The 144,179-nt window shown below is 43.0% G+C and overlaps 3 protein-coding genes across 6 annotated transcripts; 1 reads left to right on the top strand and 2 right to left on the bottom strand.

Annotated features, from left to right (window-relative positions):
• Nucleotides 1-48,980: 48,980 nt before the first annotated feature.
• On the bottom strand, nucleotides 48,981-53,108 carry BAMBI (BMP and activin membrane bound inhibitor). The gene is made up of 3 exons (XM_054390190.1): nucleotides 53,033-53,108; nucleotides 49,817-50,107; nucleotides 48,981-49,399 (listed from the first exon to the last, which is right to left on the bottom strand). The coding sequence occupies exons 1-3, from the start codon at nucleotides 53,106-53,108 to the stop codon at nucleotides 48,981-48,983; spliced, it is 786 nt and encodes a 261-aa protein (XP_054246165.1).
• Nucleotides 53,109-75,594: 22,486 nt separating this feature from the next.
• On the bottom strand, nucleotides 75,595-127,038 carry WAC (WW domain containing adaptor with coiled-coil). 2 transcript variants are annotated; one of them, XM_054390001.1, is made up of 14 exons: nucleotides 126,955-127,038; nucleotides 126,781-126,817; nucleotides 125,213-125,408; nucleotides 104,946-105,052; nucleotides 104,101-104,216; nucleotides 103,550-103,662; nucleotides 101,815-102,123; nucleotides 91,954-92,199; nucleotides 89,949-90,071; nucleotides 88,811-88,959; nucleotides 83,795-83,913; nucleotides 79,126-79,312; nucleotides 78,052-78,179; nucleotides 75,595-75,707 (listed from the first exon to the last, which is right to left on the bottom strand). In XM_054390001.1, the coding sequence occupies exons 1-14, from the start codon at nucleotides 126,993-126,995 to the stop codon at nucleotides 75,638-75,640; spliced, it is 1,941 nt and encodes a 646-aa protein (XP_054245976.1). In that variant the 5' UTR covers nucleotides 126,996-127,038; the 3' UTR covers nucleotides 75,595-75,637. The 2 variants fall into 2 exon arrangements, with proteins under 2 accessions (XP_054245976.1, XP_054245977.1); XM_054390002.1 differs by lacking the exon at nucleotides 101,815-102,123.
• A 798-nt stretch (nucleotides 127,039-127,836) lies between these two features.
• LOC128973743 (microtubule nucleation factor SSNA1-like) lies at nucleotides 127,837-129,448 on the top strand. 3 transcript variants are annotated; one of them, XM_054390141.1, is made up of 2 exons: nucleotides 127,837-127,871; nucleotides 128,879-129,448. In XM_054390141.1, the coding sequence occupies exon 2, from the start codon at nucleotides 128,948-128,950 to the stop codon at nucleotides 129,290-129,292; it is 345 nt and encodes a 114-aa protein (XP_054246116.1). In that variant the 5' UTR covers nucleotides 127,837-127,871; nucleotides 128,879-128,947; the 3' UTR covers nucleotides 129,293-129,448. The 3 variants fall into 3 exon arrangements, with proteins under 3 accessions (XP_054246116.1, XP_054246117.1, XP_054246115.1); XM_054390142.1 differs by lacking the exon at nucleotides 127,837-127,871 and adding an exon at nucleotides 128,026-128,053; XM_054390140.1 differs by lacking the exon at nucleotides 127,837-127,871 and adding an exon at nucleotides 128,527-128,569.
• The last annotated feature ends 14,731 nt before the right edge of the window (nucleotides 129,449-144,179 follow it).

The raw sequence follows: 144,179 nt of genomic DNA, 5'->3' as shown, positions 1-144,179 counted from the left end.
TCCCTGGCTCCATTCCAGTTTTGAGTGCAAACACAGGGGTCTTTTCATGGCTGCAGCTCTGAGCTCAGTCACTCTAATCTCTGTTTTCCAGCACACACTTAAGCCTAAGCACATGAGCTGCACCACTGAAGCCAACAGCACAGCTCCTGGGCCAAGATGTTAGGCATGTGTTCAGGTGTCGCGCTGGGTCTGTCCAAACAACTTGGACAGAAAACAATCCTAAATAGTTTTCTTTCTCTGTGATAGGCATCCATGAAACAGCAGTCAGTGGAATAGTGTCAGTAAACTAAAGTTTAATTGTCTCACACCATATCATAGTCTATACACAGTTTAAAGTTGTGTGGAGATTTTTGTCCCGCCATTTTTTTGCCAGTGAAAATTTGTCTTTGACAAAACTGGACATTTTTTGCCGTGTTTCAGCTTTTTCTGAGACATTTGAGCTTTTGACAAAAATCTGAACCCCTGAAAACCTAATAACTTGTCCACAAGGAAAAGTGTACAGTTTGTGGTTAAAAAAAAAAAAAAAAGAAAAAAAAAGGGAAAAAAAAGCTTCTACTCTCCTGATGAAAAGACAAAATTTTGGCAGAACCAAATCCCAGTCATCCAACTACAGAGCTGAACACTTTTCCTTGGGCAATACACAGCAATCAGATTAGAAAGGCATAGCCCCTTTCACATCAACCAACCCAGATTTAACCACAGTTTTGCAAGCCTGTAATCTATGCTTAGTATTTAAAGTGTAAGTTATTAACGTGCATGTATGCATATTGTACATGTATCTATTTCCCCATTATTCTGCCCTGGGTATGTTGAGGGCCCTCCACCTACCCAAGAGCTGCCAGGGTACTCAAGCATTTATGACTGGTGATTCAGAGTGGGTCTGAAGGTCACGAAAGGCTGGGTGAGGAAGCGGCTCATGCGACAGCAAGTTTACTGTGATTGATTATTGTGCTGTAAAATATTATGAAACCTCCCCATTAACTCTTTTTCTCCAGGACCTACAAAGAGTGGTGAAAGCTGTGAGAAGCAGCTTGTGTCAAAGCACGGGCACAGGCGGCACTTGTCCCTCCAGCTTTTCCAAATGGTTTTCTGAGCAATGTCACAACACCGCTGCAATGTTCAAAAACAAGGTCACTGAGGCTCACAGATAATGATTTCCAAAAGCAAACAAAACTCTGGAGTTGAAGATATACTTCTGTTCTTAAAAAAAAAAAAAAAAAAAAAAAAAGGTCCATGTGCACCTCCACAGCCATGCAATAAAAGAGGTCATTGAACTGTGTTACACTAGAGGATGATATCTTGCCAGGCTCATGGACAAAGGTGATCTATGACTACCTTCTCCCTACTGCAGTGAACATTATAGACAGAGAGCATTGCATAAGTCCAGCAATGATCACCCTTCACTGCCTGCAAGTCCCATCCCACTTTGGATAGAGTTACAGTTTTGCCAGGGCAGGTAAATTAACCCCTTCTAGATATCGTTGGTAGAGCCTTGCCCCAGTGGTACCCATGTGCCTGTGGCCTGGGATTGTCCATTACACTGCACAAAACCTACCAAACCTGTATCATCCTTTCTTCCAAAAATTCCTGAGCCTGTAACAGACATGCAGTGATGAAACAACAACTGAACAAATAAGTGTCTCCTACCACTTGGCACAGGTGAGAGGAATTTTCTTCTGTGCCACATCATGGGGCTAGACATTGTGTGTGCAGCAATTAGACCTCACACATGTGACCTGTTGCACATACATGTCCTCACCATAAGACCAGAAGTGCACTGTGATGTGATCAAGGGTGTTTGTCTTTTGGTGACACAATGAATACAGCTGTTTGCACGACCAAGGAAGAAGAAGGAGAAAAAGGCTCTGGCGTAAGTCTCAAGTACTTCAAAAGAGAAAACCCTACCTGGCTGTTCCTATCTCATGTCTACCCCAAACCAGAGAAACAGATAACCACAATAACTCCTGAACTGGATCACAAATAGCAGATCGAGGTCTTGTTTTCTTTATACAGCATTAATCCCTTAATTCTTGCTACAATGTTCTATCCCCAAATCCTGACACATACCTCTGGAGCAGCAATCTAACCCCTGACTGGTCCCACTGCAAGTTATTGTCCACCATTAGGCATAACACCAAACAAAAGAGTGGATTACCCAAAGAACAAGTCCATTGGTGAATAAAAGCAGCAGAAGCTGATCTTTAATACAGATTCCCCAGAAGGCATCTGCTCCCTCTCATGAGTTCCATTCTCAGGCTTGCAGTCTAGATAAAAAAGTTACCTCTTCAGGCTCTTATTTGTTTGCCCAGAGATGACATTCACATTGTAGCAAAGAGCAGGCTGAGAACCTTCAAAGGAAAAGATTTATTTAGCCAAAAAGACTTTTTTTTTCTTTCTTTCTTTTTGTCTGATGTTTTCAGAGGAGTTGATTGACATTTTTGGCTTCTGCTTAAACTGAAAATCAAATTTCAGGGAAATCAATTTCCCTGATTTTCAAGTCAGGGAAAAAGATCATAGGAAACAAACTCTAAACAGTCTGTTTCCAAAAGGTCCTCTTTTTATTTATTAAACAAAAGTAACTTTTTACTTCTACGCAATCCTAATATGGAGTCATTCTGTGTACCACTAAAACAAATCAGATGAAAAAATACTTTCTGCCAGAGATGGAAAGTAAATTCAGTTCACCAAGAAAAGTTTGTTTCCACAGGCTTTGAGCCTTGTATAAGTTACATTCAACCTTCCCTCTCCAATTATTATAGACATAAATTACAAGGTGAGCTAAAATATGTAGTCCTTTTTTTAGAGCAAAATGCTGGGCTTAGTTCTCTTGGTTGCTGTTGAAGAATAAATTGTATCATTATAGCCTTCTTCTGGGTCTTGTTATTCTGACTTTTTGACTCCAGCTAGCTGCAGCCTGTACAATGCACAACTGTATTTGTTCACAAGGAATGCTTTGGTTCCTTCTGACTTTTCCCTTTCCACTTCCTAATGGTTTACATGTAGAAGCAGAACTTTTGAAAAATTACCTAACACATACTATGTTTAATGAGTACATTTAAACATACTTTAGCTACAAATCTTATCAGCTGATTATTTAACCTTTGTGGATAGGCTAAATATTTTCTTCAACGCTTAAATAAATATGATACATGGTTCCCGTGGAAAGCCTAATGAGAAGGAAGTTGTTTTTAAACTTAAGTCAAGACTTCTCCTTTAATTTATTTTATCAGTATTTTTTTTCCAAGTGATCAAAGCAAGCAGTTTGCATGGCAGACCTAAATTGCTAAAAGAAAAATTAAGTGCTAAAATATTCATTCTGCTGCACGTTCTTTGGGGGATGGGAGTTGCATGCCCCATCTGGAAGGACAGTCGAGAATTTGATTGCACTGTGAAGCACGTGGCATGGGGTGAGAAGTCCAAATCCTCCTGTCTCTCCATGTGTCCTTAAATAATGAGTATCTTTCAGATTTTAATAATAAAACATGTCTAGAAATTGCCTAGTGGTTGTTCTGGCTCCCTTGAATGCCCTATGAGCAAAGCCTTGCTTGAGAGCATCAGCCTGAGTGCCTAGGAGTGGGCAACCACTCTATAGGGGTTGCCTAAAAGATATATGTGCACCTGTGGTCACCCAATAGACATGGGCTGTGCCACTTTCAGGCACTTCAGATGCATCATGAAACCATAGCATCCCTCCTGATCTGCTGCCCCAGCCTGGAGAAGGGCACTGGTGCTCCACAGGCACATAAGATACAGGTGCTGCAAGATGAAGAGTTGGCTCTGAGCATCTCTTGCCTCACTTCTGAGACCTAGGTTTGCATGACAAATGTGCTTACACATGTACAGCACCACCAATACCCACATAGTGGATATGCACAAAACTCCTGCAGTGGCAGGAGAGGGGTGGCCCATGGCTAGCCAGAGTAAGAGGCTCCTTTGGGACACAGGTCCTTCAGTGGGGGTTCCCAGCCCTGCTGTTCCCAGCAGCATGAACTGTGGAACCATCCATGTTACAGATCTTCCTTTATTCTTGAAAGCAAAATACAACACACATACAGAAATCACCCAGAAAGTGTGCAGGAGAAAACTTGGACTTTATTCTGGGACAGAATGAAGGAGAATGTGAAAACGTACTGACGTCATGACAGAAAGAAGTTGAATAGGTCAAGAAGCAGAGATGTGAGTTTAAGGAAATGGCAAGGCACACAAGAAAAGATAAGGGAGACTGTATAAATAAATAAGCACACAGAAAGGAGCTGAGAGCACTGTGAACAAAGCCTTACTCTTGAGCTCGAGTTCAGTCTCTTTTCAGCATGAGAGCCCCCAGAAGGTTTCAGAGGAGTGGACCCTTCTAGAAATTTCACACAGGCAGATCACTGTGTAACCCCCACAAACTCATTTTCCTTTGTTGCCTTTTGCAGATGGAGTAAAGGGGACTTGCAGGCATCCTTGTTCTCTCCCTGGTGGCACAGACCTTTGGCTGGAAGGAGCTCTGCTTTCATAATTAAAAATGAAAAAAAAGTAAAATAGCAAAAAGGAAAATAAATAATACAATCAAGGCTGGCTTAGCATGCCTTTTGTAATTAATGAGTGTACTTACAGAGTTTTAATTACTGTTCTTAATTCCTGAATATGAACTTCACCTACCCACAGGGAATCTTCCCTTCACTGCTGGAGATAGCTGTTTAGAAGCAAGCAAGAATTGTGGAATAGGTTTGTATCTTTTCCCCTGTGGTTGTTCTAATTTGCACTGATATTTGTTAGATCAGGTATTCTGAACCACAACAATTTTTACATCCTGTGTGCAAGAAGCAGATACCTGCCTTGTACCTGAAGATGGGATGATAGTGCAGGTAGATGTATCCCAACCAGCACCAAACCTGTGTACTCATTGTGCTTTATTATTGCACTGAACTTGATCTAAGGAAGTAAGTTAGAAACCAATTCATATTTATTTATACTGGCCAGCTGAAAGATGTGGCAGCAGAAAAGTCAGCATAGGCTTTACAAACTCACCAGTGTCAAATTGTGTTGGTGGTTTGCTGGCCCATATGTGTGCCTCCACATTTCCTGATTCCTTGCATTACCTAAAGCCAGCTCCCTGGACAGTCCAAGGGAAAATACTACAGCCTGATTTGCACTACCTGACTTAGAAAACCCAATGAGGTGCAGAAGTGATTAGTGGGTGGTATTCAGGGTCTCGCATCACTGGTTCTTGATGTTCACTCAGAGGACAACAGGTCCTTTATGTGCCACTGGGAAGAACAGTTAAGCAGGAAACACATATGAAAATTCATTCTGCAATGAGCTTGTGGGCTCAACAGAAGCATGTACTAACTTTCAGGCCTATAGAAATCAACATCATAGCCTCAGTAGTGCTGAGGTGGTTCTTGTGCAGCAGATTTTCATCGCCTCTAATTCAAGACATCCTGGATTGAAAAGCTGTCCCCATGCAGGCTACAAAAACAAACAGACAAACAAACAGTTATGTGTGCTATAAATATCTGCCAGGCACCATGGAGTAAATCCCTGATTTGGAGGTATTTTGAGAGAAGGAACAACCAGAAACACAGGGGGAAACTGGAACTGGTACAAAATGCAACATAACCCTAACAAAAGCAGCTTCTGCCTGTCTAGCAGAATAATCTTATCTGATTGTACAGAGAAAGGAAGTATGAGAAGATGTCATTTATCTGGACTAGAATAAAGCATTTGATACACTGCCAGATGGAAACTATTAGTTCAAGTAGAGAAAGTGGGATTAAGATAAGAATTGCAAAGTAGTTAAGGAGTTGGCTAAAGGGGAGGTGACAATGGCTTGAACTGAAAGGGAGAAAATCACTAGCAGAGTTTTGAAAGAGTCAGTATCAATCCTATGTATTTCTTTAACAATTTGGAGACAAAAGAGTGTCTAAGGAAACTTTCTGGTGACAGAGGTGAGGGAGCCTTGTCCATACTGATAAAGAGCAAAATTATACATAAGGAGAGCCAAATAGTCTTCAGAAACGATAGATATGGAGGGAAATTTTTACTGTTTAAGATGAAAGTGTGGGCATTTCAGAAATCATGAGTAGAAACTTGTGCAAACCGTGTATGTGATGGCAAGCCAGCAATGTAGCCTGATCATTGGAAAAGGTAAATGTTACCTAGAATGAAGTATTTCCTCTATGGGAAGCAAAGCATTACTGAAACCAACAAATGCCAGACACTGCAGGACTTCATCAAGAAGGTCATGCCTACTTTTGGTCACCAAGGCTACTAAAAGAAGGGAAAAAAAATGCAGGGACTGCAGTCTGGCTTGGAGGCCAAGCAGCCTGGCACAAAGCATGTCTAAAACTCTGAAACCCCACACCTTCTCAAAGAATGAAGTTCATGCTGCCTTTTAGGAATGGTCCCTGGTCTTCTTTGCCAACTCCAAGGAAGATTTCTGATTAACACAGGCAAAATCCATGCGGACAATGAATTGTGTGCAAGTGTCTTTGGCCTAATTCCTTGCTTTGTTTAGTCTTCTGAGGTGGACCTACCCCAATGTGCCCAGGATGTGTGCTGGATTAATGCACGCTGAAGAAGGGTGCTGCTAGGATGAGGGGAAAACTGTTGAGCATCTTACAAGAGGAGATGAGAAGTACTTGTACTATCTAGCAACACAGAGTCTGAAAAAGTAGGTGGTTGGCATAGCTAAGAACTAGGAGAGAAATACTTAAGCCAAAGGACACTTGCATGAGTAGATTAAGAGAGGCATAACATGCTTATCCGTTCATCCAGCAGAGCAGAGTGCTGAGGCAGCCTTCCAGAAGAGAGATTTAAATTTTAAGAAGGAGCTTGTAAAGTTTCCTGTGGCAGATATCCACAGCAATCCAAAGGAATATAAAGCTGATGCATACTATGCCATGATATATTACAGTCTTGCCCTGCTCCACAGTTTGAACTCTCGTTGCCTCCCTCTAATTTTCATACATGCACAAAACAAGGCACCAGTTAGAAACCCTGGTAGGTCTCTCAGAGATTGCTGAGACAAGTGAAGGTAAAATAAATCCATATGAATTCTGCCCACTTCTGAGATTGCACCCTTGTATCCATCCTGTGCCACTTTTTAACCTAAATATCGCTCAGTGCAAGCAGAAATACTAGAAAACATGTTATAACAAAGAGATCCACAAAACACTTTAGCTGTGCCTTGTTGACTTTGTTCAGCTAGTCCAGTTTCACTGAAGAGCAATTAAATAGGAAGGGGGCCTGGGGAAGCTTATCTTCTTCAGGAAGCATAGCACACATTTTTTATGAATCTCTCAATGGTAAGTCTAAAACCAGACAGAGATAAACAGGAGTGGGGGAAGCTTTACCTAATGGCTCACACATTAATTCCAGCTTTGTCTTGTTTCACTTATGCGTAGATACAGCTGCATAATCTACTCATCAGCTAAACTGAGCCTCTCCTTACATTTCTAGAGGTCATAACCATTAGTTAGTCCCACAATTCATAATTTAAAGTAGCTGTAATGGGCTGCAATTTGTAGATCATCTCCCACTGAGCTAGAAAACTGACTCTCAGCTTCCAAATGATGCTTAACTTTCCATGTATGAAAATACATGGAAAAAATACAAGGACGACATAATTGCCCTAATGGGAAAGCCATGGTCAAAGCCAGGTGAAGAGCAGGGTAGGGAGCTCTTCTCCTGCCTCGTGGCAGGTTTTAAGTCTCAGCAGTGTTGTGGTTCCTCAAAAAAACAGAACTTTTGTCATTTTGTAAGGGGCAGAGGAGGAGACTGGAGTACACTGCATGGTCAGGCACACATACACCCACAGAGCAACACCTCCAGCTCAGAGCAGCTGGAGAAACTGACGAAAACCCAGGTGCAGCTCCTCACCCTTCTCCCACCGTATCCCAGATGTGTCCCTTCTCTTCAGACTTCTGTGGCTAGCAAGTATGTGCATACATCCATCCTGGAGCTGGAACACCTTCTGCTTTTTCAGAGGTATCACTGAGTACAAAATATTCCCATTAAAACTAAATGTTCTCAACAATTAAAAGAAAAAAAAATCTCCTAGCTGCCAGACTTTTTCCGTTTACCTATAAAACCCATCAGGGAAAAAGTTGTTATTTGACATTTAACTCAAAACTCTTCCCTTGTGATGGCTGTGGTGCAGTCACAAGGGCATAGTCAGACATTTGCTAAGGAGGCTGTAGTCATAATTTTTACTTTCCTAGAGGCAACATTCTCCTTCACCTCCTCTAAACCCAAGTCTCTCATATGGCAGTGTCATGGGCTGTTGCTTGCCACCATCTGGCCACTGATCTTTTATGAGAACAAGCATGTACTTATTACAAAGATTAAACTGGTGACACCATTTATCCACATACCACACACTGGGGATCCCCACAGCATCTCCACACTGCTTTTGAATGACATGGATCTGACCTGGCCTGATCCCACTCTTCACAACAGCTCAGCTACTCTTTAGCCAGAACTGGAGCTTGGATGAATTGCACTTTGCTCACCATAAAGCCCTGAGCCTCCATCTCCCTGCACAGAACATTCTAAATATTTCTCTAAGTTTATCAAATGTTTCCTCATTCCCAAGCCACAGGGAAATTGGTGAGGAACAGGAAGGTGAGGAAATCCCCATGACTGCAGCCTCCAACTCCTCTAAGGATGACTTCTCATCCTCCGTAAGCCTGACTGAAAACTTTGCCAGGATGGGAGTTCTCCCTCAAGATCAGTGGATTTTGGACTTGCACCTCACAATGTTAACTGTGGAAGAGAAAAACGTTGTTTGACTAACAGAGATAAGCAGAGTAGATAGAAGCATCCTGACATCAGAAAAAATATCTTCCATAGCAAAGCTCATGAATAGGCAATGTGAAGGAGCAGAGCCATGGTTCTGAGCAGATGGCACTCAGGACAAAGTCTCAATGAGACTGAAATGACCTTCAGAAGGGAGAAAGGATAACTGATCTGATAACTTTCAGCAGCTCTTCTTGTCCTTGTTTATGTCCTTGCCAGCTCCCTACCCCTGGAAGAGAAGCACAAAATCAGAGGCAGTGCCTCTCTCTCTCCTCTGCCTTCCTGATGGCTCCTGCCCTACCCCTTCCCCAGCATCTGGTATTTTTCTCCTCTCTGGCACAGGTTTTGTTGGCACCAGAACACCACCTGTGTCTGGCTCCAGGTGGCCTCTTTCTCTTTTGTTAGAAGGGCTCCAGGTTCATGCCATCTCTTTCTCATCAGCTTTTACCATGGCCCATGGAGACAGGGCAGGAGGAAAAGGGAGGAGGTGACAAGCCAAGTTTTGTAATGCTCAGATGCAGTTTCACATCCAGGAAACGTGAGATCCACCAGCTACAACATGGCAACAGAAGCCATGTATCCTAATACAAATGTGAGACTGTGTTTCTATGACCTAACTTTCCTTCAGCCTTCCCACAAAACCACAGAGTAGGGGGAGCAGAGTTAACACATGCTCTTCTAGGTCCCTTTCAACAAATGTGACAACACATCACTGACTGAAAGGCAATTAAAAGTGTGATGGATTGGTTCAAGAAAGCCAAGCCCTGTATCTGTCCTGTCTATCTAAGTCCCACACAGAGTCTCCCATATGGAGAAGCATTAACTTCCACAGACATCAATCAGGATCCTGCTGGGTGACCTGGACATGAAGCATCAAAAGCAGTCCCCAAGTCAGACACTACATGTCTGCACAAGAAATCACAGGCTGACTCCTGTTATCAGGGTGTGAAGGAAGAGGCATCTAGCAAAGCCCTGCAGTGAGGAGCAGTGCACTCGCCTGGCTGCCCTCCACAGCCCATGCCTCACCAGAGTAGCACACTCACATGAGGAGGGGGACAGGCCACTCCCCAAGGCCAGCCTTCCATGCAGTATCAACCCCAGGAGTTATTTATAATCCCTCAGGAAGTGATGGGGACATGGCTGTGAATGGGAGATTTAGTCCAGATGTCAGCGGGTCCTTCCCAGGCAGGCCCTCATGAGTGTGCAGCACATCTTGCACCCAGGTCTGGGCTGTATCACACCACTGTGGTTACCCAGGAAGCAGTGTGATAGCATCAGGCCAGCCTTGGAGCAGGGAAAGGATTCTTGCTCGCTAATTGAAAAGGGGCCTCCTCCAACGGAGAGCAATGCACAGCACTGAGGCTGCATTGTGAGACCTCTCTGAGGAGCAGCCACAGATTCACAGATTGCATTGGTTGGAAGAGAAACTCAAATGCCATCTTGTCAGCAGGTACACCTCCAACTAGATCAGGCTGCCCAGGGCCACATCGAGTCTGATATTCAATGCCTCCAGGGACAGGGCCTGAACCACATCCCTGGGCAGCCTATTCCAGTATTTTAGCACTCTCATTGTGAACAACTTCTTCCTTATGTCCTAAATCTGTCCAGCTCCAGTTTCAAACCATTGCCCCTCATCCTATCACTACAAGCCCTTCTAAACAGTCCTTCCCCAGACTTCCTGTATAGCTTCAGTAACCCCTGGAAAACCTGATTCTCCCGTGGGCCCTGCTAGCTCAGCACCTCAGCAATTCCTCACAGCAGCAAGCTCCATAAGGCTGAGTATCATTTTTGTACTGAAGTGTTTCCTTTATTCATTACATGGCTGTTGCCCTTTAGTTTAATTGAGTGTAATTGGTATAATGCAAAGAAGTAAAATGGAAGTGAACGGGGGAGGGCTTTCTCTGCAAATTTAATCTAGTCACCTTTTCTCTTGTCCTCATTCTTTCATTTCATATACAAGCAGGGAAAGTGAAAGCCCTTCTGTTCTTTCATCCTCTACTGGTCTCTGGAAACTGCACTCATCATGACACTTTGTGAAGTGACCCTTCTCGTATCCTTCTTTTATATCTCCCCACGATTGCTCTCTCAGAGGTGCATTCTACATTCAGGGAATTAAATTACCTTTTTCCTGACTGCCTGTTACAGCAGTTGTAAACCTAAGTTGTAAAGGGGCACTTTTCAGTCACCAAGCTTCAGCCTGCTTTGGAGATGTCATGGACCAAGACCACCACTGCAGGCAGCTCAAGAAACCCAGCTGCAATGAGTGCAGGGCCAGGACTTGATGGGCACATCCACACCAACCTGTCAGCTGGGGACATTTCATCTGAGATTCTTGTTCACTGAAGATTTACTTCAATCTTTTGCTGGCCTTAGCTCTCTTTTACCTTGCAAACCAGTTAATGAAGGGATCTTTCCTGTGTGTAGCCCCATCAGCTCATTACACAGCGTATCCCCCAGTTCTGTTTACCTAACTTTTCCTTCCGGTCCCATTTGTACTGATACTTTCCTTCTTTGAATAACAATTATTAAACCACTTGGTGCCTTTCATGGTTAATTATTTCCCTTCTTTAACATAGTCTGCCTTCAAACTGTAGGCTAGGTCAGCATCCCCATTTTCATTGCCTGTGAGAAATAATGTTGAAAAGTCCTTTTTATTTGATTATGGAACTTTGCTGCATACATTTCTTCTGCAGTTTCATCATCCAGCATTATTAATGCTGTATATAAGAATGTTTTCTGTCTTTTTGACCTGCCTTTCATGCATTTGATAAGGCATAATTTCCTTGGGTTTATGTTTCTCACATGTAAGTTAGCAGGTTACTGGGCCTGTCATATGGCTGAAGCAAGTAGGACAATCATATCAAAGAAATAACTGCTATGAAATATAAAAAATTTTAAAGTGTTCTTTGGCCCATATTTCATTATTTTTACACATCAAATGCCATTAAAAACTAATCTGTATTTACCACCCCCTCTAAAAAGAAAAAAACATAAACAACCAAACAGAAAACCCCAAAACAAAAATAAAACAAAACAAAACACCTTTCAAAATGTCTTCACCATATACAGTTTCTCCCTACTTCATGTCCAAATATTGCAAAGAAAGAACAGAATCCTGTCTTAAGTTATCCCTGTGTGATACAAGACAAGAGCACATTCCTTACTTTAATAGAATAATACTGCTAAGTGCTGAGCTGCTGTACCTATTCTGCAAAGTTAAGCATAAGGCTTTGTTCCACATTAGTTAGATAAAGTGTTGCACTAAGTCCTCAAACCAACAGACTCTGTTTACATTCCCAAGATGTAGGGAAGAAACTTCAGGAGTGTAGAGCATGTTTTTATAGCTGCAGTCATATTAGTCCCAGAGTCACACACAGCAGACTTAAACTAATGCAGAAATGTGTAGATGTGACCCAAGTGATTGCCACCACACAGATTTTGACACCGAGGTTGCTCCATGTCGTAACAAGTCAAAGTCTTCCTCACTGACCAATGTATAGTCCACGATGGGAAGATATATTCCTCAACACATTACAGTAAAAAAGTAACACAGAAAGGGAAAAATTGAGACTTTCCCCCAATATTTGGAGAGAATTCTAGGTTCTACTCGCACTAAGCAAGGATAATGTGCATGCCTACTTCTAGCTCATGCCCACCTCTTCCCCTACTGTGTGCTAATATTATGCTTTCTTCTATAGGAGTTTTACTTATCACACAAGCCGAGGTGATAAGAGAGTGAAAAAAAAAAAATAAAATTAAATTAAAAAACCCTGTCCATATAGTCTACAGACTCTTCAGCAAGACTTCAGGAGACATTATTCCTCATTACCTTTAGAAAGAGGAAGTTAATGGTACGTTATATCCTTCCCAGGAGATAATCCCACGCCAAGGGCAAGGCTGAAGGCTGCAGCACATCACACCCACCTCTGTTTCTCTGAAGAGCGACCATATGTACTAGGAATTTTCAAAGGGGGGCTGCCCGAAATGTGCTTCTCATCATTGCATTTCTTCAGCTTCTTCATATCAGAATTTCCGAAAAGGAATTGCCGCTAAAGACTCTTCCTATAGCTACTTCACCTGGCTTCAGGCATTCACTTAGAAGGTGCTTAGCACCTTTGGGCCACAGAATCCTTCTGACAATCGATTATTTTCAATTTAGTTTCCCAAACCACCTCATCAAAACCAATGAAAACACAAATATGTAGTACCCAAATGACAGTGGGACAGGTCGCCACACCAAAAGAAAATTCAGCTTTTCTGAGCTCAGTCAGCTCAAAGAGGTGCCATGTACTGGAGAAGCCATTGTAAAGGAAGAATAAAGCTGGCAGCCAGTGCTTCCAGTCATTCTCCACAGGCAGGGGAATGTCTGCCCTTCAAAGGAGGGAGTTGTTTGTAAAGAATCCTGCTAATGACACCTAGGATAATCAGTGCAAACAGGTCTTTCTACTGCTGGGCTCCATGCCATCCGCTCATTCAGAGGCCGGATAGCTGAAGGCACAGCACTCCAGGGCTCTGCAGCTTTGAGAGTTTCAGGTGGGAATATACCTCAGGGGTAGGAGGGTTTATGCTTAGGGAGAGTGCTCCAACTTTTCATTTGAAAAGCAGGAATTTAGCAAACCCAAACTCTCTTTGGTGCTCTATGTGAAGTAATGACTGGCTGCAACCCTGAATTTCTTGCCTCTGTGGTAATGAAGTAAAAACTGGATGATGTTCCACTTCTGCTACTGAGCTTGCATAGCCCCTGTGCAATGCGGTTTTGACCTGCTTGATCAATGTTTCCACAATATATATCCCTAAAACCAGCTTCTCTTGTCCACATACAGTGAGCTAGATGCTGCACAGGTTAGTCGCTGTGTTCTCAGTGGTACTGCATGCTTATGTGTCTCCAGAGACAGTATTGTCTACTGATGTTGAGTCATGCACTGCTCTCTCTTGTCACTCCATTGCCACTCCTCTGGCACCGTTTTCTGCCAAATAGTGTGTCTGTGCTGTAGAGTTTGAGTGCTGGTGCTGGCCTCACATCAAAGAACTGTATTTGAGCACTCAAATAAAGGCTCAGAAGACTGACCATGGACTCTGACTGTGAGACTCTTGAGACTTTGATTTGAGGCTCTTCAGGGTGAGGAACTTTGTTTTCAGAGTCTGTAAAGCATTTTGGAGCAAATGGGCATTGAGCAAATTCCCCCTAATGGAGCGTAAAGCATCCGAGATAAAGTGATATCAAGAGAGACAAAAGAATATCTAAGATCAGGGATTTAGGCCTGAGCACCAAAATCCATTGAGAAAAACAAAACACAACAGCAGCATATCTGCTCTTTTGGGTATTCTAGAAGTGTTTTATTGGTGAAAGCAATTCCAGACTCCAGGCTACATCAGAAAATCCTGGCCCTTCAACTAAGCTAATTGACTTAGTAGTTTGGCAATGTGTTTACTCCCTCCTTCCCCTCTTTTACTACCTTTTCTATTTCAGTGCTGTAAAACTCAAATAACTGCTAAAAAAAATTAATTTTCTTTTTTTTTTTTTCCCCCAAGTGTTAGACCTTCTCCACCTAGTTAATGACTGGCTGGAACAGCAGCAAGGCCAGGAATGCTTCATGCTCTGGGCACTCACTAATTGGGTTGTTAGCAGACTAGAGAGACAGGAGGAGATGGGGGAAAGCACTGCTATTATAAGTTAGGGAGTGTAAAGAAAAAGAAAGTGAAATAAATATAGAACTGTTATGTTAGGGAAATTATGGTTCTTAACGCCCAATTTTTCTTAAAAAAAATAAAAATAAAAATAGCTCCCTCAGGACATCTTGCAAGCACTATACCCAAAATAGACCAGAAATATAACTGGCTTTATTTTTTATAGCAAACTCAGGGGGGAAAAAAAAAAAAAAAAAAGATACATTTCCTTTTCTAAAACAAATTGCCAGCTTCAGCCCTCCTGCCATTCCACAATGGCTGAGGCTGTGAACCACCACCTGCAGTGCCCAGGCTTGGTATGGTTCGACTGGGAATGTTGACCAGTGGAGACCTTACAGATCCAGGGCCAGCATCAGGGAGTTCTTGCAGGCTGAGGGACACAATGCAGGGTCCAGTCTGTTATTTTTGTACTCCTAAAACTCAGCAGCCTCTTGCAGATGAAGAAACCATGCCCTGGCATGACAGCAGGAGCCACAGAAGCATCTACATGTAGAGTTCCAGAAGAGATTTAAGCTCTCTGGAGAAGGGGCCACAAGTGCCAGCAGAGCAGCAAGATCCAGCAGCACAGGGGTTGAACGAGATGGGTTCAGGTCTGCTGTATTTGCAAGACACCCATACTGTTGCTGTGAGAGCCCATCAGCCACAGGCAGGTGCCATGGGCTCTCTGCTGGTACATCTGGGGAGATGCCCATTGAGAATGTGTAAAATTTCAGTAGTAAGATGGGGTGACAGCTTGGCTCATACCACAAGAAGTGCACAGCACCATGATGCAGCAGGCAGAGCCACTGAACTGCCTGCACCCCCCAAGCCAGGGTCCTTCACCCAAGAGAGCCAGCCCTGGGGCAAGCCATGCATGGCCACTAAAGCAAAGGCTTTGTCTTCTCCCTCTACCTCTCATCACCCAAGGCAGCATCCACTCACCCCAGCCTTCCTGGAGGAGCGGCATCTACAGGTGCATGTGTCTATAGGGGTGTGTGTGTGTACACAGGCACATGTGTGTGTAGGTGTGTGTGTGTCTGTATGTGTGTGTGTCTAAATGTGTGTGCACAGGCACACGTGTGTCTGTAGGTGTGTGTTTGCCCCTATGTGTGTCTCTCTGTGTGTGTGCACAGGCACACGTGTGTCTGTAGGTGTGTGTGTGTCTATGTGTGTCTCTATGTGTGTGTGCACAGGCACACGTGTGTCTGTAGGTGTGTGTGTGTGTGTCTATGTGTGTCTCTATGTGTGTGTGCACAGGCACACGTGTGTCTGTAGGTGTGTGTGTGTGTGTCTATGTGTGTCTCTATGTGTGTGTGCACAGGCACATGTCTGTAGGTGTGTGTGTGTCTCTGTGTGTGTGCACAGGCACACGTGTGTCTGTAGGTGTGTGTGTGCCCCTATGTGTGTCTCTGTGTGTGTGTGCACAGGCACACGTGTGTCTGTAGGTGTGTGTGTGTCTCTATGTGTGTCTCTATGTGTGTGTGCACAGGCACACGTGTGTCTGTAGGTGTGTGTGTGTCTCTATGTGTGTCTCTATGTGTGTGTGCACAGGCACACGTGTGTCTGTAGGTGTGTGTGTGTCTCTGTGTGTGTCTCTATGTGTGTGTGCACAGGCACACGTGTGTCTGTAGGTGTGTGTGTGTCTCTGTGTGTGTCTCTATGTGTGTCTCTGTGTGTGTGCACAGGCACACGTGTGTCTGTAGGTGTGTGTGTGTCTCTGTGTGTGTCTCTATGTGTGTGTGCACAGGCACACGTATGTCTGTAGGTGTGTGTGTGTCTGTGTGTGTGTCTCTATGTGTGTCTCTGTGTGTGTGCACAGGCACACGCATGTCTGTAGGTGTGTGTGTGTCTCTATGTGTGTCTCTATGTGTGTGTGCACAGGCAAATGTCTGTAGGTGTGTGTGTGTCTCTGTGTGTGTGCACAGGCACACGTCTGTAGGTGTGTGTGTGTCTCTATATGTGTCTCTATGTGTGTGTGCACAGGCACACGTGTGTCTGTAGGTGTGTGTGACTCTATGTGTGTGTGCACAGGCACATGTCTGTAGGTGTGTGTGTGTCTCTATGTGTGTGTGCACAGGCACACGTGTGTCTGTAGGTGTGTGTGTGTCTCTATGTGTGTCTCTATGTGTGTGTGCACAGGCACACGTTGTCTGTAGGTGTGTGTCTTGTGTGTCTCTATGTGTGTGTGCACAGGCACACGTGTGTCTGTAGGTGTGTGTGTGTCTCTATGTGTGTCTCTGTGTGTGTGTGCACAGGCACACGTGTGTCTGTAGGTGTGTGTGTGTCTCTGTGTGTCTCTATGTGTGTGTGCACAGGCACACGTGTGTCTGTAGGTGTGTGTGTGTCTCTATGTGTGTCTCTATGTGTGTGTGCACAGGCACACGTGTGTCTGTAGGTGTGTGTGTGTCTCTATGTGTGTGTGCACAGGCACACGTGTGTCTGTAGGTGTGTGTGTGTCTCTATGTGTGTCTCTATGTGTGTGTGCACAGGCACACGTGTGTCTGTAGGTGTGTGTGTGTCTTGTGTGTCTCTATGTGTGTGTGCACAGGCACACGTGTGTCTGTAGGTGTGTGTGTGTCTATGTGTGTCTCTATGTGTGTGTGCACAGGCACACGTGTGTCTGTAGGTGTGTGTGTGTCTCTCTATGTGTGTCTCTCTGTGTGTGTGCACAGGCACACGTGTGTCTGTAGGTGTGTGTGTGTCTCTATGTGTGTCTCTGTGTGTGTGTGCACAGGCACACGTGTGTCTGTAGGTGTGTGTGTGTCTCTATGTGTGTGTGTGTGCACAGGCACACGTTGTCTGTAGGTGTGTGTGTGTCTCTATGTGTGTCTCTATGTGTGTGTGCACAGGCACACGTGTGTCTGTAGGTGTGTGTGTGTCTCTATGTGTGTCTTGTGTGTGTGCACAGGCACACGTATGTCTGTAGGTGTGTGTGTGTCTCTATGTGTGTCTCTATGTGTGTGTGCACAGGCACATGTGTGTCTGTAGGTGTGTGTGTGTCTCTATGTGTGTCTCTATGTGTGTGTGCACAGGCACACGTGTGTCTGTAGGTGTGTGTGTGTCTCTATGTGTGTCTCTATGTGTGTGTGCACAGGCACACGTGTGTCTGTAGGTGTGTGTGTGTCTCTATGTGTCTCTATGTGTGTGTGCACAGGCACACGTGTGTCTGTAGGTGTGTGTGTGTCTCTATGTGTGTCTCTATGTGTGTGTGCACAGGCACACGTGTGTCTGTAGGTGTGTGTGTGTCTCTATGTGTGTCTCTATGTGTGTGTGCACAGGCACACGTGTGTCTGTAGGTGTGTGTGTCTCTATGTGTCTCTATGTGTGTGTGCACAGGCACACGTTGTCTGTAGGTGTGTGTGTGTCTCTATGTGTGTCTCTATGTGTGTGTGCACAGGCACACGTATGTCTGTAGGTGTGTGTGTGTCTCTATGTGTGTCTCTGTGTGTGTGCACAGGCACACGTTGTCTGTAGGTGTGTGTGTGTCTCTATGTGTGTGTGCACAGGCACACGTATGTCTGTAGGTGTGTGTGTGTCTCTATGTGTCTGTGTGTGTGCACAGGCACACGTATGTCTGTAGGTGTGTGTGTCTCTATGTGTGTCTCTGTGTGTGTGTGCACAGGCACACGTATGTCTGTAGGTGTGTGTGTGTGTGCGTGTCTTAGTGTGTGTCTCTATGTGTGTGTGCACAGGCACACGTATGTCTGTAGGTGTGTGTGTGTCTCTATGTGTGTCTCTATGTGTGTGTGCACAGGCACACGTATGTCTGTAGGTGTGTGTGTGTCTCTATGTGTGTCTCTATGTGTGTGTGCACAGGCACACGTATGTCTGTAGGTGTGTGTGTGTCTCTATGTGTCTCTATGTGTGTGTGCACAGGCACACATGTGTCTGTAGGTGTGTGTGTGTCTCTATGTGTGTGTGCACAGGCACACGTATGTCTGTAGGTGTGTGTGTGTCTCTATGTGTTGTCTCTCTGTGTGTGTGCACAGGCACACGTGTGTCTGTAGGTGTGTGTGTGTGTCTCTATGTGTGTGTGCACAGGCACAGTTGTCTGTAGGTGTGTGTGTGTCTCTATGTGTGTGTGCACAGGCACACGTATGTCTGTAGGTGTGTGTGTGTGTGTCTCTATGTGTGTGGTCTCTATGTGTGTGTGCACAGGCACACGTATGTCTGTAGGTGTGTGTGTGTCTCTATGTGTGTCTCTATGTGTGTGTGCACAGGCACACGTGTGTCTGTAGGTGTGTGTGTGTCTCTATGTGTGTCTCTGTGTGTGTGTGCACAGGCACACGTATGTCTGTAGGTGTGTGTGTGTCTCTATGTGTGTCTCTATGTGTGTGTGCACAGGCACACGTGTGTCTGTAGGTGTGTGTGTGTCTCTATGTGTGTCTCTATGTGTGTGTGCACAGGCACACGTATGTCTGTAGGTGTGTGTGTGTCTCTATGTGTGTCTCTATGTGTGTGTGCACAGGCACACGTATGTCTGTAGGTGTGTGTGTGTCTCTATGTGTGTGTGCACAGGCACACGTATGTCTGTAGGTGTGTGTGTGTCTCTATGTGTGTCTCTGTGTGTGTGTGCACAGGCACACATATGTCTGTAGGTGTGTGTGTGTCTCTATGTGTGTCTCTGTGTGTGTGTGCACAGGCACACGTATGTCTGTAGGTGTGTGTGTGTCTCTATGTGTGTGTGCACAGGCACACGTATGTCTGTAGGTGTGTGTGTGTCTCTATGTGTGTGTGCACAGGCACACATATGTCTGTAGGTGTGTGTGTGTCTCTATGTGTGTCTCTATGTGTGTGTGCACAGGCACACGTGTGTCTGTAGGTGTGTGTGTGTCTCTATGTGTGTGTGCACAGGCACACGTGTGTCTGTAGGTGTGTGTGTGTCTCTATGTGTGTCTCTATGTGTGTGTGCACAGGCACACGTATGTCTGTAGGTGTGTGTGTGTCTCTATGTGTGTGTGCACAGGCACACGTGTGTCTGTAGGTGTGTGTGTGTCTCTATGTGTGTGTGCACAGGCACACGTATGTCTGTAGGTGTGTGTGTCTCTATGTGTGTGTGCACAGGCACATGTCTGTAGGTGTGTGTGTGTCTCTATGTGTGTCTCTGTGTGTGTGCACAGGCACACGTGTGTCTGTAGGTGTGTGTGTGTCTCTATGTGTGTCTCTATGTGTGTGTGCACAGGCACACGTGTGTCTGTAGGTGTGTGTGTGTCTCTATGTGTGTCTCTATGTGTGTGTGCACAGGCACACGTGTGTCTGTAGGTGTGTGTGTGTCTCTATGTGTGTGTGCACAGGCACACGTGTGTCTGTAGGTGTGTGTGTGTCTGTGTGTGCACAGGCAACTATGTCTGTAGGTGTGTGTGTGTCTCTATGTGTGTGTGCACAGGCACACGTGTGTCTGTAGGTGTGTGTGTCTCTATGTGTGTGTGCACAGGCACACGTGTCTGTAGGTGTGTGTGTGTCTCTAGTGTGTGTGTGTGTGCACAGGCACACGTATGTCTGTAGGTGTGTGTGTGTCTCTATGTGTGTCTATGTGTGTGTGCACAGGCACATGTCTGTCTGTAGGTGTGTGTGTGTCTCTATGTGTGTCTCTATGTGTGTGTGCACAGGCACACGTGTGTCTGTAGGTGTGTGTGTGTCTCTATGTGTGTCTCTCTGTGTGTGTGCACAGGCACACGTGTGTCTGTAGGTGTGTGTGTGTCTCTATGTGTGTGTGCACAGGCACACGTATGTCTGTAGGTGTGTGTGTGTCTCTGTGTGTGTGTGCACAGGCACACGTGTGTCTGTAGGTGTGTGTGTGTCTCTATGTGTGTGTGCACAGGCACACGTGTGTCTGTAGGTGTGTGTGTGTCTCTATGTGTGTGTGCACAGGCACACGTGTGTCTGTAGGTGTGTGTGTGTCTCTATGTGTGTGTGCACAGGCACACGTATGTCTGTAGGTGTGTGTGTGTCTCTATGTGTGTCTCTGTGTGTGTGTGCACAGGCACACATATGTCTGTAGGTGTGTGTGTGTCTCTATGTGTGTGTGCACAGGCACACGTATGTCTGTAGGTGTGTGTGTGTCTCTATGTGTTTCTCTGTGTGTGTGTGCACAGGCACACGTGTGTCTGTAGGTGTGTGTGTGTCTCTATGTGTGTCTCATTGTGTGTGTGCACAGGCACACGTATGTCTGTAGGTGTGTGTGTGTCTCTATGTGTGTCTCTATGTGTGTGTGCACAGGCACACGTATGTCTGTAGGTGTGTGTGTGTCTCTGTGTGTGTGTGCACAGGCACACATATGTCTGTAGGTGTGTGTGTGTCTCTATGTGTGTCTCTATGTGTGTGTGCACAGGCACACGTGTGTCTGTAGGTGTGTGTGTGTCTCTGTGTGTGTGTGTGCACAGGCACACGTATGTCTGTAGGTGTGTGTGTGTCTCTATGTGTGTGTGCACAGGCACACGTATGTCTGTAGGTGTGTGTGTGTCTCTATGTGTGTGTCTATGTGTGTGTGCACAGGCACACGTATGTCTGTAGGTGTGTGTGTGTCTCTATGTGTGTCTCTATGTGTGTGTGCACAGGCACACGTATGTCTGTAGGTGTGTGTGTGTCTCTGTGTGTGTCTCTGTGTGTGTGTGCACAGGCACACGTGTGTCTGTAGGGGTGTGTGTGTCTCTATGTGTGTGTGCACAGGCACACGTGTGTCTGTAGGTGTGTGTGTGTCTCTATGTGTGTGTGCACAGGCACACGTGTGTCTGTAGGGGTGTGTGTGTCTCTATGTGTGTGTGCACAGGCACACGTGTGTCTGTAGGTGTGTGTGTGTCTCTATGTGTGTGTGCACAGGCACATGTCTGTCTGTAGGTGTGTGTGTGTCTCTATGTGTGTCTCTATGTGTGTGTGCACAGGCACACGTGTGTCTGTAGGTGTGTGTGTCTCTATGTGTGTCTCTATGTGTGTGTGCACAGGCACACTTTGTCTGTAGGTGTGTGTGTGTCTCTATGTGTGTGTGCACAGGCACACGTGTGTCTGTAGGTGTGTGTGTGTCTCTATGTGTGTGTGCACAGGCACTGTGTCTGTAGGGTGTGTGTGTCTCTATGTGTGTGTGCACAGGCACACGTGTGTCTGTAGGTGTGTGTGTGTCTCTATGTGTGTCTCTGTGTGTGTGTGCACAGGCACACGTATGTCTGTAGGTGTGTGTGTGTCTCTATGTGTGTCTCTGTGTGTGTGTGCACAGGCACACGTATGTCTGTAGGTGTGTGTGTGTCTCTGTGTGTGTGTGCACAGGCACACGTATGTCTGTAGGTGTGTGTGTGTCTCTATGTGTGTCTCTATGTGTGTGTGCACAGGCACACGTATGTCTGTAGGTGTGTGTGTGTCTCTATGTGTGTCTCTATGTGTGTGTGCACAGGCACACGTATGTCTGTAGGTGTGTGTGTGTCTCTATGTGTTGTCTCTCTGTGTGTGTGCACAGGCACACGTGTGTCTGTAGGTGTGTGTGTGTCTCTATGTGTGTCTCTGTGTGTGTGTGCACAGGCACACGTATGTCTGTAGGTGTGTGTGTGTCTCTATGTGTGTCTCTATGTGTGTGTGCACAGGCACACGTTTGTCTGTAGGTGTGTGTGTGTCTCTATGTGTCTCTATGTGTGTGTGCACAGGCACACGTATGTCTGTAGGTGTGTGTGTGTCTCTATGTGTGTGTGCACAGGCACACGTATGTCTGTAGGTGTGTGTGTGTCTCTATGTGTGTCTCTATGTGTGTGTGCACAGGCACACGTATGTCTGTAGGTGTGTGTGTGTCTCTATGTGTGTGTGCACAGGCACACGTATGTCTGTAGGTGTGTGTGTGTCTCTATGTGTGTCTCTGTGTGTGTGCACAGGCACACTATGTCTGTAGGTGTGTGTGTCTCTATGTGTGTCTCTGTGTGTGTGTGCACAGGCACACGTATGTCTGTAGGTGTGTGTGTGTCTCTATGTGTGTGTGCACAGGCACACGTGTGTCTGTAGGTGTGTGTGTGTCTCTATGTGTGTCTCTATGTGTGTGTGCACAGGCACACGTATGTCTGTAGGTGTGTGTGTGTCTCTATGTGTGTCTCTATGTGTGTGTGCACAGGCACACGTGTGTCTGTAGGTGTGTGTGTGTCTCTATGTGTGTGTGCACAGGCACACGTGTGTCTGTAGGTGTGTGTGTGTCTCTGTGTGTGCACAGGCACACATATGTCTGTAGGTGTGTGTGTGTCTCTATGTGTGTGTGCACAGGCACACGTGTGTCTGTAGGTGTGTGTGTCTCTATGTGTGTGTGCACAGGCACACGTGTGTCTGTAGGGCTGTGTGTGTCTCTATGTGTGTGTGCACAGGCACACGCGTGTCTGTAGGTGTGTGTGTGTCTCTATGTGTGTCTCTGTGTGTGTGCACAGGCACATGTTGTCTGTAGGTGTGTGTGTCTCTATGTGTGTCTCTATGTGTGTGTGCACAGGCACACGTGTGTCTGTAGGTGTGTGTGTGTCTCTATGTGTGTCTCTGTGTGTGTGTGCACAGGCACACATATGTCTGTAGGTGTGTGTGTGTCTCTGTGTGTGTGTGCACAGGCACACATATGTCTGTAGGGGTGTGTGTGTCTCTATGTGTGTCTCTATGTGTGTGTGCACAGGCACACGTATGTCTGTAGGTGTGTGTGTGTCTCTATGTGTGTGTGCACAGGCACACGTATGTCTGTAGGTGTGTGTGTGTCTCTATGTGTGTCTCTATGTGTGTGTGCACAGGCACACGTATGTCTGTAGGTGTGTGTGTGTCTCTGTGTGTGTCTCTGTGTGTGTGCACAGGCACACATATGTCTGTAGGTGTGTGTGTGTCTCTATGTGTGTCTCTGTGTGTGTGTGCACAGGCACACGTGTGTCTGTAGGTGTGTGTGTGTCTCTATGTGTGTGTGCACAGGCACACGTGTCTGTAGGTGTGTGTGTCTCTATGTGTGTGTGCACAGGCACACGTGTGTCTGTAGGTGTGTGTGTGTCTCTATGTGTGTGTGCACAGGCACACGTGTGTCTGTATGTGTGTGTGTGTCTCTATGTGTGTGTGCACAGGCACACGTGTGTCTGTAGGTGTGTGTGTGTCTCTACGTGTGTGTGCACAGGCACACGTGTGTCTGTAGGTGTGTGTGTGTCTCTATGTGTGTCTCTATGTGTGTGTGCACAGGCACACGTGTGTCTGTAGGTGTGTGTGCGTCTCTATGTGTGTGTGCACAGGCACACGTGTGTCTGTAGGTGTGTGTGTGTCTATGTGTGTCTCTATGTGTGTGTGCACAGGCACATGTCTGTAGGTGTGTGTGTCTCTATGTGTGTGTGCACAGGCACACGTGTGTCTGTAGGTGTGTGTGTCTCTATGTGTGTGACTCTGTAGTGTGTGTGCTATGTGTGTGTGCACAGGCACACGTGTGTCTGTAGGTGTGTGTGTGTCTCTATGTGTGTCTCTGTGTGTGTGTGCACAGGCACACGTATGTCTGTAGGTGTGTGTGTCTCTATGTGTGTCTCTGTGTGTGTGCACAGGCACACGTTGTCTGTAGGTGTGTGTGTGTCTCTGTGTGTGTGTGCACAGGCACACGTATGTCTGTAGGTGTGTGTGTGTCTCTATGTGTGTCTCTATGTGTGTGTGCACAGGCACACGTTTGTCTGTAGGTGTGTGTGTGTCTCTATGTGTGTCTCTATGTGTGTGTGCACAGGCACACGTATGTCTGTAGGTGTGTGTGTGTCTCTATGTGTGTCTCTGTGTGTGTGTGCACAGGCACACGTGTGTCTGTAGGTGTGTGTGTGTCTCTATGTGTGTCTCTGTGTGTGTGTGCACAGGCACACGTGTGTCTGTAGGTGTGTGTGTGTCTCTATTTGTGTCTCTATGTGTGTGTGCACAGGCACACGTGTGTCTGTAGGTGTGTGTGTGTCTCTATGTGTGTCTCTATGTGTGTGTGCACAGGCACACGTATGTCTGTAGGGGTGTGTGTGTCTCTATGTGTGTGTGCACAGGCACACGTGTGTCTGTAGGTGTGTGTGTGTCTCTATGTGTGTGTGCACAGGCACACGTGTGTCTGTAGGTGTGTGTGTGTCTCTACGTGTGTGTGCACAGGCACACGTGTGTCTGTAGGTGTGTGTGTGTCTCTATGTGTGTCTCTTGTGTGTGTGCACAGGCACACGTATGTCTGTAGGTGTGTGTGTGTCTCTATGTGTGTCTCTATGTGTGTGTGCACAGGCACACGTGTGTCTGTAGGTGTGTGTGTGTCTCTATGTGTGTCTCTATGTGTGTGTGCACAGGCACACGTGTGTCTGTAGGTGTGTGTGTGTCTCTATGTGTGTGTGCACAGGCACGTGTGTCTGTAGGTGTGTGTGTGCACAGGCACACTATGTCTGTAGGTGTGTGTGTGTCTCTATGTGTGTGTGCACAGGCACACGTGTGTCTGTAGGTGTGTGTGTCTCTATGTGTGTGTGCACAGGCACACGTGTGTCTGTAGGGTGTGTGTGTCTCTATGTGTGTGTGCACAGGCACACGTGTGTCTGTAGGTGTGTGTGTGTCTCTATGTGTGTCTCTGTGTGTGTGTGCACAGGCACATGTCTGTCTGTAGGTGTGTGTGTGTCTCTATGTGTGTCTCTATGTGTGTGTGCACAGGCACACGTGTGTCTGTAGGGGTGTGTGTGTCTCTATGTGTGTCTCTGTGTGTGTGTGCACAGGCACACATATGTCTGTAGGTGTGTGTGTGTCTCTGTGTGTGTGTGCACAGGCACACATATGTCTGTAGGGGTGTGTGTGTCTCTATGTGTGTCTCTATGTGTGTGTGCACAGGCACACGTATGTCTGTAGGTGTGTGTGTGTCTCTATGTGTGTGTGCACAGGCACATGTCTGTAGGTGTGTGTGTCTCTATGTGTGTCTCTATGTGTGTGTGCACAGGCACATGTGTGTCTGTAGGTGTGTGTGTGTCTCTTGTGTGTCTCTGTGTGTGTGCACAGGCACACATATGTCTGTAGGTGTGTGTGTGTCTCTATGTGTGTCTCTGTGTGTGTGTGCACAGGCACACGTGTGTCTGTAGTGTGTGTTAGTGTGTGCAGACGTGTGTCTGTAGTGTGTGTGTCTCTATGTGTGTGTGCACAGGCACACGTGTGTCTGTAGGTGTGTGTGTGTCTCTATGTGTGTGTGCACAGGCACACGTGTGTCTGTAGGTGTGTGTGTGTCTCTATGTGTGTGTGCACAGGCACACGTTGTCTGTAGTGTGTGTGTGTCTCTAGTGTGTGTGCACAGGCACACGTGTGTCTGTAGGTGTGTGTGTGTCTCTATGTGTGTCTCTATGTGTGTGTGCACAGGCACACGTGTGTCTGTAGGTGTGTGTGTGTCTCTATGTGTGTGTGCACAGGCACACGTGTGTCTGTAGGTGTGTGTGTCTCTATGTGTGTGTGCACAGGCACACGTGTGTCTGTAGGGTGTGTGTGTCTCTATGTGTGTGTGCACAGGCACACGTGTGTCTGTAGGTGTGTGTGTGTCTCTATGTGTGTCTCTGTGTGTGTGTGCACAGGCACACGTGTGTCTGTAGGTGTGTGTGTCTCTATGTGTGTCTCTATGTGTGTGTGCACAGGCACACGTGTGTCTGTAGGTGTGTGTGTGTCTCTATGTGTGTCTCTGTGTGTGTGTGCACAGGCACACGTGTGTCTGTAGGTGTGTGTGTGTCTCTATGTGTTGTCTCTCTGTGTGTGTGCACAGGCACACATATGTCTGTAGGTGTGTGTGTGTCTCTGTGTGTGTGTCTCTATGTGTGTGTGCACAGGCACACGTGTGTCTGTAGGTGTGTGTGTGTCTCTATATGTGTCTCATTGTGTGTGTGCACAGGCACACGTGTGTCTGTAGGTGTGTGTGTGTCTCTATGTGTGTCTCTATGTGTGTGTGCACAGGCACACGTATGTCTGTAGGTGTGTCTGTGTCTCTGTGTGTGTGTGTCTCTATGTGTGTGTGCACAGGCACACGTATGTCTGTAGGTGTGTGTGTGTCTCTGTGTGTGTCTCTATGTGTGTGTGCACAGGCACATGTCTGTAGGTGTGTGTGTGTCTCTGTGTTTGTGCACAGGCACACGTGTGTCTGTAGGTGTGTGTGTGTCTCTGTGTGTCTCTATGTGTGTCTCTATGTGTGTGTGCACAGGCACACGTGTGTCTGTAGGTGTGTGTGTGTCTCTATGTGTGTCTCTATGTGTGTGTGCACAGGCACACGTGTGTCTGTAGGTGTGTGTGTGTCTCTATGTGTGTCTCTATGTGTGTGTGCACAGGCACACATATGTCTGTAGGTGTGTGTGTGTCTCTATGTGTGTCTCTATGTGTGTGTGCACAGGCACACGTGTGTCTGTAGGTGTGTGTGTGTCTCTGTGTGTGTGTCTCTATGTGTGTCTCTCTGTGTGTGTGCACAGGCACACGTATGTCTGTAGGTACATGTGTCTATAGGCATGCCATGCCAGTTTATCAGCAGCCCTCCCCAGCCCCTCTCCGAGGTGTGAATTCCACCTCAGGTGAATTATTTCTCCCTGGATTACATAACAAAGCGCTTGTGAAAATACCATCGTCTGTGTTATAGAAACTTAACAGAGCCCCTGGAGTCTCTAAATTAAAACATTGCTCTCCAGCGCCTTTGCCATGTATCTCCTCCTACACACAGCTCATTCGAGTCGGGAAAAGAAAGAGCCAGGACAGCTTCCTACAGGCTTTCAAAGAGAAGATCCTCCCCTAATTAACTATAATCTTGTTCAGACGGCATTTTCCTTCAAGATTCAAAGACTAGCAGGGGGCTGGGGCTAGGCAGAAAAGGAGATTATTAAAACTTTAATAACACAAGCCTTTGAACCTTCCCAAATTCTTTACAATTTTCTCACATCTCAAACCCAGATGTCTGCATTTAAAAACTGTGCCAGCAAACACGAACTTTTTGTTTACACTTTTATATCTTTCAATGAATACTCTCTTTTGAAATGATAGGAAACATCATGCTTGCAGCTCACGTAGCAGAATGACAAGGCTAAAGATTAAAAAAACAAAGGAAAAAAAAAACAAAGGAAAAAAAAAACAAAGAAAAAAAAAAAAAAAAGAAAAAAAGCAACAAACATAAAATAAGCCAAAGAGGGTTTTGCAGACACTGTTTCCAGAAGGTGAAGCCGTTCTGGGAGGCACCAGAAATGCCTCCACAAAGCTCCAGGCAGAGTTGGAACTGGGTAAGAAATTGTTTTCCTGTTCAGTAAACAATTTTAAGAGTTCAGAAATGTTCTCATGAAGCATCAGAGTGTAGCTGAGACCTTGGGAATTTTTAATTTTTTTTTTTAAGGAAAAAAAAAAAACAAAACAACAAACCAAACCACCACAACAACAGAAACCTCAACGTAAAAAAGGGCTTGTAGGAGTTAACGCAACGAGGGCTCCTGTGACTAAGATGCTTCAGCACTTGTGGTAAGCCCTGAGACATAATATGGGTAAGTTTTCTTCTCCTTGAGACTTTATTGCTTCTCAAGGAAGTAGCAGCTTCAATAGCAGAGTCATAGAGAGGCACCTCCAGCAGGCTCAACATGAAGGACCAGGCCTGCAGCCCCACCCCATCAGAGAGCAACCAGACCCACCCCATCAGCAGCAGGTCTGCAGAACGACTTTTGTCCAAGCTGGATCTGAGATATTTCCCGGAGTAGAATTTAGTCAATATAGGCATGCTGCCATCAAAAAGCTTCTGACAGTAGTAATAAAAAAGCCCTTCTGTCCAAACACTCCCCACCAGCTCAGAGTGCAGCTCAAGAGGAGGACCAGCTCTCACTCCAGTTGTAAGCTCCCTAATGCTGCAAGATCTCACCAAATCTTATAGCAGAAGAATAAAACCAGCAGCTATCCTGGCACTGCAGTCCTAGCTTTTCCAGAAGCCTAGAAGGGAAAAAACCCTTTGCTTTCTTATGAGGATTGTCCTGGGATCCACTAGCCAAGAAGTTCCAGTCATCAAAATTGCTCCTGCTTTCAAAAATGAGTGATTGCTCTAATGCAAAGGAGCAAGGGGATGAGCTACTCAGTATCCAAAATTCAAGGAAGCCTTTTGTCACATTAGAGCCCTGCTGGTGGTGCTACCTGCTGGTACCTGTGACTGCTGAGGTCAGTGGCAGAGGCAGCATGAGGGTGACCAGAAGGATGTTGGAGCTGGAACCAGCCTGTCAGCTAGAGCAGCCCCTGAGCACAGCAGGGACATCAGCATTCGCTCCTGCCATAGCTTCTCTATTTTCACACCTTGCAGATCTTCTGGATCAAAAGGAAGGAGAACATAACTGCGTGCCCATGACAGAGATGCCAGACCCTGCTGTCAGTGAGGGAGGTGAAGAGCTGGGAGGGTCACAGCAGGAGGATTGGACTGACAGTGGGAGCAGAGCATTGCAGCAGCCCCTTGTGAAGCCACTCTGGAGGCATGTGGGCACCCAGCAGCCCAGAAGCTTGAGAGTCCAGTCAGGCTTCCCTTCCACAGGGCATGAAGGATGGACCTGGGCAAATCCTGAGGAGGAGTGCAAGCTGAAGCACCTTTCCATGCATTCACAGAGTCAAAAGGAGCACTAACAGGCCTTACAGCATGTGGATTTTGATTTGTATTTACTGAAGGTTAGTAACTGCCCAAGAATCATTGAATTGTTTTAGTTGGAAAAGACCTCGACGATCATTGAGTCCAACCTAACACCACCATGGTCATTAAACCATGTCCTGAAGTGCCATAAGAAGTTTTGCTAGAAAGGTGTCACTTGGCTCCTGTGTCTCTGACAACATTGTGTGTGTTTAAACAAGTCCATGGCTGTCAGAAAGGTTTTTCTTCTTTCTTTCTTTTTTGTATGTTGCTACTGGATATTACACAACTTGGTGCTGAATTTCTTACCTCTGGCTTTCCCTTTAAGTGACTCTTCCAGACAACCTCTCAGAGAAAGGAAAGCTCATTTCTCAGATAAAATGCATGACCAGCCTACCCCATTCCATAGCATATCCCCCCTAGTATGAGACATGAAGGCAGGGACAAGCAACCCAGTCCGAGATTTATTCTGCTCTAATCAGCCCAGGCTTTGAGAATCTCCATGTGGATTTGAGCCTGTGTTCAGTAGCTCACTGACTGCTGTTTCAATACTGAAGCCTTTCCAGCCCAGCTGCAGTAATTGCCCCCACAGAGCAGGAGGAATCTCAGTTATAAACTAGCTGGCAGTCTTGCAAGAATATGTCTCCTAGAGGACTTCAGAATATTTCTTTCTGAAGTTAACCCTGTTAAATCATTCTTAAGCTGTCTTAAAATAAAAAATGAACCTTCAGAGCAACCCTTACTTTGGTTTTAAATGCACTTTTTTTTTTTTTTATCCTTGAAAAGTCAGCTGATCTTTGGAGCCTTCAAATTTCTGAAAGCTATTTCAATTAAATAATCTCTAATGTTCTTCTGAAATGATGGAAACATTCAACAGAGAAGCTTAGGAGGGGAATTAAGGGCTGTTAGACTCTAAATCAAAGCTTAACACAGCTTGTGCAGAGAACATCCTGTTACAACCAGCTAGGCTGGATAATTTCTCTTGGTTTGCATCAGGGAGGCTTTATTGCATGATAAATGTTACATCAAAGTCTTGATCAGAAGATCCAAATTCATCTCTTGGCATTCATGTTAGGCCAAAGTTGCTGCAGATCTACCCCTGTGTAGAAATGAGACCGAGCTCTGGAGCCTGTTTGCTTTAGCAGTGTGAGTCCAGTCTGGCTCAGGAGTGACCGTGACCCATTTGATGACAACCTAGAAGTAGCTGTGGAAAGATGTGATGCCCGAAGGGCAAGGAGACAAGTGACAAAAGCCATGATACAGCTGATACCTTTGTTGTCACCCAAAAGAGAGAAGGGATGGGTGGGGGACACAAGCCTGGAGGTGGACACATCCCTGGAGGTATTCAAGAAGCATGTAGATCTTGCAGTCCTGGAGGCAACTCCTTCCAGGTAAGCACTGAAACCCCACTGGCAAGCAAGAGATGATGCCATCATATCTGTGGTGTGCTTTCTTTACAGAAACAGAGCTCTCAGAGGCAAACACTACTTAGAAATGTGCACCAAAGGTCAGCAGGCTGGGGAGAAGCAGGTGGTAAAAGGTAGCTGGCCCAGAACTTCCTTCGACAGTAATTCATACGAATAAGGATCTGTTTTTTGAACAAGTAACTAGAAGTTAAATTAAGTGTCACCTAATCCTACTGCTGAGCCTGGTCCCTGCATGTATAAACCTGACTAGACTGGAAGAGACCTGTAAGCAATCTGTGCTGCCTTTGAGCACCTGGCAGGAGGCAGTGGGGGCTGCAGAGATGCCCATGGTGGGAGAAGCTACACAGCAGAGGGTTTCACTACCACAGACACTCCTCAGAACAAGCTGGAGATAGAATAGCTCCTTCCTAGCCATGGTGAGTTTGTCCATTTCTGTTTTCAGACTGTCATCCAAAGAAATGGAAGACATTTTAAATGGCTCTTGTCATATTTGTCCAAGTGAAAAAAAAATCCTGTATTTTTCAAAACATTCCAGTTAGTTGCCACTGCAACAAATTCACTAATACCAAGGTCTAGTAACATGGGTTTCTAATGGAAAACTAATATTATCATCTCTCCAAACACACTTTCTTCAGCTCAGCACCACAGCATCCTCCATGAATGCATAGACAGATTCTGAGTTTGGGCAGATTCCATATAGACCTGTGCATTTTCTTTATCAGTGGGCTCTAATGAAAGATGAAAATGGGGTGGGATGAGAGAGCAACAGGAGTGCTGGTACTGTGTATGGGGCAGCCAAGGGCTGAGGAGCCCCAGGGCCACCTGTGCTTCTCACAGACCAAATTCAGACCTGCCAGGAAGTCTGAAGATTTTTCCAAAGCAACAGGATCTATCAAACTACAGATAAAAGGCTGATAGAAAAACATCCTGAAAGGTGTGCAGCAGCAATCAAAGCTCTGCAGCAGTCAGTGCTGCTGAGGCTGAACTAAGGAGGAAAGTCACCAAATCAGCCCAGTTAATCATCTTGGCCCTGTGGTTGCTTTTCATCAGAGTCAGGAAGGTTTAATTCAACTTGTCAAAACCCCCTTTTTATGTTAAGGAACATCTAGCCAGACTGGAGGGAAGGGGAAAGATGTTTTTCAATTAAAACCAGACAAACAAAAAAGCGAGCAAACAAACACACACCCCACCACCACCTCCCCCCTGTATATATATACACACACACTCATACACAAAGCAAAATACCTTCTGTGTGAATGGATCAGCTAAAAGACATCTTGGAACAGCAAGGGAGCTGAGTAATCTTTAATAAGGGAATTCTTCATAGGCTGGAGTTTGCTTTGGTTGCTGGCTGCCGCCTGGGGAGAGAAAACACTACGGAAATGAAATACGACCTTGCATCTTTCCAGTTCTTTCCCTTGCCTGTGTGAGTAATGTTTCCTCGTACAAGGAACTCCATTTAATGGTTATTTGCATGGCAGTGCTTCATCACAGGTGACATTGCTGTAATCTTGTACCTAACAGGCACAGAACTGCAAGTTCTAACAAAACTACTTCTTTTTCTGCAAGATTTGAAGGATGTAACCAACCTATAGCATTTGCTCAGAGCCTCAGAAATTCCTGCAAGTCTGTGATGTTCTGCTCCCTCTCCCTGCTCATCCACGTCCTTCCCAGTTTCCCATGCATGGAGAGTCCTCCTAGAGCAAGTGTGTTCAGGGAGAAGCGTGCATGAGGAGTAGGGTGTCATTCTGGCCAGCCTGTGCTGAAGAGCTAACCCCAGTGCTGCAGCATGCCTCTGCCCATCTTCTGACAGGACAGCACAGGAACCACAGTGCCCAGCCCCAGGAAACAGCTCCATGTGGACAGAAGTCCCCCACAACACACCTCCTCTTCCTGCATCCAGCTCTGGAGCCCTCAACACAGAAAGGACATGAACCTGGTGGAGCAGGTCCATGCTCCATGAACATGATCAGGGGACTGCAACAGCTCTCCTCCAAGGACAGGCTGAGGGAGCTGGGATTGTTCAGCCTGGAGAAGAGAAAGCTCTGGGGAGACCTAGTAGCAGCCTGCCGGTACCTGAAAGGGGCTACAAGAAGGCTGCAGAGGGACTGTTTGCTAAGGCCTGCAGTGATAGGACAAGGGGCATTGGTTTGAAACTAGAGGAGATTTAGATTGGATGTTAGGAACAAATTCTTTACCATGAGGGGGTAGAACACTGCAAGAGATTGATTGCCCAGGAAGACAGTTGAGGCCCCATCCCTGGAGATATTCAAGGTCAGGCTTGACAAGGCTCTGAGAACCTGATCTAGTGGAGGATGTCCCTGCTCGCTGCAGTGTGTTGGACTAGATGACCTTTGGAGGTCCCTTCCAACCCAAACCATTCTATGATTCTATTCTATGATTCCCCTAGATGTGGTCATTTCCAGCCATTTAATTTGGGGTTGGGGTTTTTTGTTTGTTTGGGTATTTTGTTGTGCTTTCTTTCTGTGAGTCATCTTGTCTGAAATAACTGACATGGTGAAACTTTGCCTGAATAAAAATATCAACAGCATCTGAGCTTCCCCGCTTCAATCTGCATCCCTCTGCCAACCAAGACCCTCCTACAATGACTGTGCCAGTGTGTGATTTTGTGAAATGAATAGCTCATTGTAGAGTAATTGCAACCTTCTCTGGGCTGTTGCCTTTTTTTTTTTTCCTTTCTGTTTGCTTTAATTTCAGTTTCCACAAATGGTGGGAAGCCCCTTTTTGGTTCCTGCCTTGCTCCACCGTGCTCTGTTCGTTCCCAACCACAGACTTTTTTTTCCCCCTTGATGAAGGAAGGACTGGATAATGCTTGGATGTCATTCCTGCCCCAACCACACGGAATTTGGTACAGGATGAGTGGATGTGCCTGTGATTTTATCTCTGTTGCCATGCAGCTGTCTAGTGTCTGTGTGGCAGCACCATGATACCTTTACCTCTTTCTCTCCTGGAGGCACAAGCAGTGCTGACAAGCCCCTACCCATGGTGTCTGTGTGCAAGGAGTTAACATCCCAGCAGCGCAGTGCCCCTTGGTGAAACTATAATTAGGCAAAGGTTTTATTTTACTGCTCATGAGCACTCCCTGACAGCACAGCCACTGGGTGCTTTCCAAACTGCTGCAATTTCAGGCCCCAACCTGAAATTCTCATTTGTAGGAGGACTTTTACTGCTGCTAATCCCTCAAGTACCCCTCTGAGGCCCTGGCTTGCACAGAAGGTGCCAGGACATGGGGCTGGACTGGGCAGGTTTGGCAAGTGCCAGAGTGAGCTTCTCTGCCCTGTTGGTTGTGTGGTGGCAGGACAAGGCTCTGGAAATTTTGGTGGGCTGAGCAGGTGGGGAGGGGGATGCAGTGTCCCAGCAGCAGAGGTCTAAGAAGCCTCCTGGCCCTTCAGTCAGTGAGAACCAATGCTCTGTGCCTGGCACTGCCAGTGCCCATGGGTAAGGGCTGTAGGAAGGGAGCAGTGGCTAAACAGCAATGCTCTTTTTGTCAAGGGAGCTATTTTAAACCATCTTCTTTGTGGGTAGACCTTTTGGCTCCCAAGTGTGTCTGAGGCAGAGGTGTAGAAAATGTTGGAGGGCAGAACATTAGAGCAGCACTCCAGGAGGACAAAGACAGTCTGTCTGTGCAGGAGCCCAGGCTTTCACAGGGCTAAGAGGCACATTCACACTTGCTCATCTGAGACCAAGGACACAAACATACCCAAGGCTCCTGTAGCTACCTCATAGTTCCTGCTATTTGGTCATTTATTGGGGACTTTTTCCTCTGACACCAGACAACCCTCACCTTGCACAATCTCTATGTAAGGCATGGAAAGCTGCATGGCCCTGAAAGACACAATGATCTCTTGACATCCCTTCCAGCCTCTGATATACTGTGATTCCAAGAGGCAAGCAGAGATTTAGAGGTCACAGACGCTGCTGTGGGTCTGAGTCTTAGAGATGTGGCTGAAGCAAGAACTAGATGTGATAGACAAGAATTATGCAGCCTGTACAGAAAGAGGTTTGTATCTCTTTCCATATATGTGCTGTAAAACTGTTATCTCCCTTTATCCACCTGAACTGTGCTTGTGATGGATATTTCTGATGCTCAGTATTGGGCAGGGAGTCTTAACCATGAGGTCTGCAGAAATTCTTCAGTTCTGTTTTATCTGTGTTGTCTTATAAATCTGTTTGCACTTGGACAGTATCACACAGAGACCAAATGTCTCAGTAGGATGGCTCCTTCAACTCTTCTATATGACTGCAGAGGGACTTTTCATAAGGATGAGACAGGACAACAGGGAATGGCTTTATTCTGAGAGAGTAGGTTTAGACTGGATCTTTGGAAGAAGTTCTTCAGCAAGAGAGTAGTGAGACTCTGCAACAGGCTGCCCAGGGAGGTCGTGGATGCTCCCTTCCAGGAGGTGTTCAAGACCAGGTTGAACAAGGCCTTGAGCAACCAAGTCTAACAGAGAGGTGTTCCTGCCCATGGCAGGGAGATTGGAGTAGATAATCTCTAAGATCCCTCCATCTAGTCATCTAGTTTAACCCCCCTGCCTCCCCCACCACCAGCCTTCAACTTCCCAAAGCACCTGCTACTCCCCCCACCCCCCTTCATCTTCCCAAAGCACCTCCTGCTCCCTCCATACTATCCTCCACTCTGCCTAAACAGCTCCTGCTCCACCACCACCATTTTTGCAACCATCCCAGAGCTGGGGGCAAGACCTTCAACCAGTCAAGATACTACCTAAAGGAGCTCAGCCCCAGTAAGGAGGCCCAGGCAGTATCCACAGATGATAGTAGAATGTCCATTAACCCTCTTCCTACCTAGCTGGGGGGCCACTAGGCCCCCCAGCCTTTGTCCCCCCCCCAGTCACATGGTGTACACCATGGGTACTCACCAGTGATGAGAGGAAGATCCCTCAGCCCAGATGGGCTCAGCTTGGGGCTTCTGCCTTTCCTGGGGGGGGATTAAAAAGGGCAGTGGGCAGGGAGGACAAAGTGGCCACACCTGGGGTGGGAGGAGACTCCAACAGAGCTCAGGTGCTCTGGGATTGAGGGGAAAAAGGGGGAAAATGGGAAGGGAAGGGAAGGGAAGGGAAGGGAAGGGAAGGGAAGGGAAGGGAAGGGAAGGGAAGGGAAGGGAAGGGGCAGATATGGTGGGAAAGGGGAGGTGGTGGTGAAAGAAGGGGATTTACAAATAACTTTATTTTCCAGAAATCTTTCATAATGCACAACTGCAGTTCATGGTTTGTTTTGCCTCCACGCAAAAAGAACAAACCCATCAATACTTCATAAAGCAAAGCACAATGGTGGCTAGTACAATGAAATATTTCCATAAACATCATTTTGCTTGGTGGGAAAATCTGTGCTTTTCAGATCAAGACAGGAAGTTTTAACAATAAAAAAGAAAAGTTCTGCAAGAGTGAATTTTCTCCCTGGATACCAGCAGACGACACCAGGATGATGAAGGGACTGGAGCATATGCCCTATGAAGAGAGGCTGAGAGCCCTGGGGCTTTCTAGTCTGGAAAGGAGAAGACTGAGAAGGGATTTAATAAATGTTTATAAGTATCTGAGGGCTGGGTGTCAAGAGGGAGAGGACAGGCTCTGCTCATTTGCACCCTGTGTTAGGACAAGGGACAATGGTTATAGACTCCAGTGCAGGAGGTTCTGCATGAGGAGGAACTTCTTTTCTGTGAGGGTCTGGAACAGGCTACCCAGAGAGGTTGTGCAGTCTCCTTCTCTGAAGACTTTCAGGACCTATCTGGATGTGTTCCTGTGTGACCTGTCCTGGATTCTGTGGTCCTGCTCTGTCACAGGGGTTGGACTTATGATCTTTGAAGGTCCCTTCCAACCCCTAATATCCTATGATCCTATGACACCAGCTCACAAAACCCTAATAAAAGAGCACTGACTGCTCCAAACCACTGATTTTAGGGCTACTCAGAGATTAGATGAGCAGAGTATAAGCACCTAGAGAGAAGAGTTACTGGAAAGAAGAGAGTCACTAAATCTGCTGTCTACAGTTATAGGGAAGAGGAAAACCTTGGCAGAAGCAGACTGCATCCCCTGGGACCACAGCCCTATGGTCTTAGGGGCTGCCTAGTTCTGATGAAGCACTTCTGCCTCCTTATTTGGGCTCATGCCACTAGCTGGGCTCCTAGCAGCCCCCGGCTGGGACTGGAGATCTCTCCTGGCCGTGAAATTGTAGGAAAGTGCAGACTTGAGCCCTTCAGGGGCAAGAGGGCAGCAAACCCACAGTACTCACCTGGGAAGCCCAGTCCCCCTCTCTCAGGGGATGCTCATGTCAGTCACGCATGTGCTTCCCTGTGGCCACACTGGGCACTGTATGCACTGACACAAGGTATGAGACCTTCACACATTGCAGCCACAGTCCACCTCATGGCAAACTAACTCCCAGATTGCATTTTCCTTTGAACATTAGCTCACACCAGTGATTTACATTTCTGCATATGAGCAACATGCCTGGCTGTCCTGATAAAATGTCTGAGCCTTCCCATCTTCAGCAGAGACCCAAGGCATTTCCAGTGTAAGGCAGAGCTGAAGCAACTTCTGCCTAAACTAACATTTCATTTCCTTGCTGCAGCTCACTTCTATTGTCATCACTTTCATGCCTCTAATTAACTTGCATCTGTTTCATGTTTGAAGTTTGTAACACTTGCCCACTTTGGCTACAGCAGTTTATAACCCAACACTAAACATATGCTTATGTTTACTGCACACGAGCTCCGGGTCCTTTGACTTAGCCTTGTATCAGTTCATTATGCCATTAATGGAGAGCTGCTGAGACAGGGCTGAAGCCTTCCGTGGCAATAAATTAGGGAATAGTTTGGAGATGGTTGAAGAGAGGTGGCCAGTGGGGACATGCTGGCCTGACATCCAGAGGTGTTGAGCGCTTGCCACTCGTCCTGTAACACTGAGATGTTTATCACCCCCAAACATGACAACCACAACAACTTTCAACAAAACTGTTGTGTGGATCTCAGTGAAGAGGTTTAAATCCTGTGCCATCTTGGGTCCAGAGGCCCTCAGCACCTCCTACCTACCTTTAAACTAAGTACCCATTGACTCTGTATTAGTGCTTAATGAGACCTTCAGAAGGGTTACAGATGGCCAAGAGAGAGGGGGGGCTGTGTAATGTACCCTATTATATATAATGTATAGCATACTGCTAAGTAATTCTTAACACCTGCTATAGCTGTAAGGTAGCAGGCTAGTGTCCTGGCACCAGCTGAGGTGAATATGAATGCCCAGTTCCCTGTTCAGACCAGTTTTAAGTTCATTAGCATCAAAGGAGCTCCTTCTGTTTTCCAGCAGACATGATAAATCATGGCAGTATCTGGGTGAAGTAAGCAGACTGCCTCCTTGTAGCCTGAGCCATTAAGGTGATGCCTAGATAAATGTGTTTGTTTTCCATACAGATAACAGGATGCTCCTTAGAGCTAATAAGTATTTACTTTCTTTTGCACTGCTATTATCTCCCTCATTGAGAACTGTAATTAGCATCGTTGATCATTTGTGCAGTTTGCCTGCTAATTTTGTGTGTGTGTGCGTGTGCTATGGTTGACTGAAACTGCAAAGTGCATGATGTCAATATGGGAAAAGTTATGTCTGATCTCTGCCTTTGCCCCATTTGGGCTGATCTGCTTGGAAGCTGTGCATGAGCTGTTCCTGTAACACACCACAATATTACACTGTACACCCAGTTTTAAAGGGGCAGCTGTACATTTTCCATCCAACAAAAATACCCTCCCTGCTAGTATTATCACCAAATGCTTGAATTAGCTGCTCTCACTCCTCTCATGGTTTCTTGATGGGGAATAGACGGCCAGATCCTGAGGCTCTTGCTGGGGCAAGTTTCTATCAGCAAAGGAAAAGTCAGGTGGCATGCAGGTCGGGTCTGGGGGCCCAGAGATGAAAGGACCTTCTTCTTTCTCTCCTTCAGTACAAGGCACTGCTCTCAAGGTGTGGTCCCACTCAGGATGTTTTCTGCAAGCACATGATCTCTTGCTGCCAATTAAAAATGTTACAAGAGTTTTCCTGTCATTGGGCATGTACAGTGAGGATTAAATAAAACCACACTCATGACTTGGAAATGGCCACTTGTAGAGCCTGAGATGTGGAGATCAGCTCTGTCCTGCTGAACTCAATACCACAAAGATGGGCTGCAGCAGCAGACATCTAACCAAGCATCTCCCGACTGCTGCTCTTCCTGTTCAGGAGAAAGCATCAGTTTACATCCATCTATAGTCATCTTTCTTTTTCCTTTTTTTGTTTTTTTTATTTCCTTAAACACAAATAATAAATTTACAATAATAACCTATATACACCAAATTGGCCTGGAAAGTAAAATCCTTTGCACAGCTTTGATTTTTTTTTTCCCCCTCTGGCTTCCGTATACCACACAGGCATGAGCACCTACTGGAAGAGGCACACTGTGAACACCCTCTGCTTTCCAGTTTCTGAAGGGAAAAGCCATCCTCAGCACCAGAGCCCTTGCAAAAAGACCTCAGCACATTTGGAATGTGGCTGGAAGGGACAGCAGCTCATTCAGCATCCCACTGCAGAAAGGGACATCACTAACACCAGAGAAGGTCAGCCATGGCATCATCTAGCTAAGGACAATGCCACCCAAAGTTATTAAGCTTTGCTTCCCTTTGTAGCTGGCTGAGTGCCTCACACCTGGACTGATTTTCAGTCAGAAGCAAGCTGGAAGGGAGTCACCCCAGTTTTTACCATGTCCTCTTGCATTACTTCCTAACCTATTAGAAATCTGGAATAGGGAAAGACTCCTTATTTCTTTTCTTTCACTTTCCTCTCATCCTGTTGGATAGGAAATGCCCAGGCTCTTCCTTAGTTTGGCAGAAATTCAATTCACCTAGTCTCAAACTTTCAGAGCAGAAATTAATCCATTAAGCTCATTTCCATTTGTCCTAGCAATGAATCTGTGTACAGAGACATGAAGAAAACAACTTTGAATTATTTCTTCCATTATCTAGTTTTCACTTTCTGCCATTTCCCATTTTCCTAGCCCAGCTTCTTTATTTTCCTTGCATCTAGCCCATAGCAATTATCTCAATACCTAGGAAAAAGCATTAGGGTTTAAGATCTCAGGCTCCAGTTTGACAAAGGCTTTGCAATCAAGAGACACTAAGGGAAGAGGATTAAACTTCCATCTGTTTGCCTTGAGGGGCAAAGCACAGAAATCAGAGAGAGGTTTCAAGAGATGCTGGTGTGATAACATTGCACACTCACTAGCCAGGGAAATCTGAGGTGAGACATATCTGTTTGGGAGTCATTCTAGTCACCAACTGCAACAGCTTTTTAAAAATTCACTTTACACACAGCAGGCTGGAAAGATTCCTTCAGATCCCTTCTTCCAGGGTGCTTGATTGCCTCTCTCAACCTGTGCCATTTACAAATATAATTATTGGACAGGAGCAAGGAAGTGGTCTGATCCTCCATGCAGGTAAAGCATGAGTTGAAACACCAACACAGCATCACACAGAGGGAGCAGAAAGATCTATCGGAAGAGCAATCCCAGTGCTTCCTAACGGTGAGCATCCCAAAGCACAGCTGAAGCAGGAAGGGTTGTTGAACCACCATTTGGTTCCCCGAAGGGTCCCAATCCTGGGACAAAGTTCCTCAAGGCTAGGAGATGCAGAGGCACCAGGCAGTGGCACTGATCTTTCCTGAGACAGAGCTGAGTGTGGTTGTGACTCAGTCTCCACTCCCCCATCAGTGGCTGGTGACTAATTGTATTTACTGCCATTCTTCATGTTTTGGGGAGAGCAAAGATAAACAGGCTTAGCAGTAATCGTTGCTATGTCTCTACTGTTTCCTCTGTTGGCCAAATAGGGGTTTCCCACAGAGAGAGAGAGTTTTAGAGCAGGAGTTAGCGTGAACTTTTCTTGGCTGGTGGAGAAAAAAGGAAGGAAACTCCTAGGATTCATTTGGTGCAGACTCTGGGGAACAGTTTCTGTAACCTGCCTGCAGAAGAGGGATGGTCCTCTTTGGGAGAAGCAAGCATTGCCACAGCACAGAGCAGATGACTTCCCAGTGCCCTGGAGAAGTTCCCATTGGCTCTGGAAAGATCAGCTGTAAGTATGTGGCTCAGAATTACAGCACCCTTGGAAACAGGTCTCCTGGCAAGAACACCAAGTATCTCAAAGGCTGGCCTGGGGACCCAGCTGCTGTCGCAAAGCTGAACAAATCTGCAAATCGTTCACAAATGACCAAATACTAACAGGCATGTAGGGTGTAGTACCAGGAGAGATGATCCACTGTTTGGATACGAGACGAGACATGCCTGATGGGCACCACTCAGTGCTGTGCTCAGGACTGGCACATCAGGCTCATCGATTGCCATTTGGAAGTAGGAAATGTCACTGAATTTTTTGGCCATGTATTGAAGATTACTGGGCCATTCTCATCTGCTTGCCAAGATGCTGATAGGGGAAGGTTGAATGCCTGCCAGCTGCGAGGAGACGCTCTGTGGGTACAAAGAGCTGCTGGAGCCCTTGGGGCAGCGGGCACCCTGGCTCCAGCACCGTGCAGCCCCAAGGTGGAGCAGACTCTTTTTCTGATACCGTGTACATAGCACTCCACCCAAAACTCCCTGTGTAAATAAAAAATAAAGTCAAATTATGCCAGTAAAGAGTGGATTACACTGGTCACTGGGAGTGCTTGTGTATGTTCAGCCATAATCTACGATAAGGTGCTTGCCATAAAATGCCTTCTGGAGGCAGCTCTTCTGGAAGCTGCAAGATGCCAGCAGAACCACCAGCATTGTGCTTCACCCAGGGGGGACACAGCAAGGGAGGTGCTGAGGAATGGCTCTTTGCTGCTTGGGACAGCAGAAGTGCCTAGGGCTGAGGTGGCCCCTCTCTCTTGCAGGAGAAAAGCAGGAGTATTGATTGCAACCAGCAGATAGAAAGGAACAAAGTTCAATTCAAAGACATAAAGGTTGACAACCTTTCTACAGGCAAAACTGTCCCACAGTCAGTAAAGCACAGCAGCAATCGGGGCACAGATAACAGAGCCTATCATGAAGGCAGAGATTACAGAACCTCACAACCAATCCATCCTGCAGCACCAAGCTGCTCCAAAGCAGTTCTAATATAGACACAACTGGAAACATAGTGCTTTGCTATAGGGTTTTTCTTGAGAACAAAAACTTATGGCAAGTTTCATTGGCATAATGGTAAACAAACAAAAAGAGAAAGTCTGAGCAGGTCCCAGATTTGGTGCGTTTCTTACAAACAAAAAGAAGCAAAAATTATTTCTGTCATCTACTGATGCAGGTTAAAAAAAAAAAAAAAAAGAAAAAAGTGTTGTCAGCTTCTGAGACAAAAGCTACATCTAAAAATCACTTCTAAGAGAGTTTATATGTTTTTATTTATGAATAGGTGGATCTCAGCATTTGGACCTGCTCATTGGTGGAGGCTGGCAGAGGCCAGCTGCACTCAACCACCAAGAAGCCCATTGTGGGGTGACCATGCTTCCGTCCACCCTCCCACCAGCAAGCAGGCAGATGGAACTGGGCTAGAAGAAACATAGTTGTGGCTGGCCCTTATGGTCCCCCTAGGGAAAAAAAAATCAAATAAGGGAAAGGTTATTGCAGACTGATAACAGCCAGGGAGGCTGGGAACAGGACCTGTTGCCAAGGAGAGATTGCTGCAGCCAGGCAGGGCCCCCTGCGCCTCCAGCCCTGTGGGGAGAGGTCGGGGAAAGGCATCCAGGGGAGGGAGGGAGCTGGAGAGGAGCAGCACTGCTAGATGAGGAGCTGAGGAGAGATTACAGCCAGCCAAACCAGAGGCCCAGGTGGCCAGAGAGTGAGATTTGAGGAGGGGGTTTTATGGGAAAGCCTTTGCATGCCTTTGTGTAATTAAAACCTTCATCATCATGCATGTGCAGAGGAGGTGAATTATGGCTGAACACACAGCTCTGAGCACTTGGTAGCCTTCAAGAGCTGGTCTTCTGCAAGCTTAGCAGTCATGTTGTGATTTCCTGAGTGCAAAATAATAAAAGGCTGTAGGCAACGGAAACTTTTTGAGAGAGAAATGGAAAAAAGCAATCCTGCCAGCAGCCAGATTGCTGCAGAAGCCTCTGCACTTCTGCATGTGCTGCTTTACACTGCTCTTGCTTGCGCCGTGAGCACGCTCGGGATGGAAATCCATCAACCACCCCATGGCTGGACGTCAGTCAGGGGAAGCCATGGCTTGGCCAGGGAGGAGTCCATAGGCACAGAGCAGGGATGGTGTGGTTTTGCTGAGGCTATTCCTTTGAGTTTGGGAAGCTAAACCAGGTGTGACTTCAACACTTTTAAAGTGTGGATTGTCCTGAGCAGGGTGTCACTGTGCTGCACCCTGAGAGCACAGCCCTCCTCCCCACACCCCTCTTGGGAAGAGCCTGTTGCAGCCCAGGACAAGTCTCCTGTGCCAGCTGACAGACCAGCCCTGACAAACACACAGCTGTGCTAGTGGCACCCCAAATCATGTCCAGCACCAGCCTTTGCTCCCCTATGACCACTCCTGGCCAGGGCAGCCAGGCTAGCATTGTGAGCAGAACACCCATGTGATGGCCACTGGCAGTGTATGACTGAACGCTGGTTTTGTGGCACTAAACCTGAAGTCCCTGCCAGCAGGCTTTATCAAAGGCAGGGACCCCCACCCTAGAATCTGCTGCTGCCTCCCAGCAATGGGTCTGCTGCAACTACAGGTGCCCAGCCTGGAGCTCAGCAAAGCCCTCACAAAACCCTCCCCTGGGATGGGAGCGAATTATGCACATCCCTCAGCATGTGCAGGATAGCTGCCCTGGTTCACTGGGTTAAAATACCAGAGCAACATAAACCACCTCTGCCTCTGGAACCCCCTGCACTTCATAAAAATGCTGGAGACCCTGCTGGAGCTAAGTCATTGTTGATAGCCGTGAAAAATTGGTTAATAAATCTTCCTCCACTGATGAAATAGCTACTTCACAGCCAGAACTAAACAAATTGAGCATTTCAAAGCAACCTGCTTGACACAAGCCCTGATTTGCACACAAATAGAAGCATCCCCACAGCCCAGCCTGGGCAGGACCCTGAGCCCACACTGTTCATCCCTCCCTGTTGTCACAGCCAAGCGTTGGGAGGAGATTTACTGCACCAATACTTTCCTCCCGGGTGACAGGAAGAAGATTTACCTCCACAACCTGCAATCCCTTAGGTTGAAATGATCCCAAAACTAGAGACCAGCCTGGCACATGGCATCCAGGCTGACTTACCACACTGGCACTGCTGGGCTGATGGAACCCCATTGTCCAGAGCCTCTGTCACAGACAGATGCTAAAAGTTCATGATGCTGCTTTTATATTTTCTTTTGTGGTTGCCCTCCTCTAAAACTGTAAAAGCAAGTGCTCAATACCCCTGCTGCTCCACAGGCACTAGCCTCAATGTTTCTAATAGGTAAAAAAGTACTTAAAGAAGAGGATCTGCTCTTAAGCTGTCTTGTGTCAGGGTTTTTTTAAATGCTGTTGATAGCCAAGGGGAGGGAAATAACACATTTCACTAGCTTTTCCCAACTGCATGGCCATTGTTATAATAGCTTGATAACTAGAAAAACACTTTAACATTCCAATTCTATTAAAAACTTCTTAAAAAAGAAAGTCTTGCTCCAAATTCCTCCCAGCATGTCAGGGCTGACTTGTTCTCTTCCCTGATGCCTACAGGGAAGAGAGTAGGGCTTGGGCTGTGGGGCAGGACCTGCTTCCAGGCAGAAATACCCTGTGAAAAGTTGCATCTAAGCATTGATGTTTCAAAAGAACTCAATGTTTGCTTAACAGGATGTTATGTGTTTGCAGACAGAACCACAGTGGGGAAGGAAAAAAAAGTACATTTTTAGGCCCTTTTAGCAACAATGAATGGCTTGGAAATAGCAGTGAGAAAATGCTAAAGTTTTTGAGGATTTGGGGCTCAGATTTCCAAATAACTTGTTAGGATCCGAGTTTGCAAGACAGGTGTTTGGCATTTCTAACTCCCTCCTCCCTTTAGAACACATCAAAAACGACCATTAAACTCCTCCAGTCTTGAAAGTTCAAGTCAAGGTGGTTTTTGTTTTGCTTTTCCCCCTGAAGGTCAGTTCAGGATTGAATCCTTTTGTCAAGGTTGGCTGGAGAGCAGAAGGCTCTGTTAATCTGCAGGCACCACGGCTCCCTCCTGGCTTCCTTCCCTTGCAGTTTATTTTACTTCAGGATTCACCCCTTGGGATTGTAAAGGTTGCAGACAAGGGTTAGAGGTGAAACAAAGAAAACAAGGTTGGTTGTTTATTCAGAGGGAGCCAGAATTCATAATGCTGGAGACACTGGGCTCTTCCCAACAGATAACCATAATTTTACAGCACCTCTACATAATTTTTTTTTCCTTTTCCAGAAATAATACACAGGGATAGATCCAAAACAGCGTTTCCCTGAGTGACTCCTAGAACAAAAACAAAAAAGTTTTTTTTCCTGCAAAGTGACCAGTCACTGGAACAAAACAAACATGCTTCCATTGATCTCCACGTGGGAAAGGGAAAATAAATAAAGACAACTTTGCCTCCATCACAGACCTTCTGCTTTTATTCATTCAACTCGTGTCTTATTATTATGTGCCTTGGTTTGACCATAGAACTTTGTGTTTTAAGATATAATCTTTATATCCCCCTCCTTTTCCACAAGAAGGCCAAATGTGGCTTATTTTCATTTATTGCCTGTGGAACCTCACTGACCAGCAGCTAACAGACTCATCCCACCCCACACAGGCAGCCTGGTAATAGATTTTTCCATATGTTTTCCCTGTTCTTACCTTGTTTGAACAATCTTGACAGCAACAAGAGAAGGTACAGATGCCTCCATCATACCTAAGGAAAAAAAAACTTGCTCTTTCCCCAGGTTTTTCTGGGTGTTTGCCCTCCAGGGCAGCATCCACTTGCGATGAAACCAATGGATTTACAACAGAGCAAGTGGTTGTACAACAGCAACAACTGGATTCCAGGGTGCTGATAAGAGAAGTTAAGCTGTGCTGCGACCAGAGCCTGGCCAGCCACCCGACCACTAATCCAGGGTGAATCTGCTGGCGTCAGTGGCTTTATGTTAAACACACACTGGGGTGAAAAACGAGAGTTGCAGCACAGTTGAGGCTGCCCAGCTCCAGCCCTCTGCTACCAGAAGTGGCTGCTTACTTTCAAGCTCTCCACACCGCCTGTAATCACCCAATATTGAAACCAGATTTACAAGCTCTTTAGAGGAGGAGAAGTTTGTGATTTCCAAAGCAGACACATTTGGTATTTCAGAAAAAGGTCAAGCCCCCTGTGAAGTAAGGAGGTTTTAATAGAATCAGTTCAGCAGGAGTTAAGAGGAGACATACCAAGCCGGGAGAAGCAGAGGCTGAAGAAAAGCCACTGCCCTCATTGTTTTGAGGAAAGAAATGGGGCAAGAGTGGTACAGGGGACACTAAATTTTATGGTGGATGTTCGATTTCATTTATTCTGATCCAAGAGCCTTTTTCAGTTAGGAATAGAGAAGACTGTCCTTCTCATGCTCCGGGGCTTGCAGGAGTTTCAAAGAAAGGAATGTTTGTTATTGTCTGCTGGGGAAATCTGAGAGGGTGCAGCACAATGACAAATCCAGGCTCCTAAGTCAGATGCATTTTAAAAGGATAGCCATCATTTACCGGCTCACCTCCTCCATCTCCAGCCTAACCAGACTCTTCAGCTATAAATTATTGCTCCCTGCCTCACTTGGGTACATGCAGTTGGTGTCTGGGACTGCTTCATTCCATGCCAGGACAGCACCCAGCAAGCCCACAGAAGATCACTCTGGTGCCTCTTTGTCACAAGAATACAGAAGGGTCTTGTAAAGTGTAAAGGCAGCTGGTGCTGCTGAGGTCTGCAGGTAACATAAGCAGCTGCTACAGAAATATTGGTGATGCAGGTGGCTACTGCTTGCTCCAACACCTTTCAGACTGCAGTCAGTACTTCCAGAGAAAAGATTTGGGGCTTGTTTTGTCACTTGCACAGCTGCTGCCAGACAGACACCAGAGCTTCCTGAATATATGGCTTGAAAACGGATTAGAAATACAAATTTCATCCTTGGAAGTCTCAGCCCAGAAACTTCTAAGCCACACCAGATACCACACCTAAATTATACCAGGTAACAGAAAAACAGGAGGAGACAGCAGCTGCGAATGCAACTGCAGTCCCCAGCAAGTCTGTGGTCCTGCTCCAGGGACTGCAGGGGAAGGCAAACAATCTCTTGTCTTCTTTAAAACATCTCCACAGCAAGGGGCCAATTAGAGCATCCTGGTCTCACTAGCATTTAATGGCAAGTATAAATAGGCCCTTATGTATTCAAATCAGCAGCAAATGAGTGAAGGTCACAGGATGCTTAAATGACTATACAACAGGCTTGCTCAGATTTCTGGCAAAAACACTTCAAAGGTTTAGCCATCAGATCTAACCTGACTAGTCATCCTAACCACTGGGGCAGCTACTCTTGACAGACAGTATTTCAGGTTTGTCTCCTCCAGCAGCCAGTCATTCCCAAAAATAATACACTTGGCAGAGCAGACAACTGCCCTAGACTTTCAGATCAGTGCAAAGGAAGAACAGAGCTCTTATAGAAAAGCAGCAATTTGAAAGGTCAGCCAGAAGACCATAGGCCAGATTCCAACAGCAGTTGCAGCCACATAATTTCTTAAACTTCAGCAGCAAAAAAGTAACAGAAGTCAGAATATAGTTCTCTGCATCGAAAGTAACTCTCCAGGCACTTCAAGAAAGTAAGAAGTCAGCAGCTTGGGGTACACAGATGAAACTAATCCTTTCAAGCTATACTTTAATACTGTAACCACAGGCAGTGGGACCTTGCCTTTCCCAAGGCTCTCATTGCACTCCCCAGTATGCAAGCTTGCAGCATCAATACCTCTGTTTGCAAGTCAAGTGATCAACTCATCTCTAACAAAAGCCTACCACATGGTTCAAGTGTACTTTCAGAGGCACCAGCTTGTTTGGAGGGGCAGGTTTCCCTGGCTTGCATCCCTTCCCATTTCAGGTTGCCTACATCAAGGCCATCTCCCACAGCAAGCAGCACACAAGACAAGAGCACTGCCAGGTGGTTGTAACCCCGTTTGTGCCATCCTCTTTTCACCTGGTGGCAAGAGCAGAGGCTCAAACTTTACAACCAGGAGGCAGAAGCATTTCCAAAGCTATTTAAACAGGTGGAATAATAGACCTGTGCCAAGTTTTATCTCCTGAAGCAATATTTTGGACCCTTCTTTCACCATGATGTGGCACTTGTCTTTTAAGTAACTCTGCTTTAATTGCTTGTGATAGTCCAATAAAGCAAGAAAAATAAATACAATAAGCTCTTTAGATAATCCAGAGACTGTTTTTAGCAACTAAGCACTGAATAAATTAAATAACCAAGTGAAGCCATCTAGCTGGAGAAGTAAGAAACAACCAAGGGAACAAATACTGTCAGGGAAGAAAAAGCTCTGTGCAACAGTATAAAGGAGGAGCCAGAGATAAAAGCAAGTACAGTGTTGATTCGTCAGGCTCACACAAGAGTAACAGCATGAGATACTGAGTTACACTATAAAAGAGAAAGGCAGATGTTTTCCTCTGTGCCCAGAGGGCTTATCAGAAGAAAAAAAAAAATATATATACACACACATCAGAATAGGTACTGTGGTTTTGGCGTTTCCTTCCCCTAAGCCAACAACATAAGTAAAATGTATAAAAGGGAAAAAATTTGAGACAAGGAAAAACAAGTATAAAGAATTAGGAGCTACTTCCTGACATGTTTTGCAGAGAGAGGAAGCAGTTCATTAACAGTAAGACACAGTAACACAGTTGCAACAAAGCTACAGAAAAATTCACCCAGGTTATAAGCAAAATGCAACAGCCAAGAATTGAGGATGTGAATTCACTGCTTTAAGTATTAAACAATAATGCTTCCACATTCTGGAATGACCACCTGATTTCCCTTACATGGTAGGAAAATGGACTCTCTTTAGAATCTAATTGTTATGCACAGCATCACCATACATATTACCTTGATTTGTTTCTCACTACCACTCAAACCCCAATGTTTTTCAAAACAGAAGTCACAAGCAAGTTTCAGACAAAATATATATATTTAAAAAAAAATCTTTACAATAAGTCAGGAAACATAGGAGCTTGCATACAGTTTATTATAATAACTCAGTTCTCAGCTCCCTACAGTTCAGACAACCCTGGTGACAGTGTTTACAACTTCTAATCTTTGCTTTCATAACTTTAAAGCAAACAATACATTTGAGTGTATTTTACTCTGTGCAAATAAGACAACTTTTGGAATCCTTCAGAAGAAATATCCAAGATTCTGTTTGCAGAGGTCCTTTGTTTCTCAAAGATGATTTATGAGAGTTTTTGTTTTCAGATAAAGTGCTCCTGTCCAGCAGAACCCAAAGGCCTTCAACAGTTCAGAGAGTATGTTTAGCTCAGATTAAAAAATAATTGGTCATACAAATTCCAGCTTCCCGTGTCCGCTGTACATTCCCCAGTGGACTAGTGAAAGAATTTTATCATTGCTGAGGTCTGAATGTCTCATTTTATCACAGGTCATGCAGCAGTTCTCGTGACCAGTCACAGGCACCATGCATTCCAAGTCCAGTTTTGCCACCTGCCCTTTTTTCGAATGATGTCCGTGAAAACTGTAGTGCAAACGGGAGAGCATTTGCTGTCGCTGATCTTGCAGTCTCTTATTTTCACTCCTGAGCATCCGCAAAGCCAGCATGATAAGGAGTACCAAGATGAGCCCACCAGCTATAGGAACAGCAATTACAGCTGCCCTGAACCATAACTCTTTTGAAGAGGTCAATTCCTGCACCTTAGTGATGAGGTTCCTGCTGCTATCATGTTGATACCTGCTCCCTTGTCCTGCAAAGGGGAAACAACAACCCATCAACAACTGGTTTCTACACAAGCAACTCCCTTAAACACCAGTGACAAATTTAAGCAGCCAGTCCCACACACTGCAGTATCTACAGAAAAGACTCCTATATGAAAGAAAAAAAAAAAAAAGGCATTTCTAAGGCTGTTTATAGCATGGAATTTCTTAGCCTAACAGCTGATTTAACTAGGAATGTCACTGCCGTTGCCTCTTAGAAGTGATGTCAAGCTAGCAAGACAAACCTCTAATGTTAATGCAGAAAAGAAAAAGCTACTTAGCTCAGCTGCCCCCCCTGCACCCAGCCACCCGTTTCTCCCTCTGCTGTCACTACTTAAACAACTAAATCTACAACAGACACAAGGTTTTGACACTAGAGTTATTTCACTGAAGCTTCCTTGTCCTACCTGAAGTATCACCCCTGGAAGAAGACAAAACATCATGTAGTCCCCTGTAATTGCACATATCTTCATGACAGCATTCCAATGTGGACATGGTGGCAGTGCCAGAGTGGTTTTGTGCTTGTTTGGCTTGGCAGATATCAGCTGTGCTTGCAATAGAGTCCAAGCAGCCATGAGTAAGTGGGGAATGTGTGTTCTGAGGATCAAGCAGTCTGGAGAAGCAGGCACTAAGTTCAGATTTGCACATATAGCCGGTTGCAACACAGTGTGCAGCATCACAGTAGCATCTGATTTCACCTAAAAAATAAAAATTGAGCAAGGAAAGTAAGAATTTGATTCTTCATCAACACCTCACTAGGCACTCATATTAGCCACAAGCATCACACAACCAAACTCCATGCCAGTTTTGGGGTCCTCCTCTGGACTGTAAATCCCTGAGAGCAGAGCTGTTTTCTTTCCATCGCTGTACAGTTCCTACCTCCTTGTAACTTTAACCCCTGCAAATGCCTTCAGGCACTTGTTTTAATTACTAGCACTATAGTCCTTTGAATTAAAGCAAGAACATTTCACTAAAACAAGGATGGAGGTGGAGAGGAAGGTCGCAGTGGCTCTTTTTTCCCCAAGGTAAATAACTAAGACCACCATTTTATAGCTACTTCCACTCACTGTCAGCAGTTGCATTAAACCACATCTAAAATGAAATCCCAATTTTAGAAGCAATACACACCTTCAGTCCTATAAGGAAGTCACATCTATGTTTAAAAGCATTACTACAGGAACAGCAGTCTATTTTTATAAAGGTAACACTTCTTTTAACTGGGCATAAGCACACAACAAAAATACCAGGTTTAAATATTTGTGTGACACATGAAAAAAAAAATCAGAACTGCTGAATTGTTTATTACCTCTCAATACTGTGCCAAAATTTAAAAGGTTTAACTAACACCTTATAAAGCTATTAGCTAGAACCATTACCATCCAAGTTTCCCAGTCAGGAAGGTTTTTACTGTGTGAAACTGGGCAACTATTTGCAATTTCTCTAGAAAGAAAAGCTCTTTAAGTAGCCATTCATGCAAAAAGGCTTTTTTTTTTTACCAGCATTATAAAATAGAAACAGTGCAGTTTACAATTAATCTGTTTGCCAGAGTCAGTGTTTCTCGACTCAAATGTGAAGTTATTAAACGGGGTGAAACTGCAAGGCTAAAAAAGCTCCCCAATTTCCCCTCCCCAGTGTTGCATGCAATCCAACCTTCGGTCAAAAGGGGAAACATACTGAAAATCCTATACCAGCTCTATGAAAAAAACTCTCAGGAAACCTCAAAAATTTCTGAAGGAAGCGATAAAAAAAAAAGTTTCCTTCATAAAACTCTTCATTCTGTGCTCTCCATGTTGCTCTGGTATGAATTATATGTGTCCCATGCTATAGGGAAAGCTCCTCTTTCTAGGCAAGTTGCAACTCAAACTTAATTCGATGTGCCCTCGATCCAAGGTTTAAGGAGGAAGCCAGATTTAGGAGCCATCCTTGTAAGAGTGGACTTAAAACTGCTTCTAAAGTGCATGGCATAAAGTCAACTGAATTGTCAGATGTCTTCCTTCTACAGTCTGCACTTCAAAAAAAAAAAAAACCAAAACACACGCTTTCCTGCTGCCACCTCTTCCTATGATGTTTCCTACTACCCCATACTTAAAAGTATTCTGAAAAAATGTTAAGTTATCCCAAACAAGTTCGCTTCCCTTCTTTAAGCCTACCTTCATATTTTTCCCCAAAAAGCTACTGCAGGCTCCAGGCCTCGAATTCCCCGCTGCTCTTTAATAACTCTGCTTAATAGAAGCCAAATGATGGAGTCTCTCACTGTCTCCAGTGCAATTCCCTTGGGGTTTTAAACCAAGTAACCTAATTTCCCATGAATTTACACACACTGTCATCCAGCGTGCTACGGTAAAAAGAGTCAACCATTTTCTAATCATTCCATGTGAGGTCTTCCCTCTACCCTCTCTGAGAAAAAAAAAAAAATCGTCATTTTTTCATTGTATGAGAGTTAAGAGCAAGATACAAATGAGAAGCAGCACCAGAAGTGAAATCCCTTCCATGAACCCAGCACGGGAAAAATGTGAGGCAAAACACTCTTCAAATCACACTTCAAATTCTACGTTTTATTGACCTAAGACAACCTTATAAACAAAATCTGACAGACTAGTCATCAGCATAATGCAACTGCTCTTTAATTAAAGCCACGTTCGCGGTGAAACAGAATGGACTTTGTATTACTGTATTAAAACTGTATTTCTGTCGATTCATAAAGTTTCTTCCTGTGCTACGCAAAAGGCCAGAAAGGGTATTTGGTATTTTCAAACAGTGAACAATGCCCTTCTGTTCCCTCCTCTTTCTTGTTACTGTATGTAGCTATTAAAGAAAAATGTCTGCTTTTAGTCAAGATGGCTACAGGAGAGACCGCAGGCTTCTCTTAAAAGCTTTTGAAGTCAGCAGCAGCCAGAAGTCTGTGATCCCCTAATTATATCATTATCAGGCACATAGTTTCGGTATCTGCGACTTCACATCACTCAGTCACTCCCTGTTCTGCCCGCTTTGATGGGGCCAGCGGACTCCCCCCTGCACGCTGCCAGGGCTGTTATTTAGGGGTAATTACAGCCTTCCTTCCAAAATAAATAAATACCGCCGCACATCAGCAGGCACCGCGTTAACTTAGCCCGTATCCTTCTCCCCGCAGCACGGCCATTACAAACATGCGGCGGGTCCCCCCAGACCCGAGTGGGCGCTCCCCGGGCGGCCGATCCCCAGCCCCGCGGCGGGCGCCTGACAGGGCCAGGCAGGGCCGCCCTTCCCGCTGTGACAACCGCGGGTCTCCACGTACGGGCCGACCAACACAGGCGGCCAGGTGGGAGAGGAGGGACTGGACGGGAGGCCGCAACCAGAGCGGCTCGCAACGCCGACCGTCGACAAAGGCTCGGCGACGAGCTCCCGAAACTGCGCGGGCCCCATCGCCACCCGCACCCGCCGGTCTAGCCCGAGTGGCAGTAGCTGCGCTGGCCCTGCCGCCGCCTGAGCGGCTCCTCCTGGACCGGCTCCCCTCAGGCACCAGGGCCACTCCTCGAGGCGTCCCTCGCTTCCTCAGACGCCCTATTCCCCCCGGGCGCGACTCCCCTCAGGCGCCCAGGTGCCCTCGGGCGCCGCCGGACCCAGCTGCCCCGCCGCAGCCTCACCTTTGGTGAGCAGGACGGCCATAGCGCACAGTTCCAGTTGCAGCCAGATGAAGATGTAGCTGGAATGGCGATCCATTTACCCGCCCGCCGGCGCGGCGCCGCTCGCCAAGGCCGCAGCGCAGGCACGGCGGAGCCGCTGCCGCTCGCCCCTGCCCCGCCGGAGCACCGAGGAGCCGCTCTCCCGCCGGCAGAGCCGTTGCGCGGCCACCGCTGCGGCGGGCAGGGGACAGCCGCAGCTCTTTGCCCTCCTCTCCCTTCGCCGCCGCGCCGGCAACCCGGTCCCCAGGAAGAGCAGGAACTGCAGCTGACACACTCCAGCCCGCCTGGCGCTGCCTCACTGACACGGCAGCGGCGGCTCCCACCCCGTAAATACCGCCGGCGCCGGGCGCGGGCCGGGCCACCGCCCCCTGCCCCTCCCCGCCCCGCTGGTTGCGCCGCTCGGAGGCGAGCGCGGCGCTGCCGGGCAGGGCTGCTTCGCCCTCTCCGCCCCCGCTCCGCCCACCCGGCGGCGGCGGCTCCGGCCCCGCGGCGCGACGTGAAGCTCCCGGAGCCCGCGGCGCCCCCGGGCGGCGGCGGCGGCTCCGGGCGGGCCGGCTGCGCGGGCTATTAACCCTGCTTAATTCGATGATGGGCAGTAAGTGCAGGTCCCCGGGCTCCCCGGGGCTCTGGCGAGATAACGATCGCTGGTGGCACGAAGCGCCCTGACTCTCCGCATTAATTGCGGAGCTCTCCGGGGGCCGCCAGGATCCCTCGCATTAAGCCCCTCAGGGTGGCTGCAGCGCTGAGTTGCATAAGCAGATGTAACAGTTCCGGCTGCAGGCTCGGCGGAGCCACGTGTAATGAATAAAAGACGCTGCACGGCCCTGACTTCGCGGTGAACGGCAGAGTTACGGTGAGACGAGGTCAAATCCCGCACCCGCTGCTCCGCGACCTGGGCACTGCCACCCGGCCTCCAGCTGCCAGCTCTGCTCCTGGCACTCTGGGCTGTACGAGGGTGCAGCAGCGCTGCAGCCGGGTGGGTTTTCTTCTGAGGTTATGAAATCCCGGCGTATGGGCTTGAAGCATGCAGGGCTAAGAGCATTCTGTTGAAAGCTGCAGCGGCCCCATCCCCACCAGCCATGCCACTCTCACGGCCTAAGCAGCCCGGGTTCTGTGCCTCTCGCTCAGCTTCCTGGGGCCTTCCACACTGCTGCCATGTCCATGGTGCTGTCATGCCCACACTGCTGTCACATCCACGCTGCTGTCATGTCCACGCTGCTGTCACGTCCATGCAGCAGCGGCAGGCCCATGGGCCAGAGCTGTCAGCAAATACACCCCATGGTGACTCTGTTCTCCTTTCCAAAACAACTGCTGGAGGTAGAAGCAGGAGGAGACGTTCCACCACTGGGTTCTCTCTGACAAAGTTGCTGTGGGTCATGTTTATCTTGGATAGTTTTCTTTCACATGTTGGTCCTAAAGCAATGTGCCCCATAGTTAAAATTTCTTCCTACCTTAGTTTTTTCCTTTCTGTTCTCATTACTCACCTTGATTTCTTCAGCTCTTGCGCACTGTTTCCCATTTATGGGCAACCTGCTTTAAGTATTTGGGTCTGCAACTACTATTAAAGCTCTTGGGTCATTTATAAATAATAAGTTGATAGTAAAAATTAGTTCACAATTTTAATTTGAAATATTCTGTGAGCCTTTATAGACATTTTCAACTCAAGACATAATACCTCGTGACAGAGACATCCCTCCCCTGAAAGAGAAAGGAGGAAATATGAAATCTAAGATTGAGATAACCCCAGTTTACTTTGGCAGAGAGGAACAGACTGGATCTCCAGCTAATTAGTGCGATGCCGTCTCACTATAATGGTTTTACTGGGAGTCTTGCGATTTGCATATGCATAAGACAGATGCACGTGCGCTGCATCACAGCCTTTACACTTCTGTTGCACGTATTTGCACTCCACCACAAAGTTAATTTTCTAATTCTTTTTTCTGTTTAGAAATAACAAAACCAGAGAGATCAGCCAAGCTGTATCGCCTGCTCTGGCACCAGCTGTCAGACGCTCATTTGCAAACGCACAGAAATATCATTCATAATAACTCAGAATCATTACGGCAACATGCGCAGTTGTGCTGCTTCTGTTCCTGCTGCTGGTGACAAGTGCATTTAGCAGATCTCATTTGTCACATGTGATACCGACAGGCTGGAAATGGCTTTTATTCGTGGAGCCACATTACTGCACTAAGTAACCTGAGAGACTCCCTGAAAATTATAAACATCCTGGCCAAGGGACCATGGGCACGCTAACCGGTAGGCAATGTGCTCACCATCAGTTTGGAGCAGCAAATTTCATTGACAGCTGTCAAGTTTGAATTGTGAGGTACAATTTGCTGTAAAAAAAATTGCTAATTCTGTATGCTGTAGGCATGCTTGAAGTACCACAAATAGAGGGGGGTGGCAGGGATTGCTCCTCAGCCTTAGTTCCCCCTGCCACCAAGCAACTAATTTAAAGACCCTTCTGGGAACTTGTGGATCAAGCCAGAGTGTTGGGAGAGGGGTTGACTGGCTCACTGCCTCTGCTTACTCTTGGGTACTCCACTCAAGAAGCTGTGCAGGAATTGCGTGGGGTCCTCTGACAGACCATAACATAAACAAAATAATTCAGCTTCTGCAAGTGCTAATTTGCTTTTGTTTTAGAGGCAAGAGCAAACAGGGCCAGACTGGCCTGTAAAAAGGGACAGGAGACAGACCCAGCACAAAGCAATAATAACAACATGTTCTGCAACCAGAAGGAATGTGGGATAATGACTACAAGGAACCATCAAGGAAAGCGTCAGGAGCCTGAGGCTGCATGACGTGTCTTCAGCAGCCATGGGAGAGCAGCCTGGAGCCTCCACTTGAACAGACTGCACAGCCCCACAGAGCAAAGGGCTGCTCCCTCCCACCAGATCCGGTAAAGTCCTTTGAAACCAACACAAATGAAGGACCTGGTTGCAAAATCAGCCTCTGAGCACCTCAGGGAAAGGGAGCATCTCACAGGAGCACATTCTCTTCTGCATCAGCTCAAAACTGTGTCATAGATGCAAAATTTTGTCTTTGAGAAGACAAAATTGCCAACCAAAAGATGAGATCCATCCAGAGAGTCTTTATGGGCCACTCAAGTGCTGCTCTGGTACTTTTACTTCTTTTCACAAGCAAATCGTTGCAGTGCCACATTTCTGCCAGGAGGACTTAAAAACTGAGGAATTCTTCTTAAAGACCATTCAAAGAAGCATCCAAGGTCCTGAACTATTCCAGACTTTTCCTACCAGGCAAGCAGCTTTTCAGCACAAGACCTGCTTTCCCCTACAATCACATTCAAGCAGGTTTTGCACTGTGAAACTGCTTGCCTCTACAAATGCATTCAAGAAAAGGCTTGCTATTTTTCACCAGGAGCATGTGAGCAGATTCAAGATTCTCCCTCTCAATGTCTCAATCCTTCCCATGAAATCTCAAACCACATTCACCTTCTCCAGAAAAATCCATGTGCTTGAGAGCCCCAGCACAAGCATGAGACTGTCATGAGGTGTTTAGGTCTATCCTAGATCAAGGAGGAAAATAGAAACAGAGGTCAACCTGGCAGCATTTTCTGAGTATGTAACTTTGAGCAAGAGAAAAGCTCCTCTCTGGCTTGGGGAACCCAGCTTTAGAAAATTCAGCCTTCCCCCTTTGCATTGCTGCTTTCATGTATTTCATTTCTCTTCTTCACATGAACTGGCATCAATGCCTGCCCTCACTGCTCCTGCCTACCATTATGTCCCAGCAGCAGCAGCATGCCTGCAAAAGTGACTGAATTCAGCTAAAACCTCTACCAGCAGGTGCCCCTGATTTAAGCAACTAGTTCTAGAAAAAAAAAGTCTGCAGTGAAAAGTAATTTCTTCATCTGGCAGCTCTGAACATTAGCACGAATTCTTCACCCTCCTGTAAACGTGCCTGGCATGCTGGTAACTCACCACCATTTCTCTTAAATGTTTGGATGTAACCTTTCAGGCTACCTCTGTCAAACAATCCTGTTAGCACTGTATTCTCTGCTTGTTGGAACCTTTCCACCAACACACCCTCCAAAAGAGAAAAGTTCTGGCAAAACTAGAAATGAATAGCAGTTGCATTTTGGAAGTCTGTTCTACCTTCACCTCTATAGTGAAAGCATCACAGCAACCCTTGTCCTGGGGAAACCTGCGTTCCTCAGGGAGCTGAGGATTTGCATCCTGCTGGGCTTGCATGCACATGCTGGCATTTGTCAGTGTGGTCACATGAGAAGCCAGTTTCACTGGCAAGGGGAGGTAGCACTGCCACACTGCAGCCATTTCAAACTGGTGCCAAGGTTAGCACTGCCACACTGAAGCCATTTCAAACTGGTGCCCAGGCAATTCACACACCATATCCTTTATTTTGTGCACCTTGCAATTAGGATTCAGCTGGGAATTTCTCCCTTGGGAGTGATATAAAGTTAAAAGCATTGGGAATGTCTAAAGCATCTCTGGAGCAGCATTAATCAGGGCAGTACATTTTTTTGTTAACTGCTCAGCATTAGCCAATAAACAGTTTTATTTTTCCACTTATTTTGCTAGCATTTTGGATATGATACACATATATTGAACTGAATTACCTACATTTATGATGATTATTGTCTTTAAAAAATAATTAAGGGTTAAGCTAGCATAGTTATGCTCAGCATAAAGCCCAGGGGGCAAGAAACATGACTCTGTGCAGTTTCTTTGGCTTCCCATTATTGAGGCTGGCCATGGATTTACTAAACCAAGCAGCCGTTTCAGGAGCTACGACTGCGCACAGCCCAAGCCTGGCTCTCTCCCTGGCCACTCCCCTGCGACAGGCAGGCTGCTGGGCAGGTTCCCGCAGGTGAGTAACTCCCAGGGAGCTTTATCCCCCATAACTGGGGTAGTTCAAAGAGGTGGATGGAGGCCTGCATGCCACATGCCTGCTCACTTTCAGCAGCAATTAGCATGGCCCAGTGAAACCTGCAAGCTGGAGGGGAGCTGTGTTCCAGAGTTGCTCAGTGATACTTGTTCACTTAAAATAAATAGGAAACAAGGCTAGTGGCTGCCCTGTCGGGTCCACTTCTCCACGAACATGTGATAGATCATCCAGGTAGCATCAATCTGCACAGTCCCCCAGATACAGGACATGATAAAGAGACACTTTCTAAAGGCCCCAGAAAGTGGAAGCATTTCCTGCCATGCTCATCAGTTTACTTTTTTTTTTTTTTCATTTAAAACCAATCCTCCCTCCCCCGAAATGAGCTGCACTCCTACTCCTCCCAATCAATAGGACGATTTGCATTTATCCTCCTGGAGGCAGCGCTGCTAGGACCAGGGCCAGAGCGATCCAATCGATAGGGGGGGGAAGCTGAATCAAGGCTGGAAAGAAGCGGCAGAGAGATTCCCCCAGGGAGAAATGCAAAACACTGGAGAGAGGCAACAATTATTGTAATTGAAGGTAATGAGGCCGAGGCGCCAGCTCCAGCTCTGCTTAACATCATTCAATACAAAGTGAGACACACATGAAGGAGACAGCCTAAGCCCGACTTGCCCCGATGCAGCCCAGCCCGGCTCTCTGCCCGCAGCCCGGCTCCCTGCCCTTTGCCAGCTCTGCCCGCAGCCCAGCCCGGCTCCCTGCCTGCACCCCGCATCCAGCCCTGCTCGCAGCCCGCACCCAGTCCTGCCCTTCTCATTGCCTCATCTCCCGCCTGCAGCCTCCTCACCACAACCCCGACAAAGCAGCACGGATGCTCCCGGGACAGGCCCTGGAGCTGATGCATTTGGACTCTGGATCTGACTGGTCTTGGGGTCAAAAAGTCCTCGTTTTCCTTTCTGTAGGAGACTCCCATGTCTGTAGCATCGTCACAGAATCTTAGAATAACAGAATGGTTTGGGTTGGAAGGGACCTTAAAGATCATCTAGTTCCAGCTCCCACCCTGCCATAAGCAGGGACACCTTCCACTTGACCAGCAGTGTCCTGTATCTTCAGTATGTTTATCCTCGCTGTGTGCTGAAAGTCACATGCTGGGCACCAAATCACTCAGCCAAGGACAAATATTGTCCTGTCCTGTGGCAGGAAAACAAACTCTGTCCCAAGCTCTTAACCTCCAGCCCTTCTCTACACACCCTCCTCTCTGCTACCCCAGTTCCTATCCTCCCCATTTCCCTACTGTGCAAGAAGCTGGGGGAGGAGATTTTTCCTGGAGCTGGACTGGAGAAGATGCTGCAGAGGAGAGGATGCTGAAGAAGGGAAGAGAGTGCTGGAGAGGAAAAGAGGATGCTGGAGAGGGCAAGGGGGTGCTGGAGAGGAGCTTATGCTGCCCCACATCTTTCCCCTGGAACTCCGCCTGGCACGGCAGGTGTTTGTGTATCTGACACCGGACCTGACCTGCACATTTGCCGGTGCCGGAGCAGAGCTCACACCAGCTTTGGGCATCATTTTTAAGGAGACACAAGCGTTGGTCTCGTCTTTGACTCCTTAAGTATAGAACCCACTTCACAGTCTCAGCAGCCAGGCGGCGGAGATAGGTAAGCCGCCAGCACTGTGATGGACTTACTGAACCCTCCTTTCGACGGATGCCGCCGGGGCAGCAACGGAGCCAGAGATGGTAAAGGCGGTAGCGGCCCCGGCGGGGCCCGACCGCGGCCGGCTGCGGGCTCAGGGCGGGCAGGGCTTGCCCTCTACTGGCAAAGCCAACCCTAGCAGCGAGCTGCGGGAGCCCTCTCCTGCAGCCAGCCTGGTAACTTCTGCCCTGCAAAATACGGGGCTAAAAGGTTCTAGGACAGAGGTACAGCTGCTTTCGGATGGGAGGGTGCAGCTGCTGCAGGCGTAGCCATAGGTGACCCCATTGCCAAAACATACCCGGTGGCACGCGGGTAACATCAGCTCCTATCCCAGCAGTACCCTCCACGCAGGAGTTAACATTCAGGGCTCAGACATCACCTTGTGAAATACCCGTGTAAAGGTGTTAGATGTCAGAATTCATAAACGGTACCTAAACAGTCAAGCACCAGCTATCAGATGTGAATTATCAGGTGTCTAGAGATAAGGCATGGCAAATATTAGGAATTCACTTTAGATGTCAAGCATGAGAAATCATTAGTTATGTCCTGACACAGCATAGCATGCATGTGGGAGAGGAGAGCTAGCACCAGAGTCATGACATGGCCCAAAAATCCTGAAATTGAGTATCACTATAACAGGACAGAACACACAGTTTAAGTAACATTTATTAGAGAGAGCTACAGGTGGCACTTGTAGTGAAAAAATCGTGGCGGCCAGTCAAACCACAGCCTCTTGTGAAAACAAAAACAAACCCAAAACCAAACACACACACACACACACCCCCCCCCAACCAACCAAACAAAGAGCCCATTGCCTTTCTAAGGAACCATCTCAAGCTCATATTTGCATATTCAAGATAATGCCCTTGAGGTCTGATCACAGATGTCAGTTCTTTGCAGGGCTTACACCCAGCAATCAAACCCTGGGATGCCCTGCAGGGGCTGGGGGCTATGTGAGGCTGTTCTCTGCTCTTGCAAATGATTATTGTCAGCAGTCCCTCCACAATGGCAGCTCTAACAGCTCTTGATGCAGTATTAGTCAATATTTATTACTCAACCTCTGTTTTCTGAGCCATGTGTTTTAGAGCCAAATGCCAGAGACAAGGCAGTCAATGCAAGTCAGGAAAGCCTATGCACATTATAATGGACTGGAGCTTCAGCTACTTAAGTAGGCAACACTCTGCCAGTTGATACCAAGGTCCAGAACTGACAGGCAAATGCAGATGCAGTGGAGAAGGCCAAAGGCAGAGCTAGATCTCAGAGCTTCAAGAAGACAGATATGTATCTTAGTAACACCTTAATAATTCAGCCTCAGAAAGCTGCTGTTTTGAAAAAGAAGTCATCAGGACATCTAACCATAGATGTGAAATAAGAATAAATCCCTTATTCTCACTTTACCATGAAAATCATAATGGACAAGAATATTTATGGGACAGGGTACGTGTGGAACTATGAGTCAGTAAAGGCTGTGGACTTAAATTCTTAGCTTAAATTTTAGCAGCATGTGCTGATGTCTTCTAGGCTGGCTAGGGAGGCCATGAATGAAGAGTGTGGAATCTTCCTTTCTCTGGCTCTAGGGCAGGATCAGTAACTGCATCAGGAGCAGGTTCTAGTTCTGATAACTGGGAGTCAGAGAAAAAAAAATAATAAAAGAAAAAGTAAAAATGGCAAATAACAGGGCAAAAGGAGCTGCAGCGAGTTTTGACAAATATGCACCAGGCTGAGGACAATGAACATGACATATGCTGGTGTACAGAGCAGCATCTGAAGACCTAAACTCACCATTTATGGTGAGTTTAACTGGGGAGGATGAAGGTGGTCATGTCCTCAGCTTGGTGCCAGTCCTCTCTGAAGGACTCCCACCCTTGTGGCATCAGCTGCAGAAGGAATTGTTCAGAGCCTGGCAGTGAAGCACCTGAGGAATAGGTCTGAGCACTGTCCTGCCACCCTCCAACGTAGAGGATAATCTCAGACAGAAGAGAGGATGTAAAGCTCTTGCCACTAACATCACAAGATGCCACAGCACTTCATGTGTAGGAGCACTGCAAGATCAAAGGCAGATCAGGCAGAGGAAAGGACAGGTGGAGGGAAGCAGAGTGCTGGCAGAAAGTGATACAAAGTGGAATAGAAACCCAAATTCCTCACAGTCGAGGACTGAGAGGCAGTAAGGGGGGCAGGGAGATGAGTTGAGAGAGCTGATAATCCTGGAAGGGGGAAGAAGTGTGGCCCCTACATTTTCATAAGCACTAAAGGGAAGAGTGCAAGACACAGGACTAAAAAAAAAAAGTTAAGAAGCCCCAGAGTAAAAAAAGCAATCCTGATTGCTCTCAGAGCATCCTTTACAATGCAGAGTCCTTTTCCTTCCCAAGCACAGATTGTCCTGACCAGGGCAGTAGCAGAAGGACGGTAGTAGAAACCAAATGAAGGGAGGCAGCTGCTAAACACTTAACCCAGGCGCTGAGCGACAAACATCAGACACGACAATCTGCATTAATCATTGTCCCTGTTGTCAGCCCTGGATACTTGCATTTCTAAATGAATATGGGTTATATTAACCTGAATAGCATTCCCATCATCAAAGCTGGATTCCAGCTCTGTGGCAAGGGAGGAAGGACTCTGTGAGCTGCTCTTTCCAAAGCAGGGATGGCAGGGGGGAGTGCTGGCATCGAGTCAAGCCAAGCACTATTTCATCTGACCCAATCTCTTTGCCCTTCCTGAAACCCTCAGGTTAAAACAACACTGGCTAATCCATGACACAAATGCCAACTGCAACATTTCTATTTCCAATAGCAGGAGGTGCCACTCAGTTCAGTGCAGGCACAGGATTTCTTAAGCCATTTGCCTGGCAACTGTGCCTGTCCCACTCACTGGGGCAGAGATGGCGCTCAGAAGCCCAGAAGTGCCTTTCAGAAAGGGAGCTCAGCAAAAGAGTGAAGCACAGACAGGAGCAGGATACCATTTCAGGCTTCTTTCCTGTCACCCAGGGCTGTGAGACATGCCAGCCAGCACAGGCACACTGGGTGGCAGCAGGGCTCCAGGGCTTCGCATGGCTCCAGGGCTGCTCTGCACTCTGTGCCAGCCATGTGCTCAGGCCGTGGGTTCTTCTCCCCATGCTCAGCAGAGGGGCTGGAGAAAGTGATGGACATATTGCAGTGGTGGCAAATAGTGAGGAGCTGAGGGTAATTACCTAAACCCTTCCCAGTGCTGGTGGGCTCCTGTGTAAATCTCTTCACATAGGACCAGCACCAAAGCAGCTCAAGATCATCCCTCCTGACATGGTCTTCAGGCCTCTCCCCAAACACCTGAACTCACCTTTGCCTCTCTTGCTGACACTGCTTTCCCCTGTGTTTACACATGGAGCTAGAAAGTAGCAATGGCAACATGTACTAAGGTGTCTTGAACTAGGCAAAGAGGATTGAGAACAGGTCAAAGTGGGAAGGAGCCCAGAAAGCTAGCAAGGAGGAAGGATGAGAAATGAACCACCAGAGTGAAAAGCAGTGAGTGGATCTGAGCACCAACCCTGCAGTGAGAAAAGCTGGCCCTGGCACTGTGCTGAGGGAACAAGGTGTGAGGTGCCAGGAAAAAGGGATGCAGTAATGAAAGCTAAGGACATGCTGACTGACAGGCATGCAGTTCCAAACACCCACATGTGAAAAATTGTCTTTGCTATCCATTCTAATGGCTTGCAACTTGACAAGCTGATGAGCCCAGCTGGCACTCCGGTGGTGCTAGGAAGAACTCGATGTGAGGGGAGGTGCAGTGAGAGCAAAGAGAGGCTGAGGTGCACTTGAAGTCTGAAGAGCAGATGTTTGGCAGGAGGGCAGAAGCCTTCAGGAACAGCCCCTGTGCAGGACAGTGCTGTCAGGATCCATCTCTCTGCTGAAAGGGACCCTCTGCATCCTTCATGACTCTAACAGCACTTGTACTTTCATTCCTAAAGCCTAGTACCTTGCTCCAGAAACAGATCATTATTTCCAGCATGCCAAGCTCAGGATTTTTCACTGTGCTCAGAAAATAAGTCTTTCAGTGGCCTACTTCATCCCTGATCATCCTGCAAGAACACTTGGATGGGGAATATCTCACCATGGCTGGTGGAATTTTTTCCTTTCTGATTCCAGTGATGTAAGTAGGAAAGCACAAATGACGTGGCTTTTTCAGGAAGCCTGCTCCTTCCCTTTTTGCTGGCACATCTGAGGCAGCCCTCCACACTACGTTTGTGTCAGAGATTTACTTCATTTGTGTTGAAAGAAGAGACTGTCAGAAATCTGGAAATGGAAACTGCACCAGGGTCCTTCCTTAATCCTTAAAACTACACAGCTGCCTCAGACTCCCTCAGCACAGACCACTTGCAAACCTAGTGGTATGCAGTGACTTCCCACCACCACCCAGTGGGGAATGGCAGATAGTATGTCAGAAGATAGCCTCAGCTTATAAAGTGTTTTTCTTCCAGAAGATCACTAAAGCCTAGTACAAACCCAGCCAAAATTATTAATTTGATTAAGAATTTTATTAAAAGACCCATACCTTGTGAGTTGTGGTGCAGGTGACAATCCTGAACAGAAACACACAAGACAGGGCTGAAGGAAATTAAATAAATAGCAATTGATTCTTTGTATATTGTGAAACACACGATTCTGTCGCTGTTCCCCATGACTTTTATCACAATATTAAACTTTACTGGACCTTTACCAAGAACAATCCTACAGCTGATTCAGAAAGTGTTCAGAGCTTCTCGTTTCTTGTTTCTTCCAAACTTAACAATTAGGACTGGGATCCCTCAGGGCAATCTCACAACTTTAAGCTCCTGTTTGACACAGAAACACTTTCATGTAACAAAGAAGTAGTTGCAAACCAGATCTGAACACGGCAGACAAAGGAAGCAAAGCAAATCATCGGTGCAAGCCATGCAGCATTCACAGCCAGAATGATTTTGGGACTCTGCATGCCCAGCAGTAACACTCCTGAAAGTATCCCCCTTGGAAAAAGTCACACTTGCTCCAACATTGCTTCTCTCAACAGAAGGCTGCGTGCCGTGGACAGTGTTACACTGCAGCAGAATCAAGACTCTCTCTTCTCGTGACTTTCTCTTAATCAGTGCCTTTACCAGAAAAGTGTTATGAAATACTATGTCCTTGTGGCAATAATTAGATACCATCATTTTTGACCCCTTAAGAATAGGGGAAAGGAACAGAAATGAGCTCTATTTCTCAATCCCATGTCAAAAAGTATCCAATTATACAAAGTCCTGCCCTAAAACGCACTGGATTCCTGCTCCAGTACATAAAATAACATGTGAGACTTGTACAGCATCCAGAATTGAAGCCATCAAGTTCTACAGATGTTGGAAGTTCATTTATAATCATCCAGAAATGACAAGGAAAGAGCTGCAGGCAGCAATAAATTAGCCCACCATACATTATCACTTCAGAGCCAAGGAAAAATAAAAGCAATGGTTGCTTAAAAAAAAAAAAAAGACAGAAAGAAAAAGAGAGAGATCTAGAAAGGACCTTAAAAGGTCGTCAGAGCTATTCTTCTTATCCAGAGAAGAATTATGTTTCCCTTCAGCAGATACTTGTTCCACGTGCTCTTCACTGGCTCCCAGTGCAGGTACCCCACAGCCTTCCAGGGCATCTCTTTCCAGCAACTTAGTTACTGCATCTTGCTACAGAGAGTAACCCAAGTCTTCCTTCGTCCTGCCAAGGATACAGAATGCATTTTTCTTCTCACAACATTCCTCTCTCTATATTTGAAGATTTGTGTATTGGATGTTTCCTTCTTTCCCAGGGGGGCTTCCCAAGGCCCCTGGGAGTTCAGGCCTCTCTGGCAGGTTGTGTTTTGAAGATCATTGTCCTTACTCTCCTCCAGAACCTTTCCAAACTGCAGTCTAAAAATGCAGACATCACACTACACCTCAGGCCCTCCTCGCCTGGTTTTGTTCACCTTGCAGACTGGAACATGGTTTGTACCTTTGAATTTGCTGCTTCTCTGGGACAGCAACACATTGGGACATATCCTGGAAAGCTCTCCCTAAGAAACTAATCTCTTTGTTGCAGTGCTGGGTCAAGGCTTCAATTGGATGATCTTCGAGGTCTCTTCCAACCAGACTGATTCTGTGATCATGCTTTGTGCTTTGGATGACATCACTGATTGCTGAAAGGCTACCTGCTCCACCTGCTTTTTCTGATATGGTAGCCAGCAGGAACTGGTACAACCATAGCTCTCCTTCTTCCCCCTTTTGTCATCACTGATAGAGCCATTAACCCCCTGTGAAAGCATGGGAGGCTCTCCCAATTCTGTCCTTTGTATCTTCTTTGCAATAGCAGTCACAAATTGCACAGAGGTTACAGTGTGTTGTGTTTCCTTCCACATCAATGGCTCTCACTCGGTGTTCAGGCAATGACCTAGCCCAGAAGTGGAGAGAACATCAAGTGTCAGGCTTGCCAAAACAGGGCCATTCCCAACTGTGTTTATCAGCTGATGCCTTTAAATCATTGCCAAAGTAACAGGAGTAAAGGACTCATTTGTGTCTCAATGTCATCTCAACATTAAAAGAAGCTTCTTTCCATATATGTCAAGAGACTTCTGTCAATTCTCCACATTTTTTGATGTCTCCACAAAACCTTGTTGGTTTTGGTTTTTTTGTTTGTTTGGTTGGTTTGGTTTGGTTTGGTTTTTTGGCTTAAACGTGCCACTGAAAATATTTTGTAATGAGCATCTACACTTCTCCATGGTACCCAACACTACTGGTTTGGTACCTCTGCTGCAGGACCTGGGAGCTCAGGAGTGCTGAGGTCTCAGAAAGATGGATTGCTGGGGGATGAGGGTGGGATAGGAAAGTTAAGGCAGTCACCAACGGGTAGCCTGGATAAGGCTACATAGCCATAAGGGATCAGCATGCTTAAATTAGAAAATCTACCCTGAAAATCATGACTTAGATGCCTGCTCCTGCTGTTCCCTTGGAGAGTCAAATAATTAATCGCATATGCTAACTGTTGCAGGGAGAGACTCAAACTGAATAATAACCAAGCTATCACAGTGGTTTCTTTCTTCCTTTCCCAGTAACTCTAGTAGTGTCAGTGCATCTTGGTTTGTAACAGACTGAGGTGTGCAAGGTGTTGGCACAACCCAAAGCCACAGAAGGCCCTCATGACCCTCTCAGCTGCTGTGGCATGACTACCTTTGACCCATGAATGAAAGGTAATGGACAGCATCTCCACCCAGGTTACACCCAGGAAAACATTTTCTTACTGCTAGACATGGGTTTATGGTACAGAGGAGGTGTTCCGGCAGAGAGATCAGCCTGTGTCCAAAAAGATTTGGGAAATCAAATACACAGGAGCCAAGTCCTTGTTCTCACAATAAAATCAATCAATTAGACTTCTTAATAATCTTCTTGCAACATTCTGGTTGTGCTGCCAAACTGAGCGGGTCAACAGATTTTGTTTTTCCTCCAGCATACACTGGGACTGCAAACAGGCTACAACATCCCACCTCTTCTGGGAGCTGCCAAGACCTCTTCCTTCATGAAGACAGATAGATGCAAAACCAGGCCAGAGTGCAGAGCAAAAAGAACAGGCAGTCAAAGCATTCCCATCCTCTTGTCCAAAATTTCTGCTTTCCAAATTGCTAAGGCCAGAAATAAAAGGAACTTCTGCAGCTCTGTACAAAGTGAGGGACACTGAGATGTAGAGCAGCTCTGATTTCATAGACTGACAGGCCTGGCAAAATGAGAAGAGACATTGAGAAAACAAAGCTGGCTGCAAGGTCCAGGGAGACAGCTCCAGTATGGATATTCACCAGAAACACTTTCAAAAGCACATATTAACCTTCCTTCAAGAAATGAGAAATCCTCTATGAATCAAACCAGCTTGTGAAAATACCTGAGAGTCACTCAGCCTGCAGCATTCTCTTACTAGCTGTGCAATGAGAAAGCACCTCCAGCAAGTGCCAGCAGGAGCCAGGGCCTCACCCTGGCACAGACTGAGCAATCCCACACTCTGCCACCCAGACTTCAAATTCTTAGTTCAGAGAAGGCCTTTGGCATAGACATTTTGCTGTTCTGTAAGGCATTGTGTGAATTACTGCTGCAAGCATCAATTAAAAAAAATGAAATAAATTAAATTGCAGAATGAAGAATGAAATAAATTAAATTGCAGAATGAAGCCTACAGAAGGAAAAGAAATGAGAGGTTTTCATTCTGAGGTGGCGTTGCTCTGAGCAGGGCATTTATCAAAACAAAACAAAACAAAACAAAACAAAACAAAACAAAACAAACATTTGGAAGAAAGCAGCTTTGAAGCCTGACCTTGCAAGGTCTCAACTAGCATCACTTCCCCTTAAAACTGAGCAATAAGCCATGGCATTAGTATATAGCACACTGATCAAAATGTACTCCTCTGTCCCTAGACACCTTCAGCCCCTTGTATATCCTCTCACATGGCTTCACATCATGTTTTTTCAGCATGGCACCTCTGTAATGGAACAGGTTGCAGCTGTGCTCAAATGCTTGGCTTATCTTAGCACAGCAGGAGGTTCTGGAAGCAGGGGGTTAACATGTCAGAGGAACCACAGCCCTTCAGCTTCCCTTTGCAGCCAAACACAGAACCTGCCAAGTGCTGTTCCAATAAAAAGCAACTCACACAATCTGTAAGTGCAATAAAATAGCTGTTAACAATTCTGTAACTCTCTTTCTTCAAGCTTGTAAAAGCCTGAAGGTCAGCTGGAAGTCAAGCTGCATTTCTTTGGGAGGAGGGCAAGCCAATGCTGGGTGACTGCTTCCTGTCCTTTTACCTCCTCCTCCGGGGTTTCTGAAGGGCAATCATTGTGCCTGGAGAGTTTTTTTCTGCCTTATTCCTTCTACAGGAGAGCAAATGGACCAGAAGGGTGTGACCAGAGGGGAGTGGCTACCAAAAGACCTTCGCTCTTCAGAGCTACTCAGATCTGCCTTTCTTCAGTGGTGATACTGAGTGAACATCTCAGTTTGGTGGTTTGGAGAAATAAGCTGATGGTTTCCTTCTCCATATGGATGCTTGCCTGTGTGGCCTGCCCTAGGTGATCCTGCTTTGGCAGGGGCCTGGACTTGAAGATCTCTAGAGGTCCAACGCCTTCCATCATGCTGTGATTCTGTGGTTCTCTAGGCTTGATGCGGGAGACTCTCAAGACCATGAAGGGAAAAGAAAAGCAAGATCAAACCCTGTCCCTTCAGGTGAGAGCAAGTCTTAAAACCACACAGTGACCTCCAGACTCACTGGGACTTGGGGGTGGATATGCAGTCTTGTATGTCCAAGTGTAAGGCCACTGACTAAGAGAACAAAGTGCCTTTGCCACATACAAAAGTGGGAAAGTAGGATGGATGGAAAGAGGGAGAACAAGGGCAGGGGAGACAGAAAAAAATCATCACCATTCTCTCATCATAAGACACTCCATTTCTAGTTTGGCAAACCAAGTGAATTTATTTGTCATCTCCAGGGTCAAAAGCCTCCTCATTTAATCACTAAGATTTGGAGGAATGGAATGTGTCAACACTTAGAGTAAAAACAACCAACATGAAGACAACATTTTCCCCAGTAATTTCCCAGTTGTGTCTCCAAGTATATCAAATTCCTGAAGCAAAAGCATCCAGACAGAGCAGACAGAGGGCCAAGCAACACTGCTGGAGCAGCCTGGTGAGATCAGCAGCAGTTGCAAAATGGTGCAATCCATTGCAGTCAATTAACAGTAGCAAGAGTAAAGCCTGGATGGCTTTAGGGAATGCTATGTTACTATAGTTCTATTACATTTCACATTAAAACTCTTATGATTTGAGCTTAGAAAGGAAGGAATCAAAGGGATGAAAAAAAGAAGAGCAGCAACCTGCAAAACCAATTCAAACACAGGCTTTAAGATCAAACATGTTTTGCAAGATTACATAGGAGCACTCAAACCCCTGCCCCTTTCTAATAGCCTTTTGCTTCCATCATTATACAGTAGCTGAGCCCAGAGTCTCCAGGGGCAGGTTTGAATGAGCACTGTGAGGAGGAAAGGTGAGGCTGAACACCAAGGGGAGGCAGAGCACCACCCTTCCCTCCAGGTGCTGCAAGCCCTTATGCACAGTGGAAATTCTAAGGTACAGACATACCTGCAACACTCTTTTATCTATGTATCTGTATGAAACACCCTTTAGGAATCCTGTTCCCCAAAATGTCTTTTGCAGAAAGGGTACAATAGCAGCTCAGATAGCAGTCAGAAGCACATGTGGCACACAAAAATCACTAAACACATTCAGGTTTTCACTCAGCCTTATGGTTTTGGTTCAGTTCTAATCAGGAAAAAGTTTGAGTTTCCTGTGGGTTTGGTTACAAGAAACCAGCTGTAACACTGGAAGAAGACGGAGCTTCTCCAGAGAGAGCTGGTGGGGTTTGTGCCTGGTGAAGAACTGCAGAAGTGCAAACGACTGACCTCAAAACGAGCACACAGAGGTGTGCACTCTTCTGAGAAATATTGTGGAAATACCATTAAAGTGTGGGTGGTCAAGAGAAGGGGAAACTAGCGGTTTCTGGTTAGCCCAGAAAACAACCCCCTGTGATGCCCCAAACCAGCTCTGGCATCCTTTGACCTCTCTACAGGAGCTGTGCAGGGGACACCCACCCCAAGGAGGAGACTGTTCTCGGCTTTGGGACAGCACAAACCCTGCTGCCACTGCTGTGGGGGTGAAACGCTAGAAGGGGTGAAGCCCGACCCTGGCTCTCCCCGGGCGTGTACCAGCCGGGCCATGGAGATAGCAGGTGGGGCGGAAGGGGCAGGGCGCAGGGGCAGAGGCGCTGATCTTCCTCACGCCGAGCAGAGCCATGCCCAGCCGGTCCCCGGGCCGCCACTGACACCTAGCGGCCCGCGACCCGCACCAGGGCACACACCGCCTGCCCCGCGGGCTGCCACGGAACGGGGAACCTTCCTGCTGCTCCCCGAGATGTCAGCACCGAGGGCTGAGGCTGCAAGAGCTGACAGTCGCTAAGGGCAGGAGGAACTGTCACAGAATCATTGAATCGTTTTAGTTAAAAAAGATCTTTAAGATTATCGAGCCAAACCGTTATCTAACTACCAAGCGTGGCAGAGTGGTTCTCTTGCTCTGCCCCTCCGGAGTTGGATCCCTTGCAGATGCCAGAGGGATTCCTGCACCTTGGAGCATCCTCAGCTACTACAGCATGGAAGCTCCCACTGCGTAAAGTTCCAGATGAAGCAGAGGCTCCTTAGCAGGCCATGCTCAGCCTGTCTCTGCTCAGCCGGGGGCAGCAGTGCACCTGCTCAGATACTGTGCGTTCCACCAAGCAGGCACCAAACACAGCTTCAGCTGCCAGAGAAGCGAGGCAGATTGCCTGGAGAAAGCACATGCAGAGCAAGAGCCTGCATCCCCTGTGTGCCAGCACAAGGCAGAGGTTTGCCAAGCACCCGGGCTGGCCCACCAACTGTGGGAGATCCTCAGCCTGGCAGCCTGCTCAGCCCTGCTGTGAGGACATGAGGACACAAGGACACATGCTTGCTCAACAAGGCTCCTGCAGGGAAGCCTGCAAAATCCTCACTGAACAATGAAGAGTTCAGGAAATGCTCCAAACTTCTCAGACGGCAGATGAGGACAGCTGAGTTTTCTTCCTTCTTGAGAAAGGTTTGGAGTCTCCAGAGAACTTTTCTCTCCAAGAAACCATCCAGTGCAAGAACAGCAGCTCAGTGTAAGTTTAACAGAGAGTAACAGTTGAAAAGCAATAGCATCTCCTTGGAGACTCCTCCATTCCAAACCCATTAAAGATGGACATACAAACAAAATACACAACAAATCAAAAATTGTTTTAATTAAGTGAAATGTGGATATTACCCTCGGTAGGATGAACTCTCAGAATTTTTATCCTAAAAAAAGAACAGTATCAAGAGGTTCAGTAATCCATGCTTCTACTGGCAATGCCACTGCAAGCAGACAGGCAGTTGTATTTAGGAAGTGGTTTAATAACTTTCCCATCTGAAAAAAGCCAGGAGATTCACCGTGGAATGGAAACCCAGACAAGAAGAAAAAGTTCAATTAAGCCTTTCAAATCATGAAAGAACTAAAAAGTCTTCAGTCCAAGGATGCAGAGCAGCAGCTAAAGGAGCCTGGATGGAGCCGACAGCCATCAGAGCACCTTGGCACCATCAGGCAGTTCAGGCTTGGTGACAAGTTCACCTTCTGCAGCACCATCTGCTACAGGCTTCAGTCACTTTGCCAAATCACTCATCCCAGTACACCCTCTTTCTGCTGCTAATGATAAAGCATCTAGCAGAAGAACAGGAACCCAAGTCAAAATCCAACAGTACTCCAATTACACTGAAAAAAAGATCCAATCACTTATTTTGGGGCAGTGCAGGATTTAAGATCTGGACAGCAAATCTACCTGGTCAGGCAGAAGGAGGCTGTTCAGAGCTCTAAAAGGCAACACATGAACAGACCTCCATGGGCCAACCTCAGTGACCTGGGAGGAAGAGAATCAACTTCAGTGACTTGCACCATTATAGCTACTGGTGCAGCTGAATATGCCACTATTATCCAAAATTGATTGGATTAATTTTCTTCTAACATACAGTAAAAGGCAAGATGAGCATAACCAACCATTCTGAGCATCGCTAGGTGAGCTTTTCACTCAGCCCCAATTTTGAGATTTCAAACTGGAGTGAATGGACTTCTCTTTGAGCATGGTGCTGCACATTGAAGTAGATGGCATCCTTTGGAATGTCTAACAGAAGGTGACAAAATACTGTCACACATTGAATAACTGCTGGAAAGATAACGTTGTTCAAGCAGTGTTTGCCAAACTGGTGTGCAGTATCTGGTAGATAGAGCCACATAGTACAACTGCCATATGACCCAGTAACTCCAGGCAGGACCTGGCCAGGATGCTACTAGTTTCTGTGGGAGACAAAACCTAACAGTTCATTCTCTACAGAGTCCCAATCAGACAGGTAGTGTCTTTATTAGTGCGAAGAAACATGCTTCATGACTTCCAGGTGCTCAGCTAGATGGAGAATTGGTAGAAACTTTGCACCAGTCCGTCCCCTCAGACAGGATCTTCAATCAAAAATCCATGCTGAGACATACAGAGATCTGTAGGATGGAGCATCTTCTACGAACAATTCCAGCCAAACAAGTACAGCAGCAACACAAGCATCCAGGAAGAATAGAAGCTGATACCTACAGCTATGAAAGACAGACTCTTTCCAAACACCTGTTGCAGGACACCAAAGAAGAGAGAAGACAGAGGAAGATACCTGAAAAGAGTGATGTGTAACTGGACACAAAACTGTATTAGACCTGTTACTGCTCAGCTAACAACAGCTCCAGGCTTCAGAGAAAGGGGTAGGAAAGGTATCACAGTGAGCAAATACAGAAGCCAACAAGCTTTTAGTACACCTTTTGATGCTGACAAAGCAACCTTCACTACATTAGGGTGGATGCTTGAAGAGTGTCTGTGCAATGCATGGATATGTATACATGTATTTAAGGGGTTAAAGTAGCACTTCAATCCTTCTTACTTCCACATTACCTGTGACCATTTGTACATTATGAAAGTTTCCATATGATAAAACAGGCAGGTACCCTTTAAGGCTGGAAGAGAGGCTCTTCTGTAAATCAACCAATAGTAAGATCAAGAGGCAGCAGCTCAGCACATGATAAATTCAAACCAGAGATTTGAAAACATAATCCAAAGTAATTTCCTACAGAAAAAAATTAACTCATGAAGCTCACTGATACAGGATGTTAGAGAGGACAACATATGAATCAAAAGGAAGCAAATTAAGCTGGTGGAAAACATGCCCAGCATATCTACCATGACAGAGGCAACTTTTGTCTCAGCAAGTAAATAAAGAGCAAAATACCACAACTAAGGACAGCTGCTGGTGAAAGACCACCTGCACATCTGTCCATTTCACATGCTATTTCCCTACACTTGAGCAACCTCAGGAGTGCTACAAGAAATAGGACATTAGGCAAACATGAGTCATGGAAAGCCTTCTGCCACTTGGCCACTCTCTATAAACATGCTGAAACAATGCATGATAAATTAATTCAAGATTATTCTATTCCCATTTCTGAGCAAAATGAAACATAAGCACAATACAAAATGCAACAGCAGAAGAGGGTTAAAAGATGAGGAACAAATACAAGTTTATCTATCTCGATTTCTTATTTGCTGCTGTGTTATTTCAGCTTGTCCCATCTGCAGCATCTTGTTAGGACAGAGCACTCAGCTTCACTGACAGCAAACTGATTTCACAAGGCAGTACCAGCCCACTCACATAAGAAAAAGCAAAACAAAAATCAAGTCATGTTTGTGGTGCTGACAGACAGACTCTGTAGGAACAAAAGATGTAGCAATACATGTCAACACCTTTATCATTAAGTTCTTCTTTTAATCCATCACATACAATCTTTCTTACTTAACTGACTACTGTAACATAAACACCTCTGCAAATACAAACTAGCCCTGCCACCACTGCTTGTGGTGGTGTATTTTTTAAGCAAAGAAAAAGTCATGTTTATTTTGTAGTAGCAATAGTTTCTTTTTTATTTTTTAATATACTTTAGGAAACAATATACAAAGCTGAGCTGTGCCACCATTTTCAAACAGTGGGTTGCTCCAATTACACAAATTCAGCGTTTTGTGATGGTTAAGAACAGCAGTCAGCACCAGACTTAAAACAGTTAGCTACAACACAAACATCCTTCCAAATGAAATGTCAGAATATCAAGACAGGTAAACCAGGAGTTAACGTATGACAACCGTTGGGGAGGTCTTAAATCATTCTTGTTGAATTTTACATTTCATTAAATATTTTATACACATTTTCCTGTTTACAAGTTTTTAAACAAAACCTCCCTTGAGGAATTATTTAAGTACAAAAATGTTCAACAAGAACAGTTCTAATAAAAGAGTCCCCAAACAGACCAAATTTTAATGTGTGTTGATCAAAGGAAATGAAAACCAGTGTTTCTTTGTTTTAACATGTTTATTACAACAGATACAATTCACATCTGACTAGCTTTTTTTTTTCCTTTCCCCTCCCACAACCATGTTAACATGTTCATTGGGCTATTTCCTTATATTTGAGCAAGTAATGTACTTTCAGCACACATGCCCAGCAGTACTAGAAGTCCATTCTTACAGGGTGCAAATGGAAATACGTTTCAATAATTTATACAAACAAGTGGGTTATGCTCAATCACTGCAATTTTAAGCTACTGTACACAGGAATGAAAAGATTATAGAAAAAGTGCCATAGCAACAGTGCCTTCAGAAAAAGAGAAAATTAGAAGCATTAAAAAACTGATAAATCAGATTTAGGATTTCACGGGGAAATGGAACACAGAAAATGAAAAACATTTCTCTGTAAAACAGAAATGGAGAAGCACTGCTCTCGATCCGGTGCAAGTGTGGAAAGAGTTGTCTCATGATATTTTTGTACATTACCCAAATTGTTGCAGCCTTAGACACAGATCGCCTGGCGCTTGCATTGAATTTTAGGAAACGCAAGATTTCTGAATGATAAATTAACTAAAAAAAAAAAACAAAAAAACAAAAAAACACAACAGAAATCCAAACAAACTAACAAAACAAAAAAAGAAATTAAAAAAAAAAAAAGGAAAAAACCCAAAGGAAAGCTAATTTTGCAGACAGGTTTACATGTAAAAGGCTAGGTATTTAGCCACCTCAGCATTGATTAGTTTTGGATGTCTAAGCTCTGATACACATGGCTTCCCATGGCTTCACTCTACAAAACATATTTACAACGTGAAGAATACATCTACAAGAAATCTACATTTCAAGGGTTTTATTACAAATCATTCTTGTATCTTTCCCCTGAATTTGACTCCCTCCTGTCCCCTTCCCCATGTCAACTTTTTTTCTGCCCAGCTCAACGGTCCAAAGTCTACTCAAATGCAGCTCAAAAGTGTTAAGACTGGGCATCAGTTTAATAGTTCCTGTACTCAAAACCATGTGCAATTGTTTACATCTTTTCACACCATGAAGGAATTCTGATTCTTTAGCTTTTCAAGTTCTTTTATTTGTTGCCTCAAAAATAGTATCCTGCAAGAGAAAAGAAACAAATTAGTATACACATTTTCATTAAACAGAGATATTAAGTATCCACACGCGTATTCTACAATTCCAGTGAAAGACACTAAAAAGACCAACAGCATCTTGGCTTTATCAGCAGGTGTGGGGAAGTGATCGTCCTCCTCTACTTGACATTGATGAGGCTGCACCTCAAATACTGGGTTTTGGGCCCATCACTCCAAGAAAGACACTGAGCTGCTAGTGTCCAGAGAAGGGCAAGAGAGGTGGGGAAGGGTCTGAAGAACAGGTCTGGTGAGGAGCAGCTGAAGGAACTGGGGTTTAGTCTGCAGAAATGGAAACTGAAGGGAGATCTCGAGCTCTGCAACTCCCTGAAATGAGTCTAGAGCCAGGTGGGGTTGATTCTCTTCTCCCAAGTACCAAGCCATAAGCCAAGAGGAAATGACCTCAGTTTGTGCCAAGGGAGGTTTAGATTGGCTATTAGGAAAAAAATTCTTCACTGAAAGGGTCATTGGGCACTGGAATAGGCTGCCAGGGAAGTGGTGGAGTCACTATACCTGGAAGTATTTAAAAGATGTGGCACAGTTAATTGTTGGAAAAGATCTTTAAGATCATAAACGGTTCTATGATTCTGTAACTGACATAAACAATTATCATAATTAATGAACACTTTCTTTACATAGCTGTTTCCCAGAATTTTTAAGGAATGTTTTGAAACAATTTCTCATGATGCTGAAGTGTGATGCAAGCATGAGAATGAATTAAGAAAATATTCAGTGAAAGTTGAAATTATAAAATATTTATATGAAAAGTCCAAAGCAACTTCAACTGATGCAGGAAGACTTCTGCAGAACTTGTTACAGTTTGTTGAAAATTAACTATCTATTTGCATTTTAGTAGAAACTTTAGATTTACACATTGAACATGTAAAAAACAACCACAAAACCCTAACTTTGAAAATCCATTAAAACTTAAAAAAGCTGTTGGCATATAAAATCTACCAGTCAGTGAGAAGTGCCTCCATGCAGGCATGGATTCCTTTGCCTAGAGATAAAAGTTCCTTTTTAGAACAAATTTAAACAGTTCTATGCAAAAGGACAGAAATAGCATCATCCTTCAAATGCATTGGTTTTGGTAAGCCCATTCTTTGGGAAAGCTTCTCCCCACCACCTTGTTACTTATGCCAAGTATTCCACATCTTTGGAATTGCAGCAAAAGATAGATGTTACCACAAATTCAAAGTCACAGTTGTTATCCACTGACAGTGAACAAGAAACAAGGTGCTATTTAGTTAGCTCAACATGGTACTTGACTGGTTATTTCAGATCAAATCTGCACCCAGAGACAGAAATGAACCCAGCAGGAAACCAAGCAATTAATAAAACATACTACAGAAGCTGTAATTTATGTTATGAAGTTATGAAATGATTTCTGAAAGAATATTTTCAATTCTTCATTAGGAAAGGTTCACAAACATATTAGAGCCTGCTTCTAAAAGATTCCTTTACTAACTGCCAAAAAGCAAGACCTCTTGGGATAAAGCTAGCTGTCGAAACAGTGGGCACTGCTATTAAAAGCAGCCTAAAACTCGGAATCACAGCATTCCAGCTGTGGGGTAACATTCACAGTGGGGTAACAACTTAGAAAGGAAACTAGGTATGAAAGCAGGATCAGCACCAGAGGAGACACCTGTTGTGACTTAAAAGCAGAAGCCTGTTTTGCTATGATCATCTCACTGAAGAACCTCAAGATCTTCTCAGACACCTCATACTTAATTAACAAACATTAATTTTTTTCCTTAGCTCGTAATACAAGACTTAATGAATGTCTCATGCAAACTGTAGTGCTTAAAACCAGTGTAAACCATACAGTGTAAACCAACACTCTTGCCTAAGTGAAAATACCCACAGAAGCTGTTTAACATTTTTGTCATCAACATGGATAGTGGGATCCACAGCTGCTGCAGTGAGTCCAGCAGAGGGCCATAAAGATGATCAGAGGGCTGGAGCACCTCTCCTATGAAGATATGTGAGGTGTTCAAGGCTAGGTTGGATAAGGCAACCTGATCTAATGGAAGGTATCCCTGCCCACAGCAGGGGGTTTGGACTACATGATCTTTAACCTCCCTTCCAAACCAAACCATTCTATGAATGAAGTTGGATATCTGGTTCTACTCATTGGAGACCAAGAGCTTTCTGTGTGGGAAAGGGGTAGAACATACACACAGAAGATAACTTACAAAACTGTCAAGTAGTGGCATACTTTCAAAGTCATCAGAAATATAGCTTGTGCAAAACAATGACAGAATGGGAGCTCTAATGCCACCTTGGAAATTGAACACAGACCACACACTTACCTTTGCTCACGCAAAGTTGCTTGAATTTCACATACTCGAACTAAAGATCTTAAATTCTTTAATTCAGTACAAATTTCTGACATGTGGACACTTCCCATGTTATGGGCTTCCTCACGTAATCTTGATGCCTGCAAAGGTTACACACAAAGATGAGGATTTTGAACCATGCACTGGAAACAACTGGCTGTAGCCAGAGTACTGCTGGATGTATCTTGAGGCAGCAAAGCAAACTATGAACTTCAAAAGGCAGTATGTAATCAGAAGTACATTTAATTCTCCACAAAAGCCCATTTAGAAGCAGAAATGAACAACACTGGCTGTCAGGAGATTGTCTAACCCAGGCCCCTGCTGAGAGGTTTACATTTCCTGGATCCTAACAAATGTTTACCCAGTCAGCTTGAAAGAAAGTGCATGACAGGGCTCCATGTTCCCAAAGTAATTTGTCCAAACAGTTAAAAGTCTCCATCCACTATTCCAGTGTCAGACTAAATTAAAGCCTTAGTAACAAAACCAACTGATTATCACACAGGAATACCTTATACAGGAAAACAATCACAGCTTTGCAACCCTCTTCAGACAAACTCCACTATTTTATATCCTTATGCAGTCAGGTGGAGACAAGCAGAAGCGTAATTTTACAAGGCAAGATCTATCCTCAGTTTGTGGATTTCTTGAAGCTCTCACTGAACTGGATATGTGACTCCAGAGAACTCCTCAACAGCACCAAGGAGACTAGTATAATTACTCTGAGGCCCTGTGTATCACAACACAATGACAAAAGAGTGTTTCTTGCCAGGAAAGTTGTTTGAAACCGATCCTTCCCTGTGCTATTACAGTTCAGCAATGGTACTCTCTGCTGTGCTGGCTCTGGCTGGGAGAGCTGATTTTCTTCGATGGCAATCACAAATCTGCAGGTCTGACCTAATCTATTTTCCCTCTCCTCTTTTCTGGCTAGGGCCAAGCATCAGAGGGTTTTTAAATACTTTTAATCCCTAGGAAAAGCAACCTGTGTAAGGAAACTAGATTTTAAGCTCCACATTTTGCAGTCTGATGGGGAACAAAGCCTGTACCCACCTGTTTTTCTGCATGGTCTGCAGGCCAGCCTTGAACATGCTTGATAAGATTTTCATTGAAGTGTGCTGCTAGTGTAGGTGTTAATGAACACGTGGGTCGTACAGGCGTGCTCTGCGGGGCAGGTGTTGAATTTGATGCACTAGTGCTAGAGGTATGATTTGGACCTGGTGATGGGCTTCTTTGACTACTACAAGAAAGAATTCAAAACCGTAAGTGAGCATTTGAAAAGTATACATAAACCTAGAGAGAAATAAGCATGTAAAATGCATTGCTTCCAGCCACAAAAAAACCATAGAACATTTAAACCACAAAAGTGAATGTTTCTGGTAGACCAAACCTGTGCCACTTTTCCACAAACCTCCTGTTTATATGGGGACTGTTTGTGTGCTACAATGTAAGGGGGAAAATTTTATTTGTTTGGTGGTTTTTAAAAAGGTTTCAAGAGATGCAGGCTGTTCCTGCATTTCAGTGTTGGATAGAGTATATACATGTACATTCTTCCTTCCAATAGCTGCAAACCAAAGGTTTTCACCAAGGATGTATCAGATGAAGTCAAGCAGATTTATCCAACAGAATATTGGCAAGTGTCACAATAATCATCAAGAACAAAGCCTGGTGTTCTGATCTAAAAACATTGGATTACAAGCATCTATTAATGCCAAATATCAACACCCAGGTGACTGTGATACTGCACATCCTCACTCAAAGCACTCAAGAGAGAAGCAGCACAGGAGCCGCAGGTTTGCAGCTATCAACTGGGCTGCCTTACTGGAACAAATTCATGCTGCCCTTTTCCTAGTTGGTTTGTTAATTTGTTGCTGGAGAACAGATGCATGGAGACATGTTCATCTGACACATGTACTGCAGGACAAATCAAAAGCTGTGCCTTGGATAAAGCCTTTGACTGCTCTATTTTGAGACCTCCATATGCAAGCAAACACCTTCCTTATCTGAACTACACCAATACACAGATTTTCCAATTCTACTTTGCAGCTGTAACTCTTGGTTAAAAGGGTTTGTAATCATTACTAACAGAACTTTTATTGAAAGACTATATATTCCTGTGGTGGGGAAACTTCGAAGCTGATGTTTCAGCACATGCCCTTTTCTACTCCCCATTCCTTGCAAAAACAAGGCACTTAGTTCCCTTTCCAGCACTGGTTCGCTCACTCCCATGGCCACTACCCTTATAGAGGGGGCTCTGTTGGTCTGTTTTGCAAAGAGGTGGGAGCAGCACTGTTATCCATGCAAACATGGACAAAGGAAGGGCAGGATGAAAACAGTCTGCTCTCTCCTCTCCACTACTGTAAGGAAAGACAAAGGATCTTGAGCAGGACAAAAGAACATCACTAGCACCAGTAACCATCAAGTCACAATGTTCTTTTGGCACTACTTATACCAAGAAATAGTAGTAGTAATTGTGTAAGTACCTAGCCCTTGTAAGATTATGTTAACAAACACTGGCAGCAATTTTTCAATACAGGCCATCATTTCAGTCTATTACCTAAAACTTTCTTACTGCTCTCCTGCAAGTGATGTAAATAATATGAAGATAAAACAAATTTGAGAGCAATCTTAATTTGCCACCTAGCCTACCCCACTGAGGACTGAAAACACCCTAGCATAATGCATTTCCCTTTCCAGTCCAATGCACAGCCATTTATCCTAATCACTCACACTTACAAAGAATTACAGGAGGTTTCCAAACAGCCAAATTAGGCACAGCACACTGCTCTGCAGCATCAAAGACTTTAACCTCGTTCCTTTCAATACCCTCAAACCTGTTTAAAAACTTAGAATATAAAAAAACATTAAAAAAAATATGCAGAGAGCCTTTGGCAGGCAGCTTTCTTAGAGCTGTATACATCATTTTTCCTTCATTTCAGGCAGCAAACCTTGCAAAAGTGAATATTTAACTGGGGGAGGGTAGAAAGAAAGCATTATTTGGGTTTTCTGCTCTGTGTTCTCTCAGTAATTGGCTCAACTACTTCAAAACCACTCACAAGCGCAAACACTTAACCTTAGAAACATTTGGTTGATTAGGGAAAAAATAGCATGCAGATTTTGAAGCTCCAGTTGAAACTAGCCAAGGACATGAAAGGAAACCAGCACTGTACATAAGAGCAAATGAAAGGTTAGGAACAGATGGGCTGCCTCTCTACAAGGTGAGGAAACCTAGAGATAAAGGACATGATGGGGTACTTGGCAGATTTTTTTTTTCCTGGGATTCTATGAGTAGGGACTGCTGTCAGGCCTCCCACATGCTCAGCACATCAGCAGAGTGAGTGTGAGTCAAGTGTTACCTACAGCAGAGGAGGAAGCTAAGAAGCAGTTAAGCAACTGGACATATGTCCATGCAACCAGAGGGTCTGCACCCAAGGGTGATCTGGGCTGGGAGCTGGCCAGCCTAACTCAGATGCTGCATCATCTCAAACAGCGTGGTGAGCAGGCAAGTTTCCTGATGATGGGGGAAGAGAAGCAAATGTTAAAGCCATCTTCAAAAAGAACAGGGATGATGACCTGAGGAACTACAGGCCAGCTGAATTTAGTCTCTGGCAAAGCTAGGAAGCAACTTTTCCTGGAAGGGGTTCCAACTATGTGAAAGACTAAAAGTGAAAACAAGAAAAAGCCATCGGATTTATCAAGGTGAAATTAAGCCTGCTCAAGCTCACTGACTTCTATGACAAGATGACTGGCTCAGAGGATAAGGGAAAAGCACTGATAATGTTTATCTTGACTTCAGCAAGGCCTGTGCCATCATCACAGATGAACTGTTCCCTTATCCGGATTTCATGTGTACGGTGGGTGGAAAACTGATTGAACTGCTGGGCTCAAAGGCTACAGTCAGCAATACAAAGACCAACGAAAAGCCAATGACTAGTGCTGTGTCTCAGTGATTAACACTGCAGCCAACATTGCTTAATGTTTTTATTAAAAACTAGATGGTGGCACACAGCCCACCTGCAGTGAGTCTGCAGATGACACCTATCTGGGGGGAGCAGTCAATACACTGGAGGGTAGGGTGTTCAGAGGGACCAGAATGGACAGACAGGAAATAAAACTGCCACACCAAAGGAATCTGACAGAGGACCACACAGATGCCTAAGGGCTGGAAGCATGTGCTGTATCAGGAAAAGCTGTAAGTTAATTCAGTCTGGGAAAGAGAAGGCTGATGGAAGGGAATTGAAGGATCTTCTTACTGTTTTTAACTATCTACGGAGACAGCAGACAGCCAGGCTGTTCTCAGAGATGCACAGTGAAAGGACAAGAGGTAGGAACACAAGCTGCAACAAGGGAAATTCTAATTAGGCATAAGGGTACAACATTCACCACAAGAGTAGTCAGGTATTAGAAGAAGATGCTCAAAGATATTTCAAAACCACACCTAAACAATGTCCTTAGCATTTCAAATATGTCAATCCTACTGTGAGTTGGGATGTGGAATACATCACAGCTACAAGTCCCTTCCAACCTAAATTATTCTATATTTCTATCTATTGGTACAGCATCAGCATACTGATGGTGCAGAGAAAGGCTGTATTTATTAGCTATGCAGAACTGAGGCAGCACCTTCAATGTTTATTTGCTCTTTAGTTCCAATAGAACTTAAGCTCCTTTATGATTTGCTTCCTCTCCATTTATCAACCTGGCTTCTCTGACTCCTACTTCAACAGCAAAAAAATACTCCAACACACCAGACACATTTCAGGAAAATAAAGAAAATCTGTGAGTTTCCAAAAATAGAGTTGGGTCTTAATCATGACTAAAACATACAGTCTCAAAAGATCCTAGCAGTGCTTTGCTAGCAGCAGGGGGAGCTACAAATGCAGCAATGACAGTTCCAAACTGCTGCTGTATTTGAAAATGCTTCAATAAAGCCAGATACCTGCCTCAACTACTGTATGAGTTAAAAGATGGACTATGCCACAGGTAATGGAATGCTTCCAGAGAGAAAACAACAGCTCGCAGATTTACAGGAATCCGTTGTGATGATGCACAATTAAAAAAGTCAACCAGCAATCTCCTCCTGCCACAGTTCTAGACCCACAACTCCACCACAAAGATCTTATGACACAGCCCCTGGAACCAGTATGTTGAAATGCAAAGCAACCTACATAATGAACCTTCCCAAAAGAAAAATTTCAGAGAAGACAGAGATTTTAAACCCACCTGATAAACCAATGGCTAAAGTTCTGTATCATGCAACGTTTGAGTAAGCTGCAATGCTGACAAAGAAAGCCCAGCCCAGGAAAAAGCATTTGCAAAGCTTAATTTTTTTTAATGCTTTTCATTAAGACAGCAAAATCACCTGATAGACAAAATTTCATAGAATTACAGAATCAACCAGGTTGGAAAAGACTAATCTATTACCTAATACCTAACACCATCTGACAACTAAACAGTTCTTACTAACTTCAAAATCAGATTACACTACAGCAAGATACAAACACCTAACTATGCAAATCGCAGAGTTAAATCTCATAACTGCACTGAAAGAAATGCAAAATATACCATATTAGCTCTGTAACAAAGACACTTACAGTAGCAGCAGAGTTCAATCCACGTTCAGTAAACAGGACAAAGCAAAGCCCACAATGTGCAACATCTATGACAGACACTGGATCCAGAGCAAAACCAGAGGACAGCACAGAGAAGTATTTCAACGTACCTCGAGCGCTGAAGACTCCGTGGAGAGGCAGGTTCATGACCTGCCTGCTTGTCAGCTATTACTGGCTGCTGAGGTGCTGCCTGCGAAGCTGGTCCTTGTTTAACACCTGGAGTAGCAACCTAAAAAATGCAAAACTTCATTAGAATTTCTCCACAGTAAATATCAAGTGTAAGAACCCAAGGAAAACACAGAAATCAGAAGTTATAATACCAGCTGGGTTCTTTTGATAGAATGTATTTTGTTGACATAATTTCTTCATTCTTCATAAGGTGTTTTGTAAAAATAATATTAAAAAAAAAAAAATCAAGTTCCACAGCTTTAACAGCTTTTTTACTATAACAGGAATACTGAGTAGATATAACAGAAGCAAATTTAGATCCATATGACTTGGCAAATATTGCAAGTTTATTAGGTAAAACAGGTCAACCCAATTTCATTTTTGGCCATATCTTTCATGTGAACACCAAGCTCATTTTCAAACTCACAAGAACTGTTCACTATCCAAATAAAAATTTTCACTTCAAAAGTGAGAAGTTCCCCACAGCATCAAGAGCAGAATTAGGTCATTACCATGCTATAATACCTGTTAGGAATGGAAAAAAAAAAAACAAACAAACCACAAACTAAAGCATATTTATCAGTCTGCTACTTCCCCTTTGTAACTGTTCTGTCAGAATCACTAAAACCAGAAGTCATCACCGGCTTTTGACTTTTCCTTTGTAGTACACACGAACATTTAAGACAAAGTAATCAGCAATGAGACACAGTCTTTCTTTCTGTGAAGTCCTAAACTACAACAAGATGAAGAGTTTTGCAACGTACTAGTGTCTAAGTTACAGTAAATGGAGGTATGTTTTCTTTCCCCCATACTCTGCATACCTCTGTCCCTTTTGAAGTACATACAAAAGAGGAAACAGCTCCAAAATTTATCCCCCACTTCTGAAAATCAAGCTAACGACTTTAAGAAGGAAGAATGGGTTCTAGGGATTCACAAAGACAAAAACCATAAATCAGGCAGCCTGTCTGGCATTTGCTGACATCAAGCTGGTGCAGATTACTAACTAGTGGTCATCTGAACCTCCAGAAATTCTCTCAGTTTCAGAAAGAGACTCCTGTGAAACAAACCACAGATGGCAAGTCAGACAGTATCTGCTCAAGTAAACTCAAGACACAACTTCATTTATTTAGATATACAGGAAATCCTAATGAAATCTCAAACCTACTGATACACCTAAGAGGAAAACTTACATTTTAAAATTAACATCAAAAGCTGCCCCCCACCCCAAAAAAAAAAGGAAAAAAGAGGCCTAAATAACATATGAATGGGTCACACTTCTGGGAAGATAAGGCAAGATCATTGCAGGATCATTCATTGTTGAAATAAACAATTATACAGTTAAGGGGGGCAAAATAATAGCAGTTCACAAATTGATTTAGGAAAAAAGACTATCCACATATCTTTATGAAACATATGACATGATGAATTTTACTATTAATGCCTGAATTTTGCTCACCCCTTCAGCAGACATAACTACTGAGGCTGTTCAACCAGAAGAAGCAACTTTAAAAAGGAATGATCATCAGAGATAATACCTTGCAGATCCAAATTGGAAAACTAACCAGCTCCTTGGCTGGTAATAATAAAAACAAAAGTGGATTGTAAAGATAAACTGGGATTGCGAGATAAACGAGCCACAGAAACTCTTGAACTATTCCCTGTTTTCCAAGTGTTTCGAAGATCATGAGTTAAGTGTACCAGGAACAGAGAAATAACAAGAACTAAATAAAAAAAGATAAATTCCACAGGCAATATTCTTACTGACCTTGACAGATCTGTGTAAGATGCTTCACACAGTGATTCTGAAGAAATTCTGAACAGTTTCTAACCACACAACACAGGCACAGCTACATAGAAAAAGTGATGCCTAGGATCCTGGAGCCACCTGAGCTGCTGTGTGTATACAACAGCACACTTCCAGGTAGATACAGCAGCTCAGTTTAAAGGCAGTACAGACAGGATCATGCAGTCCTAAGTAACAGGCCCTTATACATCAATGGCACTCTACTGTTCCCAGAGCCACCTCAAATATCCCTGCATCTGGCACTGGGCTCTGCTTGCATGGTGACAGTTCAGCTTCATCTCTGTCTGCTGTATCACAGCACCCTAAGCTCTGAAAACAAGTGTGCCCTGGCACAGCACCACAGCTTGATTACACACAGTTTACCCCAAAATGCCAACTGCATAAGCTAACCTGACTGACATAGCCAAGAGTACTAAAACAGACATGCTCACAGTGCTATCATCACCTAAATTCTCATCTCAATCCCAGCTATGGAATTGAATTATGCCAATATAAGAATTAGCAAGAAAAGGGCTTTTTTTGTACTGAACTGGACAAGTATCTGCTGCTGATCCAGAAATTGTTACTTCTGGGACTAACACACAACAAATCCATGTAAATATTCAACAGCAATGTTGTCAACACCAGATCTGAGGAACACAAAACCCAAGAAAAGATTGTGCTGTCAAGAATTGCTACTTCTGTTTAGCTGATCTGTGAAACTACTTGAGGTACCTAAAAAATAAAAAGCTTTTATGATAATGACATCCCAGTGTAGTAGGAATTGTAACTTCCTCACAAAGCTTGCTAATGTATATAATCATCACAACAGTCCATCAGGATTAATAGCATGCTGAAGCAAAGACATTATAGATTTGAAGTAACTTAGAAATCTACCACACTTCACATTTTGATTGCAACCACATTATATATGCTCCAAAAAAATAAACCAGATGGGCAATCTCACTTCACTGTGGGGCAATCTTAACAAAAGATGGATTAAAATGTAAATATTTCAAAAGGTGTTTTCTCAGTATGCTCTTCAAAATATACAAGTCACCACTTTCAGAAGAACAGTGAATGACCCACACTGTATTTCGCTGGAGGTGAAATCCTGTGTGCTGAGGCACTAACATGTAAGTGAAGATCCAGACAAAGCATAAAACAGCCACACCTTTGCTGTTTTGAGTGACAGCCTTGCTGTAGTTACAACTTACACTAAACTTAGGTCCACTCTTCTCAAACCTGCATTTAGCCTTGGACAGTTTTTTCGCTTCTACTGAAAACCTGAGGGAAGTCTTGTGTGTCCAAAAGCACAGCTTGCCCTCACTTTCTCTAAAGGCACAGTTTCCCACCACATCAGCAGCTTCACAGGCATAATGCTGGCTTTTAATACTGGATGAAAGGCAGGGAGTTCCCAGGCTGTGAAAGTGCCATGCATCTCCCTCCTTTGTTTCAAGTCTACTATTTGATAATTTCATTACTTGTCACCTAACTCTGAGATGTGACCAGATAGCCAGAATGCAGAAGAGCAGAAACAGAGACAAGCAGGATTAGTGCATGTATGAGGCTTTCACAACTCACTATCATTGTCAATCACAACAAACTGGGCCACTCAATTGCTTTCTTTGTACCCATGAAAAACTCAAAACATAAGAAAATGAGTGATTTAGATTAGAATCAGGAATGCAATCAGTCCTCCTGAAGAAAAAAGCATTCCTTAAAAGCCTTCAAGACAAAAGAGCTGCTCTTCCAAGCAAAAACACAGCTAAGCAGAGAGTGAGCAGTGGAGAACTGGTATTTCAGAAAGAAAAGAACAAAAAAACAACCAGCAGCAAAACCCTGCAAAAATCAAACAAGACTAGTCTCCCTCAAAAGTCTGTAGAGTCATGCTTCTCATGCTGACAAGCTACTATATACACTGAGCAACATACTGACAGACCGGGTGAAACCTGAAGACCTCAATCTTCAAAGAGACAGGACAAGCTCCCACTGCATGAAAACAGCAAACCACTAGGAGAGGTTCAAACCCTCAACACACTTCCATTTTTCACAGGCAGAAAAACACTGTAAACGGATAATCTTCTGTTTTGGTTTGTTCTTGGTTGGATTTTGTTTGTTTAATTTACCTAAAAGGCCCTGCAGCTCTACCTATCACCACAAAATTATCTTGAATGTAAAAATACTCCTTTCCACCAGAGGGTGCAAATCAATAGCTCTGACTTCAGAAGCCCTTAATTACAGAACCCTCCCTCATGGCAAGTCCTTCAACAGAGTATCTCTCCCACCTTTGCTCTGTGATAGGAATCACTCATCTTTAAATATGGAAAAAAAGAAAAATCCTCAAGGGGAATTTCATCTTGAGTACTTCTAATTACATCTCCTTTCCCCATCTGTATGCAGCAAAACAGTCTCTGATCTGATGGGCAGAGTAAATAAGTAAATAAACTCACTCAGCTTCAGCCACATTTATACTTCAGCATTGCCACTTGTAGGGCGTGGAATACTGAGCTCAGATTCTGCAACAGACCTCTTTCCCCTGAAGAGTGATCCATTAAGAGGGATCACATCAGAAAATAAAAAGGCAAAAAAGACAACTTTTTTTCTACTTTATGTTGTCTACTTCATCCCTAGGAATAACCTTAGGAGCTTATTTGTTAGCTTCCATTAACATTTCCTATTCACTGATCCAGTTAAAGAATTCTGAATGAATAGGGGTGAGAAAGGGAAAAGGACATCATGTTATTGACCTTGCAAAATATTTCTAAACCAAACCTGAGACTGTATCAAGCCCTCTTCCCCAACAATTTCTCTCCCATTCTAAAAATCTTTTATTGGCTAAAGTCTACACAATTGCATCAGCTGTTGCCTTTGGAGTAAGTTTTGTTTCCATTTAAATATGTTAAAATATTGATCTTTTGGTACTATCTCCAGACAGCATCCAAAATGAGCAAGAGATTTTCTTTAGTGTATTGGGATTCCCTGATGGGAGTTGTACGGCAAAAATACATCCCAAGAGTTGCTTCCAAGTTGTTTGTTTCTACTGTGAAAGACAGCACCCATATTTTATCATCCTACCTATGTAACTGCTAGCACATGGACATATAGCAGCAATATTTCATATTACCTCTAATGGTTTCTTACTAGGCTGTGGCATAAATCAAGAGCAGCCTACCTTCTGTTGCGATGCCACCGGTGGTGTGGTCATCAAAGGTTTAAGCGGAACGGTGTTAGTCTGAGGCGTGCTGATCCTTGGAGACACATATGATCTGGGCGATGAGGCATCAGATGTTAAAGACATTGGAGACTGATTAGATGGCTGAGCTGTAATGGAAAAAATAGTACTTGTTTTAGTAAGATTATCTTAAACGAGAATTAGATTTTCTTTTGGAGTACACTGTATTAGGTAATATACAAATACACCGAGAGACTTGGGGTGTGTGAACAACAATTCTACTTGGGGTGTCAACAACGATTCTAACTAAAGAATTGGATTTCCCCCCCAAACACTTCACTTCTAACACTTGAGGGGAGGGGGAAGAGAAGCTATTATGCAATGAGTTTTTACACATGAAGAGACTAAATTAGTCTCATTTGCTACTCCTGTTTTAGAGTGCTCAACTCCATTTAACTCAAAGAATGCATGAATATTTTATCCAGAGACCTATTCACCCATTCCAGGCATCCCCGACAGGTCTTCTGTCTATGTTTTTATTACTGGTTATGAATTAGTATTAGCATACTACTGCTTACCTATTCAGTAACATGACTGCATTTATTGTTTTGTTTTCAGTTTCTAGCTTTATTAAGTTACAAACCAGAATGCATTGAAGATACCTGAAGAGGAATGCCTGGAAGATTAAAAATACTGTTTACAGGAGACTACAACCCCCCCACACTAGACAGAATAAACTTTCTTTTAAGAATTTAAGGCCTCCTCCAAGAGCCATAGTTGCACAGTATTACAAGAAGGGTGTTCAACCCAAGGAAGAGTTGTGGTTTATACTGAATACTAAATAACCTCTACAAAAGGTTCAGAATGAATTGAGAGGGTCTCACAGATGTTCCACATTACTCATATAGAGTTAGTTAATACACAGAAAATCCCAGAAGGTGTGACAGAGAAGCACGTTTACTTATTTGTACGTCAGCTTCCCACTTCCTAATTAAAAATTTCTTGTCCTGTCTTGGAAAGATGCCATTTGACATTCCTCAGAGCAGACAAGAAACAGCTTCTGCAAGTTTAAGTTGTATCAACCTTTATGAAATGCAACCTAAAGATTTTACATAAGTGAAAAGAAGACTCTGAATACCTTGCGTAGACAGTTGTGCAGCTTGAGAAATTAGGGAAGTGATATTGAAAGCAGATGGTCCAGCAGTAAGAATTTTATGGAGTATAGACTGCAGAGAGGCTTGTGTCACAGCTGCTGTTAGAACTAAAAACAAACATTCTGTTTTACTGACAATTCTAGATAACTTTAAACTGTCCAAATGGGCTACATACATTTAAGCCACATACTCTTTCTGATTTTGTTTCTTTATCCACAAATAGACCACAGAGCCACCTGAGCTATTTTTTAATGACTTGAATTCAATTAAAGAATGTCTCGCATGTCTAACCTTTAGTTAGAAGTTTTATCTTGGAAACATTCACTGAAAAAAAATTTTTAGAAAGTAACTTTACACTTTTCAGCTTGACCTTACAGATCAATAATAATTGTTGTAAACATCAAAGGAACTTTTGTTCAATTTGTAGTCTGTTACTGTTGTAAAGAGAACATAAGGGGTTTTTAAACCATAGTAATTTTTTAAAGGCAAAAAGCCCCAGCATTGGTTTAACTCACTAAAAGAGATGGAGGGGAAGACTTCCTGTTTGAGGAAGAAAAGATCTTTCACATTAAAAATCCAGACATTCAGTGTTTCTTCTTAAAGAAAAAAAAACACCCCAAACATCAAACCCCCAAAACCAACTGTTTCAAAACTGTGCTACAGAGGAAGAGCATTTCACAGTGTGAGCTGATGAGACCCAGCTTCTAAACTCATAATTTCACAAAGGTCTACAGGATCTGTGGGACACTTCCTGACCATATACTACCCAGGCATAAGTCTGAAAAAACTGACTGACCAGCACAAATAGAACAATTTCACCATGTGCACAATAAAAGCTGTGCAAGGTAAAAGTCACTGCCCACAGGGACCAACCAGCCAAGCCTTCATGCCATCAGAACAATACTTAACATGCTGTTTGGAGGCACACACAGCTCCTACTCAGATACAGCAAGAGAAGGTGACTAGGAACTTATATGGGCAGCTTTCAAACAAAATACAATTAAAATCTTGATTGGATCTTTCATTTTTAACACAAGCAATCATGATAATCATGCTATTTCAGTCCAGTCTAGCACATTATAGTGTTCAAAGCTTCTCCCTGCACAGGAAGAAACAATAACCTACTCCCCCTATTAGTACTGAATGAAGTTGTAGTATCTGGTGATAAAAATCAGTTGACAGCTTCTCCCTAGAAATAACTGCACTGTACAGTTTTGACTTTCAGAGTTTGCACTTCTAAGAAGTTATGAACTCTGGGCACTACACGTAAATGTCTGCTTCCTACTTGAATTGGTGATCTGTGCACTAGAAGTTCAAAGAAACAACAAGTCCCACACCACTCTTCATCAGGAACCTGTCCCATGAAGATGCTACACTGGTTAAAATTACATTCAAAATGTGTCAAGCTTTACCTGCTCTTGTAGCAAAAGGTACTATAACTACATTCTAATTTTTATCCTAATAAAACCAGGCCAATGTGACAAAAAAGGTACTGGATACAGTGATTACATCCACAAAATTTAACTTGCTAGCAGAATGGCTGCTGTCCTATCTTCATTCAGAGAGGTTAACACATTCTGTTATAGAAAAACTTGGTAGGCAGCAAGATTTAAGAATCCCTAGAAGTTTCAGTATTTGCAAACACATATTAGAACAGCAGCACACACTACAGAAAACAAAGACCACTGCACAACACAAAAGAACAAAAAGGTCTAACGAAATTTTGTGCAACTGATGAATGCTGATACAGCGATGAAGTCCTCAGTCTCAATTAGACTGCTCACATACATCAGCACTTACTGTCTGAACAACCTGAAATGGTACTTGGCTAATTCAAAAAGGCTTAACAGAAAAACAACCTCCACTTTATCTAGGGATTCATGTATTCACTTTTCATATAAATTAAGGCTTGCCTTTACCACAGTAATATCCAATTATACACTGATGTGTGTTAAAGAAGACATTACATCAACTTCAGAGAATCCTTACCTTCATTGATTTTGGATATATCTACGCTAGAATTATTAAGCTGCAAGGTGGCTTGCAGAGCAGGCAGCAGCTGTCGAAGGAGATTTGGGTCCTGAAGTAATGGAGGAATTGGTGATTGTGGGACAGGTGAGACAGGAACTGTAGGAGCAGATGAAGCAGGCGCAGAAGTTGGATTCAGTCCAGAAGCAGAAGATGTAGAAGGAGTTGTGCAAGAATGGGATACAGACTTGTCCACCGATGCAGACTCTGAACAGAAGACAGACAGCAACTTTCATTTTCTCCAATATAGCCTTCTACCTAGTACAATATTCTTATTAAATTCAGAAAAATCAAATGCTTAACTATTGTTATAAGAAAAAGCCCCAAGCATGACTATAATAAAACCTGAAGATATTTAATATCTAGTGTAAATTACACTATTGAACCCAATATTCACTGGGAACACATACACATTTTTCCATTTCAAGATACTGGACTGAAAAGTTGACTGTATTATGAATGGGAGCTCCCTCCCCCACAAATATATAAAAAAAAATGGGCCAAAACATGCTCAGTGATTTTTTTTTTCTTGTAGTATGCATATAATCATATTCTGTATTTTAACTCAGGATTCCAATCTTTGAAAAACATTGCATGAAAAAACCCTCTTAATAGTCCAAGGACCTTATAGATAGACTAATAGCTCAAATTGGAGGGCAGGGTATAAGCCATGCTTTGTTTATTCGAGACCAGACTACAGGAAGCTATAAAATAAACAAATCTATCATACACAGTGCAGTTACATTGCTCAGGATTCACAGTCAGGACAATAAGCTGTACTATGAATGTAAAGCAGGAGCTGTTAACATTCCTGTAGAAAAGTGGAAAAACATCCAAAAATTTATCTGTCCATAACTAATTTCAAACTTGTCAGCAGCTCCTGAAGCATCACGACCTGTATCTTTTGTTAATCTCACTTTACCAAATATCAACACTTATCATCCACTGAAACGGTTAGCACATAAATTCAATTATACTGTACAGCAATTTATTCTAATTAATTGGAATTATTTAATTAATTTTAAATTCAACTTCCAGTTAATATCTCCTCCCTTCCAGTACTGTGAGAAATTCCTGCACTGGAAGGATTTCCACTTACTATAGGCATACCATCAGTCACTTCAAATATCCTTCCTTTGAGAAGCCTGGACCACTGTATTTCAATTTCATCTTCCCCTCCTCTCTTCCCCATTAAACCCACCAGAGATCTCTGTTCCCAAATTCAGTCAAGACTAATGCCTCTATATAGCACCAAACAGGTTGGAGGAAGAGCAGAAAGATGGGTATGGATCAAAGATGTCACCCAGCATGCTCGCTCATAACAAGACCTAGGTTTTAAATCCACCTCAAACTAGGCAGAGAATGTCAATCTGGGTATTTCACATTTCAGCCACAAATCCAAATGAAAGCCAAAACAACTGTCTGGGAAAATCTTTTACTCTAAAGATGCATTTGCTGGTTTAGTTTTTGGTTGTTTTGTTGGGTTTTGTTTTAGTTTTTTCTTTGGAGAAATGGTCAAGATAAGAAGAGGCTGACTTCTAGTAAAAAAGAAAAATGAAAAGGTATTGTTTTGGATTACTACATAAGCATAAAATATTATGAAGTTTCTAAAAGGTTTTTTTTTATTCCCCTGGCATCCTTAATTAGAACTTTTGAAACTAATTTGCAGAAGTACTCTAAAATAATAAAAATTCAATGAATATCAATACACGAATCAAATGACACTAGAAATCACAGTGAAAAGAAAGGGGACTTCTGCTTCCATGTAGCTACAGTACACACAGCTCATAACAGGTCACAAATATTCCAAAACAACCCTTTTCCAGCCAAGCACCTGAGAAACCTAAACCAGAAAAAAAAAAAATCCCTGTAGAATCCAAATTTGACAGCTTAAGAGTATTCAGCTGCCAGGGCACACAAACATATTTTGATATTTCAGACAAACTTCTAAAAAAGAGGCAGCCATATCTAGTTCCAAATTCCTCAGCACAAGTGGTTGGCTTGCAAAGGGTTTGTAAAGGGACCTGGTGATTTGGCCAGGAGCTTTCGTAAGAAGAACTACAAAGGGACAAGAACTGTTACAGACACTGGATTTAAAAAAAAGCAGTTACAACATACTGAAAACAACAGTTTTCAGTAACATGTGACTAGGACAGCTGGTTAGGTATTACACCTCCCTTCAAACAGTAAGTCATTAGTAGATGTCTTTGGTTAGAAGTATTACACATAAAATCTTACTGTGGTATTCAAAGTAAACTTATTTGAGACAACTGCAATTGAAAACGTATCAAGCAAACAAAACTCTTACCATACCAAACAAAAACATGTGAAGTTTGAACTTGGTCCTAGTGTTGTAGTCCACACTAGGACCACATACACTAGCAGACAAAACACAAGTGAATGAAGCACAATGGGACACATTAGTACTTACACCTGCAAGTCTCCTACCCTTCAGTTTTGAGAGCCTTACAAAAACAATAAAACACTCTAATTTGAAAACAAACAGAACCAAACAACCTAAGCAACTACCTGCACTAATTTCAGAACACATTTAATGTAACGTAGTTAGGCTTGACTTCACCGTTCGATTAAGCAAAGAAGCAACTCACTGTAGTATCATTAATTGACATAAGCAATACTTGAGTTTCAAACCACACCACCATACCAAACAGCTGAAAGTATTTTTCACCCATGCTGCCATTTTGAACACAAAATAAACTTGAACTAATAATGCAGTGTAGAGAAATCTTAAGACCAATTCTGGGCATGAACTAATTCCTTGAATAAAAGGACTCAGAATATGTCATGCAAAACCACTGAATTCCAAGAAGCCTGTAAAAGTACTTTAGTTCAGGTGAGTTTTGCTGCTATAAAAATGCAAACTGAATTACATTAAAGCAACAATCCAGTTAATTATTTTAGACAATATGGAGACACTATTCTGTAGCTGTAATATTCTAGGCGTTTTGAGTGCATGTTAAAATACACCTGTGAAAGAATTTTTGTACAATCACCTGAATTAAAGACCTAAAGCAAGTGATGTGAAAAAACAGTGGTGTCTAATGCTTACATTCCAGTCTTTTGAGATTGTTCACATTACAAACTCAACAGTTAAAACGTTATGAAAGAATACATCTCTGTATTCTGTGCTATACACCTCTGTGTTACTGAACATCAGAGGATGCACTACAATGAATGCTCAGAACATCACTGCACTTTACAAAACAAGCAATCTAAGTTATTCATAGTGAAATACAAGGTAGTAACTTGTTCCTGTCAAAAAAGTTGTAAAAAAGTAGTTGTAGGAATACAAGTATATTTAGTTTGTAGTAAGTAGCCTGAAAGGCTGTTTTTCCCTTACACAGGGACACATCTTTGTGATGAAAACAAACATGCTAAAAACCAGAGACTACAGATTAGTTCTGTATTATCCTAACTTTCATTACCTTAAACTTACTTCATAGCTCTCAGGTTGGAACCCTGATTTCACAAAAATAAATTCAAGAAATACTGCTGATAAAACAAAACCACTAAGTATTTATATATCCACTTTTGCATAATTAAAAAGGTTTAAAATTGGTTTAATTTATGATGCTGCACAGAACTTGCAAGTTTCATCTTTAAAGTTAACACAACTAGTCAAAACTCAAGGTGAAAAGCTTGTTTCCTCCGAGATCACTCATGGGTGTGTGCATTTCCCCTGCATTTCCACAAGAAAAGATTTCTCACTCCTTCCTTTTCCTCCTTAAGTCTGATCTGTTCTGAGAGACTGTTCCATTGCATATTTAATCAGGTAGTGAAGTTTACTTTTCAACTTTTAAACACCATTTCAATTTTTTCCCCAAACATTTACTACCAGGTTTTTTTCTTAATGCATAGAATTATATACTCTTGTATTTTTGAAACACTTTTCAAACCTCAGCCGCCATGAAACAGTCAAAATAAACACAAGCACATTGAAAAAAGTTAAATATCTTTACAAATCTAAGCTCTGACACACTGGTCTGCACACCTGTGTCAACCTAAGTTCATGTTCATTAACAAGCTAATTACAGTATTACTGCACAAAAAGGCTTTTGATTAAACAGCTATCATTCATAAACCTAATCTGAACCATTAATACATCACTCAGACTAATTTTGAACCTGCAACTAACATTTTACAAATTGAAAATGAAAATTTGGGTTGTGTCTTATACAAAATCTTTAAAAAGAAGATTAAATGTGCTTCAAGGCCTGCAAGACTCTCAGACTACGACTGAAGTTGCCTGCTACTGGACCGGCCAACTCTGTAGCCTCTTCATTGTCAACTCCCAATTTCCACACAAATGTTATGTAAATGACTATCCATATAAAATGTCAGCTAGTAGCATGGAAGTTTCAAGGAAAAACTTTTCAAATAAACTAAATATAAAGAAAATTAAACCCAAAACCAGACCACAGCTCACCATGACCTTCTGAAGTGATGAAAACCTGGCTAATTAAAATTTGCACTTTAGCTCTTTGCCTGAACAAATGAGATTCTTTAAAAAATATCTTTAAAAATATATGAATCTGCATCGATTTTCTCTGTGATAAACTAAACACATTACAACTTGTGGAGCTTTTAAAGAAATCCATACTACTAAAAAAATCTATTCACTTTGCTGTGGCAATCTGAAAACACAGTACGCTTTCTGGCAATTAAGGACACAAGCTAGATAGCTGCAGTCTACATAAAGAACTAAAATATAGAACTACACAAATTTCTGGACCATCAACTTGAATCATATAGGGGAAAAAAAAGGCAAGAAATAAAGCCATTTAAAAAAAAAGTGGGGGGGGGGGGAACAAAGTAATCAGACTGCAAACAAAAACAACTAGATGTGGAGATTAACTTCACGTGAAAAACTATTAATTGGGTTTTTTTCACTGAAATGGAGCAGGCCAGAACGATTAGGGAAGAGCTTTCTATTCATAACCTACTCTACTGGAGTCTGACTTGTGATCACATCTTTTGGACAAAAAGGAGGAAAGTCCCAGTTATCAGGCAGTATGTCTATGACAAGAACCTGTATGACAAAGGTGCATCTTTGTTGCAGGTTTCACAATGAGCATCTGAAGTAAACTGAATGCTACTGCTTGCTCCAGAAACATCACATCAAGTCAGGATGGAAGAATTGCATATTTCTGAGCAGTATGGATTTTTTCACAAGGCCAAGTCATCCTTTCAGGGAAAAAAAAAAAAATCCCACCAGAGATCATTTTCAGCAGAAATGTTCTTCAGTTAGAACCCAGATACAAGAAGGCAAACAATACACTTCCCCCAGTTTCAAGCAATGTATTATAAGGATGAATTTTGCTGTTACCAATCTCTGCTCCTCGTGACACAAACTTTTGCTCCTAACCATACTGTTGAATCCACCAGTGAATCTCATTCTGAAAGGCAATTCTCAGCCTAACATGTTATAGTGAAGAGTTATTCAGACTAGGTTAAATGCAGAGGAGTGAAAAAATAGACTGTTCAGATACTGTTTCAATGAAGAACTCCTGACACCAACACTCCAGCACCACTGTTGAACCTCAGCCACCCTGTTGTTCAAGTCCTGTTCCTAGTACTTGCTTAGTCCCTTCTCACCCATATTTTGCAGACTTAACCAGTCTGTTCATGTGACAGAGAGTGGGAAAACAAAAGAAAAACAAAAAGAAATACATTCTTTAACCAAGAACTTCCTTCACAGTGCTTCTGACAGCTACCATAGCAGTTGTACTCTCTACACAAAGAGTACCTTTAAAATACTGCTATACAGAACTTGCTCTTACTCTGATATATTTGTGGACAGTTGATTTATTTCAATAAATACTTCTTTAACGGCATGGAAATTACCCACTACTGTTGACTGAATTCCCACATTATCAGTGTGACCCTTCAATTTTTTATGCCACTTAAAACAAAACCAAAGCATTCAAAGACCTTCTGATTCAACACTTTAATTGTACCAAATCACTCTGCTGTGAGCTTGAGCTGCATCTTTGCTAGCAAAAGTCACCCACATGTGCTCTGTGGGAGGGAAACTACATTACAACATTTGCAGAAATTCAATTGCTCCATAAACCTTTCCTCTGTTATACAGAATAAACAACTGCTGCCCAGAACAGCTAAGTGACCTGCTGCTGATTATTCATAACAACACATTCATCTGTATTAGAAGTACCTTAAGTGTATAGTCTATCAACTAAGTTCTCTGAGAAGTGACAGTCACATTTACCTTTTCACCCAGTTCAGTTCTGATCTACTAAGGACCTTAAGCCACAACAAAATATACTGGTATTTAAAAACAATGCACTTTATAAACACATTTGTCCAAAGAAACTATGGCAACAAAAGCAATTGGGTCTTCAGATACACTCAAATCATTTAAAATACAAAAAAATTCCCTACTTGTCTTATCTATATTTAAGACTCCAGTCTTAAAACAGTGTTTGTGTTTTATCTCTGCTGCTGAAGTGTCACAGCAACACTCAACAAACAAGAACTGGAAGAAACCTCTAACAGTCGCACAAGTGTCATTGTTTCTAACCATTGTATGAATTGAGTAACATACTTTAAAGTGCAGAACTCAGCCAAAGATGCAATGACACCAGGAGCAACGTTAGTAACCAACTGCCGAAGACTAGCAAGTGTTACAAGTAAGCAAGAAAACCACAGGGGTGAGAAAAGGATAAGGAAAGCTCAGCCACCGCTGACCAACTACTTTTGACTTGTCAGCATCAGGGTCACATCCCACCCAGCACTGCACTGGCCAGCTTGCTGATTTTTGTCATAAACATTTCAGTGTTGCTGTACTAGAAAGAGAAGCACTGCCTGGGTGGACTTGGAGGAAAGGTGTGAGAAGTATCCTACAGACAGATACACTGTTAAAATATGGACAATGTAACATTTCATTCAATAACTGAATTAGAAATAGGAAATGTGATGTGCCCTACAGATAAAGCAGCCAAAAAGTAGGAAAAGCAACCCCACACTTTACCTGCATAAAGCACTCACAGTGAGCACAAACAGAAGCAGCAGATTCTGACTGGAACAGTCAAACCAAAGGGTAGAGGTCAAATAGTTCCCCAGGAACTCTCCACTACTGCCAGCCATTGAGGGCAGAGGACTACTGCTAACAGCTGAGCTATAGTTCAGCCAGGGATTTTATTCAATCTCCTTGTGGGACTACAACATACCCCTGCAGCAAAAGAGATTGAGCTGAAAAAAGTGTTGTTGTTGGGTTTTGTGTTCTTTTGTTGTTGTTTTCTTTTTCAGAACTATTACTGCATTAAAAAATACACACTAAGAACAGATTAAAACAGTGGTACATATATGCTGGCATAAGGCTGCCAGCAACACATTGACAAGAAGCAAGAACACATTTAAGCAAGGAGTGCTGCACAAACTATTCAGTCATTTGGACCAAGCTATTTTTATAAGTAAAAAATGCAGCTTTACCTCTTTTTAGAAAGAGAGAGGCTTGGCACAGCTAGCAAACAGAAAAAGATCAAAGGCTGTTTGCTTTACTAGTGTAACAATAAACCCCTCAAATTGTTTTCCAATTTTACAAAGATACATTTAGAAGATTGCTTAAACTGAATGTCTCAGGGCATTTTTACCCCTCTTCATTTTGTTTAACAGCTACAAACAAACTTTTACAAACTGCATACCTATAGTATTACAGGTTCACAGTCACCTCTGAGAAAATGAGTAACAGAAGCAAACTATTAAAACCATCCCAATGTACAGCACTGCTTTCTCCCTTATTTTACATTTAATTCCATAAAGGGCTACAGAAATTATATTGGTCAGATTTCTTATAAAAGTGCCCAAAATTCAAATAGACTATTGAAGGTACTCTTTGAATGACCTTTTATCATAACAGAAGCTGCACTAAACTTTTCTGTTTCTGCAGGAAGAGAACTGTTTAAGCAATTTACTTTAGAAAATGTTGAGGTTTTGCATATCAAGCCTAATTTTATCTATAATTCCTCAACTACTTACTAGCTTTTTGTAATCCACCCTGTCTGAAGTTCCAGAAGTACTACATTTGCTCACAATGAATTGCCATGAAACACAACAACAAGGCAAAAAGAGTTTTACATGGAATCTATTCATTTAACCCATATTAAAAAGAAATACATAGAAATACAGAAATGAAGTGATTATTTAATATGGAACGATCCATGGCTACACGATTCTACAGTAAGATTTACAGTGGCATGAACACCCTGTGCAATCATTCTCACTATTCATACCCAATAGTATGTTCTCAAATGTATTTAAGAAATACTAGAACTCCCTGCCAATGTTTGCAGCAGTTGTTACAATGGGAAATTCCTTAAAACTGCAGTTAAGATTCAGTTGCTCGATTTAAATGGAAGCAACTAAAAAAAGCTATGCAGTAAAGAAGGGAAAGAATATAATCCATTCTGAAGTCTGATCACACACTGAAAGGGAATCAAGTACATGGCAGAACTGAGCAATAATCACAACAGTTTAAGTGTGTTTTAAAGATAGAGAGGATGCTTTAAAGAACACTTGACATGGATGGTTTGCACTGTTGTGTTTAAAAGTGCATCAAACTGTAATCAAAACACAGAAACTAACTATAGTATCCAGTACAATAACCATGCATAAACCAGCACATCTTACTTTTTGGTTTACTATGTTGAGCAGAAAAAGGCTTGCTGAAAATCAACATTCATGTAAGAGGTCATGTAAAAACTGCCGAAAGTCTCAAGAAAAGGACACAATTTCTTTACATGCATCATTTTCTTACATTTCTGTTATTTGCCAATGTATGGTATTGTCTGGCAATTTTGGATGGCTGCATGCACTCATCTCTGTATAAAAGCTGGAATTCTTTAATAAAGAAAACTGCAAGGCAGGAAAGCAAGTGCAGCATATAAGACCAATGTTAGACTTGAGGTTTATTTAGTCTTCAGCAGTGCATTGGTCTTTTGCAACTGGACAGACTTGCAAATATAAACAGGAAATTTTTCAAAAAGAACTCAGTGTCATACTAATTATGCAGCATTTTAAATTTAAAATGGGCACGTTCATAAAGAACTACCTTTCCCCCCTCCCAAAGTCCCCCAAATAATTTTTCCTATACAATGTTACTCTCCAAGGACTCAACTATACCAAAGTATCATACTATCACTAATGACATATATATCCATTCTCACAATCTTCTTGAGCTCTTTTTCCCTAATGAGGTGGATCCACTTAAAATAGACTTCTGAAAGGTCACATACAATGCACAGTAAAGTTCTGATCTTCACTAAATGCTTCTGGTGTGTATTGTATAGAAATACAAACTTTCATCAGCTTTAAAACTACAGATCATAAAACAGACCAAAACAGAAGAGCTGCTACAGACATGTAGAAAATTGTCACTTTCTGTTAAAATTCCACTTGTGTTTATTGAAAAGTTTGACATTGGCATTCCAGACAGTAACAGCAGTTCACAAAACATAATGATCCAAAATGACTTTCAAATGGTGTAACTACATCTATGTTAAGAACTCAAATAATGACAAAGAAACAAAACAACACAAGGGAGGGCAAAAATTAAAAGTATGTCCTACTAAAATCTGCCTTTCAAATTATCATTTGAAATTCTAATGTGCAGAGTAAGCTAGTAAACAACAAATATTGCAGCATCCATTTGAGATTGTGAAAGAGAGAGCAAACATGGCATACAACAGGAAAAGTATCCTTATATTCTAGAACTAACATACTTTGAACAAGCAACTCAAAGGCAGTGCATCACCTTAAATATAGAAGGAATTTCATTAGACATACCTTTTCTCTCTGTTTTCTGTGCAGGGATTGAAGGTGTGGATGTAGGCAGTTTTGATAAAGTAGATGCTCCATTAGCATCAAAGGATTTCTTTGGCTGGTGATCAGATTGTAGAGAAAACGGACTAGGAGGAACAGTGCTTGGGGTAGCAGTTGGATGAACCACTGGTTTGATGGGATGCTGTACTGGAGTAGAACTACTGTGAGTCTCTGCTCTTGGCAGTCTGTAGTCTCTGTCATTGTGCCTGCTTGTTTGAGATAAAATATTCTGTGGGAGCATACTACTGGTGTCACTGGAATGCTTGTCTTCCACTTGTTTCAGGAATCCCCAAGTAACGTTGCAATAAGAAAAAAAGATTAAATTAGAAATTTGTCTAAAATTGCAGTGACTTTGATTAATACAGCTGCATACCAACAACTAGAGCTGACTGAACTTCTTATGATTAAAAAATGCCTCAAGTAGATCTGCATCAAAAAGGCAGAACTTCAATTTTACTCACTGACAAATGCATTCTCTCTGACCTTTGCTTGATTTAGAGTTCCGGCTAAGTGCTGTTTTGATGAAAGGCTGCTTTTATAACAAGTATTACAATGAAGTTAATTTTTTGAAGTCTTCTAAAAAAATCTAAATAAAAATCTATTATTTCCTTCTTACGTTTAGCATGAAGAAATAATTCGTGCCACTTCTCTTCTGTTCATTGAAAATCTTGAACATCGAGCATGATTTAATAGTTTCAAATTCTAGCCTTCAAAGAATTCCACTTCAAGCCACTGAAGAACTACTACAAAGAATTTACTTTCAAGGGAATTAATTCAAGAAGACCATATATTAAATGGGTGACTAATCTGCATTTGTCACACAACCACAGAATGGGAACACATCAAGCAAACAGACTGATTCTTTATATTGATTTCTAATTTTTTCATCCTTCACAAAACAAGTAGTGACTGCAATGTGCATTTCTGCTCTCTTTTAGCAGCACGTAGTATGGTTTAGCATCTGCAGTATGTTTCAGCATACACAGAAAACCAGTCAAATCCCAAGCAACGGTTGGGGTAAAAAAGTCAGTATTTCAGATTCTACTTTGAAACCTGAGAACTATGCTACAAATTTGCCCAAAGTACATCAGCACACAGAAGGAAAGTGACAGTACAACCATTTCCCATACAAACTGGGCAAGGATTAAAGCTAAGTATCGGGGAAAAAAATTGCAACTAACAGAAACTCACAGTCTGAGAAAGACTTGGCCAAGAGTATTTGCATGTTGAAAATACAATCCCATAATGCACAACAGCCTCTGGCAACTCTGGTATCATAATCCATTACATTAGCTTATATTCAGATGTTTTAGGATAGATTTCTGCATCTCTATTTTTAAGATCAGAACATGACATTGACAGGTCTCAATGACCACAACAGTCCAGCTATAAAACATGCAAGTTGTTTCAATAAATGCCTATAATTAAATTAGGCAGTAAAAGCTGCAAAAAGGAGTACTACCATGAAAAGCATTAAGCAAGTGTTGTACTAGTAAAGGCTCAAAGTTATTTTAAGAAACAACATTTGGGAGAGCTGTCCGTGCTATCTGCTTTGGCCTTGTTACATAAAAAGCTGAGAAAAACAGCATAAGGAAAGAGACTTTAATTTTTTGTGAAGTTCAGAAAAGAAAACAGCAATGCAAACAAGGCAAGAAGACATTACTGTAAAAAAAAAAAAAAACAAAAAAACAACACATACTTCCACTGGCAAACCCACTGGCAGCTGTCGCCTGCATCACCTCTCTTCTGTAATCCCTATCTTTTGGAAAACTGTTAACTGACATTTTGCTTGCTTCTTTTTGTCTCTGCTCTCTGAAGAAAAGAAAACACAAGTTGAGTAAGAATTTACATCATCTAATAACATAACACCTCCTAATGGGTGAAATTAACATGAGATGAATTATACTCCTAAGAGCTGGCTGCTACAGACTGGGTAGGTAAACCCCAACCATTGCTTCCTTACAACAGTGCTTACCAAAGCCCTCAACATACCAACTCAGCTCACGAACTGCAAATAAAATCCTCAAAAAACCAACCCAAAATCCATTCCACCAAAATCCATGTAACAAACCAGCCATGCTTCTCCCTCCTGCTCTGGATCATCAATGTATAAATTAGGTACCAGAGGTCATGGTAAGGCTAGGAACACCTGGCGCAATCTTTCATAGTATTAATTAGATAAGCTCAACTGCTCTTAAATGAGCTTAAGAATATTTGTTCTTTACACAATGAAAATAGACACAGACATACCTTTCCAGCCACTCTTTTGGTTTTTCCCACTGTGAAACTTCTGTTCTGCAGTTGTAGTAGTACTTTTTGCCTGAAGAGCTGATGTGTTCAGACCAATCATCTGCAGAATCGTAAGCCTTTAAAACACAAACAGTGTTGGACAAAAGACTACTTGGGAGTTTTAATAAAACACATTTAAAAGCTTCCACCATATTTAAAACTATATGGTATCCTTTTATGCACCCCTATCACTGCATTCCATTTACACTATTTCTAAATGCCTGTTTCATTTTGATAGTGACCACAACCTTCCCATTGCATTCTGCCATAGTTTCCTGTTGTATTCCTATCAATCCTGAAAGAAAATTTAGTTTAGTAGGATACAGTAGTATCAATATTGATAACATTACGTTTCTGCAGCTTAAAACTTCCTCAAAAATTACCTTTTCTATACTTCAGAAATTTATCTACTCTATTTTCAGTGCAACATGCAGCAAACAGCACCCTAACTAGTAAAAACTTGGATAGCAAGGTGATAAACATTCACAGTGCAATGTATCTTAAAGTAAAATCATGCTATATTCTCTAGGTTTATCAAAGTTCATGGAAAGTATTTCTAAGTCTACTTCATTTAAACAATCTAGTATTTCAAAATTCAAGACACACCTCAAACCTCTTAATCATTATAAATTAGAATAGTTTTGCAACATATAACAACTGCAGCTTGGGTTTACAGAGTGCTTATAAACTAAAAACTGATGCTGGAATACTCCAGGAAGCAGGTAAAGTCCATGCTGCCTGTTTTAGACAAAATTATGAAAACAGTATGCCAGAGCTGGGTGACAACACCCATCATAAATACTTACTGCATCAGAAGTTTTGCTGGGATTATTGCTGGGGTTAGAAGAATGTGAATTTGAACTATGAAGAGCACTGTGGTTATGTGAATTTTCTTGTGGAGAGTAACTGGTCCCTAAGGGAAAGACAAACAAACAAAAAAAGACTGTTTAGCATGTATGTTTTCAAAGAAGGAAAGCAACTGCACCTGAACAGTTTTAACTACAATTAAACAAAGCCATCCACTAAACCTTTTGCAATCTTAAATTTCTTGCTCTTATGGCCTCCCATTCCTTAAAAATTTCTAAGCAAGTAAAATCACTTCCACTCTTCTCTATATGATTTCTTCTTCCTAAGTTTCAAACGTTCCCATAAATCACACCAAACTAAGAAAAAAAAAAATCCTTTTCCTACACATTTCAGGGGAAACCCTACGTATTTCCAAACACAACACTCTCCTTGGCTTTATTTTCCCTCTGGCTACTGAAAAGCTTCTAAATACCCAGGCAGGGACACCACTTCAGGTACTATCAGTTTCATCTACTGTATAACCACCTAAACATGAAGTCAAAGTGCTCTGCACATGGCAGACTGTATCTTAACTGGGAACTACAATAAAGAGCAGTGCACTAACAATGGAGCTATAGTAGGAGTGAAAGGCACCATTCAAACAGGTCTGGGGTTTTAAGTCTTCTGAGAGCCACACACAGAGAAGATGATTAAGTGATTTACCATGGTGCAAAATGGGAGAGATTATAATGCAAATTCTATTTTCTGAGCCATCTGACTATGTAAACATTGGCAAAATCACTATTTCAAACTTATTCCTCCCCATCTCTAATCCTGTAGGTCAGAACAACCATCCACCACAAAGGCAAAGAGGTACAACATTTGTTTAGCACCCTACAAAGGTTAAAGGCTGATTTGCACACACCAGTTACTGCAGCCTGAACCATCAGTAGCTCTGAACCTTTTCCTTCACCATTCTGTCATTCTTCTTAAAGATCAGGGAAAAGAGGAAAAGTCTTCTCACACACAGTTGTCCAGAAGCATGACAATTAGTTCCACACCAACAGTATCTTGCATGCTCAGAGCCAGGGGGGGATGACTTGATGACTTACTATGGGGGGAAACTTAAGCTTCTCAAAGCAATAATCATGTCACATGCTTGTGATGCATATGAATAACAACAATATAATTGAGCTTCTAGTGAATTATGTGACTTTACATCCTACGTACCTTAGAGAATTCCAGAATTTAGACTTCAATAAACATTTATAAAACCAGACACATTTCATTCCCCTCAATGAATGCAAGAAGTATACTATAATTACAAGACACTACTGCTCAGTCATACCACCAGTCTTTTGGGGTTTTTTCAACATTGATTATGGAGTGAGATAGTTTAATATTTTTATATTAATCATTCTATTAATTGTCTTTATTTTTTTACTACACCCTTCCCAAGCTCTGAGATAAAAATAATTTCAATTTCTTCATGTATTTTTGTAGGCTGTTTAATTCAGACACTAGTTTATTTCTACTATAAGCTAAAATGTACCAGATGGCTTGTTTGAACAGTTTGATATTAGTCACTTCAAAAAACACCAATGTAGTTATTTACTGCAAACCATTACCATGGATGCAGCAACACTACACTTTGTTCAGTGTCCTCAAGCTATAGCTGGCAATCTTTAAATCTGTACTGGCCTAAACACACCACTGCAGTGAATCTAACCCAGCATGTATTTTCCAAACACGAGTAATAGCCAGCATATGTATTAAATCAATAAAATACTTTAAAGTCAGTTCTGTCCAACTATGAACTAATTCTTCAAACTCACTGAGCAGACTTTCAGCCCCCACATGGTCTAACAGCTCGGGAGCATTCCCCCACCATTTCACACTGTTCCTGACGCCCTGATTCCCAGCGCCAGTGCTGAGTCACAAAGCAGCTCCAAGAGTATCGAGCGGCTGCAGCCGTCACACCGACTTACAGCTGGCCCTGATAGCAGGACTGTGCCGAGGCCCTGCGCCTCTCTGTACCCAGCTGAAGTCCTCCGAGCACAACTCCCAGGCTGCACATCCATGAGCTTTCCCTGAATCAGGGATCCTGCCCTACTCGAGCTGGCCTCAGCTGCATGAAAACTGATGATTGCTGCTCCAGCAATACCAGTTGCCTCGGGTTGCCAGGACGGGCTGCATGGGCTTTTACAGAGGCCAACCATAAATACATACTCAGTCCGTGTCTCCTAGCATGCCTGGCAAAGAAGATGATGAGAACAGGATCACTAAGGTTAGTCTGTATCTGAGAAAGAGGCCTATGAGTTAGCACACCACTGCCCCTTATAGTACTTGTCACCCTTTTACAGTTAAGCCTTCCCACCTCCCTGCTAGTCTCACTTTCTTCAAGAAAGTGAGATGAAACGACTTAGTTTTAAAATACTGATTAGCATATGTTAAGATCTAGTAATTGCAAATATACATCTTTGATGTACTACAGGGAAATTCATACTGTGTTATAAATCCCCCAATCCAGTTAGAGAACTCCCTGTGGAGTTCACCATCGCTGTGACTTTTCTCAGCTTAGTGATTTTTTTTGGAAGCAGTTAAATCTGGAAAGAGCTATTCCTAGCTGGAAGATGCCCAAGAAGGGCATCAGCACTACAGTTACATAAAGTTGTAGTGGTGTAACTGTGTGAGCAAGCCTTTGCTAACGCTGCTTCTAGTGATGGTCACAAGAGAGGTCAGAGGCGAGGTTAAACTATCATAACTATCCTCAAGTTTTTAAAATAATAACAACAACAACAAAAAAAAATCCTATCTTCCTCACTAAGGCATGAAAATCACCAGAAAACACAAAGCATGGTTTTGGGAACCATTTCAAAAAACAGGCTGTGACTTAATGCCTACTACAAATTTGAGAGTCTGCCATGCCAAGATTCACTTCAGCAACACTTTTAAAAGTAGTTTCCAGATCCAAATTGCTGAATCCAAGACAGTTTGAACTACAGCAAGGCTTCAACACTATGTTGGATTTGGAAAACAGATACAGCATAGGGTGAAAGAAGAATATTCAATTTTTCAACATAGTCAACTTTCTCTAGTAATTATTACATTTCATGTCTCCATTAACACCACTTAACTCTGTAAAATTAAGAAAAGTTGAAATTTTGACTTAGCTAAGGGTACAACTGCTCTAATAAAACCACTAATTTCTCTCCCTTCTCCCCTGCTGTCTTTCAAGAAAAAGTTCACATACGTCCACTCACAACCAAGATTTTAGTTAAGCACAAACAGTAAAATTACAATAGCTGTGGTAGTATTATACAAGGTTTAACTTTATAAAGTTAAATATAAGTCCAACATAGAGCATTTATGTTTTCTTTTCAGTCCAATACTTTGCTAATATTCTAACTCTAAATGTCATCGTCTGACACGTATTTCAGCTGACATCTTTGTTGCTTCAGTGCAAATCTTTGTACAGAATGTTTCCTAAAGTTTTGCATAGGGGAGGAAAAAGAAGAGGAACAATAGGAACAGCATCCAATGTCTCAGCAGTAACTGAACAGCCTATCATGGACATTTTTATTTGCCACATGTAAAAGTAGTAAGATGAAACAATTTTTTCCTCCCTGAATTTTTATGTGGCCTGGTGTGCTGAAATCAAATATGGCTACCTTCCATAGGCAGCCAAAAGCACAGAAATTTCCAGTTTCTCTAGCAGAGCAATGGCCTCAGAGAATATACCAACTGTGCAGTAACATTTTCCAGAAATTCATAACATGCTAAGTTGAATGCGCAGGGCTCTGCCAAAAGAACGAAAATGTAGCCTGATCACCATACTGCCCAACTGCCCAGTTACATACTTACTGTGCCCTCCAAAATAAATGTTTTCTACCAGTAAACAAGTAGTTCCATGATCAAAAGATGTTACAAAACCTTATTTCCTCCCTTGCCCTCTTCTACCATATCTCCTATCCAGGGCAGACAAGTCTGTGCTGTTTTGTAATGTCTGATTCACAAGATAATCATTCCAATAGAAAGAAATACTCAGCCTTTTCTCAAAGTTTAAAATCATGCAAGATTTCATAGAAATTTGTACAAGATGTTTGTAAAAATAGATCCAAGAGTCATATATCCATGGACTGGCAGACAAAGGACCAATACTAGATGAAAATGATCCTGCAAACAGACACTTCTCTTCATAATAGACTTTTTCAACTTAAATGGTAGTAAGGAAATGACACCTCAAGAAGGAAAAAACAGGAGCAATAAACCAATAGAAGTCAAGGATCTGTATTAATTTACTAATGAAATACTCAAAGACCACTAAGATATTAATAACTATTATAATGAAAAATAGCTTTGTATTTTATCTTACACATTGTATAATGTAAGAGTAGTTTGCTATTTTTATGTTGCCTGCTTACATTTTTCAGTTTTAATTAGATCAGCCCAATCTCTTTCAGAAACTGAATTTAATTTTAGGGCAAATGTACAGAGTGATCTAGAAAGGAAACCAGTTATCTCTCCAACAAAAAGAAAAGCAAAAGGCTGTAATAAAATGGTTCCAATTAAATTCACATTTCTGAGTTCTCATATAACAAATTCAGTGATATACTACTCCAGCAGCTAACAGGAAGACTGTTCTCCTAGGGTTGTACTTCAGTCTAAATGGATGTAAGTTTCAGTTATACTCACTGGTAGAAGAGATACCAACTTATTTGTGTCCAGCTACTCCTTCTGAGCTTGCTTCTTTCCTTGTTACTACTACAATAAAATAAACCTCTGATACGAACACCTTAGAAACCCAAATGTTACTAAAGTAGATATTTTTAAACAAATTGAAATCTATACCTTCAGTTTATGTGAAATTAGGAACTATAGGCAGATGACAAATTCTTCAGATTTACATTTGCTACTTGCTCCCTTTGGGTACAGGTGGCCTAATAAAAAAACACTAGCAACATCCTCAACACTGCTTAACATCTCTAAGGCACCTACTTTCTTTGAGATCAATTGAAAAAGCAGCTTAAGCAATTTTACCAGTGGAAAATATGAAAATGTAACATGAACTTCAGCAGAGTCACACTCCTAATTCTCTAGATCATGACCCGAGATCGCAATGTGTTAAATAAAAAACAAACTTCCTGCTACAGCATCACTGAAAACAGGCAATTTTAAAGTCTTTTTCATCTTGCAACAATTATTAACAAATTTGTATCAAGTGGAGTGGGACATTCCTCTAAAAAGAAGCTACAAGTAGTTGAGAATAAAGCCAAACTATGTCTTCATTCTTGACTGTAGCTTAGAAAACATTTACATTTCTAGTACAGTGTAAGAGAATGTACAAGAGGGGTTCCTCTATCTTCAAACATAAGCTTCAAACAGAAAGAAGTTTTTAAGTTATGACACTCAAGAAGTGTCAAACTGCCTGCTAGAATCCTCACCATGAACTAACATTGACATGACATCTTAACATCAGCATGGATCAGCACAGCATAGAGGTAATAGACTGAATTTCCCCCTTCCAAACCATCCTCAACAGCACATCATGAAACCCAAATGAACAGCCCTCCCACAAACACCCTGAAAGACAGTACTAAAGATTCGAGTCTGGTACTGGAAGTCTAACAGCACCACAGTGATGCACTATTGTACTTCAGGCAACAACACCCCCACAATCATCAATTCGGAGTAAGCAGAAGACTGTCCACCACCAGTTCACACCTCAAATTGCTCTAATACCTCCTCAAAGATAATAACTCCACTATATAAATACAGCAAGAAAGGTGTGAACAGGACTTCAGGTTATGTCAAATAGCGTATATTAAGTTTTTTAAACTGGGTCATAGGTAAAAACCAACTTTCTAGCTAAGCATTGGATAATAAGCAGTTACCACAAAGAGAAAATATTTGCTTTAATAGAAACAGTGAGGTAAATAAAAGTATATTCGTTAACAATTTCAAATTCTCCTTCAAGGAACTTCCCAAAGAACATAAACACATTGGAAGAAACACTGATGTTTAACTATACCTCAGCGATGCAAGACAGAAATTGCTTAACTGTAGAGACCTTGTAAATACTGGGGTTTCTCATATTGTAGGATTACAAGTAGCACAGTCACACTATTTAAGAATTATACCAGACAAACTGCTCATTATTGACAGAAGTGTGAATAAAGTCAGGGGTTGTGCAAAACAATTTCTGATTACAAAGGGAAAAAAAGAAAACCAAAACAATACAACAAAACAGTGGCTGGAATACAGCTCTGAGACTCCTCCTCCATTTCCTACATACCAACAAATACTCCTACTCAGAAGCTCCAAACAATTAAACAAGGTATGACAACTTAATCTCCCTCACAAAATCCCCTGAGAAGAAAAAAAGTAATAAAAATGAGGCCATAATGTTTTAGTAGCTCTCAATTTTCTTTTAGTATTTTGGGGATAGTTTCTTGGGGACAAAAAACTTCCAAGCAGAAGGTTCTGTGAACGTAATATTAACTTGCAGAAAAGTTTCCATTACTCACTTTAAAATCAGGAAGATGAAGCAGCTTTTCCTGAACATTAATAGTGCTATGCAATGACAAATGCTTGCCAACTGAATCCCAACTTAAAAGTTTCCTTCAACTGAGTGTGCACCATTCAGAATCAGCAATTCTACAAGTACATGCTGTTGTAGAAAGATTTTAAAAAAGAGCCTCTAATACAAACTCCTCCAGAATCCCTCAAAAAGATTAGTCACAGACAGAACTATTACACTTTAATAAAAAGAGTGTGACAGAACCAATGCCTAATCATATACATAAAAAAAGCAAAACCAAAAACTGCACTGAATTTTCCCCCTTAAATCTGTCTTAAAAATACTGTGACATTCACTCAAATCTGTATCTCAAGGTGTGTCAAATCTGACTACCCTCCAAAAGGCATGCAGAATTTTGTCTCATTCGTTTTTTTTTCTATTTTTATTTTGTAGACTAACACAAAAGTCTTGTTCATCCTCCAGTTACTTAATAACCATCTCTGATAAGAACCAAACTCCACTTCAACACAAGATCACTGCTCAAGCACTATTAATATTTGACAGTTAAAAAGAACTTTGCTTCTCAAAGACTACAGCAATATCCACAAAATTTTAATAACTCATCACAAACGAGCAAGTTACCTTGAAAGCATTCAGTATCAGAAGCATCAATTGCTCAATAAACTTACATAGAATTGTTTCAGTTGGAAAAATCCTCTATGATCATCAAGCCCAACCGTCAACCCAACACAGCAATGGCCATTAAACCATATCCCCAAGTGCCATGTCAACACACTTCTTGAACACCTCCAGGGATGGCGACTCCACCACCTCCCTGGGCAGCCTGTTCCAATGCCTGACCACTCTTGCAGGAAAGAAATTTTTCCTACCATCCAACCCAAACCTCCCCTGGCACAATTTCAGGCCATTTTCTCTTATGCTATCACCTGATACTAGGGAGAAGAGATCAACCCCACCTCACCACAACCTCTTTTCAGGGAGTCATAGAGAGCAATGAGGTCTCCCCTCCTCTCAGCCTCCTCTTCTTCAGACTGAACAACCTCAGGTGCCTCAGCCGCTCCTCACAGAACCTTTTCTCCAGACCTTTCATCAGCTTTGTTTTCCTTCTCTGGACACACTCCAGCATCTCAATATCCTTCTTGTAATGAGGGGCCCAAAACTGAACCCAGTATTCAAGATGCAGCCACACCAGTGCTAAGTACTGGAACACAATCACTTCCCTTCACTGGCCTGCTGATCCAGGCCAGGATGCCATTGGTCACCTAAGCACACTACAGGCTCATGTTCAGATGGCTGTCAACCAACACCCCCAGATATTTCCCTACATGATAACCTGTGAATGAGTAGGCTTAAACAAAACAACTCATTCAGCTCAGGACATGCTGTACCATGTATACATTTATTACACTTACTACAAGTATTAAGACTTTTTTTATGCTTACTTAATCTTCAGCCGGGAACCATTTTTGACATTACGCTAACAACACTCCAAAAACCACAAGTCAAATCAACTTCTGCCACATAGTAGTTCTTCATCTGGAGGAAAAAAAAAAATAAAAAATGCTGCCCAGGGCTTGGGGTGGTGGGTGGAAAGTGGGAAGCAGGGATCCACGTAAGAATTTATATAGTGTTATGGTTTTAATAGAATGGATTCACAGCCCTAGTTTCAGGCTGGATGTTTAGTACAGCTTAGTAAAGCTATTGTGCAATGGAGCTTTTAAATATTTAAAACACAGCAGGTAACAAGACAATTTTTCCCATTAAGTAACTCTTAAATATGCATTTAAAATTCAACTAGCCTCTCCAGGAATTTCCTTAGTAAGGGAAAATATACCTCTCTAAAAAAGCTAAGGTTATGGTTACAAGTTGAAAAACTATTTAATAATTGTCTGGTTGCTTAAATTGTCTAATTTATTTTCCCTAGTTCAGTAAACACTCTCAAAATTACTATAGAGAGATTGCAGTCATTAGTATAGGCAGTATTTTGCCAGTAAAACAGGTGAACTTTACACTACTTAAGAGGACCTTATTATTTCTCCTATTAAATCAAGTACAAATAGTATTGTTTCAAAAGAAATGAGTGTTTTGAAAATTGAGTCTGTGTTAACCTTTCAGTGGCAAGTGTCTGAATAAACTATTCAAAATACTTAACCTGAAGAGATCTGAACTGCTGTTACGTTATTCAAGGGGGACACCTGACATGAACACACCACCATCATTGAGTGAAATAAACACAGTAGAAAAAAAAAAAAAAAGGTAAAGCACATGACCTAATTTGTACAGAAGAGTTCATGTGTGTTTGTTTTCTTGGGGTATTTTTTGTTTGTTTGTGTTGGTTTTGGTTTTTATTTTTTGTTAAGGCATCTAATTAGAAAGTATTCTTTGGGTTTTTTCTACACTTTAGAAGCCAGTAGGTATGCTTGAAACACACTAAATGAGATGAGCAGGACAGATCATAATTCCCCCTTTCTTCATTTTTGTTACTGATAGGAAAAATTTCTATTCTGTTACTCTGACAAATTCATTACCGTATCTACCTCAAAGAACAGAGGAAAACTGTTGCTTTGGAGGACGAAACAGCATGAGATTGAGGAAATCTAGGAAACCAAGGGAGAGGAACTAATCTGTGTAACTGGGATGGTGCTATAAATATTGCTTCTTAAAAGTATTTTCAGAAAGCCCCACATGCCTAAACGTAGCAGATTTCTATGATAATACAGTGAAATACACCAAAAAAAACTTAGAAAAAGTAATCTCACTAGGGATACTGAAATTCCTACAGCCACAGATCTAACAGGTTTGAAAAAGCAGGATGAGAAAATTTTTGGAAAGTTTTAACTATGCTGACATCTTTTCCATATGAAAGCCCAAATCCTGGCAATTTAACACAACACTTAGTTTGAACCTAGTGAAATCTCATATCAACATGCCCATTACCATGGCATTTTTCAAATTATGTTTTCTTTTAACAGAAAGCCTGATCTTCAGATTCTGGAAGAAACAGATTAAGGAGCATTGCTGTCAAAACTAAAAAGTACTGAAATCTTCTCATATCTTTAGGTACAATTACAGAATAAATTTGAAGCTCTCAGTTCACTGAAACAGGCCAGAAATTACTCCACTTTTTACTAAAAATGTATTATTTATATCTACCTATCTCTATATATACGGAGTACTGCCAGTTTTGAAGTATACTATTCAAGGGAAATTAGCTAGTAGTAGGAAACTGAAGATAAATTTGGGGATTTGGAATTAAAAACCACATACAAAGATGACACAGTTAACTACATTTTCTTCCTCTTAATTTATCAGAGTGATTCAGCATAGTTTCTCTTGCAGGACTCACTAGATGGGAACTTCTATTAGCTGATCTCTATGCACATGTAAAAGAAGACATGCCGCCAAGCTCTATACATGAACACCACAGCATCCAGGGTTTAATTACTTGTTCATAGCTACATAAACTCTAAAAGTACAAAAATGGTAAGAAAGAATTTCATTTTAGCATGAACTGGACCAACAAACCCCCCCCCAAAACCACAAGAAACAAACAAAGCCCAACAACCCACACTGGTTTTATAGAAGGGATTTCCTGAGTCACAAAATCATATGCCCTCAGCCACTGTCTCCCAGAACCAGAGAAGGTATGAACTGATCCAACTAACATTTTGTAACCATTAGGTAAATATGTGAAATGACAATGTCTTTCTAACATACAGCTTTTTCTGCATTTTTCACAATAGCACAAATACTTTAAAAATAGGGAAACTGGATTGCACAAATTTCTCCAAAATTCCTTAATTTTTTTCCTCACCAGAAACTATGCAAGTTCAATAGTTTTCTATCATTCAAAATGATAGCAAAATTACTGCAAAAAGGACCAGCAATCCACCTCCATTCAGTATTTGCTTATTTAATTTTTAAAATAATACTGGCTTAATCATCATAAAAGCGGAAGTAATCTTGTTTATCCTCCTTCTTACACTGCAGCTACCTTAGTCTCTAGGCCCAGATCTGTTTCTTACACAGTCAAAGCTAAAGCTCAGGACAGGAATCAGAAAAACAAATATCAAAGAAGAAGATATCACTGTCAAACCCTTGTTCTATGTCCAATTAGTCTCTTTGCTTCCTTTATGGTCAAAATGAATTACACAGAAAATGTCCAGAAAGGGCATTTGTATGGAGGGAAGAAAAAAATCCACCTGAACACAATTTCAGTCAGTTATTTCATTGTGTAGATTGACTTCATTATCTTCTGTATTTGAAAGCTGTCATGGAAAAGACTGTTGTCTATTTCGAGGAAAGCTTTATTTAATGTTACAAGTTATTTCTGCCTATAACAGAGCTCCTCAAGAAGTTCTGCAAGACAAAAAGTAATTTCTGATGAGTGAAAACTTTTGTATCCAAATTCAGCAGAAAACAAATTCTAGATCTGTTTTAATTATCATACTTGGACTAAAACCTTAACTGTAGTAAAGAAAAGATGCTGAAATGGAAACAACAGAAATTGATAAACCTAAGCCAGCTTTTAAATATAATCACATACTTTTGAGAAAGGTTTTAGCTTCATTATTCACTGAATTGGCATTACCCTTCTTTAACATGATCTATGCATGACAAATTCGAGATAGAGAAATGCTGTACTGCTTAAAGAGAATCTTTTATCTACAGAACATAAATCTGAAACAGCAATATACTCAAGATACTGTCCAACTAGATAAAGCTATTTAGTTAAGGCAAATAAACTGCAGTCCAATTTAGTGAATATATATACACCAGTGAAAAACATGAAAGGTCTGCATTAAAGCAAAAGTGTGCAATCAGCTTTGAAGAAACACTCTCTGCATACTAATATAAACTGGTCTGCACTACAGATAAATTTTGAACAATTTAGATGGTAAAATCCAAGATATATTCAAAAGTTTTTAGGATAGCTTCTCCTTAAAAAAAACCCATGCACTGATAAGGCACACAACATTTCAAACTATACCAGTCCAGCAATCACCAGCAATACTGAACTGTACTGCCAATAGCTCTGTCTGACCCTCACAACGGGACTCAAGATAATCTAAACAACTGAAAATCTTACCACAGAACATGAAACACACTCCAAGGTTTATTATCCTCACATGCCCTATGACAAGATCAACTACCTGGGAAGATGGTAACAGGGCAAGTAGTAATCACAGGAATTCTACTTTCGTAAGGTAATTAACAATTTTTAATCCCTTTCAATGTGAAGTCCACTAAGCTACATTTCAGCTAGAAACAGTCACATTACTGTTTCATCTATCAGTGGATCTTTTATCTACTAGTTCAATTCTCAGCATGAAGCAAACCTTAGAAAACTATCTCTAAGTGATCCAGCTTCAAAATTTCCAACCCTGCAAAAATCATCATAGTAAGTCACCCCAGTTGTTACTAACAAAATTAAAAACTCCCGAATTCGTATTTTCTGAATATTTAGGTTCAGCTACATTTGCTACATTCAAGAACTTCCAAGTAATGCACAAGCTTCAACTGCAGTAATTTTCTTGCCTCTTCTCTGAAAATCTGCAGTTTTGCCTGCTTTCTGAACTGTGAGAATCAAAGGAAAGCCCATATTCCAGCAGCTGTCACATTAGCACTAAACCATCATCCCTAGTTCTACTTGCTATTCCTCTGATCATATATCCTTCCTGGCTAACACTGCACTCCACAGTTACACTCTTAATTGCGTATGAGTTTCAAGGCTGTTTGAAGAGTCATTGCTCTGCAGAGTATCTACTTTCTGTAGTCTTACACTCCTTCCTGTAATCTCCTTCCTGTAACTTTTTACACAGTGGGCCACTTCTACAGGTTCCTGTAGATTAATGAGCATTTTCACTTTTGTATAACTTGACTAGCTCTGTCTTAGTGAACAGATTTTATTATTTGCAGTTATAAATTACTGATAGATCCTACAATTTCTTCCTTGTAGATAAAAAAACATATTATTACTTGGTTCCAAGAGAAAGCCCATGCACACTTGAAAAAAAAGTAAAATTTTACTCCTTTGGTGATCACAAGTTTTACATTTTTGGGATCTATCAGGTTTTGATCCATATACAATGGAAACCATGTTTTCTTAGTTAAATAGTTCAACATATTTTACCCAGTGGCTAAGAATCACCTATTTCATGTCTACCAAGGACAGGAAGTCAGAGAAGTTAGTTGACGTGTAGCAGAAAATTAATGACAAAAGTGTAGAGACAAAAAAAACCTCCTGGAGACTTTTGCTGCCCCTCAGACAGGAAATTTAGCACTGAAAACTGTTCATATTTCTAACTGCCTTGCCCTTTGTCATCAAGCACTTTTAATGCTGTATTACATCTCCTTTTCCGAGTCATGACAAAAGCAGAATATTAACATTTTTATCGTATCTCTGCTGGAGAAACAAACTAAGTTACATTCTAAAATTTGGGCAGAAGAATTTCTAACACTAAACTCTGACATACTGTTTTTTGGAACTCCCCTCATTACAGCAGTCACAGAACAGACAGTTGATCACAAAGGACTATGGGAACTAATCAACAAAGGTCTTTAGGCCTTATTTTCCATTCATTTCAAACACAGTATAACACTGCTGCATGTGCAGAAACATAAGCCAAGGCTACAAAAGCTTACCAGGTATCTATCAATCCATCTGATAAAAATGTGCATAGAGTGAGGTCTCCTGTCAGTCATCTGCTCAAAAATTTACCTCCCTTTCCAGCAAATAGGAGAACAGATTCTCCAAGTGGACATTATTCTTGAATACTGCTCCAGGAGTCAACTTCTGGTCAGCAGGCAAGTATAATTTGTGCCTTAAACCATGCTTTTTGCTTTACAGGCTTGAAAACAGGAGAAATAGGAAACACTGCCCAAGAGGAAAAGAAGGGATGCAAGTGCATACGTAGGAGAATTACAGGCTATTTCACTGGCTGGTTGGGGTTTTTTTCATTTGGTTTGGTGGGTTTTTTTGCTGTTGAAAGTCTGACAAAAACATTCAGCAGCAGGAAAACAGGTGACTATTAGATTCAAGAGATGTCTTTGAGTAATTTAGAAAGTGTTTAAGATTCACAGGATCAGCAATTCATTTGGGAAGATTACACTTCAGAAATTGATGCTATTTTGTTCCCTACATATGCATTACCACAGACTTTCCACTTATTACAGATGACTGAATTTCAAACTACAGTTTTCACAAAGCAACACTTCCAACAAAAATTTAAGTAACTATAAATGTTAATCTATGGTGTAATTGTAAGGTTGCACTCTGTACAAACAACTGCAGGCAGATAGCTCTGATTCCAGGAAAGGGATAAAACTGTTAGCAACAATTTGGTAAGCCACAATTGCTCTGATTAGGATTTCTGAAATAGGCTGAAGTACTGAAGGGATACAGGTTCATGACAGAACCTAGACATTAATTTCCCTGTATGATTAGACTAGTGCTTTCAACTGGGAAACCACACTACTTCGGAGAAAAAGAAGCCTGCAAAACAGTGTGTAGAACAAGGAAAAGCAGCCCAGAACTAAACAGCATTCTTTTACTACAAGCAAAATATTACTGGGATAAAGAAACAGCTACAGAACTTACATTCTTTTTCTAGAGTAGTTATATTGTTAAAAGCCAAAAGTCTGTTAAAGGTCTCCAAGAAAGGAATCAGGATCTTCAAATACTGCAATTAAATCAGGGAACATCTGCAGTCAAGTACCATAAAGTTTGGTGACTTCTTTGTAATTCAAGAGAAAATGCTAAGAGGATAACAATGTCACTCAACATAAATGCACTTTGTTCCAAGTGCTACATTTAAAAAAAGATAAATTTTTATACTCTGACAAACCATAAGCAAAGAGAAGCATGAGTGCTGAGAACTGCCTTTCATTGCCAGCACAATTTTTTTCCTTACTGAAGATCTATATACAGAAAAATCCTCTGTGCTTCCAGAAGTCTTCCCCTGGAACTGCCTACGAAATTGTGTAAAAGCCCGACTTCATAAACAAGCATAGTTAACACTGCAAGTTGGGTGCCATTAAATTACTATTTTCCACAGCAAAGTTATTACAGCATCATCTCCTCTCAGACAAAACAGAGGCAAAGCTTTCCCTTCCAAGTTTTAATGGTACTTGGCTTACTCAATACTTTATACAGAATAGGTAGAAAAAAGAAAGGAAAACAAATGCAGTGTCAATAAACAGTGTTTCTCTTCTTAGAAAGCTGCCCTATCCCAAATACTGGTTAAGAAACTAACTTTAATTTCAGGCCAGAGAATACAGAGTAACCCCAGTAAAAAAAAGCTTCATAATTTACAAACCGCTGTCTTTACTATGACCTAGTAGGAGACAACTCATCAGACAGTAACAGTTTTCATCGCTTTTTTTTCTGACACCTTCAGATAAGAAATCCAAAAGTACAAGTTTAATAGGCAGTATATTCCATTTCTTCAAAGTCAGAAGCTAGAAACATGTTAAGAAAGCATAATGCTAAGTAAAAGCCATTCCCTTATATACCAAAGATATGCAAATTTAAAAAAAACTTTTATCTAGCCACTATTTTTCAAAACACAAAACAAGCTTACCTACCAAAGCTTACCAGGTCTAGCTGGTGGACTGACTTGAACATTACACTTAAAATCCAAAAAGTAAGTTTATGAGTTCTTAAAACACGTAAAAGATACGTATTTCCTTGAAAGATCAACTGTGAAAGAAAGCCTTCAGAGGACCTATTTACAGAGTTGTATTTTACACTTACTTTCTTCTGTTTGCTAGCATGTAAATGAAATTGGAAGTTGCCAAAGTCCTAATAGGTTTTACTCTCACAACCTACACCACACACTACACTAATTAAAGAGAGAGGACTCCAGCCACCTAAATGCATAAAGACTTAACATTTAATGCCATCATGTTAATATTACAATTCTTTCCTAATACCAGTAATACAAAAATTTAAATGTTCTATTCTGTGCTTGTTAAAGGCAAGATCTTCATCTACTTTTCAAAAGGAATTTTGACCAGTAACATTCTAAATTTCGAAATCTAAAAATTAACATACATGTTACTTCCTTTACCATGATTCCATGGACACATACTTCCCAATTTCTTTTCTATTAAAGATCCTCAACAGCAGAGTAAAAAAATAACAGTTGCACAACCAATCCCATACAATGTCACTTCAGAAAAACTGCCAAACATACCATATAAATTTAGAGCTACTTTCTATCTAAAACTCATAAACTTTTAAGTAAACTTCAAAATAACCCCCAACTGAAGGTAGTAGTGGTAGTGAAAGTCAAAAGAAAGCTTTTAATCAAAATGAACAGCAGAGTGAATTACCTCTTTTACACTTGTATGTTAGAGGGGAGGCAGTGGTGTTTGAAGCCTGTTTCATGGAGGATCTATTCTCACTGTGATTAACTCTTCTCATCCCAGTCTTGTTCACACAGAGTGAGGAAATGGTTTTCATAGTAATGAATAATACTAAATAGATAGAAGTTGGGATAGATTCTTTCTCAGCCCTCTGCTATGTTTCATTACTCTGACTTCCCTCTTTCCACCTACTTTGCAATTTCCTCCCTCCAATGCACATTGTTCAGGCAGCTTCCACTCTCTTGTACCTGTCCTAATGCCTTGTTTACTTCTGACTGCTGATCAATGATCAGGCTAATTTAACCAGCAGTTAGCCTCTTCTCCTCCTCTACTGAGAGGGCTGCTAAGAGAGGAAATAAAACGCAGCAGCCTGCTTCTGGCTCTTCACTGTCCCGTTGTTATGAGGACTCTGACCTCCTTCAGGAACTCCTTCATGACAGAAGCACCCACCACTACTTCAATAAAACTAAGAACTCATGATTTAAAATACTCCACTCAGTCTCTAATAGCAGTAGGAATTTGAATCTTAGAACTTTATTACAGTCAGTAACACTGGTCATTGTCACTACTCATAATTGCCAATTAAAAAAAAATGTACAGAAGAAATACTCATAAAAATTCAGTTGTATTTTGGAATTAAAATATCACAAGTTAGAATCAAATCTCATGAAAATAGCCTAGATAGCACACAATATAGCAATATAATTAACGCTGGGTATATATAATTGTTAAAAATGTTATTTTTAACAATTTAATAAGAGTATGGGATGAGGCAAACATATAATTTGTAAGTCTCTTAACAACAAACATAGCAAAACACCCAGGATTTCCTCCACAAGAAACAGCTGAGTACAGGTGGCTTAACTGAACTTTTTCTGCACAAAGTTCTACTTAGTCTGTTATTCTGCTCCCTATATTTAAGTAGAATGTCCTTTTCCCTGCATCTTGCAGTTTTTACTCCTGAATAATACATGTATCTCCCTTACAGCATTCCCAAAGCTACCCTCTTTGTCATCTTTGTTTCCTGCATATCAGTATCACCTTATTTATGCATTTAAGTAGAGCTACAAGGATCATCTATGCTCTCAGTCTGTCCATCCTCAAGCATGAGAATCCTCAAATCTTTGTGCTTCCTTTTTTCTTTAATGGAAACACTTTTCCACATCTACATGGCCCTCCATAGTCCTATTCCCTGTAAACAATGCTAGCTTTAAGTCCCTATTTGTTACTGTTACAGAACTTCACACTTGAGTTGGTCTCATAAGACCCCCTAATCTCTTCAAACTCCATGTTTGCCTATGGCAGTTGATCTATAAATAAGAGATGCACTGAGGGGGGCAGCTGTTCATTATGTTTTAAGTACTTCCATACAGAGACGATGTCCCCACGCACAAGGACCTGAAAGCAAGAACAAAGTTACTGCACTTTTCTGATATGCTGAATGTACAGAGACTCTCTGAAAACCAGGGATCTGACAAAAACTTGGAAGACCTTTACTGTGTTCAGTGCAAGGTAAACCTGGAAGTCTCTCTCCAGAGAAGTGGTTGTCAGTGTACAGTCTCTTTCCACACAAACCATGCAGTAAGCAACTTTGAAAAATGCTTTGTTGGCACTGTCAGTCAGGAGGGCTTACCCACAGCACACGTTTTAAAACCTTAACTGAAAGCAACTGAATTTCTTACCATGGAATACAGCTCTACAAACACAAGTATTATAAAAATAAGCTGTAACAACAAATATCTTTCTACAGGTACCAAAGGTATTCACGGGGGGGAGGGTTTGACCATTTTTGAGTTATTAATTATCAATTTAATTATAGCTTAGACATTTTATACATGTACACTTATATGACATTTAGCCAGTTGTCTTCACCACAAAAGACAGTCATGATTAAACAAGTCCTAGGTATCAGCATGCTACATCAGAGAATCTTTCTGTTTGACTTCAGAGCAAAAGTCACTAGGAGTGACTTTTTAAACACTAGCTTGAAAGCGATTTGATTAACTCTGCCTTATGTTCAGTATAATACTCTAAATTTTTGTTCTTTGTTTTCTAAGGGATGAGAGAAAAAGAGGTTGTTTGGAAATTTCATGCAGTTTGGGGAAATAAATACTGGAGATTTTTCAATGAGGCTTGTTTTGTTATATTCAGTTAGATCATAGGAAGACCATAGCACCTTTCTAGCAGTTGCAAATCAAGCACTATTGATTCTAAAATCCTGAAATGCACAGCAATTAAGAAAAACAAACAAATCCAAACAACAAACCAGCTAACTTTCCTTTCCCTTCAGAAGAAGGTAAAAAGAAAAAAAAAAAACAAACAAAAAAGTAGCCTTGGTTTCAGTGAAAAACTTCAGCATTATTCTTTAAATATCTTTTTTTTCCCCTGCTGTATGTAACTGCAAAGCTAAGGAATACCCTACTTCTAAAAGTACTTCAGTGATTCAATAGCCAGAGAATATGGCAAATTATTATGTCTTTAGCCTATTAATGGATGCCAATGTCCACGACACCACAGCATTTCACCTATATTCTAACACCTACCTTCAATTCACACTGACAGAAAGATCTGGTAAATCAAAGTTGATACTCTCCCGTTTACATCTGCCCAGCTCTACTTTACTATAGACAAGAGACAGGATTTAACACACCTTTGCTTGTTTTGAAACTGCAGACAAACCAAGTGTACTAACACAACCTCCCCCCCCAATTAATTTCCATTAATAGTACAAATGTTCATTTTCTTAAATCAGTATTTCACTCAGAATTTTGAGGACGACTTAATTTTTCCAGTCTGTTATTATATGATGTGCAAAGGAGCACTTTCTGATCAGAATAAATGAAATTTCGTACTGTGTTATCATTCTGGGGAAGGATCAAGTACAGTGGGATAGTGCTCCTTCCTCTTAAACTACAAATAATTTTCCTTCATCGCTACTGTAAACATCCATGCTTCAGGTCAATCCTCAGCCTTTAAATCCAGCTGGGCTCACAGAGAACACCAGAATGTCTTTCCTATCTTAAGGCCAATTCTGGCACACAACTAAGCAAATACACTTCCTATATAAAGCCTCATCTTCAAGATGTTTTCATACATGCATAACTCCATTAAACGTAGCTCCACTAAAGCAGAATTCCTGGTTGTAGGAAAACTGAACAGAATTGCAAGAGTATGCAGGATGAGTATCTCTGGACAGGTAAAGAGAAGACAAAAAAATAACAGCTGTGTCCTGAAAACTAGAACCCAACAGCAGCCTACTAGGTTTGCACAGGCATTTAATTCTGAAATTATTTTAAAGTATGATCAGATATATTGAAGATCAGTGCACTGATAAAAGATGCATGATTTTATAATCCATCTACACAAGTATGAATGGTATACAGTGCCTCTGCATTAATCCAAAGAAGAAAAAAATAAAGAGGACTTCTAAGAACATGAGTACTGTAAACACATTTGTGGTGTGGAACAAGTATTTTCTAAAAGCACTTATAAGATATTTATTTTATTGCAGCTATTACAACAGGTAAAAGTAGTGCTGCAAGTTGTTAACTCTATGTAGAAGAAAGAAGCACTGATTTAAAGTATTCTCTACTGAATACTTCATGTCTTCATACAAAGACCAAACAGTACTTAACAAAACAGAGAATTTTCTTCCAAATACACTCAGTAACTGGAATTTTCTAAAATAGAACTGTTACCATTTTTCATCAATTGGAAAACACTATTCTTTTTCTAGGAAGCAGAGATAGAAAATAACATCAGCTCAAAAATAATGGGGATATCACTACTGTCTATCATATACTGTAAAAACAAAGGAGGCTGACTTGGCTGTGAATATTTTTCTCTAAGATCCTGCCAAGAAAGGCTCTACTAAGCGTTTATTATCATGTTCTGATTAAGAGTTCTACACAGCAGCTAAATATGAAGAAGCTTTTCTTCAGTTCTTGTGGGGTTTGGTCTATGAAGTACATAACTACACAGTATAGCACTACAATACACCAAGCTATTGAAAAACAGTCTCTAAAAGAGCTAATATTTGCTGCTAGTAAAAATACCAGAATACTATTTCCGGTTATCAAATATTGCAGTATGTCTAAAGTGAGACACATCAGTTGTAAAAGTAAGGTAAGTTTATTTAAAATCTTTGTGGTTATAAGGAAAAATACCATACCTGTAGAAATAAGAAAATTAATAGGTGTTACAATGTCTGCATAATTGCTTCCAATGAAACTTCCACTTTCATTTAACTGCAGTCTTCCAAGCATGGTAAAAGCACACTTAGTCTAACACTCTCGTCACCTGAGTAATAACTGCTAAAGTTTAGTATTTATGAGAAATTAGTGATTGCTTAAATAAAAATCATTAAAGATAACTCACCACCATCCCTTTCTCTAACTCTGTGAGTATGCACACTTTTTGCTTTACTGTGCCCTGTGTTGTCACCATATTTGTTTTCAGGGCTATCAGAGCGCCGTAACATTTTATTTGGTGGTGAAGGATCTGTGGCATCTCGCATCTTGTCATGACGGTGATCACCACCACCGGGGTGACTCTTGGATGAATACTTAAGAGCCTGTAATAGATCACAACAAAATAGGCACTTATATTACATACAAAGTTACAAAACTCGCATTAAAATGTTCTAAATTTTAGATGACTTTCCAGAACACTTTTTAATTAATTTTCATTTCCTATTTAAAAAAAAAAAAAACCAGCACTAGTCTTTATAATTTTAATTACCTACATTAAAGCAGCAAGTTCTGTAATTAGAACTCAAACCATTTTCTCCCACTATTACTTCCAATATAACACTTGCTGGTAAGAAAAACCTAATTTCTCTATTTTTTCACTGACAGACTACACACTTTCAGGAGCAAATGGGCCAGAGCATCCCTGGACCTCTGGGAGAAGCACAAGTCTCCCCTTGCTATTAATATAAACAGAAATTACAATGGAAATGTAAACCTTGAGCATGTCCTTCATATTGTAGCCCAAAACATGTAACATATGCACATTACATGTTCATTTTGAAGTATTTATTTCATACTACTAATTTTGAAATATTTATCAAAACCTACATATTTTGCCTCACTTTAACCAGCTTTATTCTGCAGTGTGAGCTTCCAAGGGGCAAGTGTTTACACTTACATGAACCGTCACTGACAGCTGCCTTGGACTGTCAGTTCACACTTCAGTGATACAAATACAGAGAAACCTAAGAAACCAGTTCAATTCCGTGCCCCAAAGAGAGCAATATCACAATATGTAACATTCCCCGGATTGACACCTTGAAAACTGAGTTTTTTCACTAAACACAGGAGTGGTCTACAGTATCCACCTTATAGGAAATGAGGTTATTGTCAGCAGCTTAAAGATTTTATGGTTTCTGAACGTGCCTAGCAGCTGGCAAGGGCAAAAATTAAGCTTTATTGGCAACCCCCAGTTATTCAGGGTCTAAAACCATACCCTGCTCAGGTTACAGTACACAGCAGCAGTTTTGGGGAGAAGAAAGGACTTGGGGAGGGGGGTGGGGGAAGAACAAGATGTCTTTTGTTTTTGAAAAGAAAACACTCACCTCCCCCTGGATCTCCACTCCACGCCAAGTGACCCCGGGTCGCTCTCCCGCCCCTCGTACCGTTCCCTTCCCCGACAACTAGGCCCAAGCCCTACACGGGTCGCACTAGGCCTCTCTTCCTCGCCCCGGCCCCACAGGCCTCAGAAGAGCCCCGGAGTACCGCTTCCTCTGCGCGCGGCCGCCGCTGCACCCCCTTCCGCTCCCCCCGAGCCTGAAACGGTGCCGAGGGCCGAGACCGAAGCGTCTCTTGCACCGCGGCCTGCGGCGGCAGCCGAAGCCTCCGCTGGAGTAGCTCGCTCGCTCCCCCCCCCACCACCCCTTCTCCTCCCCTGCTCCTCCTCCTGGGCCTAGCGGCCGGCGCTTCAGGTACCTGGTAGGGCTGCGAGTCCCCCCTGCGGTCGTGACAGCTAAAGAGAAAGCGAGAGAAAGAGAGAGATGTTAGCGAACAACCGTTACCGGCCGCCGGGGAAGGGGGCCCAAACATGGCGGAGGGGAGGGGGAGACCCCGCGGGGCCAGGGGCCAGAGGAGGAGGAAGGGATTTACCCATCACTGAGTCTCTGCTGTTTCCTCGCATACATTACCATCAATGCCCGGCCTGTGTGTGTGAGTGTGAGGGGACCAGGAGGGGACGGCCACGGCCGGGCCACAGGCGCCGAGGGGGGAGGAGGGGGAGGCAGCGCTCCGCCTCGCCGCCGACCGGGGGCAGGGAGAGGGGAAGGGAGGGAGGGGGCGGCTCAGGCAGCTCGGCTGGGAGCAGCGCTCACGGGCCCATCTCCCCCGCCAACAGCGAAAGGAAAGACGCCAGGAACTCGGTCCCGCGCGCGCTGAAACACTCCGGGACCACCGACTCCACTGCTGCCACCGCCGCCGCCGCTGCTGCTGCTGCTGCTGCTGCTGCTGCTGCCGCCGCGGCCGCCTCCTCCCCCCGCTGCGCTCGCCGCCGCCGCTGCTCCTCCAACTACATCCGGGAAACTCGGGCTACGCTGCGCTCGGTTAACGTCGGCTCTTTTCGGCTCTTTCCGACACGCTCCGTCCCCTCTGTCCCCTTTGCTCTCGGACGACTCTGCCTTCGGGAAACATCGGCTGCCTTCGCCGAGCCCAACGCCCTTCAGTCTCTCCCTTCGACAAGCATCGGCTCGTTCCGTAACTCTATTGCCTCACAACCGGCCAGCCCTCCTCGTCTTTCCTTCCCGAACGCTACCTGTCTTCGGAAAACATCGGTTGTTTCCGTAGAAATGTTTTCACGCTCCCGTCGGGGTGGCGCCGCGTTCGGAAACGCTCGGGTATTTCCGTGACCCCTCACCCTGCGCCTCTGAGGGATTGTCGGTCGGAGTCGCCCTCGGCCGGGCGCGCCCGGCTGATTGGCCGACGGGAGCGCGCTACTGGTAGCACCGCGCCTTGCTTCCCCCCGCGGGCGGGACGGGCCGAGAGGGAGCCGACAGGGCGGTAACACCAGGCAGGTGGGGGCAATAGGGGGAATTGCGAGAGTAAGTGGTGGGGCGGGGGCAGACTGCGGGATAGGAAAGGGAAGGTTTCCTCTTACCTACTCCCTCCTCCCTTTCCGTCCGGGGACTTGATGTAGCGGCAGGAGCCATTTTGTGTGCGGCTTGTCTTCTGCGAGGAAGCGTTCGGCGGTGAAGAGGTTGTTAAAATGTCCCTGGGGAGGCGATGGTGGCGGCCGTCTCGCAGGTCAGGCCCTGTTGCCTGGCCACCGCAGCGGCCCCACGTTGTCTAGACTTGGCGATGGCGGGACTTGGTTCCCGGCCCCCGTAGAAACGCCGCCAAAGCTGCCGCAGCACCGGCCGTTAAGGCAGCGAGGCGCTGGCGGTAGATGGGCCTGAGCGCAGTGAAACTCTTGCCGGGTGGGGGGCGGCGGGTGAGGGGCGCTAACGGGCACTAACGGCCGCCTCCGGCGACCAAACGGCTCCTCCGCGGCCCGGCACACGTGTCAAATTGTAATCCTAGAGCCTCTGTGTAGCCAATAGCGCCAGGTTGGTTTGCTTCAGGTGGCTCCAGGCTGTGTGAGTGAAGCGGGCCCTGTGCTCGGGTTCTGATGAAGATCCCCCTCATCAGAGGCCGAGTGGATGCTGCCGCTGCTGGTGCCTGTTCCTGGGAAAGGTGCCCTGGGTTATTCCTGAACAAACTCTCAAAGTCTGAGGTACAAATCATCATCTATTCAGAATGGTATTAAGATACTATGATACAAATGTTTTATACCAGAGTTGAGCATTGTTGTGAGGGTACTGTAGGAGAGACCAGTTTCAATAAGGGTATACTATGCCGAATTCTGTGCTGTCCTTTTCTTGAAAAGGGAAGGTACATGGCACAAATCAGAGCTAGCATGTTAAGCTTACACAGAACATCTTTCCCTGTGGCTCTGCCTCTGCTAGCGTAGTATAATTCGTGGTACATCTCTTAAATAATTTTTATTTGTTTTGTTGTTGTGGGTGTTGATTTTGTGTTTTAGAGCTAAGAAGGCTGTTCCAGAGAGGGGACTAACTGGAGCGGTGGCTGAGCTCAAGGACGGGGGTGAAGGATGACTCAGCAGGGAGCTGCTCTTCAAGGTTACAATAACGAGCTAGTGAAATGCATTGAAGACTTGTGTATGCAAAAAGAAGAGCTGACCAAACAAATCCAGCAAGCAGAAGAGGAAAAAAATAAACTCCAGCATGAAATCCAAGTCCTGAATGAAGAACTGGAGCGTGTCTGTGAAAACCTGGCCCAAAAGGTAGCTTCACGGAATGAGCTTGATAAAATTCTTGCTGAAACCGAAGCTGCTTATATGAAGATTTTGGATAGTTCTAGAACTTTACTTAATGTCCTGAAGAAGGAAGTGGGAAATTTAAAGCATACGCCAGAACTGAAAACTAATGTAACCTGAAACACTCAACTGTTTGGACTCCGCAGTGCTTAAATTCCACTAGGTGAGAGATGTGGTTAGCCACAGAGCCTTGCAACAACAGTATAAGCAGAGAGGGATTTTCTTCCAACTTTTTTGTATGTTACTATTTTTAAATGCACTAGAAAAATAAATGAAATAAAGCTTCTGGTTTACTATTTAAAACCTAATTACTTAAGCACTACAAAACTATATTACAAATAGGTGGCTGAGGCAGATGTGAGCCTGTTGGTTTTAACATGGTGATGCTTCAGGGCTATTCTGAGAACAGGAAAAAAATCATCATGTTTTATTGGTCACTTTTGGGTGGCTACGAGTGAATTCCTGTTTGAATGAAAGCTAGTGGATGAAAGTAGACCAGATACTACTTCTTTACAAATGCTTAGGCTTTACTGCTGGGACCAAATAGAATGAGCCGTTTAACCTCCTAGTTCAGGATTCTGATGCATGCACAGACAGACCCTGCTTGCAATCACCTCTACTTGTCTGGAATAACAGAGGGATAAGGTGAGAAAAACAGGACTAATGCAGAGCATGGAGGCTTAAAACTTAAGGCTATATATGGTTCATGCAACTTAGCCTTGCTTAGAAAAGAAGCGCACTACAGTGTGCCAAGGCAGGTTTTGGTGCAAGTGTATACCTACTGTGTGAAGGGCACAGGGCTGCTGGCAGCTGCACCATGTAAGGTCAGACCAACTAATCCACTTATAGGTAAGGAAAAGATTACTGTAGTTCAATAGTGTCTAGAAATCCTGAAAAATCTACCGTGGATCAATAAAAAGTACTAAGAGTTAAATACGAGGCAAAAAATATTTTAGCTGAAAGCAAATAGAACTTCTGGAAAGTGTATTTCTAGTGTCCTTTAGTTCTATACCCATCTATTAAATAATTGTAAGAAAATACAAAGAATAGTCAACAACCTGAAATGGTGAGAAATAAATATAAATGAAAGATGAAAGTAGAAAACGAGATTAGAAATAGTTTGCAGCTGTCAGGCATTCTTACAAATGAGGTTAAAATCTAATTCAGAGATCAGGGAGGAGGTAACAGCATGGAAGAAATCTCAGTTTGATCCTGTTTTCTATTTCTAATAGTTACTAAACCTGTCTGTGTTTGTGTATACATACACTTTTTGTCGTGCTCATTCATGTGTTAGAGCAGTAGCTTTATTGTTAAGCTATGTCTTCTAGTCAGACCTTCATGCTATACCAATTAACTAAATTGAAAGAAGTGCAATTGTAATCTCCTTACTACGTCTCTCAGGTGCAAGTATATAGGGCATGTGGATGTGTATAGTTTCAGTAATAGCTCTTCACCAGTACAGGAAGCAAATTTTATGTTCTCCTGATTGCCACACTACATCAGGGATTAGCGTGACTGAGCTAATCAACAGTTTACTCATATAGCACTTGCACTGGCTTCCCTCCAGCAATGCTGAGGTGATAAAACTGGGTAATCTCAGAAGTACTGCTGTTGTAGTACTGCAGTATTCAGGAACACCTTAATACAAAAATGTAACCATTTTTTAGTAGCAAAGTGATTTGACTGGATGGTTCTCCCCTTAGTCTGGTAGTAGTAACTAATTTACATCATAATAGGAAGATTTAGGAAAAGGTATTGACTAAAGAGTACGTTTGGGGTTTTTTGATGTTTTGGGGTTTTGATTTTTTTTTTTTTTTTTTTTGCATAGATAAAGTGCAGCTTCTTATCTGGAAGGGAACTTGAAATTTTAAAAAACAGTTGTATCATAGCTTATTTATAGACAACAGTACAGTTAATTTCTTGTATCATCACTCAGACAATAATGGGAAATATATTTGCCTTAGACAATATTCTGCAAGCTCTAATTTTTCTGTTTTTTAACCTCCTTTTCCTCATACAGTAAGAACACTTTGAGTTGAAAAATCAGTATGATAGTTAGACTCCTGTGATGCATGTTTTCCAAATACAGTTAGTATTCAGGGCTGTATCATATCCTGTCAGGTGTTTGAAAACAAAAATAGCAGCAAATCTTTGTGTGCTTTGACAGTTGTTCAATAACCCAAATCCTGCTAGAGATTTGTGCTGCATGATCTCCAACAGTAAGTGGAATTACTTGCTGTAATTGATGAATTCAAGATGCTTCCTCAAGAATTGTTGCTGTGGTGAAGGGAATGGATATTTTGTCCTGGGGGAGAAGTGAAGCTGCCTTTTGAGTAGAGATCACCCACCTGTGGATAGGTCTTTGTTAGCCTGGCTCTTGGTAAAGGGTGTGAGACAATTCCAACCAACTGGTTGTAATGGTCATAGTTAAGAAGTCTTGTGCACGGGGGAATCACTGACCTTGCTGGAAAAGTGTAACCTGTTCCTGCTTGAAACTCAGGGAATTATATTTTAGTGATATGCAGTATTAGATAGGATGCTGTGAGAAGGATATTTAGTTAAATCCTGATCCCTTTAGGGACTATTTTGTGAAATCTGAAGCGTTCTTGCTTTAGATTCAAGTTGTTTAAACATTGAAAGCTGTGGCTAAACAGAAAAATAGAGATGCTCAAGTTCCACTGAAGTCTGCAAGCCAGGAAGTGGTTTGTGTTCACTGTGTAGTACACCAAGTTCCTGGTCAACTGCTGTCTAATCCTTCGGTCGAGTTTCAAGTTTTTTGGCTTCCCTTAGCATTTTAAGTGATTTCCTGGTTCAGTTTGGAATGTATTTTGGAGTTCTTGTTTGGTTAGTTTTTAATGGAGTATTCCATTGAGGCCTCCTGTAGCCTCATCCATGTTGTGCATGTGAATGTATGGGTGTTCTTCAGGAGTGCCAGAAACGGCCTGTACAGCAGCAATTTAACTGAAAGATTTGGATCTATGCCACGCTGGTTTTATGGTTTAAAGTGTTTTGAAATGCTGAGTGTATACATTATTTATACAAGATATATAAAGAAGCGCTTCCAATCAACAGATCACAAAGTGCCTTGCAGAGAATGTTAATATCTCGATCCACCTTGACAGACAGTGATACTCAGTAGTAGTCTCTCCCAAATGAGGGACAGATCTGGGAATGGAGGCTTTGCTTTTTCATCCTCAGCTGAATGCTCTGACTTGGACTGCTTTCAGGGATTCAAGTCCTGTCTGGTGCTTGACATAAACCTCCCAGATTACATGTTCTGTGCACTGGGGGCAGGGATAGGTATAGCTGGCTAGATGCATACCGCTGTGCTGTTACTCACTTCACATCATATGCAGCATCATGGTGATGTTTAAGAAGTATTACTCATTTTGCCACAGGTAACAGTCTTTATGACAGAATATCCCAGCTCCAGAGTAGCTGTGCTCACTTTCCAGACCTCTCTCCGAGTCCCTACATAGAGGTGTTTGGAAGCTGATTGTAGGAGATGGGTCAGAGGAACAGAAGGAACATGATAATTAATAATTACCTTTAACAAGCCTAACCTCGTTCAGATAGCTTGTCTTTACAGACCGTGCTGGTTTGTCTTGTTTTCATCAGGCTTCTTATTACCTTGTGCTAGTCTGCATAAGACCACCAGGTATTTATACCAACAGCTCTTAAGGGTTTTCTACACATGGAGGCTCCTCAATGTTTAAATGCAGGATCTGACTTCTAGTCCATCTATAATTGCATTTTGACCACCCATAACAGCAACAGTCTGTAGGGCAACGATATTCCACCACAGCTTGTTTGAGGTTAGTGGAATTGAAGTGGCATGGCAGATGAGCTGTGGAGGTACGAATGAGTAGGGCCTTTGTATAGGGAAAAGAGGCTGGCTCTGAATTCATTGTAATCCTGCCCTATTTTACGAATAGATATTCACAGTAAGGTACACTAAAAATAAACATTCTAGATACCTTCATCTGCAGAGAGGGAGGAGAGGCAATTGAAAATGTGCATGCTGTGAAATCTCTGGGCCCCAGCAGTATCTGCACAGACTTTTATAATATTTCAAGGAACAATTGGTTTTCCTGTGGTCTGGGGTGACTGAGCACACACACAGTTTCTGAAGCAGGAGAGTAGCTCAGTTCTTCTCTTGCTGACCAAAACCCTGCTGGTTTACATAAAGGTTTCTATTTGTGTTTACTGATAGCAAAGTCTTGGTGACAAGCTGCCTCTTCCAGACCAGGATGGCAGGGGAAGGGGGGAAGGCTGTGGACTCTCAGGAGAGAGCTCATCCAGTAGCAGTACATGGCCTCTTTTCTGCCAGAAGAAATACCAGCCTGGCATGATGCTTCCCAGAATCAGGAACATAGAGGAACAAAGAATTTCAGGACTGAAAGAGGGTCTAGGGGATTTCCTAACATCACAATGTTATTTATCTCATGGAAATAAATACAGGAAAGGTCAATGGGAAGACAACTGAAAAGAGAAGGACTTTCTAGTGTTTACAGAGCTTTCTTTGGAGTCTGAAAGGCCTAGAAATAGCACAACATCTAGCTGGAGAGTGAAGTTGTGATTTAGAAGTGGAATGATTTCTCAAACTGGAGCTAAAGATAGTAGTAAGTTTTGCTGCATAAAGGGCAAGGTAGAGGCATTTTAGTAAAACTGACACTGAGTAAAGATTAGCTGCTGAGAACATCCAGAGGAATCTTTCTGACATAACTGCCAGAATTGTCTAATTTCTCAAATGTTTTCTATTAAGATGTATAAATTTAGTATCTAACATGAAAAAATCACTTATCACAATAGAAATAATTAAATCCTGAGCAAAATGAAGATGAATTTCTCTATGCCATTCCACAATTATCCACACGTATTGCCCAAGCAATAGCAAGGAGGCTTTGTGGGTATCGTAATATGCATTCTAGACCTGATTGACTTGTTTTGGTCATCACAAAGAGGGGACAATAAAAAGGAATATGACAAAAATAGAGAAAACAATATGTAGGGCTGCACATATTTTTGGCTCTCATTTTTCTAATAAATTTTATGGTAGTTGGTGGTTTGTTTAAAGCTTCAGCTCTCAGATTTATGTAATAAGCTTTCATTACAGAAAAACAAGTTTCTACTTTTCAGGACTACAAGGAGACTGCACAGACCAAGAAAAGGAACAAAATACATTTTTAAGAGACAAATTTGTGGAGTTTTAACTCTAACTTCTTACTCTAAAAAAATCAAAAGGCATAAAACTAAGACTTGATCCTCCTATGACAGTTTATAGTGTGCTAGTTAAATGTGCAAAGCCTTGTAGCCCATCCCTTCCTTAAAACGTTTTCTTAGAGCCTGGAGAACAACATACTTCTGTTTTGCTTGCTTTTTGCTTCAGCAGATGAGCACTTGATTTCAGCTCTGATCTGGAATATCTCCAGGTATGTGCAGGAAGCCATCCCACCTACACCCTCCTAACAGGGTGGTAGCAGGGAGGAGAGTCAGGACTATTTCTTTCCTTCCCTGTGTCCCTCCTGCAGCTGCAGCAGCAGCAGCAGCAGCCAGCATTGTTCCTTTTTATTTACTTCCCTCTCTGTAAACCAGCAGGGCTCACAGCAGAGGGATGCAGCTTTCCTCATTAGAATAATTAGCTAATTTATGAGTGAATGACTGTGAAGGGAAGCTCTCCTGCAGCATTCACCACTTGAGGCTAAGCACCTACCCAGAGCAGGGCAGTGCTGAGCCTCCCTTGCCATTTCTCACCCCCAGCTCCTCATCCAGGCTGGAGAGCCTCCAACCTTTGCATCTCAGTGCAAATGTACAGGTAGAAGCAATTAACACTTTTTCTTCACATGGTATTCACAAGTTGGCAAGTTCCATGTTAATACTCAAACTCTAATAAAAATAGTAAAGGAAAGGGGGAAATCCCCTGCTGGAACCTTCCTCAGCACTAGCAAAGTGGAAATTTTGGCCTATATACTGTTCCTCAAGCAGGTTCACTGTGTCACTGGAACAGGGAGAGCTGGTATGGCTTTGTTCCTCTCAGGCACTGTGGAAGTTTTGTATTACTGTCAGAAAAGGTTTATGTATGAGGATTAGGAAATCTCCTTTTTCCAGGGAAAAATCATAGAATGGTTTGGGTTGGAAGGGACCTTAAAAGATCATCTACCCCCATGCTATGGGCAGGGGCAATGTTATTAGCATCCTTTGTTCATCACATTTCCTTGCTATCTCCATGGCAAAATGTAGTGTGTACCTAGGAAATTCTACTGCGCTCTAGAAGACCCATTTAAAATGCAGAGACATATTTAAAAACACATTTAAGCTTCTCAGAGTGTACTGTACAAGCAAACAAGATGATCAACAATTCTGTTTGTTGTGTTCCTCCCAGGTACCAGAGCCTAACACCAAATTTGCAAAAGTTGCCAGCTGCCTGCATCTCCCAATGCAATACTTGTGGTCACCTTTACTAAAGAACCATATCCATCTCATGCCTTTGCTAACAGGATAGCATTTGTAGTTGCCTGAAAGGCAAGTTAATAATTTGGTAAATCAGAAGCAAAGCCTGTAAGAATATTACCTGTTCAGGAGCAGACTGATGGTGCCAGAGTTTCAGGAGCAGCTCAGTAGCCCCCCACACTGCAGACTCCATGGAAAGCATCAGTGTACTTGAGGAGCTTACAGTATAACTAAGACAGGGAAGTAAATGCAGTGAAAGAACCAAGTATGTATTATGCACTGGTGTGAAAAATTTTAAGGCAATTGTAAACGTTTGTAGCAAAAGGCCCCATGCCAACCACAGGGCAAAGTCAATCGGCATCCAACATTTTCTGCCACCTTCACATTGTCTGAAATGCTCTCAACATATTCTTGGTTAGAACATTTGCCTCTGTGTTTGGATGCCCAGAAAAGCAGTGCAAGACCTACTTTCACCTATCCCATTCCCCCATGCAAAGCCTCAGTGTACTTTTGGCTCAGCAAATTGACAATTTGGACTGACACAAAATCGATCTATGTGGAAATGTACCATCTTACAGTGCTGCATTTCAGAAACTGAGCAAAACGCCTGGCCTTCATTTTGTAAAGTGGGGGAGAAATGTGGGGGGAGGGCAGCTTCAGAGCTGGCCACTGCACTTTGTGGCTGCTTACTGATATGTTACTACTCCTGTGTTCACCAAACAGCTTCTAAAATCCTATCAAAAGCACAACTATTGTTCAGAAGTCAGTGGTTTGATACATAAACACAGAAGGTGATCTTTTCAGCCTCCAGACACAATGTTTTCGCCCATGAACACAGGGCATTCCCATACACACAGCTCAGTATTTGTGCTGCTGTGTGCTGCTATAAAATGGAGAAAGGGTTAAAACACTGCAGTGTGCCTGTGTTAAACAATCACACTGTACTTGCTTTCCCTCTCTCTTCTCAAAATTACTGCCTTGGGGATGTAAAGAACTACCATTGCCATAAACTAATCCAGATCAGATGTGCATGAGGAAAGGCCTTGCTCAAATATCAAAGGGGTCTTAAATTGTCAAAACAGCAAGAGAGAGAAATCCTGAGGGAATCAGAGAAGTAATTTATGACTGACCTTCTTTCTGACTGGGAAATGCATGTTCCTGAATGGCAGTGCTCCTGTGAATGTGTTTTGTTTTATTTCAGCTCACTGGGAATCTTGCTGCAGCAGTATTGATCTAAGCTCCTGAACAATGAGCTATGGATGAGGAATCACATACGCATTCCAGAAACATTCTTCTGTGTTGAACTGTCTCAGCAGTGACAGTGCCCAGCTTTGTTGTCCTCTCTGCCACAGCACTGCCTTTGGGGCTCACTTATTTGTGTTTGCATCATCGCTTGCCTAAATGACTCCACGTTTTCTGCATTCTCATAACCGGGACAGAGGCTTTGGGAGAAAAATAAGTTAACTCTTCAAGGGGATTTTGGCTGTCTCAGGAGCAGCTGATGTCTGGATGAGCTCTCAGTTGTTCAAAGGCCAATTATTGCAAGAAGAAACATACGCCTTTAATCTTTGCAGTCAAATATAAAATCATGGTGCCTCAGGTCTCCTGTGCTGCATCTGTTTTTACATTTCACAGGGTAACATCTGACTGGGGACCCTCTATGCTTCAAAACAGTTCAGATTAAAACCTAGTTCCAAACTTCTCTTTGCAATGGACCCGAACTGCACACTGAACTTGTGGGAAAATTCAGATCCACGTTTCCATCTGTATTTCATGGGTCAATTCCAGCCATGGTTTCAGCCAAAGATGCTTAGCTGCTGTCAGCTGAAGTCAGGTACTGTGTTCCCCTGGCTTCCCATCAGCGGTGCTATACTAAAGCAAATACACATTTTCATAATCTCAGTATTATGTTCTGAATTCTTTTTAAATTCCAGTTAAACACTTCATTGAAAAAATCTTATTTTCTGCATTCTGCCTTACATTTAACGTGAACCAACAGTGCTCAGCATATGTAATGAAAAGAACATTGTGAGGAAAGGCTGTGGAGTTGTCCATTCTGAAGATACCTCTCACTAAGATGGCAGCTGTTTGTAAAGTACTCTTCTTGTCTGATAATCAGAAAAGGATAATCTGTCACAGAAGTCACAGCTCCTTCACAGTTTCCCTTCTCAGCTTCCTCAGTGGGCAGCTGTCAATATGTGTAGGAAACCAGCTAAAAAAAAAAAACACCACAAAGGTTTGGTGTCCGATGCAAAGCAAACAAATCTTTCAAAGTGAGCTTTTTCAGGTAGAATCATAGAAGGGATGGAAAGGGACCTCTGAACATTATTGAATCCAACCCCCCTGCCAAAGCAGAGTCACCTAGGGCAGGTCACACAGGAACACACTCAGATGGGTCTTGAAAGTCTCTAGAGGAGACTCCATAACCTCTCTGAGCAGCCTGCTCCAGAGCTCCGTCACCCTCACAGGAAAAGAAGTTTTTCCTCATGTTGAGGTGGAACCTTCTGTGTGCCAATTTGCATAAAAAGGTAGAAAACCCTTTGGAGTTAACTGGATGGGAATATTCTGGTTATTTTTCATCATTGCAACATGTTGCTTTGCAACACAAAATATGTCCATTTACAGTAAATACAGAGATGTCTGCAACAAATTCACTGCAGAGTTTGGGAAACACAGATGGTATTTCTTACACATTCCCAAAGGGCTACATTTGCTCAAGAGAAAGCTGAGATTTTTAGCTATTGTTATTTTTAGGGTTTTCATCTGTGTGGTGGGTTGAAAATTTGCCCCCCAATATTAACTACCCCCCTCAAACTACCACAATCCCCATAATTTCTACTTCACTAAGAAGAGAGAAAACCTGATTTACTGTTTATCTGCTATCAAGTCAGGAGATTAAACACTTTGTTTCGTCTCTTGCAAGATGTTTCTGCTGCCTCCAGCATTTAACTTTCAAACCCAGTGCGTTTGCCAAGGGGTCTCACCGCTCACTACATTTTGGACCGGCAAAATCACGCATGGGTGGTGCGACAACAGCCAATAGCGTAGCTCCAGTGCATCCCACTGGAATTCCTTCTCCGGGGAATCCTTGACTGAGCGACTTGCCCTTGTCGCCAGAAGGTGGCACGACGCTCCCGCCGTGCTCCCGTCGCTTCCCTCTGCTGCTCCCGGCGGGACTCCCGCAGCCGGCGCTCGGCGCTGCCTCCCGTTTCGACCCTGAACTTGCCTGCAGACGGTCCGGCCCTCAGTGACAGGACTGTCGCAAGCTGCAGCACGTCTTTTTTGATTTCTTTTATTTTTCCTTTGAGATCAACCGAGATGGAGGTGCCCTTGTCTCCCCTGGAAGAGAATGGAAAAGAGAATGGAACCAATCTTTATAGAAATAGTTAACATATACGTGAAGAAGACACATACATCAAAAAGAGTGGTCAAGGGAGGTTCTCCTCTCCCTCTACTCTGCCCTGGTGAGGCCACATCTGGAGTACTGTGTCCAGTTCTGGGCTCCCCAGTTCAAGAGAGACAGGGAATTACTGGAGAGAGTCCAATGGAAGGCCACAGAGATGCTAAGGGGACTGGAACATGCTGAGAGGCTGAGAGCCCTGGAAAAGAGAAGACTGAGACGGAACCTTATAAATGCATATCAATATTTAAAGGGTGGAGGACAAGAGGATGGGGTGACTGTTCTCAGAGGTGTCCAATGACACGATGAGGGGCAATGGATACAAACTGGAACACAGGAAGTTCCACCTCAACATAAGGAAAAACTTCTTTCTTGTGAGTGTGATGGGGGCCTGGAGCAGGCTGTCCAAAGAGGTTATGGAGTCTTCTTCTCTGAAGACTTTCAAAACCCATCTGGCCACGTTCCTGTGCAACCTGAACTAGACAGACCTGCATTAGCAGGAGGGTTGGATGAGATATCTCCAGAGGTCCTTTCCAATTCCTACCATTCTGTGATTCTGTGATGAATAAGCATATGCAACATTTCATAGTAACCTTTGTTTGAGTTTCTGTTCGTGAGTATCTTCAGCACTTTCAGAATTTTCTACAAGGCATTTAATTTGGGACACTCCAGTGAGGGCAGAATTGCTGTGTCCTTTAAACAGAAAAGGGGGTTGAAAGGGGGTGCAGTTTACAGCAGGGCCTGCCTTTGTCCCACCAAACGACAGGCATCTAAGTGAGAGGGCTAACTTAGAAACCAGCTTGTCTTTGCTTCCCTCTACAGTCGATGGAAAAATCTAGCAACTTGAAAGAGTGATCCAGTATACACAGCTGTTAAAAAAAACAACAATGCATGCAGTTAACCTCACCCCCACCACCCAGGGAAGAAAAAAAATCAGGCTTTGGGAACGATAGCATATAACATATTTTTTGTATATCCACAACTGTGGTGCTTAATCCATTCCCACTGAGCTCTGCAAAGTACAAATCACCGTTCTTATTTATTCTGTTAAACACACACAAGGTGGCTTAAAGATGTAACTTGCCAGCAACTGGCTGTGAAGTGAGGGAAACGTTCTTGTGGCAGAATTGTCTGCACAGTGATTGATGGGCAAAACCTGCAAATGCACCCAGGGGAATTCAGGAATTCAGAAGGTTCTCAAGCTACAAATTCTTGCTGTAAGTAGACCAAGTTTTGCTCTCCTGAACTGTACATTTTGTTTAACCATGTTAACAATAAGCAAATGGTGACTTGGAGGCAAATAGGAGGGCAGAGTGGCAATCTATGCAAACAGCTCCTGCCTGGCTGAGCAGCAGGCTTCCCTCTGTCACCCTGCAGATTCCTTTGATGTCTGGAATTCCTCTGGCTTTCCTGATTTGACACTTTCCTTGCTGTTTCAGGGATCAGAGCAAACACAGCTTCCTTTTCATAAGGAAGATGTTCCTCTCCCTTAATCATTTTTATGGCTCCGCACTGGACTCTTTCAAGCAGTTCCCTGTCCATCTTGAACTGAGGGGCCCAGAACTGGACACAATATTCCAGATATGGCCTCTCTCAGCCTACTGACTACCCCCTTCTAATACACCCCAGAATGGCACTGCCTTTCTTGGCCACAAGAACACATTGCTGGTTCATGGTCAACTTTCCATCCACTAGGACCCCCAGGTCCTTTTCCCCTTCACTGCTCTCCAACAGGTCATTCCCCTCCTATACTGATACATGGGGTTGTTCTTTCCCAGGTGCAAGACTCTACACTTGCTCTTGTTGAGCATGACACCTTAAAGATCAGGGGTACTCCTCTGGAAATGAGAGACCACTTTAATTCCTTTCTCAGGTGAAAAAAAAATAAAAATTAATAGTTCAAATTAACTGTAGGCAATAAAATTATGTGGAAAGGGAACAAAGTCCATCTTTCTTTTTGAAACTAGATTAGTGAAAGTCCTAGAGTGCCATGGCTAGATGGAGAGGGAACATAATGGAACCAGAATTTGTAGTCTACAAGTTAAGGGTAAAAAATCAAAATGGCCACATTCTTGTGCAAAATGGGGGAAAAAAACCTTCCTTCATGGATTGTTGTTGCCTTTCCAAAATTTGGATGGCATATTTCTTGTAAAAAGCATCCTTTCTCAATAAGAAATTCTCTCCAAACCTGCACCTTCATGGCAGTAGCATTCTTGAGCTGCGGTATTAGTTCTCAATCGTGTGGTACTGATGAAAAGAGAAAAGGAGGGCATGATGGACGTTCATCCTTTACAGTCCCTCCCTGACTTCACAAAACTATGAGCCTGCCTGGAATCTTTAGGGCACTTCTGAAAGACTTTACAATCCTCTCTTTGAACCTCTGCAGTCATCTATGCTTTATTTTCTTTCAAAAACAGTAAGTAGGAAACAAGTTGTCCTCCTGTTCTGATTTTCTCCTGCCTGTCGTTTCTGAGGCAGAAGGCCCCTCTTCAGGGAGGTGCCAAATGCAGGCTCCAAAATTCCCCCTGCCTCTAATGGATTGGAAGGGCAGAAATCCAGGCAATTCTTTGAACATGTAGGATGCTCTGTGTGAGGCTATATAAAACAACAGTCTACTGCTCAGGACAGCAGGTCTGCTTTTCAACCACAGGCTTCTGAAGTAGGAGGTATAAAGGCAGTGTAGTAATAACACTGTCCACCTGTGATTTGCTCTGAGATTTTCAATTGCAGTTAGCATGTGTCTTGAAAAATTCATTCTAGTTGAGACTGGGGTGGCAGATAAGGGATGTGTTGCTCTGGTGCTGTGAACCAGAGGTTCAATTCTTTATCTGTGGCAGTGGGAGCACAGACAATGAAAGCTGCATCTGTGGCAGCTACCTCATTGAAGTGCTGGGGTTATTGTACTGCCTGTGAAGCTGTAGGAAAGAAACTCTTCAGGTTTCTTCTTCTTTTTTTTTTCTCTAAGTATTGACACATTTGAACCAAGACATTCCAGATTCTCGCAGATGCCAGTTCCTGAGCACAAGGTTCAATGTTTTTCTTGTACTTGCTATAAAATGCCTAATCAAAGCCTTCCCTGCTCTGTTATAGCTGTTTCATTATTCATTATGGTAAAAGTATGAATTACTGAACTTCAGCCTTGGCAGAGAAGTGAAACAGGAATAAACTTTCAGCTCTTTGGTTTCAGAAGGTTGGTAAGTCTCTGGTGGAGTTTTGCATACATGGTTGGAATAGTTCCCCTCGTTTACACTGGCACAGCTCCACTGATTGCCTCTGCACTGCCTTGATTCACTCTGCCAGTAGCAGGGAGCTACAAACTCAGGGGCCTGAGACAGCTCTATGTTTTTCATATTGCTTGTCCAGTTTGCCTTTAAAACTGAAAATTTAAAATCAGACATAAAGAAAAAAATGGGGTTTTGTCCTCTGGGCTATTAAGACGTACTTGACCAGAGAGAGGGAGAGGAAGAAGCTGTAAGTAATGCACCAGGGCTGACCCTGGAAGAAGGAGAGGTTGAATAACAGTATTAAACATGCACGGGGTATTTAATTTCTCATTCATAATTATTTTATATAATGCCCTGGCAATTTTTACCCTGGTTTCCCCAGGAAACGTAGCTTGTATGTTTACATCACCTGCCTGTCACATCCCCTCCCCAGTCTTCCTCCTGCCTCCCACGATTTGTCCACTTACTGGCATGTAGCAGAGCAAGCCCAAAAGTGAACCTGGCAGTTGTGCAAGGGGCAGACGAATACCTGCCCCACCCCAGCAGGCAGACCATAGTCATCTGCACCCTAGCTGAAGAGAAGGGTCCAGCCATGGCAGCTGCACCAGGGCAGAAGTGGTTGGCACCTCTGCTGTCATCAAGGAGACCCTGGGCACTTGGGGATGCCACAGGATGAAGCGATGGCACCAGGATGCAGGAAGGAACTGGGAGGGACGTGGGAGAGAAAGCTGTAGGAAACCAGCCTGTGTGAGCTCCACTGCCCAAAGCGGTGACCTGACACAAGAGAGGACCTAAACTAAAGGTCTTCCCTAAGTATCTGCTGGTAAAATCAATTAAGCCAGTTGAATTAAGCATCCATGCCACCATCCAGCAGCACAGCTCAGCCTGCTTTAACAGTCTGCTAACAGCAGTAGGCACTATAAAGCTACTGGTTCACCATCCAGCAGGGTTGATTTTAGTGCCTGAGATACCGCATGCTCATCTCTGCTTCTCCAAACCAGGAGACATGGAGGTGTCTGCTCTCCTTTGGAAAAGGAAATAAATATTCACTTATCTGCACAATGTGTGAGCGGATCTAGCCATGTTGCAGGAAACTCATTAGTCTCACATGGAAAATAAATAAACCAGGAGAGAAAAGGATGGGTGGGATTTTAACTTCCTCTGTTTCCGCAAATAGTTGTTTTATATGAGCCAAGGGCTTGCCAAAGGTTTTAAAGAGGAAAATTACTGCAAAGGACAAATAAGTTTTTTGAATATTTTAGAAACTTTTCAGTGGAGGGATAATTTAGGGTGGTGTTGGGAAAACTCACCTGCTTAATGCTGCCTAAGACTTCCCACTATTAGACCACATTTTCCATTGCTGAAGCCATTGTCAGACTTGAGCCACCAGGACTCACATTTTCCATGGCAGGTGTTTGCCTGAGGATGGACACATGTGGGGTGTGTGAGCCTGTTTCAAGAATTGCCTCAGGCTGAGTGTGTATAAAAATTTCAGCCAAAATGGTTTTTGCTCTTCACCAAGTGTAAGAACAAAAATGTGCTGTTTTCCTCACATTAAAATGAATGGCAACCTCTTCTTTAGACAGCCCCAAAGGGGCCTGAGATATGGCAGAAGGAGTGAATTAATCACTCTGGAAATTCACCTCAGCCCAGCTGAACTACAGGCCTGAGCACAATCAGTTTGGTTTTGATAGAGCTTCACAGCTTGGTATTTCAAAGATCCTGGCTTCAGTGATTCTGTGCTAGTCTGGGGCTGAACAAGGTGTTTGTTTCTCCTCTGCTCCTTTGGACCCTGCTGCTGGTCTGGAGTAATCTAGAAGAAATTGTCACCCAGGGAAGGGACAGGCTGCAAAGGGAAAGGTGAGAGAGGGAAGAAGTGAGAGTGCTCTCTGGACAGAGACCGTGGGACAAGGAAGGTTGAGAAGATGAAGAT

This window comes from Indicator indicator, chromosome 20 (assembly GCF_027791375.1).
Source record: "Indicator indicator isolate 239-I01 chromosome 20, UM_Iind_1.1, whole genome shotgun sequence".
In the NCBI taxonomy this organism is placed as follows: Eukaryota; Metazoa; Chordata; class Aves; order Piciformes; family Indicatoridae; genus Indicator; species Indicator indicator.
The sequence above is the reverse complement of the archived record's forward strand: the minus strand, read 5'-3'. Positions and strand labels throughout refer to the sequence as shown.

Excerpts from the sequence above, each read along its gene's own strand:
- BAMBI (XM_054390190.1), bottom strand. The coding sequence starts at position 53,108 with ATGGATCGCCATTCCAGCTACATCTTCATCTGGCTGCAACTGGAACTG. Across the intron at positions 50,108-53,032 it reads GGCCGTCCTGCTCACCAAAG|GTGAAATCAGATGCTACTGT; the intron begins GTGAGGCTGCGG and ends TTTATTTTTTAG. Across the intron at positions 49,400-49,816 it reads TTCCAGGGGTGATACTTCAG|GACAAGGGAGCAGGTATCAA; the intron begins GTAGGACAAGGA and ends TCCCCTTTGCAG.
- LOC128973743 (XM_054390141.1), top strand. The coding sequence starts at position 128,948 with ATGACTCAGCAGGGAGCTGCTCTTCAAGGTTACAATAACGAGCTAGTG.
- WAC (XM_054390001.1), bottom strand. The coding sequence starts at position 126,995 with ATGGTAATGTATGCGAGGAAACAGCAGAGACTCAGTGATGG. Across the intron at positions 103,663-104,100 it reads CCAAAAGAGTGGCTGGAAAG|AGAGCAGAGACAAAAAGAAG; the intron begins GTATGTCTGTGT and ends TCTTTTCTTCAG. Across the intron at positions 75,708-78,051 it reads GCAACTTTGCGTGAGCAAAG|GATACTATTTTTGAGGCAAC; the intron begins GTAAGTGTGTGG and ends TTTCTCTTGCAG.